Source organism: Aptenodytes patagonicus, chromosome 9 (genome assembly GCF_965638725.1).
Source record: "Aptenodytes patagonicus chromosome 9, bAptPat1.pri.cur, whole genome shotgun sequence".
Lineage (NCBI taxonomy): Eukaryota > Metazoa > Chordata > Aves > Sphenisciformes > Spheniscidae > Aptenodytes > Aptenodytes patagonicus.
This window is the reverse complement of record NC_134957.1, coordinates 9,066,663-9,210,841: the sequence shown is the minus strand read 5'-3', so window position 1 is coordinate 9,210,841 and position 144,179 is coordinate 9,066,663. Positions and strand designations below refer to the sequence as shown.

At 43.2% G+C, this 144,179-nt stretch overlaps 2 protein-coding genes across 23 annotated transcripts; one reads left to right on the top strand and one right to left on the bottom strand.

Annotated features, from left to right (window-relative positions):
• Positions 1–33,600: 33,600 nt before the first annotated feature.
• On the bottom strand, positions 33,601–123,103 carry LOC143164442 (uncharacterized). 22 transcript variants are annotated; one of them, XM_076347040.1, is made up of 8 exons: positions 79,238–79,258; positions 78,041–78,239; positions 71,008–71,088; positions 69,134–69,223; positions 42,041–42,104; positions 39,492–39,589; positions 35,836–36,007; positions 33,601–34,763 (listed from the first exon to the last, which is right to left on the bottom strand). In XM_076347040.1, exons 2-7 carry the CDS (start codon positions 78,172–78,174, stop codon positions 35,869–35,871), a joined length of 606 nt encoding a protein of 201 aa, XP_076203155.1. In that variant the 5' UTR covers positions 78,175–78,239; positions 79,238–79,258; the 3' UTR covers positions 33,601–34,763; positions 35,836–35,868. The 22 variants fall into 22 exon arrangements, 18 of the variants coding, with proteins under 18 accessions (XP_076203155.1, XP_076203158.1, XP_076203160.1 ...); XR_012996077.1 differs by lacking the exons at positions 33,601–34,763; positions 78,041–78,239; positions 79,238–79,258 and adding exons at positions 74,728–74,836; positions 91,856–91,950; positions 96,852–96,989; positions 122,820–123,103 and having other exon boundaries at positions 35,333–39,589; positions 69,138–69,223; XM_076347043.1 differs by lacking the exons at positions 33,601–34,763; positions 78,041–78,239; positions 79,238–79,258 and adding exons at positions 91,856–91,950; positions 96,852–96,989; positions 122,820–123,103 and having other exon boundaries at positions 35,333–36,007; positions 71,004–71,088.
• Positions 123,104–124,115: 1,012 nt separating this feature from the next.
• On the top strand, positions 124,116–125,859 carry POU3F4 (POU class 3 homeobox 4). Its single transcript, XM_076347037.1, has one exon. The coding sequence runs from the start codon at positions 124,169–124,171 to the stop codon at positions 125,294–125,296; it is 1,128 nt and encodes a 375-aa protein (XP_076203152.1). The 5' UTR covers positions 124,116–124,168; the 3' UTR covers positions 125,297–125,859.
• The last annotated feature ends 18,320 nt before the right edge of the window (positions 125,860–144,179 follow it).

Below are 144,179 nucleotides of genomic sequence, written 5' to 3'. Positions count from 1 at the left end.
AGTAGCATTTAAACCATTCAGCTGCAACAAACAGCGATATTTTTAGAAATGTGATAAATTTATTTCTACTGGGCAGTTTTCTCATTACTTTTCTACCTGGCCCATTTTGTGGGGAAGATACAAGGGAAAGTACATTTTAGTTTCTGTTTCCTGGTCCCTTTAAGTTCCACTCTTTCTCACTTTCTTGGTTTGCTGCCTTTTCTTTTCACTGACATAATGGAGTACCTATAAAAAAAGATTAAATGGTACCATAAAGTTTTATTAATGCCTTACATCATTGATATCTTCTCTGTATTGATAGTTCCACTTCCATTATTGCTACTTTAGGCATTTAATTAGTGATTCATACAGTATGTTGTAAACTACAGTATTAGCGTTAACCATCCATATAAAAGCCCCCATTATGTAAAAACTCTTCCCAATATCGTAATTGGAGTATAGTTATCCACTTTAACTTACTTGAATTAGATTATTATAGATTAATTTATAAAAAGTTACTTGTAAAGGACATTGAAGATCATGGAATATTAAGAGTGGAACTTCATTACAATAAAATGGACTTCAAGAACAATGGCACTGTCTGAGTTTTATATAAATCCATTACAATCTTCTTGTAATAGGAACAATAACTGTTTTATCTGGCAACCCAGCGATACTTAAGGATGGAAAGACAGACCGTTAAAAAGAAAGAAGTGCGCAGAATTAAAAGGGAGGATGTGCACTTAAATCCTGGATAAAGCAGCGGAGAGAAAATTTACTCTTTGCAGAGGGAACTTGGATAAGAGCATAAGGTATAACATAGCTGTCTAACATGGAAAACCATGTTATTCAGAGCATGAAGGCTAAATACTACAATCAATTAAGATTAATACGAACTCTGAGGAAACCATTGATCCCAAGGGAGTTATTCCATATTTATGTGACAGTAACCAAGGACAGAATTTGGGCCACCTCCCCAAAAAAACTGTTCATATTTTTCTCTGCCTTCTGTCTCCTACCACCATCTACATTACTGCACTTGACTCCTGAAACGACATGGTCTGGAGCACAACTTTGCTGACCTGGCAAATTTGCATCAGGCAAAGGAAATACTGAGCTTAGGCCATGAGTTTGGCCCTGGTGTAAGGGAAGAAGTCAAAGCTCCCGTAAATGGGGTCTTCCCCCGTGTAACCTCCACGTGCCGTCGTACCACTTCAAGCAAGCAGGAGGATGCAGAAGCTCTTTTTATGCCCCAGCTCTGTACTTTGTCCTTTATATCCAAGCCACCCACTCTTTGTCAAAGGCAAGAACAGATACAGTCTGCCCTTTGCTACTGAGGGATCCCCCTTACTAAGGGGTTTCTCGGAAAATCGGCTCTACTGGCTTTGTAGAAGGCTTGGCACCATCGAGCAGCGTTGAAGGATTTCAGCGAGCCCTTCGATTTTTGTGACTGCATTTAACTGTAATCAGTCCAGGCTTCGGGATGCGCAGACTCATTTTTCCTCCTCAGTTTTGTCCTTTTCAGAACGATATCACTTTTTCTGACAGATAGCACGTACAATAACATTCTCTCAAATTTCCCAAGTTAATTTTTATGTGGTTGAGCATTTGCCTGCCTTCTAAAGAGAGAGGGTCCTCCCCATCTTTCAGATTTAATAGACGCAATGTGCCATGGACTGCAATGTTTGGTCAGGGTTAGCAATGCCATGCTTGCCACCCGTATATTTGCAGGGTCCACTGAATAGCCATGCTGCATTTCATCTGGGAGGCAGGAGCTCCAGAAATCGTTTCACTGAGTTAATCAAACAGCCTATCCAGCCTCGCTACCACCTGTTGGGTACTATTTCACAGGCAGCATCACTGGGAATAGTACAATAACAGCAAAGCTAATGATGTTTAGAAACAGCACAGAGCTGGAAAATACCGGAGCTACGGGGTGACGAACCGCTCACCCCAAAGGCAAGCTCAGGAGAATGTCCCATGGTGGCACAAGCAGTGCTGACCTACACATCTGCACGCAAGCTCTCCAACTCGTCTTTGACATGTGCAATTCCTGTTGCTCATCTGTCAGACACCTCTCATCTTTCTAAGATTTTTTCCACACATACAGCTTCTGCTTCCTTCACGGTTTTGGGGCTCTTATCCACAGCTTGCTTCAGACCTTTTAGATTCCCACTGAAAAGTCCAACTCATCTGACTGTTTGAATTAAATCCTCTGCATTTTCTGCTCTTTCTGATTGTCACCCCTGTACTCACCCAGGGGTGAAGCTGTTGGTCAGTAGGAAATTTGATTCAACATGCAACTTGACCTGAACGGGCCAAGAGAAGCCGATCAGGCTTGCCTCTCCGCACTGATTTCCCATATAATACCGAGTCAGGTCAGTGGCTTGACTGTAGCTTTTATCTGGCTTTGGACCATCATGCACCGAAAAAGATTTATGTGTAGAGGATGCCCAATAACGATGACCCCTTTCCTTGGCACAGTGAAACTTTCTAGGTCTATCGCTTTGGGACATACAACTTCCTTGGGAGCTGCTTCAGGATGGTAGGTGATGGATGAAAGCTCCAAAAAAGAAAATAAAATACAGAACTCGCCACTTTACACTCAAAGTACCAGATACGTATCATCTTCAACGTCAACCTGTATCACCATGCACAAAGAGCAAAACCCGCCGGGTCAGACCGCTGGGGTGTACGTACGGCTCTCGCCATAGGAGCCGCATTAGAGAAAAAAACCTTCTGGTTTGTAGGGTGTTAGATATAGAGGTTAACGCACATCTGGAACAGGACCAAACAGAGCGCTAACAAGGACAGCGAAGGGAAGGGACTGGGCCAGAAGAGCACTAGTCATTTCAGGCTACTCCAGAGCTATAATTAACAATTTACGGTGTTCCACAGATAACTGCCCTGCCCAACAGCCTACTCTCGCCTTTTGTCTGGGCTAACTAAAGGCAATTCCATTGCATCTCACAGTTAAGTTCACTTTTCTTAAGCTGTTTTAAGCCATATCTATTTTTTCCATCTCCGATACATCTCAGAAACCAAAAATTTTGGTTTTATGAAAGTAATCTGAAATTCTTTCCCATTCCCAGCTCCCTCTTTGCTCTGCATTCCCCTTTCCCTCCCTTCAACTATTTCAAAACCATATATTTTTAAAAAAATCTGAGTGTAGTACAGAGAATACAATCGAGCTCTAACTGCCCGTACTGTTTCTGCAGTCTCTCTCTGGCCATAAATTTTGTAGGAGAGCAATAGAATGCAAAACACATTAGCAGTAACATGCTGAAATCCCTGTGCTACAGGGTAAATAGGAAATGCAACAGCACATTTACAATTTTGGCCAGCGAAGTACCAGCACTATTCATTGATCTCATTAAAGACCAATCTACATTCAGGGAAGAATAAGATTGATGAGTTGTTAGACTCTTTAAACACAAAAAAAAGTTACCAGCTACATGCATGTGTAAATAGCCCAAAGAGAGGCACAGGAGTTTCTCTGCCCCTTTAGCCTAACGGTAATAATCACTCTATAATGTAAACGTAGCCTCCTGTCATTGCAAGAATTGGACATGAATCTGCTCTGCCACTTCAGAATAACCAGTGCACAGATATTAACAATATATTTAAATTTAACTTACTCTGGAAATTTAATTCTTCTTTTAATTCTTACTTTACCAGAAAAGAGAGAGAGGAGGAAAAATACTTTTGTTTAGATCTCTCTCTCCTCTTTCACTAAGCATAAACAGGTCTAAACTGCAGCATCTTCACCCACACAGATTTCAACCCAAACGTTACGGATGCCTCTTCCTGGGGACCTGAATCTTTATCCCAGGTCTGCCACAGCCTTCACCCCCTCTGGAAAGTGATTTTTGCCTCTCTATTCTCAAGTTTCTATAGCTGAAAAATGGGAATGAGAATACTCGCACAGCTTTGGAGACCAGAAATGTAAAGCACTCCATTGGTGCAAGGTATTACTGTGTTGATGATGATGAAATAAGCTTTCATACATTGCTAAATTATTCAAGAACATCTACTACGGTTTCACCCCTGGCAATCCCAGAATGCATCTCAGCGCCATTACTCTGCAGGGAACAGCAGCGTTGAGTAAATGGCTATGAGACTCATATATTAACCTCACTTGGTGGCTGGAATATTCATTTCTTTTTGAGTCATTTTGAGCAAAAAAAGAAAATCTTCACTCTTAGAAATCATCTTTAGCTGACACATTAAGGAGCAGAGCTGAACAAATAATTTCCAATGAATAATGTGATGAATTTATTTTCCTTTTCTCTGTCCCCAAGCAGACTGGGATTTCCTCAAATGTATTTGTTATTCAAATGTATTCAAACAACTATCCTTCGCAGTGTTTTTCTTCTGTGTTTATTGTGCCTGAATGTGCACAATATCCTTTTTGCCTTTCACTTTGAGCTGTGGGGTTTGATTTGGGGTTTTTGGGGGGTAGGTGGTGGGGGATTGCTTTCATTAATCATCCAGGTGTATTTAAGGGATGAGAAAACATCGGATTTGCAATGTCTTTATAACAGATACAGTTAGGATGTGTGTGCCTACGGCAAACGTCCTGCCCAGACCTAGCTGGTGTGTTAACCAGGATGTTTTTCAGGATTTTGCAGCGCCCTCGGTGGCTGGCGTATAAAGGAGCAGGTGAGACATGATGTATGTTAAACATGCTGTCCACGAGCTGTTACTCACATACAATCTAACGTGCAGCATTTCGGCGGAGCCCTGCAACTTCAACTACCAAAGCACAGACTCTGTGACAGAAGGAGAGGAACTGCTGAGGATTTTTTTCGCAGTTTGGACAGCCTCTTAATGTGTTAAGAGAGATGTCTTGTCAAGGATATTTTCAGTTTTGTCGTTTGCTTTATTCCAAGCTACAGGGTTGGCACATTTCAGAGCCACCCTAATGTATTAGCAAAAATATGGCCTTGGCTGTTATCCTTAACTCTGCTGCAAACCTGGCACAGGACACTTCCTTTTCCTGCGGTAAGTTTTCCCTCTATAAAAGGTGGATTATATCACTTTAAGAGACCTTTCAAGACCCCTCGACTCATGTATTACAGTCATTTATAGATACGGAGTTAGCTAAAGGAAAGAGACTTCCCGGCAATGAGCGCCCAGAGATGTATTTCTCGAGTTCAGTGAGTAAATCAAAGCCGTATCTTGTACACTCATACTTAAAACAAAGTTGAGCACGTACTGCACTTATTAACTGACTTTAGCACCCTCTGACGTTTCCCATGGCAGTTCCTCTCTACACCAAGAGATATCTGAAGTACAGTCTTATGTATTTTTTACCGTGGGTTTGTTACCGAAGAGACTGGCTATACAAAGGGAAATAAAACAGGTAATCAATAAACTGGGATTGTGATATATTAACAGGCATCCCCAATCATTAGCAGAGAATTACCCATTATCAGATTAATAAGCAAAGAACAGCTGGAAAAAATATGTTGTCATTGCTTGTAAGGCAGTGCTTTATTTCTTACAGCTTCATTCAAAATAAGGCAGCCAAATTTCAACATAAACTTAGAGGTCACTTCTTACAGAAAGCTTCTTCTGCCTTTAATTAGATCAGCAGAGAGTCTCAAAAGCCACCCCTACCAGAACCACTCAGTGGCCAAAATTGCCTCTTTGGCAACTGAAATTGAAACAATTCAATTATTTAACTGAAATAATGATATTTCAGGCGGTTCCTGGCCTGTGCTCAATGCAGTCTCCCTTCTCCAAATGCTGCAAGAAAGGCCAGACCTGGTGCCGACATAAAGGCTTGCAGCGACGGCGGTGGGTGCCAGGTCTGGTTCTGCGAAAACAGGCACTTCGCAAAAGCTATGCCAACATCTTATTTCTCTTTCTGACCTTCCTTTCCTTTCATTTCTTTAAAGTTATATGCCATCAGTCAAGTTTACCTACATGGTTTTGGCTTTCATCAACGCGCTTATAACAAAGAAGCCATCCGGAAATATTTGGGGGGCTCAGAACCGGTACTATTGCCACGTGCCCCGTGCTTAATGAGCGCCCACGTGAGCGACCTTATGAAATATAGTTTTTACACGAATTTTTCAAAAATGTTTTCCTTATCGAAATAAACAGAAACTTAAAAGTGAATCCTTTCTGTCTTTCTTCCCAGTCTCCACATCTCCGAAAGCCCGGGGAGTGGGAAGGAAACGTTTCTTTCAGCAAGATACTTATTTCCCCTCGCCTTTGAATTCTTAAAAGAATATTGTTTCATACTCTTCCAAATCTGCTCTCCCTTCCCCGACTCTCACCTTACCTTCTCTTCCTCCCTTTTCTTGATGACTATTTTCTTTCTTCCTCACTGTTTTTCTTTCTTCTTTTCTTCTCCTAGCTCTGCTCCTCTTGTTTCACCATCTGGTTCTGTTCTCCTTATCGGTCTTCCTACCCTCCGCCACAACTCTCATTTTCCCCCCGCTTACACCGTCCCCATCCTTGTTTCTCCTCGCCTTTCCGCTCGCTCCTTTCCTGTCCTATTTCCCCCAAGGTTTTCAAAGCGAAACACCCAGCTAGGGCCAGTTTTCCCTTCCTGCCTGCTACTAAGCGAGCATGTCGTGAATTCTCGCTTCTGGTGGTGGCTTTGCAACTTTCTAGCTCGCTGTTAAACGAGACAGGGACGGCACCAGACAAACGCACAACTGAAAAGCCAACAGCCTCAGCCAGAAAATTATCCTAGAGGATGAAAGTCGCAGTTCCTACTGGGTTGTTTTTTTGTTTTGGTTTGGGGTTTTTTTTTGTATTTTAGCACTTGCTTTTTTTAATTTCTTTACCATTTTCTGTTCTTCTTGAAGATGCAAGTTGGACTCTAATATGCAGTTAAAAAAAAAAAATCTTATCGTGAACCTTTGTACGTATTCAATGCTGAAGCAACAAGTAACTAAATTGGTAGCCTTTTTGTTTTCTTATCGTGCAAATCTATTCCTGAATGCTAACAAGCAGGTCTTTATATACTTTGTCCACTTGATAATAGACTAATAATCTTATCATGATGTTTTCTTGAACTTGAACCAGGTGTACAAAGTTAAGGCTGGAAATATGGGAAATGACTGAATTATATAACATTGCAGAGATATTACAAGGAATTTCTTATATTTCGCAGCGAAATATTGCCAATTATTGTAGCTGTCAATTTAACAATAGGCTTATTCACTATGGTGTTTGATTAATGTGAAATTATTCAGTTGGCTACCTTGTAGTTGGCCTATTTTTGTGTCCAATTAGTATGCTAATAATGGTAATTATGTTCTATACTGCATGTCTCATCACCTAGAGGGTTTTTAAAATGATAAAATAATGAGAATAAACAAGCTGATGCTGACATTCACTGGGCCATTCTAATTACTTACTGAGAGCACACTAGGGAATCAACACTCAACCAAAGAAAATGATTCTTGCTTACTTTGTTAAAACTACTCTTTTCAAAGAGCATTAATAGTTTGCTGCTGTTTTCTTTATTACAAGGGACTGCACTATTTTCCCTTTTATTTGCCCTGCTAATATACAGTACCGGGAAAAAGAAAAAAAAAAAGATAATCAAATTATGTTTGACTGATGCAATAACTGTTTGCAGGGGGGTGTCAGAAAAAACAAATAACTGTAATTGCTGAATTATACACCTTTGTAATGGCTACCATTTATTTCTTCACCGCGCGATAAACATACCATCACCTTTCTCACCAAGAGAACGTGGCATTTTTTCAGCGTGCTGGCATTGCCGCGTGATGGAAAACTGCCAGCGATATACCCGAGGGTGGGCTTCCCTCACAGACGCTGCCAGCATCCGAACCCGCAGCCGGTCTGCAGCGCTGGGTCTGCTCTTTCCCTCCCATCCTCTTCGCCACACTCACAGACCCCTCGGGGGGTTGGGGGTTTTTTTTTTTTTGAGCATTGAATGTTTGTAAAGATTATGCCCTACAAAACCTATTCTCTGATGAAAGCTTTCGTGATGCGTAAAGGGCACTATCATAATCAATAAATAATAGCACGTACGCTTGTTTATACTAGCAGCCAGTTTTAAAACAATGCCTGGCATCTGCGTGTAAACATGCAGACACCAGAAATATATACACAGGGCTTGAAAAACCATGTATTTCTTAGTCCTCCCTTATTCGGCAGTAACGGTACGTCTACCCACTGGCTGCTTCAGGAAAGTTCGCTGAGGACAGGACTCCGGGACATCTGTTGCACTGACACCGGGATGGAGTCAGGATTTTCCAGTTTCAGCACAAAGAAAAACAGAGTGGGGTACGGAGGGTAAAACTGAGCAGAGCATGTGGGAAATCTGAATCCTTTATATATCAATTCAGGATTTGTGCACAGCTTCAAAATTTATTTAAAAAAAAAAGAAAAGTTGGGTGATAAATGTCATAATAAAGAAAAAAAATGTTATTTGAAAAGTTACTATCCCAGGTACAAGGGCAGCTGTATGAAAACTTAGGGTAGTCAGAGGAATGCAAGGAAGTCGCGGACCTGAGGCAGACAGACGGACACCACCTTGTCAGGTATGCCCTAACCCTCAAATTAATTGATTTTTGCAGAAGATGGATGCTGAAATACCTCTAAGGTTTGGAATCCAGGCTGCCTTGGGAAGCCTATTTAAAACTACGAGCTGTGATTAAAAAGGTTGTTTGAATGTAAATCCCCATGAAGACAATATAAAGGAAAAAATAAACAATATTGTATGTTTCTATTGATGCTAATATTTTACTCCACATACTGGTAAGCTTTAAGACAATCCGTCATAAAGCCGAGCTGGGGTGATGGTTGTAAGCGCTGTTTGCCAACACGGAGCAGGGGCTGGTTTTAATAAAGGATGTAATACGTGACATGTTAACAGGGAGTCATTTGTGCACCATATACTGCTTACTCCTTTCCTGTCATTTTGAATTATGTCTCAATATATCTCACTTGTTAAAGTAACTAACTACCGGCAAACAAAAAGTTACCATAATCTGGGAAAAATCACAAAAACTGATTGAGAGAAGGTATTCCAAAATACATTTTCTTTGCAAGATACCAGATATATGTTCAACTTAGAAATGTAGTTGCAGTGCTAAACAGAAAAATCTTCGGACGTGCCTGCTCTCCCTCCCCACCTCCTCCCACCCCGGCAGGAAAATTACACCCTCATTTCATTGAATATGAGCTTAATTTTTTTTTTTTTTTTTTTGGTGAATAATCTCAAGTGTTTATTTTCCACCCCACTGTACCGGTGTTTATGCAGAAAGGCTGCACGCAGCCAGAAGCGTGTTTAAAGAGTTGCAGGGACATTTTGAATTGCTGTTTGACTTCTGCAGCGTTCTTACAGATACGGGAAATCTTCCTGACAGTTGCTAATTATTTTGGACATGATTTTTTATTTCAGAATGGCAAGCCTAATGAAGAAAAGGGAAACTCTGCAAATTTATTTGAAATCAGTGGTTATTCGTGCCTTTTGTCCGTCAGGGAGATTACCAGCAGTATTTATGCCACAACTGCTAAAGAATTATCACTTTAATCAGTTCTTGAGAGAGAGAAATTCAGAGCGACAGCTTCACTCTGAGGTATGTTGAAAGCGTCTAGCGTAGAGTTTAAGTCACCAATGCCTAAGACAAACGCAGCAGCCTCGGTGGCAAATATATTCCATAATCTTAGACTGTTTTTAAAAGCAAGGTAAGAAGGTAATTTTAAAGCAAAAGCTGGTAGCCCAGGAGCTAATAATTAACGGCTGTACAAAGGTGATCTGGATCAACTCATCTGTAAATCCTGTAACTTTTAGTAAGAGCAGAGTTGTTATAAATGACAGATTACACCAAGCTGCATATACCTTCTACTTGACGATAACCTCAGCAATTAACATCTCACAGTAAATTCTAGGATGATATCTTTGATTTAGCATGCAGTTTAATGCAATATACACCATTAGCTTTGTGAGCTTTTGCTAAATTAATTAGCCATTAGGAAGCACAAATAAATACATTCAAGTAATAATAAATATATGCATTTGTATATAATGCTTATAGATACATATTATTTACACAAACATTCTTACAGTATGTAAGAATTCTGTGAGGAATGGGGGGGAAGATCACAAAAAAGGAAAATCTTGTTCCTAACTTGTTAAAATCTCAAGGTTTCACTGAAAATGTGAACTATTGATTTGTAGGTATACTGAATTATATTGTTCAGTATGTCATCCAAAGCCACAATACTAGAAAGCTGATTGCTTTTATAGATACAGTTAGGTTGGGATCTGATTTTAAAAAAAACCTGCAGAAAATGTGAACTTAGTATTTCTGACACTTCAGATCTCAGCAACTACAAACCCGAAGATTGATTTGCAAAATCCAGATTGCCGTCTTGGCATTGGCTGCTGTTGTAAATTAGGGGTTTTCTAATACTAGCTACCAAAAGTAATTGATGTTTCTCACAGCTGCATTACTGATCACTATTTGTTGAAATTTTGTAGAGGGAAGAGGAAAAACGCTTGTTTTTTCTTGTGCCATGAGAGACTTAGGAAATAAAAATTATCTTGCCGTTTTCTGAGCATTGCCTGATGAATTACCTAGGAGAGATATTTTCCTTTTGTTACCCAAGGGTGAGGTTTTGGGGGGTTTTTTTATTACTTATTTAAATCTGCAATGCTATTATCAGTTGAACTTCTGAGTACCTTTGCAACTAAGATAAGCACCTACGTATCTTCCTGCAAGTTTGCTCCCTGTTAACAGTTTCCCCTAAGCAAAAAATTAGCAGGTTCAAGAGGAAAATAAAAAAAAAAAAAGAGAAAACAGTTCAGAAAACTACATAAATCCAGGTAGACTTTTCTAGCAAGTCAGTCAACCTCCAGTTTCTTTGTAGCTGACCGAGCAAAGCTCGGGAGAGGAGAGCTCACCTACAGACCGACACTGTGAGGCGCTTCCCCACGCTGCTGAGCGCTTGCCAACAGCCGATGGCTGCGTTAAACGATGAAATAATTTAACTAACACTTTCCAGAATAAGGTATCCTGAAGGCTAAAGAAACCTGACTTGTGCAGACAGCCACCTGAGCAATACTCGGCTCTTCCATCGCTTTCTTGTTGAAGTCCCACTATCATGCATCTAGAAGTCCGTTCTCTTTAGGAGGACTGTTTCGGGTTGAATTAACCTTTCTTGCTGGTAGCGAACATCTCTGTAGGAGACATGGGAAACCACCTGAATTTAACACCCTCTCAGCTTCCCTAAATCAAACAGAGGTGTTACCACGGAGAGATAAGTTCTATGTAGCAAGTAGGAGACAGTATTTCCTCCAGGTCTTCTGCTCACCTTCTGCACATATAGAGGCTAAAAATCAAAGGCAGAGATAAGCTGGGTTGTTTTATTTTTATCAGAGTTTGGATAGAGCAGGGCAATGAAGTACAGAAGAAGTGCTGTGACCCTCATCCCCTACAACCACTATTGCAAACTGCAAGCAGTCAGTCACCCAGCCATTTATATTTTATGCTATTTTAAGTCTGGCCTCTCATGTATTTTTGCACTCTAACATCTGATTTCCCAGCACATGACATCAGCAAGAAGTGGAATAGATAAGTATCTTCCACCAAAACATAGTTCAGTGACCTAAATTACATATTCAGCAACGGGAACGCTGCAAGTCCTAAATCTCACAACCATCTCTCTGGGATCAAAGGCTGCTTCTGCTACAGCAGCACTTTTTGGATGAGGAGCGATTCCTTCCTGAACTCAGGCTCTCTCCTTCACTTCCCAAGATCAGCCATAGCAGCGTAATCGAAAAGGCAGTGCAGAAACAAATAAATTACACAGAAACCATTAATTAATGTAGGTTACAAGCCAACTTTGGATGTTTCCTTGTGCAAGAGTAATGCAAGCATCAGGGCATTATGTTACTTCTCTGGGTTGCTCCTTTTAGAACTGTAATTAAATCATAAACCATACTTTTGTATATGTATTAATGTATAAATTCATTCCCGATTTGTCTGCACCTATACTGCTCACTTCAAAATGCACAGCATATTATTACAGTTAATCACTTCATTATTAGCTAGCGTTGGGTTTTTCGCCTTTCAAGTCTGAAGAGGTAACGCATTAAAAGTAACATTTTCAACGGATGTGAAAGACTTAAGCTCCCAGACTCCATTGACATCTCTGTTATTAAGCTATGAATTTATCCAGCAGGATTTCCTTTAAACAGCTTGGACATGATTCTTAGCCACTTTTGCAACAACCCAGTGATCAGGAAGGTTTGGACACGCTTACGGCTGCCGCCAACCGAGTCACCGGGTTTCTCACTGCTGCACCACACCAGCAGTATAGAGGCAGGCTCAGAGTTATGTTGTTTAATTCCCCCTTCCCTGGTGATGGGGTCGGTGGATGTCCCAGGAGACAAGGCTCCAGGCTGACCAAGTAGCTGTTTTCAAACCCAGGTCTGCAGCCTCCTTGGGCCACCAGGTCAGTAAAACAGACCAAGGGACATCGGTCTCTCCCAGCCGTAGGTTATAGGCTGGTACCCTGTACTGAAGTACTAGACACAGCACGTGCATTCTTCCTTTTGCGTAGGCATGACACGCACAGTTGCAGACCCCTGTTTCACCCCCCCTCAGACAGCCTCCCTGTCCTTTGCTTGACCAAACGTCTCATGTGGGCATGTACAGCTGCGTAAAGTCACTTCAAAAGTGGTAAAAGCTAAACACTGGGAGATTGACCGTCCGACAGCCAACGATCTACCCACAGGCTCAGGGCAAAAGCCTTGACAGGGAAACTAGATTTAGGTTTTATTTTTATTTTCTTGAAGATTTGTTTTTAAGATCCTTCTGTTTCCTTGCATGTTTCATCTTGGTTTTATCTTGCAGGGAAATGTTTGCTCAATTAGGAAGTCTCCCAGACTTCTGCTCAGCCCTGAAACCCAAATACTCTCCCCTCTTCGCCCCCCCCTCCAAATCTGCGGTAATTAGTTACATAGTTAAAACACAACTGCCACTCCTTTGCTGGAAACAATCAGCGATTTCTGCTACCCAGTGCTACTCACATGCATTACTTCAATGCCAAAAGCTCAAACCTATTCTTGGCTGGGAATCGGCTTGCCGGGGGAAGCGCCGGTCCCTGCAGCATACCGTGCCTCCCTGCCAAAGTAATTGGGGCCAGGCAGGGAGTACCCAGGCACTCGGAAGCCTGGGTCTGCGCATACCACTGGAAATAGAAAATAAAATGTGGCAGCCATTAGTGAGTTGTCATTAATTGTTCTCCTGGTGAATGAATGAATGAATATCTTTGAGGGAAGAATTCCCATCTTCTCCCAGTAATAATTATTTCTGCCTGCCTGACAAGACATCTCAAACCGGGAAATTCACACAGAAGGAAACAAATCCCTGTTTTATTTTGAGTCTTGTTTAAGCTTGTATGGCACTTGAAGTATGTGCCATGGAAGTGGGTTAAATGAGAACTGCCAGCAGTTTTATTCCCTGGCAATTATTTCTCGTGCACAGCCCTTCTAGCACATAAGCACTTGGATAAAGCCTTTTTTCCATAAGAAGAAAAACATTCACAGCACTGACAGCCCTCACACCCCTACAAACACCCCCTGTCCAATCTAAAGCAATCTTAAACTGAACAAGAGATCATACAGCAACACAAAAAAAAAGTCCCATACACAGCAGTTTAACCTTAACAATTTTAATAACCAACCACAATTTTCCCCCCTCGGTTTTATATGGAAGGTGTTTGTAACCTCCAACTTAGAGGCAAGATAAAGACCTTTTTGGGGTTGGGAGAACCTTTCTCCCAAAGATACGGCATTATTTAATTGTAGTTTATTAAATGGGAAAGTTCAGACTTCGGGTAGCTTTCTTGGAAGATGCTAATAAGCAGAGCGATACCCGTGGCCCCAGCTGACCTTGCACACTGGTTATCCGTGGGCTGTCTCTATTAGCACAGCAAAAAGATCTACACATAGCACCCTAGCTGGCTTTTTCCTCCAACAAACAGAAAACACCAGCTGCTAATAAATGCCAGTAATGCAAAAGTTGGGGAAAGACCCTCTCCTAAATATTTTACCCTAAAAAACCCAAATAGCAGGTGGAACATTATGACTCAGGTGTGCCAAGGCTCACCTGTGAGCATCTGCTTTAATAAACCCTGGGCTGGGGCAGCCAGAAAAAGGTTATCGTTATTGCTGGGCTGCTGTAAGCTGGTATTTCAGGGAGCTGCCGGCCAGGCTGTGTGCAACGAAGGGCATCTAGCATATGTCTGAAGGACGTATGTTTACAGCTATATTGAATATTGATCTATGCATACTCCACTGGCAATAAACTCCATAATATGTAGTTGAAAATTCCAACTCATACATCCTTTCCGTGAAGGCTCAAGGACGGGGGGGAGACCTGATTGCCTCTGCATACGTGAAATTTCTTCATGTGCATCTTGAAGGAGTTAAACAGGGCGCGATATATGATCTGCCCAGAGGAGGGAAAAGCAGAAAGCAATTCTGCAGGTTGTTAAAAGCCATAATAGGAACTATTGTGTATTGTGCTATATATCCCCAAAATTTTAAGTGGATGTGCAAATATAAATATTTTTTAAATCAATCACTTATTCTGAAAGTGTTTTAAGAACTACTTCAAGAAAAAGAATTTTAAAAAAAAAAAATCACATAAGAAACTACCAAAAAGGAAGAAACAGCAAGTGTTTTGACTTGCAAGTTTCTGAAGAGACCACCACGGTTGTGTATTGATGTACAGGAAGCCTGAAGGAAACCAGAGAGTCTTTTATACCAGTTATGCCACTATAGTTCAGAAGTTACTGTATAACGAACTCTTCCAGCTGCCATTTCTTTGCTCTGTGAATCAGTACTAATAAATGACAAGAACAGGACTGACCAACTTCCATCTCTTCGCAAAGGATAATGGATGTGGTGCCTCGGGTGTCACTTTGATACTATTTTTCATCAAAAATAGTAAATTATGTAAAATCTTGTAAACGCATTTCTTACTGCAGGGGATTTTATACCTGAAAAGGTTGAAGATCCTGAAGTCTTGAGAGCCCTTGCAAGTAAATTGAGACATTTGTTTCCATACTGACAAAGTCCAATCATAATTTACATACTTTTCCAGCAAAAGGAGGAAAAAAAAGTCTTAATTTGCTTTCCAGTCTCCACTGCAGCATGCCTTGTACCTTAATACCAATTGCACATCCACAAAAGCACAAAGCAGGACCCCAGGAATGATACTAGCTAGAAAAAACCTTGAGATTTCTTGAATTGCCTTTTTTTTTCCTGTGAGTCTTGCAGGAAACAACATAGAACGCACCAAGAATACACACACAGAAAGGGGGCCCCTGCTGACATGCATTTCAAATTCATACACTACCAACATACCCCCATCACCACTGAATTATCATTCAGTTGCCACTAAATTAGTCGAAATTACAATTTCCCAAAAGCACTACATCCAGCCCCTTTCAATTAATACAGTAGACTGCATGTCCCTTCCTCACAAAAAAGTTCATATTCCCCCTCAATGATAACTTACACCTATGACTATGTTGTTCCCTAATTTATGATCTGCCCAAATAATTCTGCTTTTACGCATGAACTCCATTAGCTTTACAAGTAATAGCAGAACTACCCAAATCAGATGTGCCTCTCCTAATCCCCTTTTGCTTCTGACCCTGCATACCCAGCTCCCTGAAGAATCACCATCCTCCTGTTCCTTCCCTGTAACTCCACCACGAAGCACCTCCACCCAAGCCAAGGTCCACCATCAGCAGTCCCTTCCCTGGCTTTTGCAGTTCAACAGCAGAGAGGACAGCACCAGCAGAAGAACTTGGACCTTTGCCTCGTCTTCCAGCCCTCGCAAAGGCAGCAGCGAGAGAGGCCACAGCTTTTCTTGTCTTGACAAGCTCGAGTAGGTCTGCCTTTTCTCAGCCTTGGAGTACAAGGCTGGCTAGAGACTGAGGAGCAAAGGAGCCCCTCTCATGGCCGTACGAAATAGAAACTTTACACAATGTCCACTTTCTCACACCGGTGGAGACTGGCTGGCCACTGCCAAGAAAGCACACTTCTGGTCAGACAGGATTTCCCCAGGAGCCCACAAGTCAGAAAACAACAGTGGTCCATGCAAAAAGCTCACGGAAGGAGCAGACGTGCCTGGAGAAGACAGCACTGATCCGTTCATCATCTACATCTCTTCTTGCAATTCTGTCCCAGCTTCGGCGACCACACTGCTTTTCTTTGCTCTCCCCTCTGACAGTGCCATGTCCCTGTCCTCTTCCCAGCTGAACCCAATCCCCTGCTCTGCTCTTACTCCCCTGTGCTACCCCTTTTCCTCTCCCCAAATCTAACCAGCTATTTACATCGCAGAATCAGGAGCTGAATGACTTCCCCAAGCCAGCCAGCCAGATTTAAACCATCAGTGTGAGATGTACAATACTTTAGGTGAAACACTGACTTTTGAACAAGAAAGGAAAAGAGGCAGATGCTAACATGAATCCCCATACATCCAAACCAGAGCGCAAGTGAAACCTACAGACTAATTAAACATTTCCTCCAACACCTCCACTAAACGCTGTGGCTAAGACACTATTGGGAGGATTGCTTCATCTTTCCTGATCACCTCCCAGAGCGTTTCCCCTTGACAGAAGTTGAAAACAGGCTCTGCAGCCCCGCTGCTCTAAGGAGCAGGACCTGGATGCTCCCAGCATTGCTCCGCAGCTGCAGGATGGTTGCAGCAGGGGCGCAGCATGTGGGGTCTGTTTGAGCCCACTGGCACTTTGGCCTGTGGGATCTGAACAAGCAGCACTTAACACACAGGCTAACACCCCAAATCCACATGAACTGTAGTCAAATATATACAAAGGCAATTAATACTGTGGCAAACTTAGTTTAACAATACTGCAGGTTTTATTTTCCCTTCCTAAATTAGACTCCTTAGACCCAACCTTTCAAACTGACATGCACTCTCTGGGCACGACAGCTGTGCCCCGAGAGTTTATTTACTCTGTTTAAACCTAGGAGCACAGTTCTCCAAAACTAAAAACAAGCAAATTACTCTACAAAAATCAGGTTACAGAATTACTACAATTAGGTATATAAAATGAGGGGGGGAATCATACTGAGATCAAAACATAATACTTAAATAACCTTATAAAATGAACATGGGCAAAATATGCAGAGCAAGTCCAATAACCAGCTTTTAATCTCACCACATATCTGGAAAATAGAAACAAAATTGTTTCTATAAGACCTAACATTTCTCTGAAATTATCGCCCTAAAAATATTCCACCACCACCACTCTGCTTTCCGACACACGACGAACAGACATATTGAAAATACGTGTTATGTACGTGAACTTAAACATATGAAGGAAAAGAAAAAAGGAGCAGAAAAACCCCAAATAAAACAGAAGAGACTCAAACACTTTGATGTTTCGCATTGAGCTGCAGCGAGCAATGGGTGATAAAGCAGGGAACCAGACACCCAGTTCCTTTACATTAATATTAAACTTGTTCTACTAGAAAAAACACACAACATGGAACCCCTTCATTTTAATTAGCTTTTATGGCATTGCAAAAGGTTTAAACTCCAACAATGCCTTGGTCCTTCATCATTTGTGGTCCACATCCACAGAAATAATTCAGCGAAGCAGCCAAGGAAGAGGAGCTGGGGACATCCCCAGGAACCACGCTGGCCACCACGTTCTTATGTTTACAGGCAGCTCTTGGACAAATTTAATGCTCCCTGTCTTTTCCAGTTGTTATACTTGCACATTTCTACACTGCTTTTAACACAATTCACAAATGGACTTCTTGGTATTTTGGCTTTTAGTCAGAGGATGAGAGGTGCCACGAGCTTGGCACAGCCACAGCAAAGTTTGACGTTTTTGAAGCAGAATGTCAAAAATATGACTTTACAGGGAATAGAATCAGTTCCGGGGAGGATATAAGCAACTAACCGCTGAGTCACACCCTCCTGCATTTTCTGAGAAACGATGAAAAAAAGAGGAGAAAACAAATGCTGGGAAAAGCATGCAGAAAAACAAGATGCTTAATTCTTCCCTTAAACCACCGTGTTTAGGTTCAGGTCAGCCTCCAATGGCAGTACACGATGATGGAACAAGTTGACCTTCTCTGGCATAGACATGATTTCTCAAGCAAATTAACCTTTTTCTCACCTACAGACAGAACAACAAAAACAAAACAAACAACCCATAAATCAACCAGTAAACCTGTTATTTTAGAAAAGACAGAGTAGTGAAGTGAATTCTTCCAATATGCCCTTACATCATTCATACAGACAGAAAAACAATTACAAAGCAAATCAGATCCTTTCTTTAATTGATTGCACTCAGAAGTTCTTTCCTCAAGAAGAAAAGTTGCCAAAAAAAAAAAATCAACCAGCATTTCAATTCTGGGCATCAGTGAAAACATAACTGCCTCTGGATCATTATTTTTCTTTCCAGCAGTCTCTACACTACACGAAAGATATTAAAACAGTCTTTGTGAATCCCTTCCAAAATGAGGCTTCTAGATAGTGCTTTGGATTATTACACACGTATAAAAGAGATCATTAAAAATGCAACCTGGGGGGGGGGGGTGGTTTTTTAGGTTTTGTGGTTTGTTTGGTTTTTTTTTTTTAGAGTGTTCTTTTTTAGCAGAAAGAGGAAGAGACACGTGCAATATGCTTCTCCATGCCAAGAAACAAATCTGAAGCAGCATCAGAGCTCAGGAGTGCAGGTAGGAAATCCACTCTGGGCTTTGGAAAGAAGAGCTAGAGGAAAGCAGCTGGTTAAAAATCAAAACCCTCCCGTCACCTCCATGATCGACCTTGGCCATGCCCTCGTAAGTGACACTGAGCTTCACCAGGAGCTGGATAGGAGATCCTACTCCATAGTGACGACAGCTCTGAAACCCAGGTGGACACAGGCTAGCTGAAGCAAAACCCAATTAAAGCCATGGGAAGCCTAGTTTTTCCACATTTAGCACAAAAAGGAAAGTCCACCCATACTGCTGATGAGCATTGCACTCATTCAGTTTTGAGCGATGCATTAATTCAAAGCTTTTGTCCCTAAACCTTAGTTGGGTCAGTTCAGGTCCAGCTTTCAGCATAGGCTTCCTCACTAAACTGCTGTCAGTCACTGTCCCAGCGTCTCAGTCCAAACACCATTGAAAATATCCTCACACGCACGCTGACAAAAAAAGGCTTTGATACACACTTCAACCTACACAGCACTCCTCTCAGCTCCTTCCCGTGGGTTTTCCTGGAGGAAACCCTCGCCCCTTAACACAAACTCAACCTGTCCCACCACCTACGCTGCCCTGTGCTGGAATAGCGTTAAGATCGATTGCTCCGATTTCAGCGTGCATAACATGGCAGTGCCACTGTTGCCACCTCGCAGGACTGCTGCGGCTCAGCAAGTGTAAGGCCATTGGGGAAGGAGGAAAACAGGTTGAAGTCAGATTTCTTCATCACTTGAAGTTACCTAAGCATAAAAAGTTATTGCAAAATTGTATCCCTAATTAAGAGTGCTTCTTTGTGAAAAGGCTCAGGCTCCCACCCCTCTGTGCTTCAGAGGCTGGGGAGATACAGCTCTGGTCCCCAGAAAAGTAACTGCTGAGAAAAATCAGCTCTTTCCCCATGGCCCTTTGCTACAATTCAAAATAAAATTTCTTATTGTGATCTGTCCAGACTCTTCCCATAATTTGCTCAAGAACGTTTTTTCATTTACTTTTTTCCAGGCACAGTTTCTGTCCCCTTGTCTTACACGCAGCCTCTCCAGTTCTCTCAGACTCTGCCTTGAATTGTTTGCTCTTATCTTCTAATTAAAAAGATGCAGTGATCTGGATTGAAATCCTGTTGAGTTACCTGACACAGAGTGGTCTAATGGAAAGTACAGCCAAAACCAGAAATTTTTACTGTGTCAGATCACAGCATACTTTGGCTAAGGTGGATGTTGAACTAATGACTAAACCAATACCCAGGCAAAAGCCACCAGAAAGTGCTAATCCTTCTACTGGAGAAAGTTTGTCATGTTGAGCTTAGGTTACAGCCATGGCAGAGATACCATATAAATTTTTTTAAATTATATTCCACTAAATGATTATCCATTAAGTGAAAGAGGGATCTTTTGCACTAAAAGCTTTAGTACTCAATATAACTAATGATAAATTAAATCTGGCCACGTAAATAAGATGTGGGTTGATCCGATTTTGCACTTTACTGAAAAAAGTGTCAGGTTAATCAATTCAAATACACTACAGAAATATTTATTGTGAGAATCAACGTTTACAATTAGAGCTTTCTCCCCCTCCAAACAAATACTTATTTGTGAAGAATACTTTTTCAATTTGAACTGAAAGCATGCGTTCCGATTGCAAATTTTCACTTGCAATTAAATGCCAAAGAAAAAAAGAGGTTTAAGTTGTTTTTGTTTAACACAGAAATCTTCATTCTTCTTTTTGTCTGCTGCCTTTCTGGGGAAAAATGCTGTAGGTGGAAGATAGAAAAGAAAAAGCAATGAAGGTAAAGACATGTTTTCATGTTGCACTTTATAAAAAATTAAATAAAGTCAGATACATCATTTACTGTGCTTGAAAGTGTTTCTTGAAAGCACTTGGCATTTCAGTTTTATTTTCCAAAATGTATGTACTCAGAAATTATGATAAACAAATGAACGTAACCATTCAATAGAGAGGGAAAGGAACATTACATGAAAAAACAAAACTTAATAAGCCATGACATTGATGAGGTCACTTAGAGTCAATATTTTATTAGATGTGTTAATTACATATGATAACACAAAGGACTAGATGAAGATGTGGAAGAACAAGACAAATACATTCAGAAACTTTCAACACTGATACTATTTTATATGCATGGGTAATTGATTTTACGTGGTTACAAAGTAGTACATTTAATGGAAGTAGCCATTGGGAATTTTCAGGAAATAGTTTTACAGGTCTAGAAAAGTCCAGGGCTCATCTGGAGTCCATTTCAAGACCTTTGTGTTGATTAACATGTAGACTTTATGCTTATCAATCCAAGTTGGTTCTTTAAGGAAATTTATGGAAGTGTCAGAACTGCAGCATTTGTGTTGAGACCCATGTCCCAATGCCTTTGGCAAGCGCTGCCTTCCCCCCGCCATGGGTGCTTGCGGCGTTGCTGCTCACCTGCTCCAGGGTCAGCACCACAGATGTGGCTGACCAGCAGTGACTAACCTGCCACAAGCCACTGTTCTCTCCTGCCAGCCCACAGATGTCTGGTAGGAAAGCCACTCCTCAAAAATATGATGTTTCTGGTGATTGCTGCTGGGCCAGAGCTGTCTTCACAATCCACCTGAAGGCACCTCATCCATGGCTTTATTCAAGTCCCAGAAGTGGAGTGCTTGGCCACACGCAGAAGGACTTTAGGTCCAAAGAAGTCTTGTAGCAGCTAGTCTCCCTTCCTTTGCCAGCTGCTGTTCCTACCCACAGCACGTGCTACTGTCTTTCTTCCAGGTACAGCTACACCTTATGGACATAAAATCATCTTCATTCCTTGCACTACCACCCATCTCTAGGCAGTTTTCTTCTGCTGCTGGTGTGACTTTCTCTGCATAGTCCTTCTCATGGATCCTGATGACACATTTTCCATCATTCTGTGCCTGCTGCAGCCCTGAGTGACCCCAGCACAATCCAATGTAGGTACATTTCACCAGAGACTCATATGGACATTGCCATGGCCAGGCTGGCTCTCCCCACTGCTCAAAGGTATTTCTTAGACTACAGCTATCTGCTGAAATCACTTTCCAGAAGACTGTCTTACCAGTATGTCCGGGTTTCGGCAGGGATAGAGTTAATTTCCTTCCTAGTAGCTGGTACAGTGCTGTGTTTTGGATTTAGGGTGAGAACAAAGTTGATAACGCACCGATGTTTTAGTTGTTGCTAGGTAATGCTTACACTAGCCAAGGACTTTTTAGTTTCCCATGCTCTACCGACTGAGAAGGCTGGAGGTGCACAAGAAGCTGGGAGGGGGCACAGCCAAACTGGCCAAAGGGACATTCCATACCATGGGACGTCATGCTCAGTACATAAACTGGGGAAAGCTGGCCGGGGGAGCCGCTGCTCGGGGACTGGCTGGGCATCGGTTGGCAGGTGGTGAGCAATTGTACTGTGCATCACTTGCTTTGTGTATTATCATATTATCATCATTTTATTTCAATTATTAAACTGTTTTTATCTCAACCCACAAGTTTCTCACTTGTGCTCTTCCAATTCTCTCCCCCATCCCACCGGGTGGGGGGAGTGAGCGAGCGGCTGCGTGGTGCTCAGTTGCCGACTGAGGTTAAGCCACGACACAGTAAATCTGAAGTCATATGCAAAAGGCTGTTTTCTCAGGTCTGTAGTATACGTATCTGTTCCCTTCTCTGCACTGAAGAAAAGCTGGACACTATACTCATTCTGCAGAGCATCACCCACTGAACACCCTGACCAGCAGTTGAGTGTCTCCTCTTTAGCACAAGTCTCACTGGACCCATCAGATTGTCACTGTGTTTGCTGAGCCACACATTGCCCGACAGATGAGTCCTTGTTCACAGGATGGAAGTGACCCTTTATTGCTAATTTATCTGTTAAAGTGCTTCCTGTGCAACTCACATACTGCTGCAAAGTCAAACCCTGGTCCAGCTGGTTCCCAAAACAATGAGTTAGATGGGCTGATGCAATTTTATTTTTTAATTCCACTCCAGCATGGTCCAACTAAACGCTCTGCTCACTCCTTTCCCGGGAACACGGCCCATGATCACGTCTGTTCCATGGCATGAGCTGCAAAAACCTTTCACAGGAAGCACTGTGCCCCAGGGTCGGTGGCAGTGGTGGGAATCTCCCAGTGTTCCTGCTGCGTAGATCCTCCACGCTCAGCAAGAGACCGCCAGTGCTGCACCTACTCTGCTCTTGCCCCCATCATTTTTCCATTGAATTCATCCACTTAGGTCTGGACACCAGCTCAGAGAAAGAGTACAGCTGTAGCCCAAAGGGCAAGAGCAACACTCCTAATGGAAGGAAGATATAGTTGTGACAGATTGCTCAGTTGCTCAAAATTAGGCAGATACTTAAGTGGTCAGCTGAGACAATGTCAAAGTGAAAGGCTAAAATTTGGAGAGGGGAAGAAGTTTGAGCAACACTCGTGGATGTTGTGAAAAAAAATATTTCCTTACTGTGCACAGTCCTACAACGGGTCCTGGCTGCAGGTATTTTCATCACCTGAAGTATGGAAAGATGATGGCTTTTGTAAGGAGTAATTCTTGAGCAAGTCTTCTGTAACAGCAATTATGACTGGTGATGCAGGTGTGGGGGAGAATCAGGACTGCAGTCTTTAAGGATTTCACTAGGATTAATGTTCAACTAAAACTTAGAAAACAAGTAGATTAGAATTTAGCAGAGCAAAGTTGGGAGACTAAGCGCAGGGTGAAATTCAACATGATAAATCTGGGGAGAGAAAGGACACTGAGGAAATAGAAAGCATTCAAAGATAAATTAATGTATGCCCAAGGGTTATGCGTACCACCTCGCAGTAATTGCACAGGGAATGTTCAAGTTGTTTTTTCTATTTTATTTTTAAAGCCAGCGTGAAGGAACAGAGAAATGTAAAAGTAATCAACAGTGGGGAAAAAAGGCAGACACGAGTTATAAAACATCAAATACAGAGCAGGATTGGAACAATTGCATAATGAAGTTGAGAGCATAAAAAGTGATAAGAAAAGCAAAGGCACCAAATGAAAGGAAACTTTACAGGGAGGTAAAATAAAATTAGAACAGTTTTCAGGTACAGTGCAGAAACAAGAGGCTGGAGAAGCAGTCCAGGTATCTGCCAGAGCAAGGGCAAGATCTTATCCAAAGCAGCGACCATGTTAAAAGACCAAATTATTGCTTTGTGGTTCAGAAAGTAACTAAGATTTAAAACTTCTCACAGAAGACAGCGTGGAAGAAATAAGTCCCAGTGTGTTTTCTGTACTGCTATTAATTAATGTCCTAAGGAACCTTCCAGGCAGCACGATGGCTGCTGGGCAAACATCTGCAACAAGCTGACCTGGTCCTGAGGACAAGGTGACAGGCAAACATGACCCTCTGCCAAGGGGTCTCCTAACCTCAGCAAGCTCAGGCAGCCACAACCATCCAGCAGGCACACACACAGGCCTGCCAGAATCAAGACTTCCTATAGTAAGTCCTTTCCTCAGGAAATCCTAACATGAAACAGGCTCCAAAGCAACAGCCTTTAGAAAAGGCAAAACAGATACTGATAACTTTCACAGAAGGAAGCTGCAATTAGACTGCCTTGCTAATTCACAACCCCAACTGGAAGGAATGGAGTTTGCATTTCGCTCTCAAGTCGCTAAGTTTCTCCCTGATGGAAGACTTCCAAATTCACGGACTAATGCACATGACCTTACAGGTCAGGTAGATGTTCCCTGTGTCCCAGGGGACACCATGCATGTAATAAGGTGCACTACAGACACTGGTCATATTTTCCTCCTTGGGCCTTCTCTTCTCTCCCAGAGCCCAGGTGGAGCTCACCGAGAAGGCAGGCAAGCTTGCACACATGCCACCCCCAACCTGGCAAGGGGCACCTCTGCTACTGCCCCACATCAGACAAAGGTAACCTCCGCCGCCTGGTGTCTGCCATCAGCTGCACCCCAGCCACAGGGGGAGTGGGGGTATCTTACCGTGTTTTCTTTTGAAAACAGCTCACACCCTTTAGTTGAACAGCATTTTCAGTACTATAGAGCTTGAAGGACATATTCTCTCTGAATTTAAGATGCTGTTTCAACCTTTCCTTTCATTCACATAATCTCTTCTGTTAAAGTAACCCTTCACTGAAAGACTCACCAGAAGCAGTGACTGAGTCATGGAGACTAAAACACTGACAAAGATTCAGAAGCCAACCGGAGGTCAAGCATTTCAGCCAGCCTCCCTCCACAGATCAACCTTGCTGCCCAAGTCTAAAACAAGTATTAGGGGTTTTATGCTCTTCTCAGGTAGTAAAGGCAGCAACAGGAGGTGGAAGTCAGAAATATGACAGAGGTGGTAGATTTGGTTCACTGTGCTTATTATTTGACTTATAGGTGGTGGTCAGGCTCTTCTGCCTATGGATACAACATGTTTTTCCCTTTCCTGTAAAGGCACAAGGGGTAATTCAGTCAGTGAGAACGCATGGGTTCACATTTTACATGTCAAGCTAGCACAGTAGCCTCCAATGTGATTCAAACTCTCACCAAGGCAATTCTCTGAAGATCACCCATCCCTCCCTCTCTGCTGGCTGCCCAGTGCTAGGCATTATTTGCAGGGGTGGATGCTGAGCGAGCTCCAGCAGTTACTCCCAAGTACAGTGCCTGCTCCGTGATTCTCCCAACAGGAGAGAGTAGGACACCAAACTCATTAGCATTTGTGTTTATCAAGTTGCTTCGGTCGTACTTTGAGCCTCAAGGTCATTTTAAAAACTAAAGAAACATCCTTGTTTCGGTATCTTGGTTTTACAAGTATTTCAATGACTAAAGAGAACCATGAAGTTGCAGCTATTTCGTGCCATATGAATCTTGGAAGTTGTAAACAGACAGCAGGTCTTTTACTTCATATGCTTTTTTAAAAAAGTGAAGCTACCTGGTCTGAGAGCTCTGTATCTTCCCTTCTGCTGCCACTAGAGGGAGAAACCTATTCCTGGGATCTCATGGCTTCTAGGCTATTTTTGGAATAGAATCAGAAATATTTCTGTTATATGGCAAAACGTTTGTCCGTTTGCGATAAGCACGGATAACGCAAATGGAGAGCCTCTAAAAAGGATAAGTGGGATAAACATTTCCCCACCCACCCCCAATAAACTCCAATTACAATCCTCAAACCTTGTGAATTTAAACACTGCTGCAATTGTTCTTCTTTGCTGGTAATACAAATCCTTCTACTGTGTTTACTCCCATTGCATCCAGGGCAGGGGAGGCCAAACAGGAAGAAAGGAGAATACTGGGTTTCTATCAATATAGGAACAAAGGATGTTTTCTAGTAGCTTAAACTAATTCCGATTGAAAAGCCATAACATTTTCTATTAGCTGTAAGGAACACTGGAAATTCATTCTGGACTGAAAAAATCCTAAAGTAGCATTTAAATAAAGTAAAAATTCCAGAATTCTGGATTTGCACACACTCCCCCTCCTTTTCTTATCCTAATTCAACTGAAAGACTCATAGTGACATAAGGAGCATTCATCAATATATTTTAAACACTTGAACTAATAATGATTGCTTTTGATAATATTTATAGCAGTGACAAGGTCGTTCCACTGGTATGGAAAAGGTCTTTGCAAAACATTTGCAAACATGGGTGCAAAAGACTTTACCCAATGAAATCCACCCTCCCTCCCTAAGTACAAAACGTCTCAGCCTCAGACATGCTGAGTAACCACCGAAATGTGCTTTCAAATATGGGCTGCTGGTGGCCAGCAATGAGCAACCAGACCTGGCTTCATGACACAGAACATGACAGTCTTAGAGGGGAAAAAAAGGCCATTTTCCCAGACAACGGGGCAGTTTGCAGATTCAAGGCTTGACCACATTCTTTCTGGGATACTCATTGTCCTTTTTTCCTCTACAGAAAGGAGCAGCAACACTGACCCTTAAGGTTAAGAAGAATGAATCTTTGCAAATCTTAGACTTAATTAAACTGCAGGTGCAAACAATACCACATTCCTAGAGAAAAAACTTACCCCCAAAATTATTCCTTCCTATCCTTTAAAGGCAGTTGCAAAGGGGCTCTGTTAACTAATCATGGAATAATTTTGTTTGGAAGGGGTTTCAGAAGGCTCTCTGGTTGGACCCCTTGTTGAAAACAGGGCCAACTTCAAAGGTGGAGCCTCTGCCATTTAAGCTTTGAGTCTTTACCTCTTCACTGCAAGGACACACTGGTGACTCCTGTGCAGCTTTTCCACGAGGCCCCCCAGGTCTTCGCCCACAAAGCTGCTCCTCAGCCAGTCTCCAGCCTGTATGGTTGTACGGAGTTACTCCAAACCAGGTGCAGGACTTTGCATTGTCTATGATGGCCTTCATGAGGGTTGTCAGCTCATTTCTCCAGCCTGCCAAGACTGTGTTAGAGGGCAGTCCTGTCCTTCGACTTATTGACTGCTTCCCCCAGTTTGGTGTCATCCCCACAGCCATCTCATGTCTACAGAGCCATAGATCTCTTAGGTATGGTGCCAGGGCCAGAAGACTGGCTAAACCCACACAAACAGGAAAAGATTTTCATGGCTTATCTGCCCCAACCTCCTACTGCAGTGGCCAAGGTTAGCAACTAATCCCTCCTATGTCCACTGAGTTTCATCCTAAAGAAATGCAAGTATCTTGCCTACACAGTTTTGACTGGAAGGCTACCACTCACCACTTGCTCTTTTGTCAGACTGTCCTATAGTTCAGGCTTTGTTAGCTTAGATACTGTTCTCCACCATCACACTCAGCCTAAGCTCTGCCTCTCCTCACCATGCACTAAACTAGGAAAGCCTTGTTATTCCAATTCTCATACAGATTAAAAAAAAACTTAGATGAGCAAACCAACTGAAGACTTCCACCTGCAGAGCCTGGCACTGAGGCATGGAGAGGGGAAGCACATCCTCCCCCATCAACCACACACCTGGGGAGCCAAAGCATCAAGTAAAACAAGCTTTCCTTTTCCTGCTGCTTTACTTGATGCTTTTTCAGACCAGCTTCAATACCTCCCTCACTGAACGTGAGGTCACTTTAGCACTGTTTCTGTAAAAGAGGCTGGAAACTAAAATTGGTGTTAAAAGTTCTAACTCATCACCCATCATGTCTATGGTATTTTGTTGTTGTCATAGTTGTGAGGATGATGGGGTTTGGGATCTAAAAACTGCAGCTATATTTGTTTGATCCAAGTGATTTTCTTCTCCTGTGATGATTTCATATCAGAAAGCTTAAGACAACATTCCAGATTTTTCCCCCCTTTTGTGTGCATGTGTCTATATACATGCACACATATATATAAAATAGAAAACATTCCACAGTAAATTTTCCTTTCTGAAGAGATTTCCACCAGCCTTGCAAAGTAACAGCATATGTAGTACGTATGTCACTCAAACATTTCCTTTAACTGCAAAGTTTGTGTCAAAATCTGTTCTGAAACAGCTCTACAATGTGTACTTCATATAACCCCGGATTACAGGTTGGGCTGCATTTTAAGTATGAAATATTAAGTGAGATCATAATACTTAAATCACTCCTTTGTCATTCCAACACTAACTCAGGTTGGCAGAGCTCATGCTCAATGATGTCACCATTTATACCTTGCTGCAGTTGCGAGCAGAGCCCAGTTCGCATAAATTAGCTTCGATCGATGAAAAGTATTAACATTTTTTATTTTTACCTTGGAGCGCACTTTGAATTATCAGTTGCTTTTTAGTGTTTTAAAAATGCATATGGGCGAGTTAAGGCGGCGGGTTAAAACATACCGCAGTGACAAACTGCAGAAGCATGGTCAGTGCGCTGGAAGCCAAAGGGACTGGAGACGACAAACACGCCTCGCAATCAGCCGCACTTTGACAGTGTCCAAGAAGCACCATCCAATTTGCAGGTTGGAAAGACTATCAAAGCCCAGCCCTGAAATAGCAAGGACAGCTGTAGGATGGATTTCACCATCCTTCCACACATTAAACACCGTCCCACTTTGCATCAACTCCCACTGAAATAAATAACTCAAGAACTACGCAGTATAAACAACAGCAGAATGGTTAGAAAAAAATCATCTCTCCATCTTCTAAAAATAGATTCCTTTTGGCTAAGTTGTTCCTTTATGTCTTTCCTTGAGAAAGCGGTGATGAACAGAATACTGATCGGGAATCACTGATCAGAGGCTGCCTCAGGAGCATCATTAAGAGGCACATTTCTCCTAGAGCCTCTTGTTTTTTCTGGTGGAGGAGAGGGTATTTTCCGTTTCCTTTTTCTCAAGGTTGAAGCAGTGACTGCCTGGTCTCCGCTCCTCTTCATCCATTCAGCTCTCAAAGCCTTCTCCACCCGACACTCACCTCTGCTCGCACCGAAAGCTCTGCTCAGTGCCTCTCTCGGGCTGGGAAGCTGGCAGAGCTTCTGAGCTTCCGCAGGAAATCCAGTACAGCCCCAGCGCTTGCAGGGAACTGCTAACAGGAGCTACAGACACACATGGGAGGGAAGCTGCATCTAACCAGTCTTCAGCAGTCCTTCACGGGGTCATCTCAACTCCACGCTATTCAATCTTGCATTCACAAATGCAATGGTTACATCCTCACCAGGCTGAGGAACACCCGTCCTCACTCTGCTCCATTTCCAAAACAAAGCTTCATGGATCAAGCGAAGCTCTCCTCACATCAGCACATTTCAAGTCAGACACAGCCACACTGAGTTCACGCAAATAAGCCCCACTCCACTACTTTGGGAGCTTTCCATGGTTTGCCCCCAAAGCAGAAGAGACTTTACAGTCAGTTTACATCTTAAAAAAATACAGAAATGAAAACTGATTTCAAAGGCATCTGGAGGGGGGACATCGCCATCCTCTGCTCCCGTGGGCTGAAGCCACTGAGATTTGCGATGCTGTTGGGACTTCACCCAGAGGGTGCGAGGGGTTGGGAGGTTTGCTTTTCCATACAACATCCTGAGCTCCTCCGGAGGAAGAGCTTGGGCAACCAAAATGCCTTATTGTCCCACACTGCAATGTTTTCCAAATTCCCTGAAACAGACCAAAATGGAGGAAAAATGTCTGCGCTGGTGGAGCTTGAGCTATATAGGCTGTTAGGGAAGGGAGTGACAGGAGTCAAATGCTGCGCTAAGCATACGCTTATAGCCAAATAAATGGACAAAAGGTCAAATCAAAGACTATCCACGTTCAAGGTTTATTTCAAGACCCCTTCTTCTATCACTACTAGGGGAGCCACAGCCCTTTCAGAAACAAGCTGTTCCTGCTATTGCTGGCTTTGGACAAAAAGCATACTGCTGCTAACCTCTTACATAAAGTGAGCAGACAAACAGCTGAATTGCTGACCCCTAATGGCCTTTTCCCTAGGATTTGTGGGTTTGCACAAAGAAGCCAACATTTTACATGCAGCCCTCGATGGAGTTTGGAATTGTGCAGAAACGCTGTTTGGAGTGCACACTCTTAACCCAATTGTTTGTGTACAATGTTCCTCCTCTCTGATGCCAAACACTGTAGGTCTCCGGGTTATTTTTTTTATTTTTTTTTAAGCTGCTCGGCCATACACAACTTTGAAACCCTGTATATACCTCCACTGCCATTAACACTGCGATATAAGTACAAGCCTGCAGTCAGGGACATTCCTCTTTGTTACAGTCCATCCTCTTTCTTCCGCTGAGCACTCAGAGCTCGGTAGATATGAGCACCGAAATTATTAAACACTTCTCGGCTACAAATGTGCAAGTTTTCTGTGACTGAACGCAAGGAGCAGGCAGCAATATGCATCGGGTTTATTTTATGAGTGGGAGATATTTAGCAAGAGCAGTTGACTCAGCCCGAGTTTTGAATAACAATTCTCTTCATCCTTACTTGCAAATTGATTGATTTAACAGATTTTTGTAGACTTCTGTCGGTTGGCAACAGATATAAAGCATCCGTAAGGAAGTACCGTTTCCCTTTGAATGGAGGACCACAGGCACAAGGTGCCAGCCTCCAGTAAAGCAGCACCTTTCCGTTAAACCTCAGGCTACGCCGACTTACCCTGCTCAAACCCCAGCGCCTCCAGCAGCCTGCCCCGATTAGAATAGTTAAAACTACTCAAACACAACAGTAAGAGCACGCCCTGTAGCAGAGTATTTCAAAGGCCACACACTACCTGTTATCGATGCATTTGCGCACCCCTAAGTAACCAAGCTTCGCACCTCAGAGGATGAGAGCGATCCAACAGCCCAACTGGTGTATTTACACAAGCTAAGGATGAAAGCACAGAACACCACAATACTCGAATTCAACAACAACAAAACAGCATTCAGGCATAACAGCAGGCACAAAAATCACCATTGTACGTTTGGTTTCCAATCATTCAAGCTCTGAGCTACTAAAAACTACAGCATATACTATTCCGTACTCTTCAGCTATACTAAATCCTACCTTCGCATTTTTGTTTTAATTCAAAGACATACTAATTGTTGTGAACACACAAAGTATTACCTGGAATAACACTTCAAATGCAAATTAAGGGCTCTGTAAAATTATTGTAACGCAAGAGTACCATGGTTTATTAACAGCAGATTTGCAAGGTTAATTTTCAATTATGTATTTCTTATTAGTTTCCTAGCTGTCTTGCTATTATTAAATTTAAAGAGGAATATACTTTCAATGTGCCCAGCTTCTGTGGCATTATTACTGATAATTATTCCTATTTTCCAATTTGTGTTACTCTCGTGTCTTGCAAAATTTGTAATTAATGAGCAAATAATTATAGCAGCACTTACTAGAGCTGCTGTAGTTAAAGCTGTGTCAGCTTTTGCATTAGGATCCCCATTTTTCAAGGGTTTATAACTCAAGCATAAAAATTCGCTCTGGGCAGAGCCTTGTCGTAAGAGCTGTCTGCTGAGCATGATTTTTTGTTTTTAAATGTTTCTAAGCAGCATTATTTGGCTCCTTTTTTAAGTTATGGACATTTAAAAAAAATCTTAAACTTCCAAGGACGTTAAGTTTACAGCTCTCCATTTTTCTATGCTCCAACGTCTCTGAAATAAAGACATTTTATTTTAAGGTGAAGGCATTCACCTTTAAAAATACGAAATAAGATGCCTCAGCATCTCCAAAGACCAGAACCAGGTTTTCAATGCCTGGTGGTCATTAGCTTTACAAAATAGACACAGAAGAGAGCTTGACATTCAGGGATGTTTATGTTGATCCCACCCAGTTAAGCATTCATGCACATACTCAATTAAGGCACATGAGTGGTCCTTAGGAGTCAACAGGCCTGTCCGCACTCTCCGAGATGCACATGCATTCACCGCCCTGATTCAGCAAAACAAAGCATTTCTTTTGACACAAGTTTTAGGCTGTCCCTATTCACTGCAAACTGTTGTCCACGCGCTTGGGAAAACTGAGCATCACAGGGTTCAGTTCTTCAGGATGCTGCGGACCCAGCGGCCCTTAAACCCACAGGGCTCAAAAGGCTCAGCACTTCCTTGACGAGGTGCTCAGCATCATGCAGTGTCCTGTCTGGTGCCAGTATAAAGCTTATCGCAAAACTGCTGCTTCTTTTTTGACTGGAAGAGGAAACCCAAAGGGGAAGAGCGGCAGACTCCAAAACACAAGGTTTGCTATACACCCCATACACTTTGCCACAAAATAAAATTTGATAGTGACAGCTCTAAAGCAAAGAGATTCTACAAAATTTAGGCACTACAGGAGAGCTCATCACAGCTGCTTCCTCTAAACATCCTACATAGCTGGTCACCCAGAAAACACTGAATGCACCCCTTCATCACTGCCCGGTCTTCTGTATGCCTCCTCCTGCAAAGAGCCTTGGAGCAGTCACCTAGCTCCTGGCAAGCCGCTCTTGGAGCTGTTTGACCTCGATACTGAGTTTAATTAAAGCAAGACCACTGTAATTCAGCAAACAGGGAATAGCAACTAGTCAGCAGTGCTGTGCATATCAGCTTTAGTTCATTTTATGTAAACTTTAAAGAGCAAGGTGGATTAAGACACTTCCAGCAGCAAACAAACAGCAAAAACGCACACCAGAAAAACAAGTATTACTGGGAAACATAGCCAGAGACGAGACAAAAAACAGAGAACGATGGGACCTACCTACATTCAGTCACAGACGAGTCATGGAAAGCAAGGTTTGTCCTCTTGAAAATCCAGGCAACCTATCCCTTAAGCCTCCTCACCAGGAAGAGGGCAGATAGACTCGGTGCACCTTTTATTTACTTTCCTTTGACTACTGTCAGCTGAGGTTCTTCACACCCTCGTTTGGTCTAATTATCTCCTCATGTTTGAGTTAATTTCTAATGAGGGGATCCCATGTCTTAGTCTATTAGTCATTCCAGAGCCGTAGCACTGGAGCCTTTTACCACAATGACTAAGGGGGTGCAAATATACCTTCTCACTGGTGCCATCCTCATGACCAAGCTGTATTTTATAAGCGCATACTGTCATTAGCAAACCCACCAATAATTTGCAAACCTCGCCATGTTACAGGAATGCTGATATCTTTATTTCTGCAAAGCACGTATGCAGAGCCTGGCCCAGCTACAGCTGGTGGTTTTAATCTATAATAAACCCTTGTCATATAAACCAACTGTTCCTCCTCATTTTAGGTGCCTGTCTGTCTTTCAGGTAAATATTTTCTCTTGCTGACCTAGTGTCATGAGCTTCCCCAGTTAAGATTAGTTTGCTAAATCTCGTCAGAGGAATCTATATGTGCTGATATTCCCTCGTTGCTGATGGCCTCACATTTTGACTGTAACCATGGTGCTGCTGGATTTATCATGGCTGCATGGCACAATGTGTATCTCATTATTCTTTCTTGGCAGTTTTGTATAGCTTTTATTTAGCTGTAAAAATAATTTACATTTCTTGAGCACCTGAATTAAAGATAAAATAGAACTATGACATCGAGAGCTGGAGATTTTATGCAAATTTATTTATAAATATAAATCACATTTAGAATGCAAACTTACACAAATGTCTTCTACAAATCGCCCACCTCTTAAAGAAATTAATTCTTTACTTTTTTAAGAATAATGCCTTAACATATTATCTACATAGTTGCAATGTGAATGGAGACCCGGTAGAAAATCCAAAGTGAAATTTGGGTACCCTGGGTTGCTGATGAGATCAGTTATGTGACAAGGAATTTTTTTCACTTCTACATCACTGACTTGAAATTGCTTCAGGTCACCAGCCCGTGGCACTCTTCATCAGCTGCTCCTGGCCTGGGATGAAATTCTGGCTCCATTGAAGTCACCGGCAAACTCTTGGTTGGCTTTACTGGGGCCATGATGTTCAGCTGTGCTAAGTGATGTACAGGAGACGCAGCGACATCACGAGTCTACTGCATAGTGACCACGTACCCACGTCACACGCACAACCCAAGCACCTGGTCCAAAAGCTGAGTTATTCAAATATTCCAGAATAACATTTCTGGGAAAACCCAGCAACTTGCATCTAATTCCAACACATCTAAACATCATAAGTCCAGGTATTTTTTATTGTCTTTTGGGATTTCAGAATGATATAGAATATATATTTTAAAGTGGGATACAAATGATGGGGGTTTCCTGACTATAAAGCTACTTTGAGCAAATAATTTAACAGTAGTTATTTTGATTTCAAAATGGTCATAGATTTGGAATATAAAGACCTACTGTTGGACTCGATGATCTTAAAGGTCTTTTCCAACCTAAATGATTCTATGATTCTGTGGTTCTAAATATGGCTTCATAAAATTTCTTTTAAAACTTTTGACAGTTTCTTTCTCAGGCTTTTCCTTGCAGCCCCTTCTGGTGCTTGGTTATTTTAACATTCTCTCCTCTTACACAAGATCTCTGCTTTATATTTGTGGGGGAAAAAATCGGTGGTTTTTTTCTCGGCTTTCCAATAAAATAATCCATGTGAGGTCTCAGTTTTGATCAACAATTTTAGTACAACATCCCTTCTACTTGGTGGAAGCAGCATCCAAACCATCTCAGAAATCTCTGTGCTTCCCATCCTTCTGCCATGCTGAATTCTCCACTGTGCAGTCCTAATCCCATTACACTTTAACCAAAATAAAAGGGTGGAGAATTGTTTCCTAAGGGAAAAAAAAAAAGCCTAAAAATATTAACTGCCAATGCCCTGCTCTTTCATTAGCTCTGCTTTCACGTTGAGGCCAAATACAAGTCCTGAATCAAAAGTAACACAGAAAATGACTTCTCCTTCAGTCAGGAAGCAGTTCTGCAGGGTGGTTGCTACGCTGAACCTGTGTAATCCACACCACCCAAATTTCTGAGCCTCTGCTCATTACACTACATATAGAAGCATCCAGCTGCATTTTGCTATGCCGTGCAGAGCACTTGTAGACAAAGTCAGCTATCATCTCAGACGTATTAAAAGAGTTATTTAAGCACTTTGTACTAACTTACGTCCAATTTAGCTTTGCCTCTTGCCTGTCACGCAGCGCTGCTTGGCTTTCTGTGCATACAGCTGGGGTGAACCACAGGACAAAACCCTCCCTGATTTGCATTTCTCCTGCCTGCAGCTTGCCTGCCAGCCTGGGGGGAGCCCAGGCAGCGAAAGTCTGCCTACAAAGCACCTCAGGAGCCTTTTGAGTTTCAAAGATGATTTTTAATTATAGATTTGGGCATCTATAATGTCGGCATTCAGCAGCCGACAGGCTGATCCGGCCACCCACACCTCTAAGGACTTGGTAAGCCTGAAAAACTCAAGTCCCCCCATGACTGTTATCACATGTGCTACTGCTTTAGGGGCATCCCCACTCGCCTGTAAAAATGGTACCTCAATACCGCAGTCAATGGTAGAGTTGGGAGCACAAGGAACACAGGCTCAGGCAAATTTTGCCTTTCAAATTGTAATAACACATTTTATTTTTTTTTTTTTTTAATTTCACCTTCTGAGAAACTACACAAGGAAGGAACTCCAGGATTACAACAGAAAATATTCATAAAATGATCCTCTGGAATTTACCAGGTTAGAAACTTCCTGTCGGCGTTTTTAACCATCTCACAAAATTCCTTAGAAGAAACATAGGTTTTGGTTAAGTCCCATAGAACAACCTAAAACACAAGTAAAATGGGTCATCTGGTGGATTAACAGAGAGGACGTGTTTCTAATTTTATACATTTAGTTTATCAGAAGAACGATACCTTTTCTAGTCAATTATTGCTTCATCAGCATACTCAGAGGGTGCCGCGGTGTTGTGGGCAGAATACAGTCACATTCCCCAACACCGCATTAATCTTGCCATTTGCAGGGTAGCAACATCTACTGTGAAGAGCAGGAGAGCGATGGTTATGGATGTTCAGCTTTGCATCCTGGCTGGTGCCGGACCAAAGGCATTCATCGGGGCATCCGAAGGACGGAGAAGAAATGAAGAAATGAAAAAAAAAAAGAGGAAGGTGTATGAATGAGAAATGCCATAATTAAGAAGAGCCAAGTTAACTGGAGACTGGTTTAACGAATATAGAATAGTTTTACATCTCAGGAGGGAGTAATACTGTTACAACCTCAGACAGGGCCCGAGGCCCCAGTCACGAGGAGTTTATGTGCTTCAGTCCCATCGCAGACAATTGGATTTAAGCACATGTTTAAGTACGTGGCTGAGCAGGGATGGTTTGCGAGATCTCTATAAAAGCACAACCTTCCATTCTCCCAAACCATATGGATTTGACTTCCCGTATGGAGTGACAAAATAAAAATATATTCTAAAAATAGCTCTCAAAAAATGCACTGGCTGAAGGCTGCTTCCTGTGCTACAATTTGATTAGCCTTGTGTTTTATTTCTTCAGCAGCGATTTCATTTTATCTCTGATTTGGAGCATGAAAAGCTGCTTTTATAGTTGTAAGCAGAGGAGAAAAAGGCATCCGGGAAGCAAATCTAGAGAGCTCTTCTGGCTTTATAGGAGCTGCAGGAACAAGTAAAATGATTTTAGAGCAGCAGAAAACAAAGTGATGCTGGGAGATGATCTATCTTTGCAATCTGTATTTAAGTTCCCTGTCAGCCCCTCCGCGAGTGCAGAACATTACATATTCTGTGCAGCTCCAAAGTAACCTAAAGGAGCCAAAAATTGTCAGTGCAGAAATCCCCTCTGCGGAAGGGATCTCTGCCAGCACGGCTCCCGCCCCGCTCAACGCAGCGGCCGCACGCGGCTCCCTGACAGCTCCTTCTGTCCACCGCGACGCGAGGAGCTGGAGGAGCCGCTCCCTCGGTGTCTTGGCGTTGATGGATGGTATCAAACGCAAACATTCCCATTTGGGCTCTGCTGTAAGGTGCCTTCTTAAAAATCATAAACTACTTTTTTTTTGGGAAAAAAAAAATACTGGAAATCTTAAATTCCTTCCCACTTCAGCTGGGTCAGGGAGCAAACCATCAACCAAGCGCCCAGGGAGCTGCTGGTGGCATCTAAGACCTGAAACCGCTGGCTTTGGAGGAGGGGAAGGAGGGAAGATCAGTCTTGGTGGGAGCCCCCTACCACCAAGTTCTGACTTGAAGACTCAAGAAGTCAGTCTCACAGCTGGCCTTAACAGGAATTACTTTCCCCCCGCTTCGTGTTGGAGGACAGCTGGGGAATGGCACCACAACACAAACAAGTCAGCATCCCTCAACAGCAGCTGGATCTTGACTAGACGAAGGGCTGATGAGCCCTACGCTGGCCATGGGGTTTTTGTATGCTTGGTTTGAGACTGATTCAACACGGTGTCTCAACAAGGATCCTTCCTTTGGGATCTGCTATGAGGCTCTGCGACTCCAGAAGTTCCCCACGGATGCCTGGGCTTTGCTGCTCCCTGGTTTAGGTTGCTGCCTTAGGCTGAAGGCTGGGATTTAACACCCACCCCTGCTCCAGTGACAATGCAAGCATGGGAAGCTGTCATTTATTTTTCTGGGCTATGCAGGTCTGCCCAAACTATACCCATCCTTGTCACCTCTGAGAACCTAAGGCAAGGTAACCGCTCTGGTTAGAGACATACGCTTCTCATTATTTGTGTCTTTCGCCAAAATAAGTAAACACATAGATAGATAGCAGATAGACAGACAAGTAAAAACATTCACGTTCAACTTCCCAGGATGATGGAGTAAGTCATGTCTTGCTTTTCCAGCATTTCAGTTTTCCCACATCCGTGAGTTTGCTTGGTTTTATGCAAATAATAAGCGTGGATTTCCTGCAGGCTTCTGACACTGCTTTAATAATGCACACTCTGGGAGAGCTTTCTGTCCTGTTTCTGGGTTAATATTTGTTGCTGTGGTTGCAAAAGTGAAATAAAACCGAGAAAAACTGTGTTTGCAAGAAAACCGTGCTCCTCTCCACAGCACAGGAGGGGATAGTGAGCACCGGTGGGGTGGGACGGAGCAGGCAGAGCAGCGCCCGGCTCCTGTACAGCCCAGAAGACATGAACAACCAGCAAAGGGCCAACCCTTCCGCCAGCTGTTTGCACCAGCTGGGTATCTGGAGCAAGAAAAAATGGCAAGACCGATGGCCAGGACCCCTGCTCTGGGCACCAGTCAGGCTCTTGGATGTTCGTCTCCAAGCCACAGCCCCAGCATCTATGGCAGTTCAAAATAAAGTTCATTTTGGGGGGGGTTTCTCTCTCCAATCTATTAAAGCTTTAGGAATGACTTTTCCAATCTGAGCAAAAGCTCTAGATTTACCCTTAAAAGAGACTTTTATAATATCTAAGAAATATTAAAACCCAAAAAGGGAAAATAAAAGATATCTAGAGTGGGAAGAAGCTGTGCTGTAAAAGCTTTGGAAGAGAAAGGATTAGAAGCCAGCTTTTCTCTAAAGAATTTATAGAGGGGAAAAAAAACACTTCGGAAACAATTATTTACAAAGTTCAAAGTATTTGGCACCCTTTGCTTTGGTAAGATAAGGGGCAACAAATAACATCCATAGTCCCAAGGAGTTAGCCCAATTACTTCTGTCAGCAAAACTAATTTTACAAAAAATATATTTCTTCTAGGAAGAATACTTTTCTTGCTTGAAATTCATTTTTACATTGCTAATAAGTCTCTTAGCAGTAGATTATAAGTGCCTCTTAAGCCAGGAACACGCGGATCGCCCTGAGCGCAGCCAGCGGTCTCTTCTCCGGAAAAACCATGATTGAAGCCGAGGAGAATTTCGCCTGAGGAGGTTCACTGCAGGTGTTTGGTCCTGTGTCTGTAACCTGCACCATTACAGAAACTGTTAATAATTATTATACACCGCCAATCTTCAGAAACACGATCTAGGACTATTCTGACCTTTTTACCCCGTCTTGCAGCTAGAAATGAGAGGGCATTTTCAGGGTTTCGTGCCCAGAGAGTAGAAAAGAGTCCACCTGCCTGACAACCTGTATAAGGTCCACGAACCTTAAAAATTTGTCCAAAATGACCCAGAAACCATCTGAAACATCCTAAACCTGACACCTGCTGAGCCAGGTAAACCCTTTAAGGCAATGTGAATTCAGAAGAATTTAACTTCCGTAAAAAAGCGATGGATGAGAGACGAAGGCAATCGAAGACAGTCCTCTCCGGCGGGCACTGACGGATCCCACTTCCCTGAGCTCCGCAGATGTGGCACATTTCCAGAGGAGATGCTGAAAAACACCTGGCTGTGCTCTCTGGAGGTGAACAATAGCGGGAGCTGCGCTGAGGCAGGAAGACGAGTGGTGAATACGGGAGACAAACGGAGAACTAGAACCTTTTGACACATCACCAGAACAGTCTGAAAAAAAATGTTACTGTCTCTTTGTGGATAAATACAATTATATCAACTCTACTTGAAGGCGGTGAGAAGCCCGAGGCTGCCCTTGGCACCTCACCTACACGGTGCAGAAGCGGCTGTCCTCCCCCGCCGCATATCGGGGCTGGGCTGGGAATTCACCACTCCGACACCGAGGAGCCCGTCTGTGCCCTCCCCTGTGCTGGGAGGGGCAGAAAGAATAAAAAGTGATTTTTAGAGGCAATAAGAATTACAGCTGGTAATGCCTGTATGGAACAATAAGCTGTTTTCAGGGAGATTATTGTCGAGTATTGCCTGCTCTGCAGCGCTTTGCACGGAAAAGCATCAGAAACAACGTGGCTCGGGAAGCTGTCCGGAAAATAAATGCAGTACCTTAATTCACCCAGAGAAATGCTCACTTGTGCAAAGGAAATATTTAGCTGATGAAGAAAGAGGATCAGCTTCCAGCTTTGGATATTCTGGGCAACTCCCTGATTGATTTGTGCATAGGCACTTCACTGAAGAACAGAGATTAGAGGTGTCTATGGCCAGTCCAAACATTATAAGAAAACATGTCACAAAGTTACAAATCTAAATCCTGCACCCAGAAAGGGGGCTAAATTCTTTAAATCAAGTTATTCCATTTTAATTCCTTGCTTTCCTTGATTTTTTGTTCCGAAGGCTTTGTGGCAATTCATGTCAAAGAGCTAAGTAAATATTTTCTTGCACTGTGTGGAAGGTGACGTCAGGCGGTGATGGAAGTGAAATACTGACTTTGTATAACTGTTTGTACCTCAGATAGAATTGACTCATTTTGTGAGATTATAGAAAATGCATTCTGTGATTATATACGCCCCTAGAGGCCTCGTGGAGGTGAGATTATGCATCTCACAATGTTATTTTACCAGGAAAAAAATGAACTAAGTAAATAAAAAATCTGCAGGATGTGACTTCATCATGCACTGTTGACATCTGCTTATATGATTTAAAGGATGTTACTATGAATATCATAGTTGCTAATGTAAATGATGAAGAAATCATAGGTCAATCATATAATAATAAATATTAGCATAGGTTTCCCAAGGCCAGAAATGGCTGAAATGGTAATTGGACTTATGATTTTACTCTTGAATTATGTGATACTGAAAACACTTTGGTCGCTGCTGCTTTCCTGGAACTGCTCCATTAAAGCCAAGCAGATACACTCTCCAATCTTTCTTATTCCAAGAAATAATGTCACCTTTTCATAAGGATTATTTTTCTTTCACGTAGGCACGCCCCTCACCCCGTATGCTGCGTTAAGTTGCCACGTTAGAGCGGTGCAGTGAGCTGCACGTACGTGGTCCCTATCGCTCCGGGTGCTGGTCTGAGGAGGCAGCACCCCACCTCTGTCAGCCGTGTTAGACACCTCGGGGTAAGGTAGAAAAAGAGGAAAAAAGCCACATAACTGTACTGCAGGCACAAAGCAAGCATCTAACCTCGTCCTCTTAAACACCAGAATAAAGTGCTCTCAAAACGCATTAATGCAATAGCCGATATATTACATTTGATGAAAGACTGGTCCAAACAATATGGTTTAAATTGACAAAATACCTGAAACTCATGGCACTATTTATGACACCACTGAATTACCCTGGACACACAGAAGACAAAAAAAAAAAAAATACGGCTGCAGCTTTAGCGTAATTCATTTAGGAGTTATCTGGCAACACCTTGTGCAGCAAAAAAATCACCCCAGCCAGCCTGGTGCTGCGGAGCAAATGCCTTCTTCCAGAGGGCGAGGGGGCTGATAGTCACTTTAAAGCACTAAGTGTCATTCTTCACCTCCTTTCCCCAGCTCCGTACATCCCTCCCTGCGACGAAGGCTGCATGAATTTTTCCGAGAACGGTCTGAAAGTTGGAAGCTGCTACATGAAAATATTTTAAGTAATAGGAGTTGCTGGGTGATTACTGCATTACCTGGGGATTCCTGCCAACCGCCGCATATGGCGGGCTTCGGAAATGCTGCTAAATCATATTTTTACAGGGAACAACAAAACCCACGATCTAATCCTGTAATGCTATCTGAATATTGTTGGGCTGTTTTCCTTTAATGCTTGTAACTCCTTACTGATGGGAAGCTCATAGCTGAGCAGTCATGTTCTAGCTGGTGTCTAATGCTGAGACACTCCGTACGAAGAAATCCGGATACGCCACGAGTATTTTAGTGCGGTTACACAAAAGTCTAAAATTAGGTCATAAATTATATAATCTTGCAAGGAAACAACAAATTTAATGACTATGCCAAACCAGAGATAAAAGCTGAGGAAGGAAATAGCATCTTTCTCATTAAATATTAAGGATCAGATCCTTCAAACATTTTCCAGTGATGAACTCTGTGGGAGTTTGGCATCTGTATTTGTGTGTATTCTATAGAATATGCTTATACATCATATACAAGTGCTGAATGTGATTTATGGAGCGCACACACATAGTAAGTATACTTATAATGCATAAATATATTCCCTCGAGAGCAGAGAAGGTGATTAGTGACAGTTTCCTAAGAGGTTTAATCAGGTATCGTGATGGCTTATTTCCAGTGTTGCTCCAAAAGCGTTTCTCATTACAGGGCACTGAGAAAGAGCAGGTAGAGGCATCTCTTTTTCGCACTTACAGCGGCAGCAGATATCACAGACTTAGAGATCAGCTCTGTGCATCCTCGGTGGGATTCAAGAACCCTGCAAAAGAAGAAAGATTACCAAGTTATAACAATGGATTTGAAAATTCCCTGCAACCTTTGAACCTCTCCCCTAATGCTACCGTGCCGTAGCCTTTCTTCTAACCTCACACAAGACAAACCTGATTTGATCTATTTAAAATAATGCAGAGGTTTTGTGCATGTTCCCTTAAAAGTTTTAAGTGATTCCCGTGGGACTGATGCCCGGTGTTGATGTCCCGAGTACGTTAATGAAAGGGAACGAGAATCTCTGATGGAATAAGCCAGATAGCGCTCCCGTCCTTGCTGTCGTCAAAGCCTCTCTGATAACCATGTCCATTTTTTCAAAGATTTGAGTCATTTGTGGGTTAACTATATAATCCTTGTGCTGAAGCCTGGGAAAACTGCTGTTGATGCCCGTGGCAAATTCTTATCCTAAAAAAGCATGAAAAAGAGTAGCAAGTAATTTCAATTCCATAAAATATATTAAATGCAGCACACAGGTATGTAAATGGGAAACTCCATAACTGTAATTTGCCCATTTAGAGCCTGATCTAAAGGCTATAAAAGTTAATTTGAAATCTTTTCATTGATTTTAATGGCCTTTAGATCGGGCTTATATTATTCGCTGCATATCATGTTTGTTTCAGTGCAATAATGCACTTACCTAAAACATGAATTATGTGGATTATAACACATACAGATCCACTGCTTATTGTCCAAAGGCAAAGCTTGTGACATTTATTGACTTTAGCAACACGCGTAAATTCTAAAAATCAAAAGGAAGTCCCAAATAATGATTACACTTTTTAAAAGTGAGATAAAAAATGAGGCGGCCTTCTTTTCATTATATACTAATACAATCTAAATGTATTTTAAGCATTGAGAAATCCAAATGGAATTTCTCACAATTCCTCCTTTCTGACTGCAGCAGTTCAACAAAAAATTACATGTAAATGATTCAAAACCTCTTGAAGAAACGCCTTTTTTTCTAATTTGAGGGGAAGAAAAAAAAATGTTTCAACCCAAGCTCAGCAAGGGATAACAGTATTACAGTCGCTGCAAGGAGAATTTAGCCACTCATAATTCTAAATCCTTCTCAAACGCTTTATTGCTATAAGGTGGCTAATACCATCCTCTACACAACAGGGCTCCCATAGCATTAACCATGAGAGATAGGCTTCCAGAAACAAACTATAGCAAAGTAATTGTAAATCTCTAATGATGCATAAAACCAAGCTGAATTGGTCCTGAATTCTCAGCATAAAAGAAATGAACCATCAGAAGAACCAATTCTGGTGGCAGTATAACATACCCCAGTGTGGAAACTCTTTATGGTGTTTGCTGCAGTGGAAATATTCCTACTAATATGCAAGCAATACGAATTCATTAAAAATGCCCGAATGCTGCAACTTCTCATGATATTATGTGTGACATTAAAAACAAATCATTAGCCAAAAGAAAACCTCATCTGTACCAAAACAATTCACCGTCTTCTTTCTCAGTTGTAGCCAGTTGTCCATACGATTAATTCGGTGGGTTCTGCATGGTTTTGGACCCATCTTGCAAGACTTTCAGGATGATGCCGTGCTCCGTGGCAGGTACTGCCTCACCAGGCTGGGCCGCGTTGGAGCTCTGCCCCACCAAGACTGTCACATCCCCAGGTGCTCAGCTGAACCTGGACTGGTGTGCCAACATAAACCCCAAACCTCCCATTTTCTTAGAAGGTTTAGTCAACTCCCACTGGATAAGCAGCCAATAAAATATTTAAATCCATAATTAATTATATCATTTGATTAATTAATGGTGCAATCCACGAACTCTACCAATGAACCCAGCTCATTCCAGAAACCTCAGTGCACAAACCTGGACCTTCACCCATTAATCCATCACTGTCCAGAGGCAACTTACTCCAGAAGCAGATCAGATGGATTATCTGAGAGACCAGAAATCACTTACCCATGCACAAACGAGGCACAGCAGGCGCAGGGGTTATGCACGTTTCCCCATGCAGCCTTACTCAGGAGCTTCAGCGTGGCCATAAACACGACTTCTTTTGAGGCAAGAAGCCCGTCTTACTTTTGCATCTAGAAGATCTCTGGCTTTTTTTAGACACTGCCAAGAGGTATTGCATGGGATGGTGCTTTTCTAGCACCGGGGCATCTGTCCACTGAGAACTAGATTGACAGGGCTGAAACGGTTGGGTTTGTTTGTTTTATCATTTCACAACTCTAAGAGCCAGACATCTGAAAGCTCGGATACATCATTGCACAGTGTCAAAATCAATGAAGGCACAGATTTGAAATCTGCATACACGGACAAAAATAGGGCGTTTCTGAAATTAATTAAAATTTCTAGGCACTACCTAGAGAACAATACTTACCCATAATATGCATACATCAATGTATATCACATTTAGTGCATGGGTTTTAGTGAAGCTGCAGTTTTCAAGTCTTGTATGTAGGACTCTCAGGCTTAGCAATGACTTTTCATTTTAAAAAAGCATTTTAAAGAATTCTTTTATAAAAAACAAGAAGCAAATGTCACTGATTTAAAGTCAAACTTAAATGAAATGAAATGCAAGTGACCCACCACGGCTTTCTACGCTTCCAGTTGCAACTATCTGCATCACATACTACATGTGCAGTATAAAACATACCCTACCTACGTACAGGTGTTACAGCCTTATCTATAATCCCTGTGGAAATTATGGTAAGAAAAGGTAAACAATTTTGAGGGATTTTTTTTTTTTTTAAAAAAGCATTGATCTGAGTCTGTTCCTACTGCAGTTAATGAAATTTTTAACACTGACAGCAGTAGAAAAAGTTAGGATAAGGATCAAAGGTGAAGAAACTAAGTTTCCCTATTATATATCCTCCTTGTACATACATATATAACAATAAAGGAATGGAGAAACTGATGAAAGAGGGGAAAACCGCTGCAGGCATAAGAGAGAAATGAACTAGTTCATACCGTTACAAACCGCCGGTGAGGTGCTGGCACCATGAGCATCTTTTTTATTTTCTTGTGAGTGAGGGGTCTTACCCTGTAAGCAATTTTTATGGCTGTTCATTTTGGAAAAAAGTCCGAACTACCGGACCCATTGCCCTGAGGATCTCACAGCAGTAAGTGCTATCCAAGATGCTCCATCTGACACCTCTACGTTCAAAGGTACTTCCATTTTTTCCAATCAAGTCAGAACAACTCTAATTAAATTTAAACAAGAAGCTAAAGTGAGATGAATGGTTTATAGGTGCTTCATGCTTCCCTACATTGATTAATAGATAAAGAATTCATACCTCCACCAAATTAGTTGACAAACCCTGCTGTAATTTATTCCTTGTACACGATGATCTGTAAGCACAGTGCATTCTAGCAGGGACTGAGCTCCAGCTCCCTCTAAATATATTTCGTGTTGGTTGGCTGCACCCACCAGGTATTTACATTCCATAAATCTTGTCCTTGTATTCAAAGTTTCTCAATATGGTTTTCATTTTAAATTAAAGTAGCAGCGGTTATTCTTGCATAGAATGCCATTATTTGTGAATCAGGTTTGCAGTGCGGGCAGTTGCGTTGGACCGTGCTATTTCTTGGTGCCCAAAGAACTGATCTGTTGAGTTTTACTTTTCCTTTTGCTTTCCCTGATGTTGTCCTGCATATTACTCTGCTCTGTAAGTGAGCAGCAAACACAATTTTCTTTCACATGCGGATGAAATTTTGCTAGAGCCGTGCATTTGCCACTTCAAAATCAGGCTCTTTAACCCCAAAGCTGATCCAGAAGATGCTTGCCTACTCCTAAAGCAGAGCATTACAAGAAGAAGGCATGCCAGGGGCTGTGCCAGGGACTGCCTGTCTGCCCCAGCCGGCGGCGAGCCCCGGCCACCATGGACCAGGCTGGAGCCATTCAGAGGTGGGCTCCAACTTTTGGAGGTGGCAATGACTGAGCTTATTTTTAAGGAGTTTACTTTTTAGAATAATGCAGTTCAGGTTAGGGTATGAACCAGCAGCTGGCAGGAGATGTATACGGGGCTTAATCTCATTCATCGATTACTTTACAGTTCAAATTTTGCAAGGGGCATCCAGCCCTTGAGACGGATATCCCTGTGTCAGAAAAACGGAAATCAATAAATCTATTCAGAAAAACAATTTCATTTTGCTTCTTAACCAGAAATTGAGATACACACATTTCTCCCTTCCCAGTCCTCCCTGACTTAAATATATCCTGTGTTATATAAGTAATTGTTTTGAACCACTCTAGGACACAGTCAGAGACATGACTCCAATAACACATTATCAGTAAAACAAAGCAAAACAGTTTCACGTCCCTGCTGGGTTTGTATATACACTCTTAAATGAGCAGATTCTCTCATTATTCACCCTGATCTGGTCATTGTATGCTTAGTCACAGCTGTCACAACAGGTGCCCGAGCGTCCTCCCCCTTCATGGCACTGTGTTTTCTCTCCAGAGTTTGTTGTCAAATTCCTCTGCTGTCTTTCTCTGGTGGCTTTGCTATTCCCTCTCCGGCTCTTCCCAGATTCAACTTCATAATTACTTCTGAAATCATCCGGGGCTGGCTGACTCTGGAAGCAACAACCCTTCGTCTTAAGCATCAGTTCTTCTTTACAAGTTGATGCTCTTCATCCCATCGCATGAAACCAGTTTATCCATCAACTTTGGCCATGCTTTTCTTGCCTGGACCTTTCTCCATCTTTCTTGATACCTCCAGTGACCACTTCTCCTCACTGCAATGCACAACAGTGTGTTGCAGAATATACTTTGGGACCATGCAGCATTTAGAGGCTGATTCCTCCACTAGAACAGATTATCTCCCCCTATGCCAAACGACAGCAGGAGTCTCCAGTGACTTGAGGATTTCTAGATGGGGTCTTGCCCAACATTATATTTAACATGAAAATTCTTTAAAATTAACATTTATGCCCCAAGATATCATCTCTTCACTTTTGTTTCTCCCTAACGTCCTTCAACGGTGGTTTGGGGTTCCCAAAATTGAGTGCAGAACTGCTCCCCTCCTGTTCCGTTCCTCTCACTGCAGATTTATGTACCGCATTTTCCCACTGAGCTTAGCACTCATTGGGGATCTTTTACTGCTGAAAATCCTGTGAGTTCTTGAATTATCAGCACTGTGCTACTGTGCACTAACAAAGTTTATCTGATACAACAGCATATCAAACATTTTTAGTTCTGTAACAAATGTTTTCTTAGCTGGAAGCAAGTCTCCTCTGACATTAAAGTACCTCCAAATAAAGAGACAATTTTATATGATTTTTTTGCTATTGTCTTCAAGGAATATAGTGTATGTTGAGGGCAAAATACACACAATTCAACCTCTTTTATGTTTTGTAGACATCAGAATTTAGGGCCTGATTTCCAAAGTGCTATAATCCATCAGTCACACCGAATTGCAAAGGCTGGTGAGGGAGAAACTAGCCTGAAAGTCAGCTATGTAACCTATATCAATCCCCTGAAGCACTGAAAAGATTGGGCCAAAACATTAAGGCAAAAGCTTTTTACAATTTTACTTCAATAAAATTACACAGGAGCAAGGAAAATACCCAGCTTTTGATTCACAGAACAAATAGATTCAGTACAGTACTAATAACATTTAGTTTGTTTTCTCCCCCAAACCCCATAGTTAGGGGTTGAGACATGCATTTATATCTCAGGTTTCATCCATTTGGGATTGAAATCTTTTTTTCCCTACTTACTCTTACAGCCTTCCCTGTCCTACAGCACGGTATAACATCCCTACAGCAATTACAACTGCTTGCAGTTGGGAGCAAAGTATTACAAAAATCTTTAATGCATTGCCACCATTTTTAATGCAATTTATTAGCTGACAACCAAAAGTAGAGGCAGTGTCATGTATTCATCCAGATTTCTGTTGGTCACCTGCACTTTAAGGAATTCATCCTCTAAATTATTACACTTTACAGGTCTTTGGACATATTAATTAACATGTTGAGCTAAATTGACTTCAATTCTTGCTGCCTTAAAACTGAAGAGAGAATTCATTCCTCTCTTTCTTATTCTCCCTCTTTTCCCCGATTACTTTAAAAGTAAAGTAATTATTGCTGGTGTGTGTGGCTTGACCCTTCCCAGGATGGGAAATCTCCCAGGCTTGCATGTGATCACTTGCTAAACTAGAATGGGAGCAGCTCATCTGCTCCGCTGTGGTGCAAGTCTGCCTGAACGCAAGTACACACTGATCTTAAAGAAAACATAAATCTACAATAGATACAAGGAAATTAATAGAGGTGAACAGTGATTTGGGGGGTGGGGGGGAACAAACCAGAACTGAAAGCTGGTGTACTGCAAAACCAGCAGTGCGAAGAATGTCAAGGAAATGAGCTTAGCCATAGCCGCTTTTTTTTGTTTACCTTGTTCTAATTGCTTTAATTTATGACTTTACTTAACTTGCTTTCTCCAAAAATCATCAGACAGAATAAAAGGAACCTCGATTGCTGTCTGCTGAGCTGCAGCTGACTGGCAGGCATCACTTCTCCAAAGGTTACAGGACGCAATCACTCCCATGGGGCAGAAAGCAGGAGTTTCGAACCGACTCTCAGTTTTACATGGCATTTCTGTAGCTGTAAAAGCTCCATGTTCCATATTATTAACCTCTTTCTATTCAAGGATCCAGAAAAGGTGGCTGTGTCAGCTACCCAGCCTGAAGTTCAAGACCTTTATGGGTGGGGCGACATTTTAGAGCGTAATAACTAGATAAAATCCTTATCAAAGATTGTCAGAGAGTTGGAATTACCAGTGGTTATCAGTCAATAATTGTTAGAGTAACTGATGGGTAAGCAGTAACCCTTCACATGCAATTCTTCTGTGGGAATGAGAAAAGCAGCTGGAAGGAATTCATAACAAGAACCTCGCAGAGCTCAGAGAAATGTGATGTATAAACAGATTATTATTTCCTGTGGATATTGATGATAAATGAACTGGATTTGGTATGACTAGGAAATATCACCACACTCTAAGCCATCTGAACTCCCTGTGGCTCAAGGTAAAAACCTCTCCTGTAACTTATGAGAACTCGGCATAAAGAAAGCACTAAATATCTGGATCACTGGAAATACAAAAGTTAAACATTCCTCTTGCACACTTTTCATACAAGTAATCTTTCCTGTGGGTTTTCAGTGTAATGAGTCATTGATTATTGCAAGGAATGCTTTATAGGGTAAATTAATTCATATAAGAGAAACAGTAAGAAGTGCTAAGTAGCCAGATAAATAAATAAAATGCGAAGTGTGTTGGTCATCTGGTTGCAAGTCAGCCCCAGGGGACTCCCGTATCTGTAAATCAGCTACTCAGTGAACGCTACCACTACCTGGGCTCCTCTTTTCTCATCTGTACCTATACCTAGAGCTTTATAAAATATGAAAAATCCCCATAGAAAAAGCAAAAATAACCAAACTCTGTTCCTCTGTTGGAAATTAGATAACCCATAACAAGATGATAGCTAATTACATGAGAAAACATATGCAAAAAATGGCTTTTCCACTTAATTTAGAGAAAAAGTCTATTCAATGCATGGTCACTCCGTTCAGTGTAATAAACAACATTTCTAAAAAGAAAACAAATCAGGAAGAGTAGAATACCTATGTTTACGGTTAAAAAAAGACAAGGCTGATGTTTGGAGAAGCTGGTTGTACCCATGAAATTAATCTTAAAATACTTTTATGGGCATGGGCCAGGTCTAAAGATATTACCTGGCTTTTCACCGTGCTTCCAAAAAGATTAAATTCTAATGAAGAAGACACTGAAACAAGAAACACGCTCAATGCAAAGATGAAAAAGGAGCCACCTTCCTCCTTGGCACATCTCTGGTTCTTCTTTAGCTTAAGTCATATCAGGTATATATCAGTGTATTTATGCAGAACATCGTTTACCAAGTCAGTCAGCAAAGAGTAAGTTTGCAGCTGGCCTTCAAGAATTACACACAGGGGAAAACTACACTAAAGAAACAATATAATTCCCCATGACCTTACCTTGAGACTAGTCACATTGCGAACTAGCTTGGATCACAAAAGATTTTCCACCACTGAAAATATTTAGGAGATGACGGGGTTATAGTTTTTGAAGATCCCAAACTCCCTGCAGTGTTAAACTGTATAAATCCAGAGTAAACGTTGCCTTGTGTTTTGACCGTACATGCATATCTTAGCTCCTTTGATGGTTTTTAACATCGAGAAGGGTTCCCATCATGCTGTGAGCATATTTATTTGCATCGGTCTCATTTTGTCTCTGCAAAACATGCCCTTTGCTGTCTACAGCCTTGGAAACTGAATTTTAGATGTTCGCCAGAAACATGCCATGAGCATCCAAGCAAGGAAAGGCAACAACCACCTCGGTTTGCAAATAAATATTTCCTCCATTCACAGCACAGAGAAAGAGAAAAAAAAGAATACCTTTATACAAGAAAATAGTCCTAGAAATCACAATCTAAGCAGTGGGAAATGTTAAATTCAAGAAATAAATTAGTCCTTTATAATACGCACTCAGAGCTAGCCCGAAATGCGCTATTAACTCATTTTACACTGCAAACCTCTAGGGGCAAGAGCCACGTCTTCCACTACGGGACTTGCACAGTCAAATTTAAAGCACATTAATGGTACTCACTAAGCACTAACGCTATAAGATGGCTTTACCGTGCAAAGTCTGAGCCCACGGCACCATGATCTTGCATAGAATAACTTCAATTTGTGCGAGATCCTTCTTACAATAATGAACAGTTATCAGGCTAGGTAAAAGCTGAATTAGAAACCCCGATTTGAAATACGGTATTTAAAAAGTAGCAAGGAGTCCTTTCCCCTCCCGGAGATCACCGGTTTCCCAAACAAAGGGATGGCTTATAACAAACCATTGTGCATTATCTTCTGCTCGTCAATGACCTAGTTCCCATGCTGTCTGCAATACTGAAATGGGAAACTAAAGCTTGGGGGTAGATCTTCAGCTGGAGTAATTCAGCCCTGCTCGCTGGGTCAGTACGCAGCAGGCAGAGAGCATCTCCCAGCCAACACCCAAAACTCGGGAAGTTTCATTTCTTGGCTTGAATAAAATGAGAAAGATGCCTTTCCAACATCAGCAAACAGGTGAGTAGGAACATATTTACAAACCTGAATTTTGGGGTGACTTCAATGACAGAAATTTGCTTGTTCGACAGCTCACAAAGTTGGGGTGTATTTCTGAGGCGAATTGCATAGATTTTAATTTTTGACCTGGGACTGATTACATGATGAAGTTCAAATGGCTGTTGGCACAGGGCTTTTTTTCCAGGTTTGTTTGATTATTACAATTAATACAAGCAGGCGGTGAGAATACTCACGAAAAGAGCTGCATTCTGCCTTATTATTATCTTGATAAAATATTTTTTATTTTCTTAAAATTGCATATGTGGTATGCTGATGATCCTTGCAATGCCTTACAAATAATGCTTTTATACATCATTTAAATAATACATTATAATTTATAGGTTAGTTATTTTATTTTGGTGTCAGTCAAAATCGGAAGCTGTATGAAAGAGCTTAGATTAGGAGAAAGAGATTTTTCATGGTAAGCTTTAATAAACTAACGATGATATTATAAGAGCTATCACAGAAAAACCTGCCATCTAATAATAAGCTTGTGCCTGTTTATTTAAATGTCCCATCTTGTGCTTGTTTGTAAAACGTTAATAATTACAGCATAGTTAAACTTATGTAAATAGGTGAGTCTGCACTGGATAAAACCTGCAGCACTGAGCTGCAGCTCTGCCTAATCAGTGAAAAGCGGATATTGAGATTTCAGCCTTCTTTATTGCAGCATACAACATCCTTCCGAATAGGTATTCGATGTTTTGTCCAAATAACTCCTGTAAGATTGGCAGGGTGAAGACGACCACCCAAGCCCCGTCCCAGCACAGCCACAGGGACGGTTTTTGAAATGGTGCCGCCTTTGCAGACACTTCAGTACTGACGTTGCTGGGTCAGCGCAGACAATGGCACACACGGCAGCCAAGCGGGAAGGCAGAAAATCACTGTAAAGTAATTTCCTCCTAGGTCTGTCTTGCCCTTACTCCACCAGGCTGGAAGCTCCTGGATGCTGGCTCGTGGCTTCCAGTGGTCCCCAGAGCACACACATGAGATGGTGGTGGTCCTGCCAGGCAACCACCATTCAAAACATTTGTAATTAAACATTTTTATTTACATTTCCTTTCCTGTATTTGTCACCAAGATCTTCCCAAACGCCACCGGCTGAGAAACAAGCCATCTGACAATGCCACCATGAACGTGGCCATATCATCAACAAGGTTGTCCTCACACACATGGCTTGCAGCACATGCCGGACAGAGTTAGCCAGGTGCTAGCTGGCATTAGTTTGCCTTTGAATTGCTGTCAAGCAGCTACGTTGTCCCCATAAAAAGGTTATTCTTGAGGAACCAACTGTCCCAGCATCCTGAAACCCAAAATGTACCCATGTGCTCCAGCCCCAGGGGAGGATGGTCATCCTGACTGCTCCTCTTGAAAGCCTCCCAGCAGACACTGGGACAAAGCACACGTCCCTGACTCCTGGAGACTGCACAAGCACAACAGCTACTCTCTGCTTGCTGCACATGCCACGGTGGTTAAATGCTGACACTACTCACTGCCTCCCTCGTACGTGGCAGACCTCTGGCAGCTGTTGATAAATGTGGTTTCAGGATGGGCTGTGTTAGATCACAGATATTTGTAGTTGTAAAGCCGCCTCCTGCTGTGACCCAGCCAACCACGGCCATATGGACTGGTGGGAGCACCGCTGGTTACATGTGCAGGTGGCCCTTTGGTCAGATTTGGCAGCAGCACTACCCAGCAGCTCTCCAAGCTGAATAGAGTCACCTCCATAAATCAGGCACTACCACGCATCTCTTCAGCAATCCGGAGGCCATCCAGCTGGACCACGGGCACAGACCTTCACCTCTTGGTGCTGCGGTGGTGGGCAACAATAGCAATGCAGTTTGGGCAGCGCAGGATGCGAAATGCTCTCCGTGGTAAGGGGATGCTCTCAGAGCAATGCTGGGCACCAGCTCAAATCACCTCAAGCCCTAAACGAGCCCTGGTCTTTCCACCACCCTTAGAGGAAGCGGAGGGGAACGAGTCCACCTCGCCTGACATCAGCCTTTCTGCATAGAGAAACCCATGTGCTTGGAAAGCAGACTTTCCTCTTACAAAGAAGAAAACACCTCTCACACCTGCCCCTGCCAGCATTTTTGCTGCCTAGAGCAAATCGTTGCTGTTGCTGTTGTTGCTGCTTTCCCGCAGAAAGGAGCAGCTTAGCCTGTATGATTTAGAAATACCGTTCGCCGCCTTCCCCACAGATGGCAAACTCTTTGGTTTCTGCCACCACTAAACATACAAATAAATCATCAAGATATGATCTGCTAACATATTCAAAACGATGTTTGGCCTGAATACTTTTTTTTAGCTTCAAACATCAATTTCATTTCGTAATGAATACATGCTTCATCTCATAACATTTCATTTTTCATACATTTAGCAAAATTGCTTAACTGATACTTTTTTTTCTCAAACAGCTTTATTTCTACCCTAAAAACATGCAAATCAAAGACTCACACACTTATACAATATGCAGAATTCCCTACTGTTGGTTCAATTGCTACATTATAAAATATTCATAATATCTACGTTTTTTTACAAAATGAACTTGGTATTCCGACTTTTTTATGTAAATCACGTTAAGATACACGGACAAAATTTTACAGGCCTCTCCGTGCAGCTATTTCCATCTTTATTTGCTCCCCTCTCTGAAGGACAACCTCCCCAGCACCCACCCACGTGCTCTGCACGACGGCAGCCTTATCGGAAACACCGGCGAGGCACATCCAGCCCTCACTTCCTAAGCTTAATGCCCTTTGCAATTCTTGTCTGAGCAGTTGTTAGCTGAAGACAAGAAGACTTATTTCTATTCATTCCCTGCATAATCCACCTTATGAATTTACACCTCACCTACCCGCACATTCAAGGACCCAGAAATACAAAATATTTCCTACTGTGTTTTAAACCCACATCCTCCTGGATACAAGATAAGAGCTTAATAGCTTTGACACTGCACTGTTTTCATATTCATGCATAAGTTATGGATACAGCAACAGATCAGCACTTCTTTGTGCTTCTCATTGGCTCTGGTTCGCTGCCTTAAACTGTCTGAGTCAAGGCCACGTTTTAATGCCATAGACGCTCTATTCAAATACCAGTATGACCACACTTTAAAAGCCACCCTGTACCACTTCATTGCCGCAGATGTCCTTTACATCTGGCAAGGGCCGTTTCTCTGCATGTCAACAGTAATTCAGTTTAACAGCTGTCTCTTTTGACAAGCTTAGTGTCAGACTCTAAAATGACAGGGTGACAGTTTTCCTTTTCTTTAACAGAACATAGTGCAAATTAACCATTTGAATGCAGGATCACTGAACGCCTCCCGAATACAGTCTTCAGAGTCAACTGAATAGGATTTAGGAGCTGTTGGTATTAACAACCAAAGCTGAAAACCTGTAGGGTCTGACAAATCAAGGCACTTCCCCTGTAATTGAGATTCGTACCTGAAATTTAAGTGTTTGACGCCCAGAAAACCTTAAATTGAGATGAAATAGATGTCGGAGATAAACATTGGGAATTTGCAAACTGGTATGATAAGTACTTTTCCTGCATTGCATAAATACACAGGAGAATTTTCTGTATATTTAGTTAAAGTGCTTGTTAATACAGCAGCTAATGGTTATCGTGTGTATCAGCTTTCAAATGGCACGCTGTACACACACATTTTCCACAAATGCCAGACGTACAAAGGCGCTTCTCAGCATAATTTCTTTAGGACGAAAACTATGCCTGAGATAATACTGTACATCTTAATGATTGAAACCTTTAGCACGAAAACCAGCGTGTGGACAGTAACAAAGTGCCACCATGATTTATGAACAACCAGTAAATGCTACAAAGACACCGCTTTAATCTGGTGCAAGAGTGAGCTTTATGAGGCTGGATGTATTAGGCTCCCATAAAAGTGAATAAAAAAAATATAACCATTACGCTAGACGTATTTAAACTGCATATTGATGTAAGTTGTACGGTGAGCCACTTCGTTGTGTTAATGTTATACCGTGGCTGCCCCAATGAGGAGGAACGATGCCTCCCTGATTTGGTTCTTGTTCTGTCGAAACCAATGGCAAACCCCAAAGTAACTGCAGTGGGACTAGGCTCCAGCTCACACAATTTATGTTATTTTAAAGAACTACGAAAGCCTTCCTGCTGTTTGTTCCTGGGTAAGCAGTTACATCTAAAGCACTACCAAAAAAATGGGTTGAAAGGATGACACAGAGTGCGTAACTTTTAAATGCCTTTAGTAATTGCTTTTGTTTGCTTATTTATATGTTGCTGTAAGTATTTGTGTGTGCTACCCATTGCCATAACACCTGGGCATCTCATAATATTCAGAAAGATTCACGCTCAAAAGCCTATTACTATCTCTAAAAGGCATGCCTATTTATACGAGATTTCTCATGAACTGTCCAGTCTCATAATACAGCCAAGTTCTTCCTCTTTTATTCAGCTCTTTTCAACACATAACTGGTCACGAGCTGCAGAAGAAGTCACTTATTCTCAACCACTCTGTAGCAGGTCTCTCATACAGTAAAACTTGCGTGTCCCTGCTTTGCAGGAGCTGGGACAGAGATGCTGATGGTGCTGACCTCCCTAGTGCCTCCTCTCTTACCCAACATGCCCCGTCTGTTCATTTTCATAGCCCAGGAATTCATACTTTCATAGCCAGAGGTGAGCCTCTCTAAAGGAAACATATCGCTAGTATTTTATTAATATAACATGAAGTTAAAAGTCAGCTGCAAACACATATTTTTAGCGCAACATCAGCCCCGTGGGAGTGTGCAGGTTGTTGGGATTGGAGGGATAGGTTTTTATTAGTATCGCACGCTTATAGCTCAGCTACACAAAGCATATATAATCATTTAAAATATTTAACCTCCCTAAAATCTATCACATGCCTGAAACACTACTAATTCTATAACTTAAGCTAAACAGAGTACTATTCAGCTGTAAATTTTATGGCTACTATCTCCACCTCTTATGAAGTGTGAAAAGAGGCTTCGTATCTGTCAGTCTTTTCTCAGAAATGACTTTCGCTGATTACTTAAACTTTCGTTAAATAAGCTTTCCACAAGCTGTAAAAACAGAACACAGTAGGGAAAAAATTGGCTCTCTTTTAAAAGTGCTGTAAAGTCTCTTTTTGAATGAGTAATTAGAAATGTGTAAACTCTTTTATGGATATGTGAGAAGCACACACAAAAAATTTGACATTCCATGCAAGTATTTCTGTGTGCTATCAAATTTCATTGTATTTCGCAGAGACCAAAACTATACAGACCCAAAATACACATACATTAGTGGACATGGGTTATTTGCCAAGAAGGAATTTACATACAGTACAAGTAAAACATCCTAATTTAAATCTACGACAATGGATACTCACATTCTTAAAGAGAAATCAGAGTTGTTTGTCTTTCCGCTCGTATTTATACAGATTGCAAAGCTGTTGACAGAGCATGATTTGAGCTGGGCCTTTCCAACTGCTTACTGTTATTTTTATTGCCATTGTCAGCTATCTTTTCCTTATTGAGAATCGAGCCTAGATGAAGATGTTCCGATTTCCCAAACCCATACATGAACACAATGAGACGCCACGCGACCCAGCGGTCAGGCAGGGAGCGGGCAGCGAGGATACCCGAGTCCCACTCCTGGCACTCGTCCCCTTGAAAACTCCCCAAAACCCTTAGTTAAACCAACACACTTTTCTGTCTTCATTTCCCCCCGCACACACAAGTGGTCCATCCCCAAACCAGACTCTGCAGATGCTCTGCAACCCCCTTGTACCTTCATTGCTTTGGGTCCCTCTCCCTCCCCTTAAAACTCACGTTATTTGTGCTGAAAACTTGCTTTGACTTTGAGCCTCATGATCAGCTCCACGGCAGGGGGGCAAGTATCTTCATCTAAAAAGAAGCGAAAGAAACCTATAGACAAGGGGAGATGGGTGCTACCCCTGCGTGATTTCCCACCTCCCCGGGAGAGGGGACAGGGCATCTCGGGGACACCGAGATGGAAAGCCTCCCCCCTCCAAACTGATAGGATGTTTGCTTGAAAAGCCGGTGGATGTCACGCTGTGTACACGTACTGTGCACTATAAATAGTAATGTCTTCTATGCTCCTCTCCATGGAAAAATCTGCAGGAGGGGAAATAGTCTCAAATCTGTGTAGTTTTCAAGCCAAAGAGAGCCAGCCTCATTCTCTCCTCGGTGGGGAAGCCGTAGGTAGGGGGTATGCCCCTCCAACCCTGTGGAGTCAGAGGAGCCAGAGGAAAAAGCAGCTCCCAGCTAATGAATCTGGGGTCGAAGAGCTGCCCCCCGCCCGCTCCCCAACCTCCCCATCCCCGGCGGGGCCCACAGCCATTTGCCTTCCCCTTCCATAAGCAAACTCAGCCCCTCTCTAAGGAAGATGACGGTCACTGCGAAGGGTTTACGCGGCATCATTAAGCAGGTGGCATTAACTGCCTCACGTCTCCTCGCTCCCCAAAACATCCCTGTTCGAGGGGACTGCCAGACGCTGCTTCCCCTCTGAATCCCATAGACTTCCAGCATGGAAATGGTGCTGAGGACTCCCGAGGAGAGCAAAGAGGACCACAGTGTGCTCTCCGTTCTCCCGGTAAAGATACTGGTGCCATTATTATTCTTTTTTTTAATTCCCAAGAGAGTGATTCAGACCCCACCTGCAAAGTTTAATAATCCTGTTGATAGCAGAGCAATGCCACCACTCCTGCTCCCCACGACGCCGCGCCGAGCCAGTTCTCTAGCAAAGCATTCACAGGCGCAATTTGGTGCCAAGTCTGTTATAAAACCAACCACGGTGCAAATGTTTTCGAGTAGAAGAACAAAAGTATGAGAAAGGGAAGGGCTTCACACATCTTTAGTGTGGAGAATGTATTTAGTGCTCCCAGAAGCTATTAGATGGGGCAATTTATTGTTTTGTCAATACCTTTTATTTTGATTTAATAACTTACAAAACCTACGGTCTATCTGTACTGCAGCCTCAACTTTCTTTACACAACCCCACTTAACTTTCAAACACTTTAACTTTCAGGTCAAATCTCTGTCATATTGATAAATGGGTCTATTTAAATTTTTATCACTGAAGAATTCTCTCTGGTGTCTTTTTCACTATCGGATTTCATGCACAAATAACAGGATACTTATTATATTTTGTAATCCACCACACACACAAAAAAAGAGTCACTACAGAAAGTGCAGATGTCGTGGTGAAACATCTGTAATTTGCCTGCAATAGTATCATTCCTACAGACATTTCACACGGACAGAAGAACAGTATTTGCAGGAATAATGTGTAAAAACACAGGGCAGAAAAACCTAATATAGGCTACATACGCTAACTGCAGAGTACCGCTGTGCTAACAAGTAAACAAGTCAAAGTATTTTACCCTCACGAGGCATTACTATGCACGATATAGAGGCCCCGAGTGAAGTTTAATCTTATTTGGCTATCTGACTATTGCTTCATTAAGCACACTAAGAAAAACTGCTGCAAAGTCAACAAATTTTTAGATACTATTGTAAATAATCACCTGGTTTTCCTGCCAATAATCAGGACCAAAAATATAATCCTTATAGCCCTAAGTACGCTATATATGTTTAACCTTTACTTTAAAATGGTATTGAATGCTGAACGCTGTGGCTACTGTAAAGATAGTAAAAACAGATACTGTAGGAATATAACAGTGTTTAATGACAAGTTACAAAGAGTTCTACTGAAAGAAAAGCAAGAGCAAGAAAGGTTAAATAAACAGAAACCACAGTTGCCTCCCATCTTTCTTACATTAACTTTCAATAACTATAAAATAAAATTTCTGCTATATATGAGTTGATTTCCCAGATCTGTGCATTAAATATTTACTTCTAACTATAAACTTATGTGCAACCCAAACAAAAACTAATTTGCATTATTAATGATGCAAGAAATGTGATGCTTAGTCCCTTAAGATTTGTAATAAAGAAGAAAATGTTAGAGATTTACTTTCTTTTTCATTTTAAAAGGCAAGTTAAAATGATGAAACTTATTTAATTAACAGAGACTCTATTTATGAATTAGTTGTTTCTGCCAGCAAGAATGTTTTAAAAAAAAAACTGTCTGAAATGAGGCTGAGAATACAAAGAGTCCATTTTCAGCTTGGGAGTCTCAAGGGAAAAATCAAAGGGTTTCTTTCTTTCAACAGTTTGGGTGAGATGATATTTTGAGATGTTGACAGCTGCCAAACTGCAGAACCAGTGAAGAACTACCAAACCGAAATTGTTTTTATCTTTTTGAATTTTTCTCAATATTCAGCTCAACTTCCTTTTACAGCTCACGACTTAAATTTCTACTCAGTAAAAAGGTTTTTCCCCTCCTTCAGTGCTCGTGTCTGCGGCTTTGGGCCAAAAATGAACCCTCTCTCTCCCAAAATTAACCATGAATAATAAAGAACCATTATTACTACCTATTAGTACTGTTTCTATTATAGTAATGTATTAATTGTGATCCTTTTCTTCCTTCTTATGTGCTCAGTGTGGAACCAAATTTCAATGGTTAATCATCTTAATCATCTCTCTCTATCACACTGAATTTTCACACTATGTTTACTTACAAGATATTAGTAAAACAGACCTAACAGTCTTTGTTCTAATAAACAAAGTAGAAGTAAAAGCCAACATTTAAAACTTGTTTTCTATTTTTCTGACAGAAGCTATTTATTAGATTCAAAACAAGCCAGCCTTTAGTAAATAAATAAATAATAATAATAATAATAATAATAATAATAATAATAATAATAAATGCTTTCCATACAGCTCATACTATTCTTAATTTTCTATTTTCTTGCTAAATCCTGTTTCTATTGCTAAAGCCATCTCTCCTTTTCTAACTCCTTCATCTCCATTGGTCCCGTGACCAACATTGTGGTGGCTTCTCATCTGCTTCAGACATCTGCCCCAGGCTTCCTCTTAAAGCCTCTTCCCCCGCAGACAATCAGCCCGTGCATTCCTTTCTTCATCACATACGCATGAACCGAATCAAAATCGAACAAGCCCTTTCCTCTCATTGTTCAACCTGTCAGCCTCAGCAACAGCCTCTGCTTCAGCTTCCTCCACCAGCTTCTGCCTTCTTCCCAGCCTTCCCTCACGTCCTCCCTCTTGCTGTCACATCTGTGTCTTGAAGAAGACCTCTTTAATCTTCCTCCAAGCAACCACCTCTTTCTAAACCTGTCCTTTAAGAGTCTGTCCCAGGCATCCCTCTGCCCTGTCCCCTGCTTGCCCCCTGTGCACCCTCCCCTGCCTGTGCTCTGGTAGTACCCGTCTCCTTTGGCTTTGCTCCCACCAAAGCCAGCTCACGCAACACCAGACTGAAGAAAGTCAAGAGTCATCCTCCAGGAGGGGAAGGGCAGAGCCCCGCTGGCGGGTGAGCCTCCAGCGCTGCTTTAGCAGATCTGATTCCTGATGTATTTTGCCATTACAGCACTGAGCACGAATGAGCATCTTCTGAGCCTGTGACCCTCACCACTGTGATACAGAGAACCTTCTGGATTCCTGTAACAAGGCAGCTCCGCGCTCTGCTTCGTGGGATCTGATGCAAATATTATTTGGAAATAGCAAGACTGACTTCTGCTGGCACAAACTCCTCAGAATTTGGATTAACTGCACTTCGGGGCACTTTTTTATAAAAAAAAAAACTTTATGTTTAATTAAAAAATAATTCAAGAACAGAGGTTCAAATATTGGCCACTGCAGACATCGAATATCTTTAAAAATACATTTTCTTATGAATTATCATGAGAGCTTAATGCCCAGCAAAGATAATGATGTGAGAGAGACGATAATATCCCCAGCTATACTCACAGACCTCTTCCGATCAGTGGTCCAAGGACTAACTCACAGTTACATGATGAATTAGAATGGGTTTATATAAAAATATTTTTTTTTTAAGTTTGTAAGTGCAGAAGGCAGCACATGACTGTTTTGGGAGAGTTCCTGTCAACACTGAAAGAAAAAAATCTAAAATTCTCCCTTTTCAAGGAGACCTATCCACATCCTTACGCTCCTAAACTAGTAAGACACAATATTACAAAGACTTCCTTACCTCTGAAAATAAGACAGATAAATATACAAAGATTACTAATTCAATACTTTTAAGATTAATAAAACACATGGAGACTCTCAAAATGATGCCTCCGATTCAGTAAACACAGATCTAACTGGGCAACCCAGACAAGCGAAGTGGGTGTCCAGAGGAGAACACAGCCTTGCCCTCTCCACTCATTGATTAATATTTTTATTATCCTCAGAGGATGACCCTCCTGCTAGCGCAGACTTGATGCAGAGCACACTGCCTGCATCCTCTCCGTGGGGCCAGGAGAAGCATTGCCATGGCCAGCAGCAGGGCAGGGCAGGGCCATCGGGTCCCACCGATGCTGTTCCCCTATGACCAACACTCAATGTCAACAGGAGTCAAACAAGAGTCGTGTTTGCCTCCCGTTATTCCCCTGCCCTAGCTCTAGACCTTTACATTTGAAAATAGTATCTGTCACTCCCACAAACCAAGTATTTTTCTTTTCTGTTTGAACCTGAACGGAAAAAAATCCAAATCCCCGGGTGTCTGACATCAAAGCGTGGTAGAAGGAAACTATTGGGATGGTGTTCTGGCGTTAACGCGGCACTAGAAAGGAAGAGCAGATGGGCAGTGAGGAAGCAAATCCTGTTGAAATATGATTAAGTGACACTAAAGATAAGAAAAACCATGAAAACTAAAGGCAGGTAAGGGGATTTTAAGTGCAATATTAAAGGGGATTTGCAGCACATGTAATTCCTCCTTTAAATGTTGATTAAACATGGGGGGGGGGTTGCCTCTCAATTGTAGTTACAGATCATTTTGTTTCTGTCTATGCTCTCTGCAAGCATCAGTGAAAGCTGAAGGTGCTTGGCACTTTTGTATCTACTGTATGGTTATGTTTTATTCTCACTCACTAAGTACATTTCCAACTACAGATGAAAACAGGAGGCATAAAGAGAAGAATGTGCCATAAAGAATCTCCAACATTCTGAGGAAAAAAGCTCCTGATTTTCTGGAAGATGATGGTTTCATTGCAACCACGCTCCAAATCAAGCTTTATCAATCACTGTTTATGACTAGAGAAGCCTGACTTCTGATCATGTGGTTTCTTACATATCATTTGTCAAAGTAGAAAGTCTGCTGTAAGTATTATGGGATGGAGAACCTTGATTATTTTTTTTTTTTTAATTATTTGTGCTGATGCAATCAGTTGCATATTTGAATAAATTACTAATTGTGAGTGAATCATCATTCTTAGCATTAACAGAAATAGGTTTTATTCTCCCATTTCCGTACATGCCCACCTCCACCAAACCCAGCCCTCGCTATGCCATTTTCCTTTGAAGCTCATTTACAGACCTAAGCGGACTAGAACAACCAGCCCTCCTGTTTCCCGGTGGGACAACTTGCTGAAGAGTTGGCCCTTCAAAATGTTTCATCTCATCATTTCTATTATTTTCTCTGCCTCTCAGAGAAGAAGATTTGATTCAATCTTTAAATTCAACAGGACGCCTGGTGGAGGGGGAGGACAGGAAGGGAGCAAGGGATGGATGAAGAGAGGGAGGAAATACCTTGCGTCTCTTTTTGGGCCAATCCCACACATTTTACTGAACTTTTCCACAATCACAAGTCCAAAGGGTTCCTCAAACACCTCTCCAAGCTGTGCTGCTCACTCTGCTCCAGCACGAACTCGGGATGGAGGGGGAGAAGGAAAGGCAGGTGTGTGCAGACAGGGCTGTTTGCCCCAGCACTCCAGAAGAGGAGACCTCCATACCAACCCTGCAAAACTGACATTATACCGAGATAAACATGTACCATTCTCTGGGTATCAAATCTGCATTTTATTTTTTTCTTTGTATGGGAAATCCTGGCTCATGCCTGTGGCTGGGATTGGGCACGTGTGATGTGTGCTCATCTAGTATTGCTTGTGGCCAGTTAGAAAAATCATACAATCCACCACAGGTTTAAAACTTAATTTAAATCTGCCAAGTCTCATAACTTCCAAGAAGGCAAATTTACCATAAAGAGAATGGTTTCCACTTACTAGATTTTGTATTCGGATCTCTGGCACTCAGGCTTGCCACCAAAGAAGTCTTTTATGCAAGCACATAATCAACGGAAGCCTTCATTTTCACTGCGGTTAGATTTAATGTGATAATGAATATTCCAGAGTCAGCTCTGGGTAAACTGATGGGGTTTCACCTCAGATTCCCTCCTTTAAGTACCTCACGCAGGCACACGCTTGCTGAGTGGTAAATAATTTAGCAGCACCAGCAGAAGGACACCTGAGATGTGTTCAAAATGCAGGCGTACCTACCTCGCTCATGTACTGCCCCGTGTTCCTGCTCTTGTAAACAGCGTCAGTAGCGCAGCAAAGAGTGTAAAGGCTTTATTACCTATTTATATCAGCCCCTTGCAACGGAGAGCGAAGGGAAAAAATGCACGGCTTCAGCAAGCTGCCTGCGGAAAATCCCCCCCCGGGTGCACCACGGTCACCCATGAAGGTCCCAGTGGGCTCACCGCTGCTCAGCTGGTTCAAGTGGGACATAGAAGGTCCGGGCAGGGAAGCTCGGTGGTGTTGTCCCAGACCAACGCCAGAGCCACGAGGAATCCACATTCCCTGATTGGCAACATTTATTTTTATTATAATTTGCAGAACTGCAGACGATATTTTGCACTCGTTTGAGAGTGCCTCTGCAGTTTGCAAACATTTACCCACCCCATATGAGGCGAATTCTTTCATGCTCGTTTTACGGACATGGAATGCAGCTGAATTAATATTACTGTGAAAACCTTTGCTGCCAGATTTCCCCACCTGTGTCACCATATTTTACCCTCATTACCTAGCTAGGGCTGCCTGGGGGAGCAGCTTTCCAACATAATTGTTAGGGATCTGCTATTTCTTTGGGCTTTTCACCTATTTTGCAGTTATTGGCTGATGTTTTTCTTCTCCTTCTTCTTTTTGCCAGTTTCAAGTTTCCACTCCGACACCAAATGCTTTCCTCTTTTTCTACCGCTGTTAACACTAGGCAGATCAAACAAACCCAAAAGTGTTTTCTCAAAAAATAATCATTAAGCATATCGTGTAGTTTAGTTCAAGTGACAGCTGAATATTTGTTTCATTAATAAGTAATTTGCAATTAATTCATGGAGTCATTTCTAAAAGAACATTGTGATGTTTCCATGGTTTTAAAGTGGCAAAACACTAGTCATTTTTTGGCAAAATTTCAGTACAAATTGCTCATATACATCCACTGGAAAAATCCAAGCTCCGACAAGGAGTGTCCCCGTGATGAGGGAACACGGCTCCCATGGCAAGGCACCTACATACAGTATGCAAATAACTGCAGTATTTAGGATTTGAATTTCAGGTGCATGGGTGCTCACGCTGCTCCGTTCAAGTGATTCGTAATGAAATTACTAAAGTTAAGGGTTTTTTCCATTTAAGGCTCATAAACAACTCTTCTCCATGCTGGAAGAATAACAAAATCTCCAATACAAACTGTTCAATTGATCTATTTTCAATCAAAAGGCTGGACAAACAAATGATTGTTATCCTGCCATCTGAAACCAAAGATGCCCCCGCTCGCAAAGGCTTCGGAGGCTCTAAAATCATGCCAGGAGTTATGGGCCACCCCTCCACCGGCTGAGCATCTCTCCCTGGAGGTCCAAGGGGTTCCGTCCTCAAGCCTAGGAAGGTCACCTTCTGCCTGGGATGAAATAGGCACCATTCGCATGGACATTTTATTAAGAATTAAATAGCGGTTTACCATCTTTCACAACGTTCTTTCTAACCTTACGAACTGGCATGACTTGGGAATAAATAACACAGGAAAGTGTCTTTAATCCCTGACACCAGCACCTCTTCCACTCTAAACCCCGGGAACTGATACCTGGCCAGCAAAGACTGAGGACATTTCTAAGCTACAGAAACAATTACAATTGTTGTTATATCACCTTCTCAATAACCTTCCCCCAAAATTACAGGCTAGAGAGTTGTCTGTAATCATTAACTGCCTGAAGGAGAGAGACGCATTACCAAAGCAACAAACCTCTAATCAACAGAGCGGGAGCAGTGCAGAAGAGAAAAATAACTCCTTAACAAGCAAGTTGCAATAGTTTAAAGAAAAAAAAATAAAATCTGATTTAGCGTATATAGTTAGCACCCTGCAGTTGCAAAATTAAAATGTTGGAAAAAGTGAACATCATAAATCTGTGCCTACTTGGGAATGTAATTTGCTAGAATTACGCTTTTAGATGGAAGTACTTACAGGTTTTCATATTCAGCAGCAAGAGGACCAATTATATTAACGAACTGACACAGCTCTGAAGTGACACAACAGAGAGCTGGTAAAAAAAATTATGAAGTGTTTGTTTTTCAATTAAAAATGAAGAAAAAATATTTTTTTAAAAACTGAAAAAATGCCCAATTTCAAGCTATCCTAATTGAGATGAACAGTTAGCTCACTTGGTGTCTAGAAAGCAAAGTTCTAGACCCTTTTACAAAAATCCTTAACTGGAAGGGTTTTTTGATTTGTCAGAAAGATCAGCTTAAAATTAATATTTTAAAAATTGCTGGAATGCCATAATTTCTGAGCTAAAAATTAATGAAGTTGGATAAGAGAATCTATGAATTATCTGGCAAGAAAATCTGGAAACAGTCAGCTATTTTGTGTCTTCCATCAATACACCGTGCTTTGCTACACAATGATTTCCATGATAAGATGTGGCTTTGCCTTGAATGCAATTTGCAACCTATTAGCTTGATCCAGTTTCCACCGAAGTAAATGAAAAGATTACCGTTGACTTCAATGGAAGCTGGATTAGACTCTGTTCATATTCACAGTGGGGAAAAAAGAAAAAACCTTAATGACTATTTATGCCAGAAATTCCAGTGTAAAAAGCAAAATTGGTGCAAATGTGCTGAAGAATTTGAAGAGAAAAATGAGCACAGTGGATATAAAATATGATTCCGCTAAAAATTATAAGATTACTAATTACTCTGAATAAGCTTATAGAAATGCTATAGATGTAATTAAATGGCACAAATATACTTCCAAATCCAATTATAACAATGGAGCAATGATTATACAGTTGCATTAAGAGTTAAAATAAAATATGATACTAGATAAATGGGTATATTAGAAAGGCATTATTAGATTTTCTTGCATTTATCCACCATCGAGTGCCACCAACCCTTGAAGCTAGGGACAAATAGAAGGAAACAGAGAGAGGAGAAAGATTGAGTTCGCTTGCTAAATATAGCCAGTAACAACTGAGGTATTTCTACTAGAAAAGATAAAAGGAGAGATACCAGCTATCATTACATGACCTGCACAACAAATCAAAATACCGAGTCTCATTCACAGTCCTACAGCTCCACCAGAATTAGCAACTTCTGTAAGTACCAGACCATAAAAGAAGGAAAACTTGAAATGGATTTACTGCAGAAAGTTGAAACATCCCAGAGAAAATATACCAATAAAGAGCCAATTATTGCAACCATCAATATTCGGCAGCGGACTATCAGAGGAAAAGATATGCAGATTCAATTAGGAAAAAATACAGTCATGCCTATCACTTGGCAGCAGAACATTACTTACAGATAGGAAAAGGGACACTCGCTTTATTTGTATGTTTAAATAATAATTTGATATTTTACCCATTATGTCAAGAAACTAACGTTTAGAGGAAACGAATACATGCACAGTGTCACAGTGAGTCCCTTTCTGATTTAAAACTAAAATAAGTCATTCCTTGCTTTGCTCTCTGCAGTCCTTGAAATTCATATTGACTTTAAAAAAATATACATAGTACGTATCAGGTTTGCCAACTTTCGAAACCCAAAGGAAATATTCACCAATTGCCAGAAATTTGTAGGTCATGCTTAAATCACTTACAACCTTACATAAACCAGGCACAACTTGCATGGGGTTTTTGTGAGAATCCCTCTCTGGTGGATTGGTAAATTGAGGTTTCCCATTAACAAACACCTGCAGTTTATCCCTATTTTGCAGTCGCAGGGAGAGGGCTGGTAAGGAGTTCAGTTTATAATGTCACGGAGACTCTATCTGCCCCCCCCCCAGGTACAGGTTGGGCCACTAGCACAACAGAAAGGGGGGGGACCCCTAAAAATAGTCCTTTATTCTACTTTTGCTATAATACTATAAAGATGAACAGACACATCCACATGCTCAGCTGTGCCTTGGCTAAGCAAATCTCATAAATGTCTGAATTTCCCATTATGGGCATGATTTCTAGAGGGAGAGGAAATCTTTACCTCTCTCTAAATTGATGGGAGTCTCCCTCCTCCCTTCAGATGCCAGAATATGGAAGTAGAAGACTATCCCTCTGAAGGCTGCATTTTATAATACTTTGATGAGATGCCTTTTGATTTAGGGTTTGCACGAAGGAAGAAAAAAAATCCATATAGTCTGCCAACTCATCTAACCCAACTTTAATCACTTACTGTGTAGACAGCTGTATCTGAGCTAGTCATCTAAAATCCCTTTAAAGTCAATGGTGAGAAATAGATGTTTTTAGGATGCAATTAATTGATTGGAAGGAAGAGGGATCTATCATATGTGGAAAAGAATCGTGGCCCAGAGGGTTCTGCTTTTCTCCATTTACTTTACAGGGAGTTCACACGCCTGCGTTGTAGTAGCCATCCAAAAGAGGTGAGAAGAATATCACTAATCTCTATTACCCAATCTCTCTTTTTTTTTTAATCTCTTTTACTGTTCCTCTTCCCTCCTGTTTCTACACCTACTCTATCCTAGGACATCAGTTCCATTTTTTACATTTTAAGCCCATTAACCTCTCAAGGAAATGGGTTCATTCATCTGATGGTAATGAAAACTTTAAGGTCATACATGACCACTCACCTGGGCCAGAACAACTGATCCATCAGGTTTAAAAAACACATTAACAGATAGTTTCATGCCAGTTATCACAGAAATATTCAGAATTGCACAGATAAGAGAAAACTGCCTACCGTTTTACCACTCTCCCAAGGACCCATGGGCCCTTCAGCTCCCAGGGCTCTTGGTCACGTCCAAAATTATGACCGTTACGTATAGCCTAAGGAGCTGGGCTGTGAGGATTTTCATGGAGACAGAGAAAAATATCCCCCCTCAAGAGGACATGGCATATCTGTCAACTTGAAAACATAGCAAACTTCAGGAGGAAGAAAAACTTAATAATAATAAATTTGTCTTTGTTGGGTAAGACCCAATGAAGTCAATTTGAAATAAGTTTTGCCAGACTTGAATGTTGTGGAGACCCCCAAATGCCTTTCTCTTGCCTGATCTACCACCCAATGGATAGCCCTGTGCAATTTTGTTCTGCTTTTACAAGCTGGTGAACCAGCCTATTTCCTCTCACCCACCAAAGAGCAACCATTGTACTGAAGATCTTTGAGAAATCTGCCGCACACTCTGACATAAGGGAGTAAGTTTTGTTTCATGTTTTCCTTATGCCGGGGCATTCATCTTCAAAGTGCTTTGCACGCAACTGGGGAGCCTTAGAAGCGTATCAGGGGCAATTCAAAGAGCTTTGCATGGAGCAGGTGGGGGTTCTTGTTCAAAGCCGCAGCCTTGCATCTGCCAGAGAAGAGCAGATTCAAAACCGAAGAGGTCACTTCACCTACCTGTAGTGGGATCTCATATTCAGAAGACTCCAACTAAAAATAAGGGATATTTAGACAGTGTGATAACTGAAACCCTCTAGGCAATGATCTTTCTCTCTCTCCCTCACACACAGACACATACAGAGCAATGTCTCCTTTAGAAAAAAACCCAAAACTGTAGGAGACATCATGGCCTCCAGAAAACTTACTCACAGATTAGCTCTATCCATAGCATCCTCCTGGTTTGAGCACAAAAGTTTCCAATGAGCTGGACCACCACAGACCTCTGTTCAAACCACCTGAAATAAGGAAACGAGAATAAGCAGTTTTTTAATACATGATAGAGTGGTGAAAACACTGATTTCTTTTAATTACCCAATTTAGTGCCATATAGAGGAAATACTCTGCTTGGTTCAGAAATTACAATTACCTGTTCTGCGGTCAGACCTGGAAGCTCCTGGATAACACAAGGGCTCTGCTAGGATGGGCACTGTCTAAACACAGAGTAATACAGAGCTGCTTTCCCCAGAATTTATCATCTACATGAGCAATATAGAAAAGTACAGAAGAAAGCATTGTTCTCCTCATTTTACTCATGGAGAACTGAGACAAGGAGAGATGGGGGGTTCACGCACAAGCAGATCAACAGATGTTTAATGTCACTGAGGGTGTTAAGGAAATCAGAGGTGGATTTTTAAGTGAAGCAGAACTATAATGGTCTTGCAGATTATCTGTGGAGTCTTTGTATCAAGGACTTGACTTCTTTTTAAAACAATTTAGATTAAATCTTTGTAATGCCTGCTTTTTGATAAGATGTAAGTAGCTCTGCATCTGGAAGGAAGTCTCATATCGGCTACTGAGAGAGGGCAGTTACACCTATGGGATTTAGTCCCACTGTCCCGAGTTAGCGGGGTCTACCCCTGCTCCCGCTGCCATCATACATCTGGCGCTAGCCACCTCCCTCTTCCTTCAAACATTCACTACTGCAGATACAAACCCCATCTCTGTATATAGTTTCTGCCATCTGTAATGGTTCTTCAGTACCTAATGTATTCAAGGACTTATTTTTTCCTTTTTTTTTAAATAGTAGGTTAAATACACAACATCGTACGCTCCAGCCTCTATCCTCCTTTCTCAGGCTTCTCTGATTTATATTGTCGTTGTCTCATTAAAATCTGCAAAACCTTTGGGACAGTCTTTGTCTGAATGGCACTTCACATATACACTTACATTACCCTCCATATCTTTTTTTTTATTATTAGAAATAACTGGTTTTGTCTTTCTTTTAAAATCTCTGTATCTTTTTATTATTATTATTAGAAATAACTGGTTTTGTCTTTCTTTTAAACTCGATTTAAACATTGCCTCCATTACCACATGCTTCATTTTGCTGCAGTGCTGACTGTGGTATTTCAGATTCAGCGTGCATACTCCAAGTTCGGTTTATAACAGCAGGCCAAGATGGATCATAAACTTTATGTCTGATTCCGCTTCTTATGTAACATCAGTGTTTTTTTCAAATTTTCCTACTTAGCAAATGTATTATTCCTTCAAAGCACCTGATCAAATATACTGGCATCTGGGAGATAATCCCAAAATTTAATTTAATTGTAAAATTATGCATGTACTACATATACTCACGTATAGCTTAATTTGCTACGAGGCATCTTTCAAGAAGAGCTAACCATTTTGAGACCTTTTCATACCATAAGGCTGCTAGAACACACACTGCCGTACAACCTGCTTTCGGAAGGTTTCAAAGCCTGTATTTGCAATGTATTTCCTTTTTTCTATAGTTGATTCTCACTTTTGTTGTTCTTGCAGTGACCTCACCTGGGGCAATGAGGCTGCAAGCCCTCCATAGGTCTTCACAGAAAGAGCAATTGGTTTATGCCCCATATGTTTCCCAGGTTGTAAAACAGCATAAAAGTACAAATGAAGTGCCTCATACTATTTTTCTTCCTGCTGTGTGCAATCAAGCCAGAAAGTATCCCTTACTCAGAAGGAACCTGCAAATTACCTCGGCGTACCTGACCCACCGGCAGTAATACAACATTAGGACCCTTTTCCCCCACTCACTCACATCGCTGGTGCGGTGCTGGCTCTTCTGCTGCTGAGCTCCTCCAGCAGGTCTGTAACGCTGCCTGTCTCCACAATGCCTGGTCTGAAAGAAAAATCCTGAATGTGAATGAAACACAAACCTTTGCCACCAAAACGTGTGAATTAAAGAATTTTACATCACTTTACGTATTGCAGAATTGACCCCATGTATCTGGGAAGTCTGAAACTGAAATAGATTTAACGCAGCTAAGAAATAATCACAGGAAAGCATTTTGGATTCAGCCAAGTATGAAGTAAGGCAGTCTATTTTCTTCAAAGAAAGCTGAGGCTGCCTTTCTTTACATTCAACTACATCAATTATATAGAGCTTTAATGGAAAAGGATTAAAAAGTACAAAGGTAAAACAAACAGCATTACTGCAATGTCCAGTAGGATGAAACGACTTCCTTACATGGTAGGTACAATTACAGAATTACTAAGAAAAGGAAGGAAGGAGGAATGGAAGGAGGGATTTCATGTACCTTGACCAGACTCACTGCGACAGTGACATAAACCCGGGACACTGCAGCACATACATTTTGGAAATTAGCCCCCACGTCCCCAACCCCATTGACAGAGCTCAGATCTGAACTCCCTAATTCTGTATTTCCTATTTACTTCTAGCCAGAGAAGTACATTATTTCATAACTACAAAGTTTTAGATAATGTTACGTTTCTTTAAGTCTCTTCAAATTGTGTCTGTACTGTCCCAGATCATTGCAAACTATTTACTTCACTCTACTTTTATCCACATTTTCATTTGCAGGATGTGTGCCATTCAGCTCTATATTCCTTAAAAGTTTGATATCAAGTTCGTCGTATGCCTAATTTGGGCTTAATTTGAGGCTGGGGCAACTCTTACAACTCAGATGAAGTCAATAGGAGCAGAGACTTACATCAGCTTTGTGTCAGTAAATACTGACAAGATTGATCTCAAACTTTTTCAGAACAAAAGATTTTTGAAGATGGATTAAACAACATAAATGCTGAGCTGTTTTGCTAGACTGCAAATGGCATAACACATGCTTTGTGTGACATCTCTGAATTATCCCTTCGTGGTAATGTTGACATTACATGGTATTGACTCATGGAAGAAGCTTAAATACCCTTTTAAGTTTTCAAGACTCTTTGACAAAGCACTGTTTCATTAACAAAATGTTAATGGAATCTAGGAAGCTTGACTATACAGTATAGCCTGCTGGTTTCAAGAAGCTCTGTTCACTGACCGAGAGATGTGACTGCAACAGAGCAATGTAATTCTTATTTTTAGGCCAACAGAAAAGGGAGCATCTCAAGCAGGACACTCATCGATTGAGAAAGGAGGACCCAAGGCTACTTCCGCAGCGCTCCACTAAAGGGCTACCACACCTTCTGCTGGAGAAGGTCAAAATAGCACAAATGAGAAAATACATCATACAAGGTAAACTAGGAGAAACAGCAGCGTTGATGTTGGCTTGGAGCTAAGCCTTCTTGCTTGTGAAAAGGAGGAAGACCTGGAGAGCATTGCTATGCAGAATACATGCTCTGGGGTCACGTTTGGGAAAAGGGTAATTATGTGCCTACAGCTAAAATTGTTGGCTCTAAGTATCCTGGTAACGACACAAATGGCTCTCAAATAAGTACAGGGGTTTCTATTTGATGGGCTTGCTGCTAGGAACAGATCTTCATTTTCAGGTTCTTGATCCGACCCAGAGCAGAGACTTGATGGTGCGCAGGGGCAGCGCAGGCAGAGATGGCCTCACCAGACATCCCATGTCACTCACCAGGATGACGGGGGAAACACCTCCATGGCGAGGCAGCAGCATGCGAGGGATTGGTTTTCACCCCAGCCAGAACCTTTCACCTGTGAATAGCAGAGAGCAGGTTCCCCTCCCAATGACGGGTGCTCGCTATCTGCTGGGAGTGATTTTCATCACAGCACGCAGCCCACAGCTGAGCGGGGAAGACCTGGTCACCGCTGAGCCACGTCCTGCCACCACAGATGAAAGATAGTGTTGAACGCTGGAAAAACGGACACCTTTTTTTTAATTGCCTTTTCTGAGATCCAATACAACAATAGATTGTTTATGAAAAACCACCACAAATCTTTTTATCAATAAACTTATATACATATAAACTATTTATAATGCATGCTGCTCGTGACAGTGACATGCACCCAACGTTTTCAACATTGAACTCCATATAGATATCACTTGTAAATCGAAGCTTTGCATGAAAGGTGACAGACCTTTTCAAGGGCAAAGTTTACTCACACACTGAATAGTCAAATTTCTAAAGTTAAGCTTTTCAGCTGTTTTCTAGATCTGCAATTGCATTAAGTAATAAGCAAAGTCATTATTAACAAAAGAGATGGGAAGGGATGGGCAAGGAAATACTAAACCTCTGTCCATTTGCTTGCTGTCTGCATTTGACAGCATTTTGTGTACCAACAGCTTCCACGTTTCCTCCTCCACAGTCCATTTCATCTTTTATATGGCCTCACATAAAGTAACAAGTGGAGGAAAATCATGTAAAAAACAAATTAAAAATTCAGTGCATAAATGCAAAACTTGGCTGAGGCATTCAAGGGCCACCTTGCTGCCTGAAACTGCTTCTTTTCTTTTTTAATTGTTTAGATTTCAAGTTGATAAAATCCACAGTAGTGAAGATAATTTTGCCTGACTGCCCAGTAGAAGGCATGATGAGAAGGCATCTCTGAGGTACGTTTGTATGCATCCGTGCAATGTATTAAAAAAAAAAAAAAAAAAGACAGTGGTACAGCTGTATATACAAATAACAGAATCAATCAAACATGACAAAGCTGTGAAACACGTCTGCGCTCGGGTACCGATGACTAGATTAAAGGGTGAAGTAATCCAGGTGTTAATGAGACAGGAGTCAGGGAGCCTCATGGGACTGTGCTCCACGCCTGCCATCATCGACGCCGTCGGCAGTTTTGCCTCCAGCGTTGATGGGATCGGGACAGAGGATTATAAAGGAAGAGGGAGATCCTCAGCTGATATGTTTAACTGATGGACAAAGGGCTGGTTCGCTGGCTGAAAACAGGCGTTTTGGTGCGATAGCAAAGCTTCATATGCATCTACCCAATTCCTACGTAACCAAGTGCGAAGTGATAGTGATGGTCACTGCTGTTGCCAGGTTAATGCTCTCCTTAACAGCATTGTACCCTTTTGGGTTTGTCTTTTTAATTCAAGCCAAATTACCTTTGCCTCGAGAGGTGTACAACAACTACAGTATTAATTGCAGTCTGATGCCCCAAAGAGAAGAAAAATACTCCTGCAGAAAGGGACGGAAGATTTTGTGCCAGGCTGAACGCAAAGCACCGATGATTCATCTTTCCAAATACCTTGCCTGCTCTCAAAAGGAGTGGAGGAAAGCTGCACCGCCTGAAGAGTGCCTGGCTGCACCGCACCGATGCAAAGGAGCCCTGCAAATCCTCTGCTCAGGGGATTCGTTCCAGCACAACGCAATTCCACCTTTCAATTCACCACCAAAACACAAGAGAAAAGTGCCCGGAGCACATCCTTGGCAGGCAAAGCAGCCCGCCGGTCTGTCCTCCAGACACGGCTGTTGGAGGGCACTCCTTCAGCTAGGAGAGTTTCCTCAAAATCTTGATGTAACTAAAGTAAAAATAAAAGATTGAGGCTCTTCAAGAATAAGCAAATAAAGCCCTAAATGGTTGCTATGGTAATAATGGCCATACCAGAATCAGCGGAGTTTAACCTCTGCACACGATGAATACAGCCTACGAGCAGAGGATCCAGGTGGGCTCTCAGAGCTCAATATTCCTACTCGTATGGAAATGCAGTAACCTAATAAAAGAAAAAGGAACAACTCACGGAATGTTCCTCAAAGGTGTCATGGAGAATACCGTCATTTTTGGTATAAAACAATTTAAAGGAATTATAGAACAATTTAAATTCAAGGGAATTACAGGAAGAAAGACATTTCAATCTTGACTGCAAAGTATTGCACTCAGTCAAGGACACTGAACTTTCTGATCTCGCTGGGGTCACGAATTTTCCACATGAATTAACAGACGCCCATTGAGCTGCAGCGACCAAGCAGGATTTTTATCCTAGCTGAAGATCTGCCCCACGATGTTCGCATCCCATTGCCAGGAAAGCATCTCCCACCCTCCAGATAGCATTGGTCAAAGCTCTCTGTGAATAACCACTTTATAATGTGAGACACTTACTGTGCAGTGGGTCACTGGTAGCAGGGTTGAAAAAGGGACATTCAGATCTAAAATCACAAGCCTCTATAGTCAACGCTGAAAAAATTAGCTCTGTCTCAAAGACTCTTATAGACCTAGAGGGATCAACACGTTCAAAGAACAGATTGCTGCAGTGTGTTAGCAAAGGTTAGGGAAAGCTGAAAACCTTAAGGCCTTGCAAATCAATCTGTGTATTGCACAAAAGTTTCTCCTCTTCCAAACCTGAGACAAACGCAGATGGTATTCGTCATACTTTTAGAAAAACCTTTAATCAAAATCTCTCGCTCTCTTTTGAACAAGACTACAACACTCCGGAGATACAAAGACAACAGGAAGGCAGAAGTTCTGCAGAAGGGGCATTTTACTTGTAAAACTCCACTTCATCCCCCTTGTGATTACACAGATTTCTAGTACCCTGTCAACTCAGTATACTTACCCCCATATTTTTCTTCAGCTGCCACATTTAGCCACAAGTGTTGCAACGGTAAATTAAAAAAAAACACTTTTTAAAAAAATTTCCTCAACTACATCTGCAATTGCATTAACATAAAACTCATCAGACACAACTGGCACTACATGGTAGGGTTTTTGCTTTCCCATTCATAGGAAGGAGTTGAGTTGAGCTGAGCTTGGCTGAGATGAGCTGTAGCCCATCCTCCTGCCTGCCACTCAGGCACCTCTCTCACCAGCTGTTCCTCAAGGAGGACGTTCAATACTCCAGAAGAAAAACACCTGTGTAGTATCAGGCACTGCTGATTTTCTTGAGGTAAGAGGGTATTTACTATCTCTGCAGTGCAGTTATAGGAATCAGCCTTTTTTTTTTTAAATCTCTGGATGGGTCTTTAAGTCAAAAGATTAAAGAACCAAAAAAGGTATACAAAAACTGATAATCCTAACACAGAGACCTTCCAATCATAAATACTTGTCATTCTTAGCATAATACGCAACCTTCGATATACTGTTCTGTTTCAGGCACATTTAAGTCCCTATAGAATTACTTTATGCTGCTATTATTCCTACAGAACTTCAGATGAGTTTGGATCCATCATCATTCATCATGTCAGCCACTCTACGGATAGTTACACACACTTTGTCTGCTCAGTTTTATCAAATAGCTAGCCCTAGGTTTTATTAATTTTCACTGGTTTGTAGAAATTACAGAGCTCTTATGCTTATTTCTAAAGTATATCCTAACTTATATCCATTTTCCATGAAAACCAAGCAGTGCTTTAGAGATACATTAGGTCTTCTGGTGCTGGTACTTCCATAAGAAGGGCATCCCAAATCTTGCCTTGTTGCTTGTAGCTTCAATTTCCCTGTTGTTTCTGTTTGCTGGGATTTATACTCAAGGAGAAGCATTTTTTTGTTGTGGCTGATAACTGCATTCCCAAGGGCAAACAATTGATTTGTATGGTGGGTCTTTCTCTGGATGTTCAGCAGCCTGAGTTGACTTCAAACCTTTTACTCTTCAAACAATTTTACATCTGTGGGATTAGTAAGCATCCCTATGTGATCAAAGATAGAGAAAATCTGAACTTCCCTTGTCATGATACAGAAGGAGAGAAAACCGGTGGCCAGCATATTGCTGTCACCATCCATCGTGGGGGTTTGCTCCCTTTTCCATAAATCACAAAATTTTTGGAAGAGCCAGCAGAATTGGCCGTTCCAGAAAGCAGCACACTCCAGCAAATCCACTCAGCAGCAGACTATCCAAACCTGAGCTGTAGGGTTGTTGGTGAACAGAAAATATGATGCTCACAGGAATTTCATTCCAAAACTTTTCCTGAAGTGAGGTAGAGAAAATTACACTATTTTAATAGGGTAATGTGGCAGCTCAACAAAGCTTTAACTGTCACCATGGACTGGATAGCTTTGTGCAGACAAACTGGTATTTGGTGGGAAGAGCGGCAAACGTCTCAGCAGACACGTTAGAGCTCATGTACACGAGGCTTCTGAGAGGAATAGGCTAAAATTTTAGAGGGAGGATGGAGCCATGGGACATTTGATTTCAGCAAAAGACTTCCCGACAGCAGCCAGCAAGCACGTCCCAGCGTGTGTGTGTGCATGCGGTGCAGCTACAACTCAGCAAGAATCCCCAAAATGGCTGCAGCCATATTCCTCTTCTCAGCCAGGGAGAAGTGTCTTCGTCAGGGATATAATGGGGCTCTCTTGAGGGTACGTAACAACCTCCTAGCATCATCAAGATGACAGGCAGCATGAATTAACTGCAATCCACTACAGTTTTCCAAAATGCTCTCCCCTCCCATAAATTATGTTGTGTACTATTTATATACTTATATATATATGAAGGTATACAAAATATCCACTTATCTAGCACGCATAAATTACATTTTAAATATACATGTGTAGGCACATGTACATATTAAATCAACATCATTTTAGTTTTTGTGCTTTCAGTGGAAATCCCCCCACATTATTGTCAAAGCCACAATTGTTAATTTAACAGTTCTACTGCAATTAAAGAAAAGAAAAAGCAGAACAAATATTTAGCGCATATATATATATTCAAAATATCGTATATGTTTCCTCTAGAATGTTACTTTATTAGCTTTTATGTAGCATTTCTCTCCTCCTCAATGACTTTTTGCTCCGTAAAAGCAGTGTAAGAGGAACAGTGTAAATCAAAGCAAGCCCTGGTGCAGGGAAGAAAGGCTCCCATCGCATCCAGAGCCCTGGCCATGTAGCACAGCCACCCCGAGGCCGCACAAGCCCCATGTGGCATCCACAGCATCAGTCCCGCGAGCCCACGCTTCAAAGAAACAGCAAAATGGGGAAGCACCTGCTCAGGATGTGGACCCCACTGGGGTGGCTTGGGGTCTGCAGCTCCCGCAAGCCTCCGTGCCGCATGGCCACCCCTTGGCCCGCCTTGGGTGTCCCTGGAGCTGGAGCTCCCCTCTGCCCTGGCAGCTTCATGGGTACGGAGAGTCCCGGAGGTGGTTCCCATCTTCAAACACTTCCCTTTGGAGCACTTCAGCCACCTGTTCAGCGTAGTAAAATATCCAATCCATTTAATGAGGCTTCCGGTAAAATAATTCCTTTGAAGTCCCTCAGACCATGACAGCAATTAACTCAAGACCCATCTTCACTTTTGTTGTTTTACCTACTCCTATTCAAGATCCACAACATCACTGATGGTGCAAATTATTTCCCTGCATAAGCAGTAAGGGAATGTGTCTCACATCCAGCAGTTACAGTCAGCTGGTGAAGTGACCTGACTGCAATTACAGCCACAACGTGTAGTTTCATCAACGTCCCTGGGCTCATCCTGATTTTTCTAATAGCCTCCATTTTGCAGACATAAGACCATAAGGCAATTCATTGCGTTTACTACTGGCAGCATTTAGATATGTAACCGACTGCACCTATAGATGAGACAGGTAAGGACGGCATCACAGGAGAACGACGTACACAAATGGGATCGTGAACTGTGGCTCCTCTTAATAAAACCGTTCCCAAGCACATCCCACTTCAGTATTACATGTACATGTGTATATTCAAAAACTTCTACCCAAATGTACACAATGGGTATTATTCACACCGCAAATTATCTCTAACAATGCACATTAAAAAGCAAATATGACATCAAGTGGAGTATAAATAAATATAATTTTAAAAAAGCCAAAAAATCTAACTGAAATACGAGTTTCTCCACATTAGAAAATGAGAGAAATAAGAAATGAGGAAGATAGCAAGCAATAGATACACAACCAGAGATCGTTAGTCTAAAAATGCCCTTGGAAGAAACTTTGTCAAGGTTTTCTGTTTGTTTTATTTCTGTTTTTTTATTTATTTGGGGTTTTGTTTTTAAAGTGAGCAAGAATAAGGATAAAAGGAAAGTAATTCCCCACTAAAGGGCCTCCTACGGACCAAGCGGGATGGCCTGCTGACTCCAGCCACAACGCTGTAACCTCTACGAGGGGGAAGGCATGTGAGCGCACACATCCCGTTGAACGAGGTTCAAGACAACGGTTCTCACCGATGACAATACAGATGTCACAGGGAAAACAAAAGAGGCTCCGAATCCTTCTCCTTGTATACGTCTGACGACGCCACCTGCATCCCATACATTAATCTGTTGGCCAAGATTGCAGCTCCAGAGCCCTGAGGGCAGAACAACACACCATTCCAAAGTAAAAGAGACAGGAGAAATAGTCGCAACCTGGAATTTCTATTCTGTGAGAAATTCCAATATTTTCACGAGTGCAGAAGAGAAATGAAGTCTTAAAAGATTCCTGCAAAATTGAAGTCATGAAAACATTTTATGGAAATGTTACATTATAATAATATGCAGTGGTAGTCTGAAAAGGTTAAAATTACCCAAATGTAACAAACCATAAGACAAAGCATATAGTAAACATGAGAACCACACTATAAATAAAAAAAAAAGTAAAAAAATAAGAAAAAATAAAAAAAAAACCCAGAAACCTGAACAAATTAAAACATTTCAGCATCATCAAAGTGAAACACTTCAACATTATACCAACAGAGATGAAAGTCAAATGATGCATTGGAACACGTTTTCTCTCAAAATTTATTATAATCAACAAAATTCCTATAGAAAATTTCATTTTTATTCAAACTGGATTTTGGATTCAGAGCTGTTTGAACATGTTTTGACTACCAATACCCAAGAAAATTGCTGCCATCCCAACCTCCTCTGCAAAGGTGATGCAGGCGAATGAAAGAGTGTTACTCATTCTCTACCGAAGGAAAGCCTAAGACCTATGTTTTCTATAAAATTGGTGGTCTCGGCTTGTTTCTCAGCAAAAATGCTTTAAGAGGAGGTAAAGCAAAGCTATTGTTACTAAGACTTTCTTACTATAAGAAACCATACTACAGTGCATTTACTGGTAAGCTATGAAATACCATAAATCATTCTGACAACATGATACTTGTCAAAATAAAGGCATAAAATACATCTTGGAATAAAATATCCTCGATCTTATTTATTTGTTTGCTCACTCATGCCATTTGGCTTTTCTCAGCGGGTTTCCCAATTGTTAGGGTGAATTAGTGAGATTCTGCTGTAAAAACATAACCATGTGCATATTCACCGGCTTATACACACTGAGTATCTGCATATAGCACTGTTCAGTCATTCAAGAGGACTAAAAATAAGGCTTTCAAAGGACACTTCAGCTTTCCTGCAATATCTTTTCCCTTTTCCAGCATTTTTCCCCCTCCCCCCCCCCCCAAATATTTCACTAATGCTCAGCAGTGGCATGGTTTAAGGGAGTCCTGCATGGAAAGCTCCTTCAGCTGCTTAGCCCAACAGCATAAATTTGATCTCGTAATTAGTATTCAGCTCAGCATCTTGGATAGAAACCAATGTTACAGCCAAGAGGTGGTTTAAATCACATAAATCATAGATCAATGACAGAACTCTAAGCACTGGATAGATTACAAAAGTAAGCTTTAGTTAAAAATAGATTAACCATTTCCCTGCAGGAATTCCTTCAAAAAAGCCCCGAATAGAAAACAAATAAAATTAAATCTCATAATTTTTTTTCCTAATGTATGCATATACTAGATGAATTGTTCTTTCCCTTGACAGTTACACACTGATTAAAGAAATGTGTTAACATGCTATTTCAATGGAAAATATTGTAAATTGTGGAGACTTTAATTTTTTTAATGAGCCTTTAATAGCCAGAAAGAACGTACCAGCGATGTTGTGTACAGCTAGGTTTACAGCAAATGTCACAGCAACTAACAGATATTTTTTAGCTGCTGTTTTTATAAAAAGGGTAAAAACCCTTCCCAAGCCAAGAAAAATGTTTTTGAGAAGTGTTTTTAAAGTATTTTATGTTTTAAATTTTAGCTAATGAAGCGCCCAGTTCTGAGAAGTACCACGCGCCATCTGCTATCCTGATTTAAGCGCCCATGGGGGTACTCAGCATCTTGAAGGATTGTGCCCAAGATCACCAAATTGTTAAAAGTTCAGTGGAAGAGGAAATACGGGGCTGAATCTCTTCCCCTCGACTAAGGAAGGAAGGAGGGTTTGGCTCCCGCAATCAAATTCTCCGCCGGTGTAAACCAGCATTACACCAAATGGGGGTGTACCGACGGATGCAGATAGTGTCAACCAGGAATCCGCCCTGCAAACTGAGAACTGCAGAATACAAATTAAAAGTATGTGCCTGCTCCGGTGTATTTTACTGCGTTTTCCTCCCGTGAAGTCAAACATTATTCCAAAGCAAAAAAAAAAAAACAAAACCACCAACCCAAAACTTTTCAGCATCTGAAGGCAAATTTGCATGTCTGTTTTCTTAGTCGCAGAATTGAAAGTGAGAAATGCCTTAGCGGCACCTCAGCCACTCCTCAGGCCGGAGAATCGCACAGTTCCAAACCATCGCAGCTGGCATAATGCGCTCGAATTCCTCCCGTTGACTGGCAGGCGCACAGGAGGAAGAGAGCCTTTCAAACACACACAGTCCGAAGCAGTTCAAGCAACATCAAACAGATGAAAAGCATCAGCACCCAGTCCTGCCACCTCGTACGCCCTTTATATACTCTCTAAAGGCAGCTTAAAATTAGTTAGAAAATGATCAAACAAAGTGAGAGAAACCCAAAATTTCCTATCCCTGGACTAAAAAATTTTGACCAGATGGAAAACTGAAAATACCGGAATCCACCCCAATAAAAAGTTGCACAATTCTTGAACTGGGAAATAACTGTTATAGCCACGATATAATGAAACCAAACTTCCTGAACACCAGTACCTGGTTGTCTATTTAACTTCCCATTGATCACAAAAAAGTTGCTATAATTGTTGTCACAGCCAGAATTTTAAAAATAAATAATACCACTTTTATAGGCATTTACATTTGTTTTCAAATACTCCAGCTCCATCAAGAAAAACATTTTTAAACTTTTAGTGCTTTATGGAAATTACTACTTTTGATTTTCAAGGACTTGTTTCACCATAAGAAGAAATAAAAAAGCAAGCTGCTCGGTAGCTACTTGAGGAACATTCAGATTTCAAAACTGGCACCCCGTGTGATAGAAGACTGCAATATATGCAATCAAGAGACAGATTCAAACAGTAATAACTAGCACAGGCTCCAGGGCATAGCAGAATGTGTCATTTACTTCAGACCCGATCCTTTAAACATCAGTCCTACGAGTAGTTCAGTGGAAAATAGATGGGACTGCTCATGTAAGTATGGACTACTCACACAAGGAAGTTTTCAAAGGCTCTACATTTTCTAAGGTGCTGAAAAATGCATATCGAGTTTAGTAAAACTAAAAAAAAAAGAGGAAAAAAAAGAATCTCTTGTAATAAGCCAAATTGTCAGAGAGATGTCAGGGTTAATTTTTAAAGGCACATTTCCCTCCAGCAACAATTCTCTTTAATTATTTCAATGTGAAACACATTATCAGACATGTTCGTTCCCTGTTCTCAGCTCGCAGTGGCTGACACAAGATAGGTACAAGATGTTAAGGCTTCTCCGCTGGTGCTCACACACATAGGTGCCGGGTCACTGGCTGCTGCCGGCTCCGGTGGGAGGAGAGGGTGGGCAGCACCTGCTGCACCTACGGCCTCCAGCTCCTTGTACCGAACTTCTGGGGCCACCACCTCGTAGTCACGACACCAAAACGGGGGAGGATATGGTCGAGAAAAAGCTGCAGGATTTCAGAGTATGGCCCTTGACACGTGAACGGGCACCGAGTGCAGCACGGAGCCCACAGTCACAGTGGTTTAAGGGTTATCAGGTAACCATAACACACGTGACAGCCTTCCAGTGTATTTGCACGGGAATTTCTCCAGATTTTTTTTTTTTTACTTTGAGCTTTAATAGTTGTGTGGAATAGATAGCACAAATCAGGCAAAGTCCGGTGAGAAAGCTGCTGGTACACTGCAGTGCGCCGAGCGGCTGCAGGATGTGGTCACGTAGGATAATTCTTCAGGAGTTTATGAGAAACACTTTGTGTTCCTCCCAAGTAGTAAGGGACACTGTTCAGAGACCCAGAATAAAATATCAGCTCAAAAATACGAATGACAATGGTTTCAAATTTAGACATGTAGAAGAAACCTTGATCTAATGAATCGGTTCGGTGTCGCAAAGCGGCATGTTTGATCAAGTATTTCAGACGGTGCAGGTGGGTTTTCTATTTTCTATCATAATTTCAAACTTGAGAGACATGTATTTAAAGTTCTTAAATATGCCAGAAGTCACATCAATCTATTCAACCCGCATTTTGGTGCAAGGAAAGTCTAATCCTGTTCTTGAGAAGGAAGGCTGGAAGGGAAGAGGCTTTAGACCAACTCTACCAGACCGGCTGTAATCTAATGGTCTTTTTTATACCACCTACAGTAAAACTCACTACATAGCTAGTCGTAAGATTAAAAGCTTTTCAAGTTGCTATCTTGGGAAATTTCTTTCAAGGAAATTACTACAAAGCCTTGTTTTAGTGTGTTCCCCTACTGTGCGTCCTACTGTGTTTTTTTAATAAGGAAAGCTATTCATCCATAGAGGTGTATCCTGTTCTCCATGCTTGAGTGTCTAACAGCAGGCACATACAGTAGACACTCTGATGTTTTGCCTCTTTAATTTTCACTCCATAATGTTGGTGCCTGGTTTTCCTGACTGCACCTTCAGAGCGGTTTAATTATGGGCGTGCACAGAATTTTGAGAGGGGATTTTCAGCAACAAAATTCAGATGTTGTGAACAAGTTTAATACACAGAGTTATTCAGAATTTTTTGCCATAAAATAAAATCCTGCTATGCAGTTATCACAGGATAGAAAGTGTGATAAAATTACCGAGAGAAACAATACAAATACTTCATGACTAAAACAGAAAAGAGTATAGAGATGCTCCATTTAGTCTTTAAAAGATGCTTCATATAGATATAGAGATGCTTCATACAGATATAGAGATGCTTCATACAGATATAGAGATGCTTCATTTTAGTCTTTAAAAAGACAACCGTATGCTAAACATGAAAGTATGGCAGATAGATAGACCACCATGCTTTCAAGCAAACAGGACAGAGTCATAGGTTTCTACACTCAAACTCCCAGCCAAATGAAAATAGCTCATGACACTGAATTTATTAGCCCAGGGATCTTACCACTGGTTCTGATGAAATTTTTTAAATCAAGTCAAGCAGCTCCCCGATAAAAGATTACCGTACCACTCAAATATCAGACTTGAAACATTTTTTTTTATAATAACGGGCCAGGTACCGGCTTATAAATGAGCAACTGCTCCATTGACTTCAGACAGGGTATGAAAATTGATTCAATGGAACACCATCAGTTCTCACCAGCTGAGTATCTGTCCCTCTAATCACAACTAAAAAGATTTTCTTAGTCAAGTAAAGGCTTGAAGCCTTTACTCGCTCACACAAAATCCCTGTTGAAGTCGGTGCTAACAATGCATTCATTTAAACCTTAACAAACTGCAGTGCCCGCACTGCCTGGTGGCACAGTTAGTGCTAGATATTGAAATACCCGCTCCCGCCATCCTAAGGCATTGACGGAGCAATACGTACCGTTCCGTACTGTCTCACGTGGCCCAGAGTAATACCTGACTACCCTCCGATTCTGACACGTTTCTGTAGTAACTGACAAAAAAATTAGCACATTCATTATTTTTGCTAACAGGAGTAAGAGCTATATGAAGAAAACATGTACCTATGCTGACAGAATGGGAGTACTTTAATTTCCAAATTACATACATAAATAAATCAAGCCGTATAACCTGATAAATGAAAGATTATGAAAATAGTAATATCCTGCAAAATCTTGAAAGGCATCATAATTCCTCAAACAATTATCTTCTGTCATATTTGTGAGTAGCCCATGTAGTTCAAGAACAGAAAATACAAATGTGCTCCTTTAAAATTCATGAAACCACTCATTCTGTCATAAAAGCAGGCATCTTTCATGGCTACTTATTTCACACAGTCTCATAACTAATACTGACAGATACTTGGAATGCAAAAAAATGAGCACTGGACAAAGAACACGAGCTGCTCAATTCTTACATTTTAACGCTTAAAAACAGAAAATAAAATCATATATTATATACCGCTACAGAATTTCTGGTATAATTAAATTAAAATTTATAGATAAAAATGAGATTGTACAAAGACTGGTGGTATACTGCTACCAGGATTGGGCTGTGCTGCATCCATGACAACAGGATGGAAGGTTGCTTTTAATACTATTATCTTACATACCCACAGCTGAATGCTAATGCAGCTATACTGAGGAAATCAAGTTTCAGATCTGTATCCACTGAACTTACATCCACTAGGCAGGGAGTTTAAAAGCCAGGCTAGCATACAAAGACTAATATTATAGCTCTGTCAACTCCCCAAAGGTCAGATATTTCAAAAGGTATACACAAATATTAATTGTCAGGTAGTTCTGTACTGAAGACAAGAACTGGGGCAAAAATCAGGTTTTATGGCCATAATTTTCTTCCAATTTTATTTTATAAAATGGAGGTGCAGAAGAAAACAAAGATTAACTCAGATCAGTTTATGTTCTAAACACTGACACATGATGATGCTGTTTCTTATGAACATTGCCTCAGAAAGGATTTCACCTGTTTTTCTCAATGAAGGAGGTAGAAAATGTGTGGGAAAGCATCTGGGCAGCCTTATTTTCCAGCGGGTACCAACAGTTCAATCGAGCCCCCCTTATCCCGGCTGGGGGACACAGCTCCCGATCCCAGCCTGCCCTTTGCCTGCACAAGGAACCTCTGCTCTACCCAGAGGAACAGCAAGCTCTCCCATGGGCACCTCCGTATCCGCCCAGCGCCTTCTACAGACATTGTCTCCAACTTCTCAATTCATCTCGTTCTAGATTTAAAAATACAGTTTGCTATAAAATCATAAAAAACCAAAACAAACCAAAAAAAACCCCAAGTTACTATTTTTTGGGGCAACTAGCTTAGTATTTCCCAAATAAAAGACTTGTGAGCTGTCTTGTAAAATCGATGCATCTCTTCCTCGTCGGTGCCAACAAAATCAAAATGGTTCAGTAAGTCCCCAGGTGAAGAAGCCCTCTAAAGCCTTGTTCTACCAGAAGTGATATCGTGTGACTGGCAACACTGATCCATCTTCCAGAAGGTGAAGACAACCTCACAAACACTTCAGACTCTCCTTAGCGCACAGGTAATTTTCAGACATCTTGTGCTATCTATTTTTTCTTCTCCAAACCACTACACTTCTAGATGGAGAACTACGAACTATTTGAGCTACTGACCACTTTCCTACAATAGGCTGTAACCCGTTGTTACCCAAACCCAACTTATTTATAAAACATTGGCTCATATGCTGTCATACCCTGAACAATCCTTTTTTATGTGCAGTATAAGGTTGCTGCAGGAAACTCTTGCTCTGTCGTGCTCTGCCTCTATCTCCTGTCGTAGTCAAGTGTGTGGACATTCTGGCAGGTAAAAATGCCCCATTTTTTTTGTGAACGCATTCTTAGAGTTACTATACATGAAATAAATATAATAAGATAAATAATATATAAATAAATATAATAAACATAATAAAATAATCTGAACCAACTGAACTAAAATAATGGGAAAAGGCAATTCTGGTGAAGGCTTCTCAAGTCCATAAGGTGTACTTGCAGGAGACCAAGGCAGCTATCACGGAAACGAGAGTTCACCAACAAACAGAAGTGCAGTTCCCAAGGGGGTTGTTTCCCTGTGCAGAGTACCCTTTCCTTTCAAAAGCCTGGCTTCAGTGGGGCAGCAAAAAGATGCTTCATTTAAGCAAAAGTAAAAGGTGGCAACAACGGTCACAACAATGAAAGTGTTGGCCTCTAAGTGGCAGAATGACAAAAAGTTGTAGCGTTTTATGATATTGTAATTCAAAAAAATATTAAGTTGTTAGTGGAAGTGTATTTAAGAAAAGCCCCACACGTGGATGTAATAGAAAATTAATCCTCAGAGCCCAGAAAGTCCCTCAGGATGTAGAATCCATCACGAAGTTACCTCCTGTCCCAGATTTTCTTGTTGCTTGCCTCTGCTGACAACAGTTGTCTTTTCATTAGAGTATTTGATATCAATTTACTCAGACACCAGGGGCAAAAAAGGATTTCACTTTCTTCATCTGAAAGACACTGATCCACAGAATTAGTACTTTGAACAGATGCCAGAGTAAAATAGTGACACATTTTCTAAACTAATAACCACAGGTGGCCACAGCAAATTGTCCAAAGCCTCTCAGTGCTGCCCAGGCAGCCACGACTCTCCCGAATTTCTGATGATTCTGGTACAGACAACATCCCTGATTGCAAAGGTATCGCCTTCCAGCCAGCTTCTGCTGTGGTTCCTGTTTCTAAACTAACCTCATAAAGAAATGTCACCATTTTTAATGCCCTCTTTCAGATAATGCCCATCCTTCTGCAGCAGAAAACGCAAGGGAGTAACTGGCCCTAAGTGCGTTTTCAGATTAAAATCTCTCAACAGAGGTTAGCCTCCATGTTGGTATGTATTAAGCACTAAATTAACTTCACGTGGTACAACAAATAACCTCAGGAAGGGTGTCTACATCACCTAATTTGACAAAAGACTTGGCTACCTTCTGCTTCTGTTTCCAGTGTTGCAAGGACCAATGGTGCAAAGCGCCTGGAGAAGCCTCCATCCAACTAGCAATGACCCCATTGGCACAAGGTTATCACACAGCTTAATCCCAACTGATTTGGCATCTGGTGAAACATGTGGTTCACCCCGAAGACAGCACGAAACTTTGCCCACTTAGAAATGTTTTCACAGACTTTGGCTCGTTTCCTTTTCAAACCTTGATTATACTGAGGATTTATCACAGACACCCTTACAAAAAATTAACTTCCCTGAAGGGACTGATTCTGCACCCACAAGAGATCTGATCTAGGTGCCCAGGTTAGAGCCCAGTCACCCACTAGGAGCCCTGGCAGGGGAACAGCCTTGGCTGAGACGTCGCAGAGCTGCGCTCCTCATTGTGCTTTCTGTGTACCCAGAGTTAGGCTTAAGCAAGAAGCTGACTCTGCAATTGAAGAAACACTTCTGGACTTGCAGCAAGCAGAGCTTCTGCTTTGCTACAGCCAGAAGCAACCTAAATTGGATGTCTAAAATTAGACAGTGTGAGTTTCCTCCTAAGGATCACTGCATCTTGGTGGAAGAGTGGAATATGAAGGTGGAAATCTGAGAGGACCAGAAACAAACCCCCCTGTTTATCAGCAGGACACCTACACCACAGGCACGGGAGCCTCTGTTCTCAGTACATCACTGACCTACAATGATCCCTCACACACAGCAAAGATCTGTCAGGGTTTGGACTCAGCGAGGCTACTAATAAGGTACAAAAAAGTGTTATTTTTATCAGAAGACTTGGGCATCAAACTGAGACAACCAATTTATTCCAGCAGAAACCAACACAACACCTGAGAATACTTGCATAGAAAGTTTCTCTCCAAATGCAGAGCGGAAGGAAACACAAAAGCATCAGTTATTGCTGTTCCTCCATCATTTTTATCATATGACTTTGATGCTCAGATGCGCTTACTCACTCTGAAACTCCCCCTCTCAGGGCAGGTGTGCTGTTAATCCGGTACAAGATGCGGAAACCAGCCTGCAAAACTGCAAGACACCGAGCAGAGCTTCCCCTCTGATCTTCAGCTACTTCATTGCCTTCACCGCAGCTTTAGCAAAGACCAAACACAAAACCCCTTTTTCTGCCCACAGGGGAAACTGTAAATGCTCATATTTTATCCCACGATCATTTTGCAACGTGGACAACACCCAAAAACGTTAATCCAGCTTCATTCAGATGAAAAGCTCCTGTCCTCATAAGCAGCCCTGATCTGGGATGGGATCCATTGGTGGGAGAGGGAGCGACGATCCCAGTGGTCCTCCCACCCCACAGGCACGGGATGCTCCCTGGGATACTGAGACCAGAGGCACGGGGCTGAATCCATTCCCAGTCCCCATTATTTTGACTGCCAGTCCAGGCAGGAAAAAGGCACAGCAATTAAATATGTTTGGACACCACATTTGGGAGATCTCATTTCGGCTTCAGTGTCTTCCACTGAACACTAGACTTGGTACTTTTTCCAGTCAACTCTGCTTTTTTTGAAAAACGAAAGACTGAAGAAATTCAGCCACTTTTAAAAATAAACCTCTAGAGAAAGTTACTAATTATGTTTTGGAAGCCAGTCTGAATGGTTGGAATAAAAATGCTCAAACCAACTTAATACTTCCTGTATTTGAATAATTTGGGTATGCAGGCATATAGTAGTTTGAATATATTTATTGGATGCTTTAAAAATAGATATATGATTTGGCTATGATCCTTTAGCATTTACTGCAGAAAAATTCTGAGGTCATATTGTTGTTTATGGAAAAAAAAAGATATTCTCTCATTCCAATAATCTTCCAGTCGTCAACAGTTAATGGTGTCTTCAACTCAGATATTCAGTTTTCATAAAAAGATCTCTCTCACATTTTACGTTTCTTTTCCTTGAACAGATATTCCTGTTTTGCCAAAGATACACCAAAAATTATTTGTGTTTCTATTACTAATAGAGAAGTTTTACAGGACAGGGAAGTTATGGGTGAGATAGTCAGCGGCTCGGGTTGATGCTGAGTACCTTCGAAAAATGCCCTCCATAAACATAACATTGACATTGTTACAGCATCGTAAAATCACAGAGTGAAATCCTGTAAATGTGAAAATACTCAAGTTGCTCATCTATGTCTCTGCAAAGTCAATCACTTGTTGCTGTGCAGTACTACACTCCAGTTACTAGAGCTCAGCCTTCCCAGCCATGTTTCTCTTCCCTTCCCTGCATAGCTGAAGAGCCTTGGGTTTTGAGAGACAAACTCAACTCAACCTCCACCCAATGATTTCAGATACATTTTTCCCGGTTTTGAACAATTGTCTATTTTTTCCAATAATTGCCTGGCGGGCTTTTTCTCGGCGGCGTTTGCAGGGTGGAGCAGGGCTTTCCCTCCTCCTCCGGCTCCCTGGCAAACAGCCCATCTGGCATCCATGTGACAGCATTTGCTATGTGGGATCTGGCAGAAAAGTGCCACATTACCAGTAGCAATCACGGCCATAAACAGCGCAACGATACACAAAGAAATGACTTCCAGATTATTTTTTTTTTTCCCCCCAAGATGTGGAGAAAGTGTATGTATGAAACATCACTTTTTTTTACTGCAACTCGCAGTGGTGATAATGTAGCATGGGTCTGCGGCAAGATGTTTTCTTTAAGCCACCCATTCCTCTCTGAAGGCTTAACACCGCAAGGTCTCGCCTACGCTCGGCTCCCAGCTGCATCGCTGAAGGTACTCGATGCATAACGCTTCGTAGCGTATGATCTAAAGAGCAGGGAGAATACATTTGCTGTAGCCAAGTTACCCCAGCTGAGAGCTGTTTGGGTTTAATATATACCCTTTAGGATTCTCTGCATTATGGGGGAAGGGAGCTATATAAACAGACTTGGGGAAAAAAAAAAATGCATTGCTCACATTTTTTAAAAGCTGCCTCGGGCAGTTATAAGTTACATAAAGTTGCTCCTGTTCCTGTTGTAGTTACGCCGAAGTTATCTAAGGTGACCAGCATAAAGTGACAACTCCAAACTTGGAAAACAAAGGTTCCTAAATGGGGCCTTTTCACATACACAAAATCAGAACATAACTGACAGCCCACAAACTAAGACTTCAAAATTCCATTGTAATCATGAAGGTTATTCTAAGATTTTTTTTTAAAAATATACAAAACTTCTATACTTAAAACCAGAGTAATTACTTGTAGATTAGCAGAGTCTGAAAGAAACTATTCTTGTTTCCAGTAGCTGCGTTCATGGACTTCATTTAGCCTGACACTTGTGTAATAATGTGAATATTTAGCTTTACTTGAGTATTTGTTCCTTACACTCATGACTTCTAGAAATCCTTCAAAATCTATCACATTAGCAAGGGAAGATAAAATGAGAGATATTCTGGGGAAAATTACTCCCTTTTCTTAACATTCTTCTTCCCCCCACACACACATTCTTGATTTCCCACACACATTTTTAAGGCACTGCAATGCAAGTTTTCAGGAGCTAAATCTACAAGAGAAATCTAAAAGAAAAGATATTTTAAAAATATCAAGACAAAAATAAAAATCATCCCTAACTAAATACAATGGTAAAAAGTTGTACATCTTTTGTGTCTTTTATCAGAGAGAGGAATGATTAAAAATGTACCAAGAGCCATGAATGCCATTTTACTGTCATTTCCTTTGATTAACCTTCACCTGACCTCAATCCCTAAGGCAATTTCAGTTTCTTTTGTTCTTCCATTTAAATTCTTCAGTACACCAGGTGAGTACGTCTCTGTCACTACAGAACGTTCACGGAGAGCAGATTGGTTTTGGGGAGGATTTCACAGAAAATGTTTGCTCTGGAGAATCATTTGCAAAAAACCTTAACAGCAACAATAACGGGTTACATTTACTCCAGAACTGGGATTTTTACAGTCCCTGTGGAATTATATAATGACTTTTTCTAGGTATTAGTTAAAACATAGTTGAGCAAACCACACCAGTTTACACCAGAGCAGGACCTCGGTGCTGCTGGTCGGTACAGACTTACCAAACCCCGTCATCTTGACGGTTCTCACCAACATCTCCGCTCTGCATCTGTAACGATGTCTGCTTCCACAGGAGTTATAAAATGTAACTTGTCCACTAGAATGGGAAAAAAACCAGCATGAATAAAAGCTTAAAAAATAGATTATAAACTCTCTGCAGAAAGAATGGATCCAGCGTCCAACGTTTGCACAGAAATCTTACAGCACAGTTCTTTATTATTTTAAAACTCACTATTTCTCAATGAGTCTCACGATCTTGGGGGATGAGTAGAAATTATGAAATGTTTGCATACTTAGACTCTGTTCTTCAGAGTATAATAATAATAATATCTGTATAATAATAAAAAAGAACAAACTGGGAAAGGGCAAATAATATCTACAAAAATCATATAGGATCTGTAAAATATGCCTGATGATGAAATATTAAGGAAGTCTGACCTATTTAGTTCATCAAAGACTGACTTAAGGGATGAGTCAATCCTCATCCCTAAGAATTTATATGATGCTGAGGCTGCTGATAACACATTTTTAATCTATCAGGAAAAGATATGATATTCGACAGTCAAATTAAGCCTAGAATCAAGGTGCATAGTTTTAGCTGTTAGGAACCACCATGAGCCACTGTACCAGCTTACTTTGGGATGAAGAGATATTTCATCACACGTGGCCTTTATTATCATTCCAAAAAATATTCTATAACATAAGCAGAAGCTATGGATTCAATGCAGGCTTTGCTCTTCGTTGCTGTCAGCCGAATGTGTGATCTGACTGGATTCATACTATCTCAGTTTTGTATTATTCACCCTAGGTGAATTTTCAGGATTTAAAAAAATATTAAAAAATTGTCCCAAGCTGTGGCACAAAGCATCAACATTTCTTGCAAACTGCCATCCAAAAAAGTTCAGTTTAGATAAACTGAAATTTATAGGCACAAATAATTTTGAAATGTTTTATTTCTTCTGGCCTTTTTAATTTTCATTTTCTTGCTATCTGTAGGTTAAAAAAATGAGATGAAACACAAAACTGTTGGGTTTCAAAATGCTAAAATCGACTACCGTGGCCATGTCCAAACTCTACCATTGTAAAGGAGATGATTCATTAACTCTGATCCTCCCGTTAGTAATTTTATTCTCCACAAACTGGCACTTCCTGACGACATGAAGGAGTTGCAACAGAAAAGTCCTGTTGATCTCAGTGATGATCCTTTTCTGATCTTAAATATTTAATAATATTCATAAACCAATTAATAGACACTCTTAAAATTCAGCTATCTTCAACTGCGTTTATGCAAGCTCCGCTTCCTTTCCATTTCTAGCTGCATCCAGCGAGTGACACCAGCTCTGCACATGAGACTGGGTTGTCTAATCTGTGACAGATTCTGCACAGAGTTTTCCATTACATCCTCACCAAGTTCTCTAGTAAAATGGCCAGCCCTTGAGTGACAGATGTACTCACCTGATAGAGTGCAATACTTAAGTGAAGGAACAAAAGGATCTGAAACTGCCTTAGGGAGGGAGGTCAGGTGAAGGTTAATCAAAGGAAATGACAGTTAGATGGTATGCATGGCCCTTGAGATTACATATGTGTATTTTGTTGGGAAATATTTAACTGTTTTACCTCTATTTAGGAAAAAAAACAAAATAAAGCACATATATGAAAAAAATGCAGGAGAATCCATAGATGCCTCTTAGCCCAGTAGAGCTTGCATCGGTGAGATTCAAACTCGCCAGCTGGGAGGTGAAGAAAGCCAAAAGACGACAACTCTTCATGTGGTTTCACTATTATAAAATGTTTCACTATTGTAAAATACAACACAGTAGCTGGGGAGCCAGGGAAATTGAATAAAGCTCTCATTTACCTTGCTCCCGTATTTACTCCCAATATTTAGTGGTCTTCTCTCAAAACGGGTGCTGGAGCTAAGGAGGGAAAACTACAGCAGGAGAATACTGCAGAAGTCTACAGAAACTCATCTGTGCCTTGTAATGAACTTGGTTTGGCCATATTCCTGCCTCATTTGCATTTCCTTTCCAGCAATTTTCATACACTTGGATTTTTACTTTCAAAAGCACTTTCAAACACTGGTTTTAAGCTTGCATGCATGTAGAAAAGGATTTTTAAACACACTCTCCTCAAACATTTAATCATGAAATGTATTCGTGTATTTGTCCTCAGCTAATTGGGGAATTAAACCAATACCGCATGACTTATCAATCACAAATAAGTAACACACCCTGAATTCCGATTTCTAGTTTTGATTAAAAAAACCAACTAGTCAATAGAACTCATGAAAAATTTTGACAACTATTTTTTTATTCTTCCCACAGAATAAAAGGCATAATTAATAATTCATTCAGTGACTTTTGCGTTATTCATCCAGCTCTACTAAAAACTAATCTGTTTCTTTTTTTAAGCGTCAAAAAGGTCTTTCAAATATAAGTTGCAATAATGAAATATGGCAGCAGATCTTGAAATGTGCCCTCACCCAGTCTGCAGATACGTAAAAGGTTACAGTACCAGAGTTATTAATCCCCCATCACTCTGACAATTGATTTTGAACAGTCTGTTGCAGTCTTCATAATGCAAGATGATAAATGTTCAAAACTAATTTATTGCTTTTTGTTCCACCTGGCAAAAATATACTGTTGAATTGAGTTGTGTTGACGCAAAGATGCAGATGAGTATTTAAGTCTTATTTTTATCCGCATTTGTAAATTTGTTTGTAATACCTGTGTGTGCTTAGAAATATTCACAAAGGAGCAAAGACAGAGGAAGAGATTATGCTGTCTTTAATCAAGAGGAAATATTTACACAAATAGCAATAGGTATTTATTTTTAAATTAATGGGGAAGAGTCATTATTTTGATTTGTCGGGTTTGATATTTTTGGTTTGCGCTCTGTTCCCTGGTATCTGTCAGATTTTCAAAAGTACTCATGTAAAAGCGCTTGCTCTATATGCATATTGACATACATTCCAGGCAAGGATTCCCCACGAACCAATGAGGGATATGCAAAACCTTTCATCCTACGTGGCTTTTTTTGAATCAGTAATTTCGAAGCCTGAACCAATTCCATTCACATTGAAAATTCCTGAACTTGCCTTTTCTGCATGCGGCAGTTGCCACCGCTCCTGCCCATGCCAGGGAAATGCCAACCTCCAAAGAGGGACAAACCAGAAAAGGAGGGGAAGAGGGCAAAAAGGGAGAAAAGAAACCCCTTTACACTGACGTAACACGTTCATTCGTAAAGATGAAGGGTTGTTTTTAAGGATCAAAAAGAATATATCACAAGGAAGTTTATTTTAAGAATAAAATCCTGTCCCATAGACCAAGCATTCCATAATGAATGAATTACAAGTTTTCTAAAGCCTACTGCTGAAGCAGGGAACTGAAACACAAAAAATAGAGACAGGGAAGAAAAACAGAAGAGTGTTTCACCATCAAAAATATGCCTATCCAAAATCCTGTTTCTCAGAGTCTCGAAAGTATTTTTTCTCAGTAGAAAGATGAACCTGTAAAATTACTGTTCTTTTCAAAATAACCAGGTAATACTTCCTGAATAACACTTTTAAATCTTACATATTTTTCAGTCCAAGAATATAAACTTTGTCTTTCCATTATCTAGGGGCAGAATCATTTAATTGTCCTGGCAACTTTACTCCTTTTGAATTATTATTTTTACCACGATTATGAAGTAGGAGAGCTATCTGACCGCATGCTAGAACTGCTGCATTCAGGACTTGTAGACATCTGTATGATATTGAAATTAATTTCCAGTATAAAACAGTTAACAGAATAACCCTAGATAAAGGCAAGTATAATATTAATTTCATTCTTTTTGTTGGCAATGTCGTAAAGTCCATTGCTCAAGTAAAGAGCACTTTTCTGAGCCAGATACAAATTAATTTTACCATTCTTCTTCAAATACGAATTTTAAAAGTCAACTAAAGGCTACAACAGCTTTGAAACATTTCAGTGATTGTTTTAATTACCTATCATACAGCTGTGAGACACTGCAACGGGGAGGGGTGGAGAGAGCAGGGAGAACAACACCTGGTGTATTAGCAATTGTTTGTCTGACATAAAGAAGAAAAAATAGTTTCCAAGCACTCAAACCAACAAAAAGCTCAGCAAAGTCAACACAGATTTTTTTTGTCAGTACATTAATGTGGTATTTTTATTCTGGACTACGTGTTTCTATTCTGTCAATAACTACTTTCACTGTTAAATAAAACCACCAAATCTCCAAACATTAAATATATGAATTCTGACAGCTTTTAAACCTTGCTTTTCAACCCAATGTTGATGCACAAGCTACAATAAGTTGCTAAAGGCACACATGGGGCTTCTTTCCAGGGTCTCATTCTCTAGCAAAAAAGCTCGCTCGCTTTTACACGCAACTACACAAAAAGGCATATTTTTTGTCATTCCAACCCTGAATAGAATTGGGATCTAGAGGCTATTAGGACTTCTGATGGCCTTTGACACCCTGGCTTCCAGCACCTCAGCAATCAGTCAGTGCTGGGGTAACAAAAGACCACTCGAACGTACAGTTGTCATCCCCACGCTACATCTGTTGGCCACGCTGTTAGGAAGTGTTGACCCCATCATTTCACCGTAAACACTGCCAAAATCAACAACAACAAAAACAGAAATAAAAAGGAAACTGGATGTCAGAAGTCAGGTCAGCACATTTTATTTGCACATGTGTCAGTAAAGATAGAAGGAATCGCTGCATTAAATTAAATCAAAGCAAACCTGCTAATTAAAACAGCTAAAATTATGTTTGTGAAGATGTGTGACTGGTTTCCTGCTTATCTGCAAATAAGCCTCCCCATAATATAAACATGTTTCTATCTCCACTTCGTTTATAATAAGTCTTTAGGTAGATTGTAATTAGTATTTGGAGTTTCTAGTAGAAGATCTACTGTGTTACTGGTGAAATATTTTTCCTGACCAACGGAATACTTATTATTTCAGCTTCGCTCTCAAGGGTTCTCACCTGTTCTTCCCATGCTGGTCAAAGTCTTGTATCCAATTTGTCTGAATCAAATTGTTTGGGTATGTGTCTGAATACCATCATCTTCATAATGCATCGCTTGTAGTTAACCACAAATGCAGGCATTGTATTCAACTCCACCTACAAGCCAAACCAGAAATTATTACCAGTTTTGCTTGCATTTATTCTGTAGTTTGCTTTTCATTCAACATTGAAAGAACGATCAAAATGATCACGTTAGGCAGTGGAAGAACGGGGTCAAAACAAAAGTTTTGCACAAAAATGATACGATTTACAAAAACCAACTTTTTGTTTCTGTTTTACTTATTCCCAAGTTCACAATGCATAATTTTATACAAACCCAATTACATAGCTCAGTGATTTACTGGCAAAGCTGGCCAGAAGAAATTATCTGGCTTTAGCTAATGTGTATGCCTATTTACAGTCAAAACAAATCCATAGGAAATTGCAAAATGGCCACAGAGAAAAAAAAAAAGTCAAGTCAGAAATGCATCAGAAGGGATATAGTATGCAAGCTGAAAGAAGTTCACCTTATATTATGTTTTCACTGGATAACCGATAAACCGTCGTTACGAGTAGGGATTCAGTCTTTCAGATCAAGCACTACTTATTTATTCCCGTATTTAATTTTAAGCACGTATGGAGTTTCATTGGCTTGGAAAGCATGGTGTTTTCTTTTTGCCCTTTTCATAATTTTTTTAAGGATTAGTTTGCACAGTTAACGGCTGCGTGGACTGACTTCAGCAGGATTACTCAGATGTTTACAGTTACCCATGGGTTCGAGCAGGTTTTTTAGATTCAGGGCTATAAGGCATTAGGCCACAGAGCTGCATGTGCATCACATTAACAAATGGCTACGCAAATGGAGTGTGATCTGATACTGGTATCTCAAACATGAAAATTGTAACCAGTAACGCTGCAATAACGGCTGTGTATTACTTCTGCTGACAATTTTTTTTGTTGTTGTTGAAACATTTCTGAAACAATAAAGAATGCCTTGGGAGGAACACAGGCTCTTTTTTTATCTAGTTTGTAGAAAGTGAAATTTCTAAGCCAAAATATAAATGAAACATTTATGATTTTTTAATTGCACAACAAATAATTTCAGACTATTGTATATATTTTCCCTGAAATGACCACTGGGCACAACTCTCAGTCAGAGACTTTGTTGGACATGGCCCAGAGTTCATTTACTCACTTACCTCAAAGCAACTGCCTCCTAAAAATACATCAAATTGCAAATATGCTAAACCCCAAATTTTGCTGTAATTGCATGTGCCAGCACTAAGTCCTACATCAATAAGAAACCCCACTGATGTCAGCATGACTTGTGACAACACAAGATTTCCCTCCCCTCAGTACAGCCATAAAACTGGATCCTTGGTGAGTATATTTGAATTATGTGGATTATATACGATTAAACAGATTTGGATTAAATCACAGCACTGGGCTGTCTTATCAAGAACATACTGTCGGGACCACGTTGATGTACAGTAATCAAGGTGACCTTAAAGACTTATTACGACTCTGATCAACTTCAGCGGACGGGGATTTTTTTACTCTGCAAAGATCAGGCTGCAAGATGTAAGGAGTTAAAATGCTACTTTCCTGATGAATAGTTTTCGTGCCTTAAAATTATGATACAGGCAACACAGAGCAATTTTTCTTGCAGGGGAAGCCAATCTCAGCTAAACTGCTTGAGCTCCGTTTCATTCATCAGGATGGAAAATATGGCTGGCTGTGCCTTGTCTTAGCACGCAAGAAAATCCAAATAAAGGAGAACATCATCTGAATAAAGAAATCCACCAAAATCCCACCCAATTCAAGTTTGCCCTTCATTATATCACTGCATTATCTTGCCTAATTTTTAAAATATGCTCTGAATATTGCTGTGAAACCTTACTTTTTATTACTGTGGTTAGTCTCCATTTAACCAACAAATTCTTGTATAAATGGACAGTAGGGTGAACCGTAAATGACAGAAACAAATTTCTTCCTCGGCGGAGTACCGAGGATACAGCTGAGAAAGGAATTTGGTGACAGGATTCTACAATAACTTGCAGCTAACCAGCTAAAGTGTTAACTCCAAAAGCTTGAGGGAATTCACAGGCTGCTGCTCCAGTGGAAGGGCTTTAACAGCTCGGGAGCGTGTGCCTTGTGGATGCTGATACACGTCCTCATATTTAATACGGGTAACATTTGGCAACCATCGCTGCAGAGGTCATTCTGAGGGTAGGGAGGAAAAAGACCTAACGGATATAAAAAGGCAAAAAAGACCCAGGCTGCCAAAGTCTGGGGGTTTGGCAGAGTAACAGAGATAAACTACTCATCAGCACAGCTTTCCTGCACCGAGGCTTTCAGATGTCCGCGCAGAACCCTGTGCCTCTCTCCTTTGGATTAAGCAGCCCAGAAGTTCCTGGATCCATATATAACTTTGAAGAGAACGAGGGAGAAAAAGGGAAAGTAATGGTAACAGGAACACTTTCCCGGTTTACTGCAAGTTATACATCAGCTCAAAAAGATTTTGAGCCCAAGATACCATATAAAAATTTCAAAAGGCTTGCTGGGGGTGGCAAGCTGTTATATAATCTATTAACACGTCAGATAGTTTGTGCTGCATTGTATCTCATACGGACACGTGTAGTAAACATGATGCTTTGAACCTCTGGATTCACATCTGCATTGAAGGACCTGTGTTACGCAGTCAAGTTGTGGTGAAGCCACAGGTCTGGAAACTTCCTCTCCTTTAACATCCAGCCTCTAAGCGAGTCCCCCCCACCCCGTCCTCTCCTCCACCAAGGACATTTTTAGTAAGATTGCTGTGCAGCTAATTACATTACCATGGCATCCAAGTACCACACAGTCATGAGACCTACTACTTTTAACAGTCCTTGGGTTTGTCGAGAGGAGTTAATAGGGAAACATCCTTACTTTTTGAGAGCTGAGGCGCAAGGTCAAGACGTTTGTCCAACATCGCTGCAGAAGATGCACAGGGCAGGAAATTGCTCACTGCGGAGTAGCTGCCAGAATGGACTAGGTGCCAAAGCAGCTGCATGACCACCTACTTAACCAACCACCATGTCCTCAGAGCCACTCTCAGGAGACAGCGCTGGAAATCCGAGAGGAAACCTTGAGCAAACAGAACGAAATACCTGCTCGCCACCTGCACTCTGCAGCCTCCAGCTACGCCATCAGCCCTCGCAATAGCATCAGGCTGAACTGACAGCCCCAGGGCCTTGCCAGCTTCCCAGAGTCCTTCCTTGTGGCGTCCCGGTGCCGCCTTCTGCAAAGGCAAATGAGATGTTTGGGCAGCCTGCCCCCAGGCAGAGCTCGCCCTGCAGATGGGAGCGGTGCAGATGTCCATGCCGAGCATCACAGACCGTGTGTCCGTTTGCTCTGCAACAAACAAATTTCAGTGGCAAACATCAGGGAACCTGGATTTTTAAGAGGGCCAACTTCACCAGTCCTCTTGTCCGATCTTGGGGCTGGAGTTGCACTGTGTGTTACTCAGATGGTATTCCCTGACTATGAGCTTCCTACAGACAATGGTCTGAAATGAGCTACCACTTGCATGGATTTCCCATATGTCCTAACTCATGTGACCTTGCCTGAAACTTGACTTGTCCGAGACAGCTAATCTGATCCCTTTCAGCCCTTCAAGAGCAGAGCACTAACTTGAAGAGCTATTTTCTCTATACTATTCCTCCACGCAGAACAGAATTACTCTTTCTAATTCCTATCACCGAGTTCTCTCATCTATTTCCATTTGCTTCCTTTAACAGACTCTTTAGTCACATCTGTGCTGCTGGAAGAGTTCGGTCATGATTTACTGCAGCCTGTTGTCTATTTGCCTATTACTGCCATTAGGTCAGTTTAAACCTTGAAGAGTTGTGTGTTTGGTGTTGCCATCTCTCTGCTCTGATGCTAAAACATTTCTTCCTATATACTTGCACAGCATTTTCACCAGATAATTATTAAAACCCAACCACAACACAACTTGGAGTGGAGGGCTTAAGCCCCACGTGTGGAAAGCACACCCTTCCCCATCCCACCTCCAACCACACCACCAGCACAACAAGCTTTATGATGGAAACAGGCTCAACCACAGCAGTTTGACAGGCTCGTAATTTATTCAATTAACAATAAACTCACAGTACTGCTTCCTGAACCTGTCAGCCAGCTGAACTAAGACAACCAGCTGAATGCTAAGATACATTCTGCCACTGAACTAACTTGCTGTGTAGAGCTGAGGTCTGTTAAAATTGAGAGTGGACCCCAAATAGCCAGGAGTGAAGGACTTTGGCCAAAGGTGTAACCCACCAGAGAGCTCACTTCTATGATAAAACTTGTTCAAACCTTTGCCAAAAAAACATGGACGTCGTTGTCGGTCTGCTCTATGTTACTCAACATGCAATACTTGCGGTAGCAGACAGATTAATTAATATAGATAACAGAAACAGTAGCATATAATCATAAAAGAGAGAGCTGAAACCACAAAGGACTACAGTTTCCTTATGGCACAGCAGTATTTTTTTTAAAGTGTCCAGTCCCTTTTCAACAGTACTTTTAGAGGAATAGCAGCCGGCCAGATACAGCCACGGATAATCAGTGGTGGGGAGAGAGAGAGAGTAAAGAAAACCCTGCTCCTGACAATCAGCATCTACACTTTAAGCTGCAGAAGAAACAGCTGCCTAGCTGTTCATTAGAGAAGGGATTTGCCAAACACACTCCCTGATGCTCTGTTATGCAAGGTGTGTATTCCCTCCTTCCACAGAGATGTAGTCTAAAAGCATTCGTATCGAGTTCTCCCATCCCCCTAAATCTTCTCCACAAAGGACACTGTCACCACCAAAGCTCTGCAACAAGGATCGTTTATATATCTGACAACCTTTAAACCCCCAAAGAAAGGGAAAGGGAAGCAGTAAAGCTCTCTGAAGAGCTCTTTGGTGGAACAAGCAGAATTATGAGCAGCAGGAGAAATATGAGTAATTAAGACAACAGTATATCTATATCTTACAGCTGACAGAGTGAAGCTGCAAGTTAGCTCTGGGCAAGGTGTTAGCAGAGGAAAGAACTGAGCAGACTGTTTCTAATGTTATTGTTGAAAAGCCGGCCCAGGAAAAAGGCTAAAGGGACGATTTCATTAAAAAGAAGGAAGTAGGTTGGCTTAAGAGAGCAGTTAGATGCAGACTTGTAACATTAAAGGAACAGGTCAACAGCTGTCTGTAACAAGACAAGCAATCGTTTGGGGAGTCAGCCAATGTGGCACTCTTGCTGTTCTTAAAAGAAAACGCTCTTAAATTATCTATCGGTAGGTTATACAGAAAATTAAAGCTGCAAAATTGCACCGTGGCACAAAACAAAGCACTAGGGTAGATTGAGGCTGCAGGAGATCAAAGGAGAGCAAGCCACGTTTTCCAGCGAGCAGCCCAAAACAGTGGCTGGTTTTAGGCAGTCAACGGTCATCCAGAGCCGGCGTGGTGGCCAGGACACGGCGTTCGCTCCTGCCCGTGATCCAACCAGCATGTTCCTGCACCAGCTCAGGCGCAAGGACCCGAGCCGACAGGGCTGGGCTGCCGGGGTGCCATCGGGGCTGTAGCCGCTGCGCGGAGGGGCCGGATCCGCTCCCACGCCGCAGCTCCTCTGGCAAGTGCATAAACTCGATTTCACTCCTTCCTCCGGCGCACGGCATGCTCCAACGATTCCCCAGCTGGCAGGATGGCCCTTTGTGGCTACAGCAGCATGGTTTATAGCAGCCCCGAGGCTGTGTTTTCCATCTAGTATATATAAGTGAATTAGTGGAAAATTTGAGCTTACACAAATCACAGAGCCAGCGCACAGTTTGTCATGGCCAGGCAGCCTTTTCTCAGGGCTGGAGCAGCAGTAATGAGGTGCAGTAAAGAAACTGCGGGCTGCATCCATGGTTCCTGCATTACAGCTGGATTTAGAGCTGGGAAGTGCTGTTAGTCGAGAGGAAAAAAACAGACCAAGAGCAGCTCCCATATCTACATAGATCGAATGTATGGCCAGCGCAGTCACCTGGGGCTTGCAGCCGAAAAGATCGATGCATGGATATTTGGAAAGAGCAGCCTTCCTCCCTCGCCTCCCAGGCTCCATCTGTGTGAAGGAGGAGACGGGAATTACACAGAGTGCAATATTTCCGCTGGAGAAATGGCAAAGGGGTTGCTCCAAATTTACATTATTGTAAACAAGAGCAGCAGTTGTCCAAATGATAAGAGCTGCAGCAAAGGCAGAGCCCAGAGGGCACCAAATGAGGGTCACCAGCTGCAACTGCTGTTGCCACCCAAGAAGAGGAGCTACATGTCTGCAGCAGGATGGGGGACAGGGGAGGCTGGGAGGTGCCAAAAATCTCTCGCTACAGTTTTCAGGTGATTGCCCCGGTATGCCTCTCACAACATCTTGTACAGCCGAGATTCTAACCACGCTCTGGCTGAGTGTCCCAGCAGCTACTCGTTCCTGCTATGCCTTTCTTTATTTGCACCGACAAGTCCCAGCCCTTCTCAAGCCCTGTGAAGGGCTGTGGCCCTATCAACAGCGACAACACTAATTTACATTAAAAATACACCTGGAATACATGCTTTACAGTGAAGCACAGCATAGGTATTCCCTGTCTCTTTTTCCTTTCCTACTTTCTCAGCCAGCGCCGCAGAGTGATGGATCATGCCATTCCTGACCACTCCATCACTTATTTGGTGTAGAGAGTCTGAAGCGAAGGGTTTTCTTGCTACAGACTATTCTCTGCCATTTTCTCTACTATAAAGAAGTATGCGTGCCCGTGCGAGGAGCCTGCATCGCCCTTTCCTACACGCGGCTGAGGGGAAGCCTGCTCTCTGCATATTTCAAATCACAAACTCTAATGGCTCCTTAAAATGCACACTTATATTCAGCCCATAAATCAAAATAGATAGTCAAATCCTGCTTATAGATCTAAATCCTTCTTATACTCTTGTGTAGCTCCATTATATACCTAAGGTGTCACACTCCCTATATATTTCTGCCTCCAGCTTCAGCCACATCTTAGCGCTGATTGAGAGCACCAGAGTGCGTAGCCCTTAAAAACTCAAATATTTCTCACTTTCCTGAGCACTAAAATGCATCTAAAATCAGGAAAAATGACCTCCTGTCATTTTGTTGACTTGCCAATGAGTTTGTTTACTCACTCATCCCGCAGAGCGATGGTTTCATGGAAATGCAAAAATGTTTAATATTCCACTGCAACGCCAGGCAGAGGTACCCGAGTCTCGGCCTTGTGCCAGGCAAAGGCAATCACAAGGCTGAAACCGCTCATCAGCTGCTTTTCGTATAAAGGTGAGCGTCTTTACAATTCTTTGGGATATATATTGTTAGGAAGTGAGCTCAGAATTTCATATTATTATCATATTATAGGCGGCAGTCCTTTGATAAAGGGTCAAAGATCAGGAAGACAAGAAAAATAAGGAAATAAAACCCAGCAACGGTCAGATCTTTAGCTGGCATAATTGGACACCGAAGTCCACGGAATTGTGTCCATTAGCAGGAGTGGGTGATCTGACCCATATGCTTACCACTTTCAAGTATAAAGATTAAAACAACACGCCTAACAGCAGAAATGGGTTATATTACATTTCAGAGAGGTTTGGGTTGCCTAAAACTCTGCAGAAATTTTCAGCCTGCCGTCATAAAGACTTCAAGGCTGTTTACCCAAACTTCTCAATAGCTCCTTCTAAAAAAAGGATGATGAGCAACCATGTTCAGTAACACAGATTTTTAATGTAACCTGTTTATAGTTTTAGAACAATTTCCAGAATAGAACATTTTTTAAATGTCCTGAGCCTTTAGCATTCTCACTTTGATCATCTCCCATCACATTATGGTTCAGAACAGAACATGATGGAGCCAGGCTAACGAATCTGCCAGAAATGACACCAGAAAGCCAAGTGACCTGAAAAAAAAAAGTGCTCTATTTGAGCACCACGTTCTCCTTGAACATTTTCCTTTTTTTTTTTTTTTATACGTTTTAATAAATGTTTTACTTTCACTGGATTTATTTTGCTCGCATGAAAGCTCGGAGCTTCTTCTCAGAAAAAACTCCTATTGAAAACAAAAGGAGCCTTATTTGAGCAAGGGAAGACTGTAGGAGGTCCTCAGATAACAACAGCCAACAATTCTTTTTGGGGTTGAACAGGTTAAATAATGAACACTTCCTTAGGAGGTTAACTCTAAATAATAATTGTGGATTTTGTAGCCTGTGGAAGGGAGAGACTGGTCTTTGGCAGAGTTTATATTACTAACCTGATGCAAGCAGACAGCTGCAAAAATGAAGTGATATCAGTGATAAAAATATTCTTTCTACGTTTAGGCAGGAGGAATTGCATAGTAGCACAGGCCAAATCCCGCTGGCCTCCATGCTCGCGAGCAGTCCTTGCACATGAAGACAGGCACTGACTGACGTGGCACTACTGATCAGTGGACGTACTGACGTAGTATGTATTTACTTTAAATATTTTTTAACACTTCACATTAAATTTCACATATACAGCTTGCATTCCTTTTAAAAACTTTCTCTACACAATAGCATTTATTGCCCTTTTAATTCGAGCCATGTTAGAACTGGCAAATAACTTGGTTTAAAAAAATGTTGTAATGATAGCCCCCCCTCCCCCTCCATCTGATGTAGAAATAGATAATTTCTAGTACTAAAAGTAATTAAATTTGGTGCATTTCCAACTTGTATTTTAACAATGCATTACCTCCTGAATTGCTGCATAAATATTAATAGACAGCCTGATATGGAACTCTTGCCCGTAATGCCCTTGGAGAACCATAATCACGGCGAGTGGAGCAAAAGAGATGAGAGAGTGCACTGAAGATGGTGGCTCTATCCCCCAGCTTCACAGCGCTACCCTAGGTCAGGCACTTTCCATGCTGTAGCACAGAGGAGCAATATCTCAAAGCCTAGACTTTGTCTAGTAGGAGATGAAAATCCTATAGACGTTAATCTGCCCGATTCTCATCTGAAATACGGCTGACAAATTTCCATTGATACCAAGAAGAGCTACACCGATTTTTCTCCAAATTAGCCAGACTTAATTTTTGACACAGTGTACTTTTAAATTTCATCTGCAGATGTTTGCTATTCTAATCGCCTCCAAAATGATTATACAGCATTTATCTACCTGAATTTCATTCCTGTGATACAACTCATTAAAAGTCACGATCTCTCTGGCTACCATTTGAAAGAAGCCAATTGCCTACAGACCCCCTGAAGTCATGCTCGGCCTTCTTGAAAATCGGCCAATTATTTATATCCCTAAATATGGACTTTGGGGGCTGAAATTCAGGATACCCTTTTGGAAAACCTTTTTGGGCAGCCTCTCTGATCTGCCGTAAACCACGTTTCTGTCCTCTGAGAAGACAACACTGTTGATTTTTGTCACTCTAATGCAAGAACCTCGCTTGAAACCTCAGAACACTGGCAGTAAAAAGCGCAAGGAGGAAACACCTCAGTTTGACACCACCTATTGCACAGCTGTATTTTGGACACCGGTGGACTATGCTAAGGGTTAAGTTAATTTAAGTTTCAGCAAGTTAGAAAGCTATGAAAGTTTAATCACAGATGGACTCCAGTGGGCACTTTGGTAGCTCACAGACAAATGTTCTCATTTTTATTCTTTATAGGCAGTGCTCAAATCATCATAAACCATATTTAAGGAGGGAGAAATTTCATGAGGGGAGGGAGCTGTTTTATACGATAGAATAAGAGAAAAAGGCAACTTACTCTTCTAAAATTTAAATCCAGCAAAATTACCAGAAATGCTGCTGGAAACAGAACGCTGAGAATTCATTATTTTGTTTCAAAGTTAGTTTATCATAAATCTGCCCTCTGACACGTAATAACTAGTAACGTTTCGAAGGTTATTTGATAGTAAGTTCAACAGTGTAGGTGACTGAACATGTGAGCTGCATGATAATGAGTCCCAGGGGAAATCAGGCTTTAGGATGCAGGGTGAAGCATCCCTAGGCTTGTATTCAAATGGAAAAAACATATTCAAAAGTTTATTGTTTATCTCCTAAGAACATCAAATAATACACAGTCCTTCGAATCAAATGTATAAAGCACGCTAGAGAACTATTTGCTGGGGGAAAAATGCCTGATTTGATCCAAATTCAAAAAAACTAATAGCTTGTACACTGAAATGCATAGAGTGATTTTGATATAAAAAGTGGAGGGGAGTATTTCGGTTTGTTCTTTTACAGAACTAAAAGGCACAGCAAGTCAATTTGTTCTTGCATCAGACTCTAGAAAGAGGAGCTAGAGAGCGTTAAAACTGGTTGTTTTTAAATCCTCCGCGTTTCAGTACAAAAGAGTTCTTTAAGTGTGACAAATACAAATTGCGCTACTCATCCTGAATTTCACTTCCAAAGTACGTTGCCTGTAACTGATTGATTCGTAGTGTACTAACTAATTTAAAGCCAACAATGAGAGCAAAAGATTTTAGTTTTGAGCAAGGAGGTGTGGTACACACACCCCACTCCAGCAGCCTAATAGAGCCCCACCTCTCAGCTCGTTAAGCTCTTAAATAGCGAGTCTGATGCTGCCCTTACCGAAGTCAATGGTAGTTTTGTCATTAGCTGTGCCGGAAAAGCATGTAAGACAGAACTTTTTTTTATATTAAACTGTCTGTATCGCAAATGCCGAGGGCAGCGGCATTCCAAGCCCGTAACTACCCAGCCGCTGGCACCCTGCCACCCCACCGCGGAGCGGGGATGGACGGGACGGGACGGGAGCTGGGTCACCCACCTCCTCCTGCCTTCCCCGGGCACGGCCCATCTGCAGCTTCAATATCGCTGCTCATCTCCAGCCCACGCGTATTTCGGTACGTGGAGAAGTTTGCGGAGGACGCACTGCGTTTAAGGATTGTTGTTGGGTTTGGATGTATCATGGAGAACTCCACTGCCAAACTTCCACCTTAAGAGAAACATCTCAGCTATTAAAAGTGATCAAACGTGACTCCTGCTCTTTAGGTGTACAACCGTACCTGTCAAGCACATTGCTTGCCTTCCTTTAGCATACTTACATAGTCCTCTCTGTATCAAGAGGCTGTTATTTCATAATGTATTTTGGACGTTGAAAACAAAATCAGACTTTATTTTCAAGGTCTCTTTCAATAACCAAAATCCATCTGTATGTATTTTTAAATTGTCCTCCTTTTTTAATTCATTACTTAAATTGTTACGTACCCTATACTTAAGCAGCGAAAAGTTATGCAGCGTATATCTTACTTAACATCACTCTATCAGTCCTAACTCTTAATATTATGATGGCTTTTTTCAGAAATGTAACTGGCAGAGGCTTACTGACACACCACAAATCCTAATTATCATTAAAACTCTGAATTCTATATCGACAGAAGTCAGAGGTTGCAATGCTCTTACCTAGACAAGCTCTAAAATATCCAATGAATGCTTGTTTATTCGCTTACTATATTAGTATGTATTTCCAACACGGCCATTTTCCATACCTTAACTTTGGGAAAACAACAGCATGTAAATATGCACCGAAGGCAAAGATAAATAAAAACACGCAAAGAGACAATAATGCTGTCTAACATGCTTTTTACTATTCTTAATAAAGAATTACTACATAGAAGACGATTGAACGCAAAAACTAGCCCAATCTCGAAGGTTACAAAGAAAATATATTTAGAAAAGATGGCGAACTTTCTGGATTCACGGAAATATTGTGTTACCCACTGGTCAACTTTTTTTAACGTTTACACATATAAGACGTACTGAGAAAATTAGAGCTGCATTACAATACGAGAGACAGGACAAATGGCCACAGAGCTATTAATACAAATATTAAAAAAAGAATGGTCTAAAACAGATCGGTCTTGAACTTTTGTTATTATTCCAGAAAAGAGTTAAAAATGTACGTTACTAGACAAAGCTAGTTCTGCCCGGTGCTGTGATATTAAAATGTGCATAAATCAGTGCACTCATTTTCCTATCGAGCAGAAAGCTCCTGGCTGCCGGTTATCGGAGGTATTCGCAGATCCACACCGAGTGACTCTACTCGGGTTCCTTCCTCTGTGTGGTCTTTCAGAACTGTCGTTATCAGCTTTCTGTTTATTATTGTGCTCAGTTTAAAGGGAATTTGCCAAGTGATCCCTGGACTCCAATCTTTAGGCCTGTTGTCAGGACAAATTAATTTCTGTGGAAACCCACTGTGCCTCAGATACCATCTAGGAAATGTAGGATTAATGGAGTCCCTGTACAACAAGCTTTGTAGTGCGGCTGCTGGGGGAGGGGAGCGACCCTTGGAAGGGAGAAATAACAAAAATAAAGCCCCTGCACTTCGGGTTAGTTTGGGGGGACTTTACATTTTTTTATTACTTCAACTCGCGTCAAGAATATTTAAAATATAGTGTAGCAACTGAATACGAACAGGCAACTTTTTAACAAAAAGAACAGTGAACGGAAACTCTATATTACCAAAGATGAGGGACCTGAGGTCTAATTATCAATATTTTATATTTTACACGCTCAAGCTCATCCCTTCAGTAGGTAAAAACAGGATATTAAAAGAAACAGTCTCCTGTGAATCTTAGTAGAAAATAATGAAACTCAATACATGATCTTTTGGAAAAGGGGTATTAAAGCTGGATTTCCTACAGGGCCAGGTCATTACTTTGTTAGGTGACATTTGAGGCTCTTTTTTCAAAATGTATATTATTTCATTGTTAAAAATGTTGAACTGCCACTGTTCTTGCAATAAGTATACTTTAAAAAAGGCTTTCCTGCCTAGAAAAAAGAAGCAATTGTTTTTCTTAGTGATGCTAAACTAGAGCTGAATTTAGAGCTGTAACAGGTAAAGCAGTGTTTTCCCCTTATGTGTTTCCTTCGAGAAGAGAAGAGAAGAGAGGAGAAGAGAAGAGAAGAGAAGAGAGGAGAAGAGAAGAGAAGAGAAGAGAAGAGAAGAGAAGAGAAGAGAAGAGAAGAGAAGAGAAGAGAAGAGAAGAGAAGAGAAGAGAAGAGAAGAGAAGAGAAGAGAAGAGAAGAGAAGAGAAGAGAAGAGAAGAGAAGAGAAGAGAAGAGAAGAGAAGAGAAGAGAAGAGAAGAGAAGAGAAGAGAAGAGAAGAGAAGAGAAGAGAAGAGAAGCATTCCAATACGTTTTTATCAATCCTTTTCTCATTTTCAGGAGGCTGAGACTGCCCATGGTTAGACATACAGGTTTAATATCTTACAAATTGGGAATTCTTACCCTTATTCTTTTCTCTTCAAAAATAAATCAGTTGATAATATACAGGACAAAGATAGTAGACACACAGGTCCACATTCTGTATTGCATTACGTCTTGTGACTCCCCTGCGGAATCGGAGAGTTGTAAATCAGCCCTGAAGTTAGCCTAAAGTGGCACTGAACCACCTAATGGATCACAAAAAAAAAAATGAACGATACCACTCCTTTAAGGTCAAACACTATAAGCAAAAGTCCGCTTTCTAACATGGTGGTGTTACGATATTAAACTGTTCACAGCGGTGCTGGTTGTGCCACAGTGCATTTCCAGTGCACTTCTAATACCTCATAAGCTCGGCAGCTGCAGCTGCAGCTGCTGAAGCTGCAGCAGAAGGCTCCTTCAACATCTCTCTCCAGTTCGCAGTACCTCAGTGCACACTGCTTTTCCTTCAGAGGGTAAAATAGGAGCATTGCAAGAAAGCACGGGTTTTGTGTGATGCCGCATTTTGTTTGGAACAGCATTTATGGAGAAGATTCATTTTGGGAGATGATTTTATTAAATTTAAGCTCACCTGCATATGAGAACTACTTTCTTTTTATTAAATATTCCAAACGAGTGTATTCTTCCCTAACTAAAACATTTAATCTTGAGAGACTTTTTATATGCCAGTTTTCACTATTACAGAAATTCAATTAACTCCATAATTATGAACACAATTACCATTGAGTGTTACATGTGATTTGGTGGTAGCAGCTACATGGCACACACATACACTCTGTTTTATGATTGAAAACTTACAGTAATAACAATAACAGGCAAATACTCCCAAAGATCATTCTTATTCTTTGGATTGCATGCACCGTTTTATGTATACAAACAATTTTTAAATATGCTGTTCGCATTTTGGCAATGACGCATTTAATTGCAGCGAGCATGTCATCTGCAACCAGTGGGCTGGATTCCCAGCTGATAGAAAGTCACCCAAACTGTGACAATTTACCTTAAGTGTCAGCCTGGCCCCATTAACTTATTCCATGACAAACTCAAGCCCACAGCAAAGGCAGTAAATGAAGCCTCAGGGATTTATGCATGGAGGGGAAAAAAGAAAATAAAACCAGGGGGAAAAAAAAAAAAACAGAAAAAAAAAGAAAAAAAAAAGAAAAGAAAAAAGGAAAACATATATGGTGGAGGAAGGGAAACTCTATAAAGTCTTTTAAAACTTGACATACAGGCGCTGCCAAGAAAAGAGCCTCCAGGCAGGGGAAGGCTGCGGAGGATTGCCCCAGCGCTGCCCTGAAAGCCCTCCGCACCAGGCACGATGACCGGGTGTTTCGGGGTGGAGCTGGCGGGTCAAGAGGCAGGATCCATACGCCTGTACCAAGGCGCTGCCTGGCAGGAACCATCACACAAACCCGGCTGCAGGTTGCTTGCGTAGCAAGCAGGGGGGCTGCGGGCTGGACCGCTGCCAGGCTGAGCCCGAGAGCACTTCACCGCTTCTTTAGAAATAGTTAAAGCGCGCCGGGTTTCATGCCACGCAAGGAAGCGCCAGGCTGGGGCCGGCGAGGGGCCTAAGGACGTTACATTTGGGGTTTTTAGGACTGAGATGGCTAAAAGCAACGTGTAGGAGTACAGTCATGATACGGTCTCGCAGAGGGTTCAAGGTGGAATACGGTGCGCTCGGTACACATGCAGCACTTGCAGAAATACCTCAGGTAACGGTCGCCACGCAAAAGTCACCATTCACTCGCTGCTGTCACACGGTCTGAATACCTGTGACATCTCCTACATCACAGGCATTCGTTGACTCCTCACAGGTAATCTCTCTTCATGCGCTCCTTTCATTAGGCACACTACACCCTCTGCACATCGGAGGTCAGGTTGCACCATTACACTGCGCCATAAAGAAGGCAAACTATCTCATATGGGCTCAGATCATTTCAGATGTTATGCAAAATAATTCTGGTATCACTCACACAATCTTCTGCTTAGACTAAGCAAATCTCCACCTCACGTAACTCAGCCTAGCTCCCCGAATGTCAATACTACTGTGCCCATTTACGTCAGCTGAAGGTCTGGCCCCACATACTCTTCTTAATCTAATAAGGACCCATTTCTGCTGGCACAGCAATATCTACGGTGATCTCCACCTTCACCTACTCTTCTTCGTGTCAGATTTTTCCACCTACAAGTGCACAGGTGGGCAAGACTGCTTCAACACAGCAGCCAGGGCTTTATCAAGAGATGTCCATGGACTTTAAACAGACAAGAAATCAACAGTGGTTTACTATAATCACTCTTCAAGTAATTTAAAATCAGAATTACCCATGTGGCTTCTCTAAATAAAAAGTGATCTGCAACCTACAAATCTGAATTCAAAACACGTTCGTGTCAAACATTCAAAATACAAAATGCAGTTACAGCCCAGTCCTCGGTGGATGCTAGTCACCGCTGTAAAATTATCGCATGCGTTATTTTAAAAGAAAAAGGTGAAGGGTATAATAAGAACAGGGGTCAAAGCATTTCCAGACTTGCCAAGGGTTAGGTCTTACCAATGGAGTAAAACACTTAGGCTTTAACGGATAACTATACATGCAAATATGTATAAAATGAACCATAAACCAAGCTTCTTATGGAAATTCATGTCTCATAACAAGAGCGGTACAAATATTTCATAACATGTCAAACCCGCCGTATATGCACATTCGTGCTTTCCTCACTCCTGGCACTATAACCACAAACAAGGTAACTTGACGGCACTGGTAACGGGAGTTTTCCAATCTTGGGGTATGGAATCTGTATCTCAAGAACCTGGTTAAACCTGCAATCCCAGTCAATAAATGACAACACCAGGAAAAATGAGAAGACGGCATCAGAGGGCTCAAACCAGCGAGATCCCAACCCAGCAGCCCTTAGCCTTAGCCATCCTTTAAAAACACACCGGATATACCACCGCAAATCAAGCCGCCGCGTGATTTGTTTTCTAAAACAACATCTCGCTCTACTCGGCTGTGGAAGAAATTTAGTGCTTATTCCTCTTTAATATTCATAAGGTGCGGAGCCACATTAACAGCTAAGTTTTAATTTCAGAAACATTCTGATATTTGCAAAGAACAGATTCCAGCCCTGCTTTCACACTAGGGTTTTTTTTCCATTATCACTGTTATTACTGGCATTAGTATCGCTGTAGAAGTGATTAAAAGGTCCTGGACATCCTATTAAAATAGTCTAGATGTTCTCCCCTCTTCAGCATGAAGATACATTCTGTTATTTCATAAACAGGAATAATCTTTCCGGAAATGAAATTTGAAGTATTGCTTATTCCTCTCTTCCTTGTGAAATAGAGGTAATTTTGCCGTTAAAATTGTATTTAAGAATTATTCTGAATATTTGAAGCGGAGGCAAAAACATTTGCTATTTAATGCTGAACACTCCCCAGATCCGCTCATAAAATGTGAAAACAATAAAAGAGCGGTAACAAGCCAAATCTTCAAAATTCTCAGGGAAGTCAAGGAGGGAGATCCCTCATGGCAGTCAGCAGCACTAGTCCCTACATCTATTTTGGGGTGATCATTTGCTGAAGCGCAGGCACACAAGGTTATGATTTTACAGAAAGGGCTGTTTCAGCTGCAATTTTGGAAAAATGCATTTTTGTTTACTGAGATAGCCCGGCAGTTTAACTACGCGTGTTTGTGCATCAGACCTCTTTTCCATATTCTTCACAAAATAGAAATTCAAAAGAGTCTTAGGCGTAGATTAAATGCTTTCAAAAATCAATTCTAGGCTGGCATAGAAGTTAACCAGTCTGACCTCGTGATTACAGACTAAACGCTTCCTTAGGAAACAAAGTGGAGGAATATTTTATGTTTCAATGATTATTTGAGATAGTACAACCACATATAAAAATGAGAAACCATGGCAATATTTAAGGAAGTTTATCTACGGATAATTGCATGAGGCATTAAAACAGGGCTCCTTCAGGGGGTTGGGACGTCGTAGTATTAAAATACATTAACAAAAGGCAGTATCCAGTACACAACTCATCCAAACTGTAACAAGCACTTTGAATTTCACGTAGCATTGCGAAAAAGAGAATCGTATAACCTAGTTCCTACCTGATCACCCCGATTTTTTTACCTCTGCAACCCTAATATCAAGATACACGGTGGCCAAGAAAGCAGGAGTAAGATACGTACTTATTCTAATGGCTAAAGAGCATCTTCCAAGCTGCCCTGGAAATGGCGCAAAACAGCTACAAAACACACTTCTGCAGTTCCATGTTCCTGAGGACGGAGTGCGTGTTTAATGCCCAAGCACTAATGTGCCTTGCAACGGCATTTTTTTTTTTTCATTCTTACTAGTGTCAATAGCAGTGTAACCCCAGAGCTTTCAAATAAACGTTTGCATTAGTTTGATCATATAAGTGTGCTACCCGGTAATTAAATCCAGTTTGTATTTTTAAAGTGATATTCCGCATAGAGCCAAACCGCATTGTACTTGTATCCACCACCTCTCAGTTCTGGGAAATCCATAAATTCATTTGTCAAAGGTAAAAATACTTACGCAAAATTCCTTCTAAATCGTTTGAAATGGTTTGTTCAAACTCTTGACATAGCGTTTTGCTCTAAACAAATTTTTAGACAACCCTGTGATTTTCCATCTCTGAAAATATACTGTTTCCCCTCCATGAAACTAGAACAGAGGGTCTGAGAGAAAGGAAATTATTAAGCATTCTAGTGGGTTTTTTCCAACAAAAACTAAGATAGAGGTCAATGAATAAGTATGTGCAGGCTGGAACTTAAATCCTCTGGGGTGACTGTAGGCTAATTAATAATTAATGCCAGAAACATGGTGTTTGAAATGCAGATGTGATAACTGGAGGCCTGGCAAAGCTGTTCAGAGGAAGCAGATTTGGATGCTATAGGGAATAGGCACTCCCTTGCCGGCTGGCTCTGAAAGCAGACCTGGGTGCAAAGCAGGGCCCATGGTTTAGATTATATTCCCCTCAGCTGTTAATTACCTGAACCTACTTTGAAGTTTTTCTCTTTTTATCCTCTGCATGAAAAGAGATTGGTTCAGCCAAGGGACTTGAAAAAATGATCAAATACATGGAGTAGAGGAGGGGAATAGAACTTCAGATATAAAAAAAGATAAGGAAGAAAAACACTCAGGGAAACATACAGGAACGTATTAGGAAGTGCAGGAGCGTGGCTCAATGTTTCGAGCGAGCCGTGCTGCTCTAAGTTATTTCAGCCATTAAGTAAACCCCCGCGCGTTTTATGAATAGATTTGTTAAAAGGAGCCTCTCGCTATATGTATATAGTTTACATTAATTATTTGATGAAAGTACCATAGGTGATTTCCTATGCTATTTTTAATTCAATAAAGTCATTTAAACCTCCTTATGTTTGGGGCTATTTAATGAGGTGTGCAACATTAACAGAATCACCAATGAGCTATTACTGCAAGTATTTTTGCAAGATTTTTGCAAAAAAAATCACTCGTTTTGGCGAAGGGGAGAGACGGGCACAGCTTGGGTTCCTCACCGCCGCTGAAAGGGAAGGGGGGGGGCAGGAGCCTTCCAGCACCCCGGCTCCTTTGGCCTCCGTGGGGGGACCCGAGGGCGAACGCACCGTTTTCGCAGCAAGCGGGGAGCGGGGTGGCACGCCGGGCCCCAGTGCAGGCAGGGACGGGGAGGCAGGGTTGCTGAGGATGAAGGCAGCTCTGCCCGGGGGCGGGGGATGCTGCCCGGGCCCCGCCGGCGGACGGGAGGCGTTTGGGGACCGCACAAGCACCCTCCGAGCGCAGGGAAGCACCCCGTTACCAAAAGCGGGGGGGAACACCTGGGGGTACCAAAGGCCTCCCCCAGGGTGAGCGGGGACGGCCGGGCCGGTCCCCCCCCGGAGCGCCCCGGGGCCGGTGCGGGCTCCCCGGGGGCGGCGGGCGGCAGCCGGCCCCGCTCGCCCGGAGCCGGCCGGGTCCCTGCGGCGGGAGGGGGCCGCCGAAATCGCCTCACCCCTTTTCGCTCTGCAGCGACAGATCCTCGCCTTTTCAAAGCGTCTCCAGAGTCTCTTTTTTTGACGCTCTTCCCCACTCGTTAGAGCCTGCCCGTTCAAAGGCTTCCCCGGCCAAACTTCCAGCAACTTCACTAAAACCCTTTGAAACAGGGGGAGGGGGGGGGGGGGGGATTTTTTTTTTTCTTTTTTTTTTTGGCTTTTCCTTCTTTTTTTTTTTTCCCCTGGAGTACAGTAGGGTGAAGCAATCTCTCGTGAACTCAGGGCTGGCTGTGTTTAAAAATTAATTTGAAAATGTCTGCCTTCAAGGCGCAGGCGTCTGGCATTTAAGCCTATCACCTTGGCACCTCGGCACAGCTTCTCCTCCTGCTGATGCGGACAGCCTCTGCACCCCACCTCGTCCGAAACCCAATATTTTCACCCAATTTCTCTTTTCCAGCACCATCTTTCCCCGTGACGTAAGGGCAACACGCAGCTGTATGACAGCCTAATGCATAGGTATACACCTGCATGATGTCCTCGCCCCTTTGTGGGGGTGATTCGCAATGTCGTGCGTTGTTTACCTACAGCTAAGCAAAGCTTCGGGGTGAAGGCGACGACTCCGTCCCGGGGCGGGGACCGCCTCGATCTCCGCCGAAACGGCCGTGGGAAGCGCATCGGTGTTCGCGTCACGGGCGTGGGGCGGCCCAGGGAGAGCCACGCCCGGCAGGGAGAGGGGCTCCTGATGAAATCATAACGTTCCAACAGTTTTCTATGAAATCCTGCTAATTTTCTAGGTGAAGGCTGTGAAGTGATTGTGGGGAAGCATTAAAAGGGAATTGAATTTGCATTCCTTATGCTACAGGCACATGTTTACATGACCTTTAAAACAGAATTAAAGCTGTATCATCAGCAGCTGTAGGCAATTCACATTACTAAGGCAATCAAATCAGAAGGCTAAACTAACTATAAAACATAAATTAAACTGATAGAGAATCATCCTAATTCACTAGGTTTACTTGCAATTTACTTATCCGCTACTAGTAATTTCTAAACAGTTTGGAGAAGCAGCGAATAGGAAATACTTGAATGTGGCACTTCAAAAATGTGTTGTCCGAGGGGGAGAGCCGGCTCTCCCGGGGCTCTCCGTTAGCGAGCGCAGGAATAACAGCCCAGGCACGGTCCTGCCCCGGCGGGGGCGCGTTCCCGGAGGTCCGCGAAGGGCCCACAGGCTGGTACCTGCAACCCCTGCACCGCTGGACCCCCAACTTTACGGGCTTGGCTCAGACCTGCCGGAGCCCCCTCGCTCTCTGGAGGAGCTTCCTGCGCGCCGTTTATTTTCTAAAATACGAAATAACTCCCTGTCCGATAGAGATCGCGTCGCACCGCTCCGTTGTGCCCTCCTCCGCCACCCCCCAGAGGGACACTTTCCGATGTCTGAAGCACGATTAAAAAAAAAAAAGAAAAAACCACCACAGAAACAAACAACAAAAATCGGTACCGCCGGTGATTTCATTAAAAGTTTGCAGGGTGCATTTCCCCGGCTCTGCTCCGGCGCTCCCGGGCGGAGCAGGGACGGCGGCCGGCACCGGGCATCCCCCGCCCCGCTGCCCCGGCAAGGCCCGGCCGCCGCAGCCGCCGCCGCCGCCGCCTCCTCCTCCTCCCCCGCCCCGAGCACCCCCGACTTTGATTTATTCCTATTTATTTCTTGCAGGCGGCGCAGCCGAGGGGCTGCCTCTCCCCCTTTGGTGGCGACTCTCCTGGGTGCGCTTCCATTTGCCCCGGGGACCGCGCTGATTTATTGCCCGCCCGCCTCCCGATGAACTTCTCCCCCGCTCCCCACGCAGCCCCCGCGGTGCCCGGGACTCCCCGCGGCTCCTCCGCCCCGGGGAAGGCGAAGAGGGGAAGGTCCGGGGAAGGGGTGGTGCAGCCTCCAGAGGCTTTAATGGGGCTTCTCCTGGCGGGGGGGGGGGGGGCAGAGAAAAGGTGCCGGGAGATGCCGGGGGACCTGGCACGCTGGGGGAGAAGCGGCTGGAGAGGGTTCAGCCCCAGCAGCTTCTTTCCGCGGGGTTACTGCTGGGGGGGGGGGGGGGGGAGGACACTGGAGCCGAGGCAGATCGAAGTGCAGGGAGGGGAGCAGCGGGGGATGCCCCGCTCCGGCATCACCTGGCCGCCCGGGGTGCGCCGGGGCCGGGGGCCCCGGAGGTTCGTCCCGGCTCGGTGGAGGCGGGGGGCGGCGGGAGGCATCCCCAGCCTGCGGGGCAGGGGGCTCGGGCTTCCCGCGGAGGGTCCGAGCTCACGCGTGGGCAAAGCCTTTGTCTGCTGCGCGGGCCCCGCCGAGACGCCCTGCGCGCAGCCAGCGGCGGCCCCACGCGAGAGGCCAGCGGCCAGCAAAGGCGCCCACCTGCACGGGCACGGTCCCGCGTGACTTAAGCAAAACCTGAGCTGCCTCATGTCCCTTAACACTTCCTCGCATCGCCCAAGCGCGATTCGCGAAGGAAACATCTTTTAGTAACACAGCCTGGCCTGAAAGTTCAGATTTTAAAACAGCTTTGATTGGCGCGACCTGAGTGAAACGGGGAGTAAACTTTCCACCAAGCCGTAAACATTTCGTCTGTGAGAAAACAAGGAATTAGCAGTCCCATCTACGTATTTATAAATGTAAATCTAGGCATGACGAGGCGCTTCAAAGTGCAGGAGGCGTTTAGATGCCTCTGCAGGATCAGGACCATCGCTGGATGCTTTGCACGCTGAATGGTAAAGCTGGAAAAACGTCTAGTTTAAAAAAAAAAAAAAACAAAAAACAAAGAAAAACAGCAAACCAAAAATAAAAATAAAAATAAAAAATAAAAAACCCACGTTGAAATTGTTCAGTAAGCTAAGGAACAACAATGCAGGTATTTGTCATCCAAGGAATAGAGCCATTTGTCTTCAGTGACTCATTAGTCAACAGAGGTTAAATAGCATGCCATTTAGTGCGTTTTCAAATCCAACCCACTTTCCTTTAAATATGCCTGAGCAGAAACCTGTCCGTTCGGGAACTGTATTTGAATTATTGTTAGAATGTAGGCAGGATGGCCTCTGATTTGGAAAGGGAGCTGGATCCCGTCCCCCCCGCGCCCAGGGGCTGTGGCTGTCCACCGCTAACCGCATCGCCCCTCTTTGCTGGCAGGGAACGCGCTTCGCCAAAACCAAAACCAAAACCAAAATCCAAAAAAAAACCCCCAAAAAAACCAAACCCGCGGGATTTCGGTCCGGGACGAAAGAAGAAGCGCATTCTTGTCATCACGCCCGTCTGAACGGCACGGTGAGGAAAGTGCCTACGTAAAAGGGAAGCGATCCGCATTGTTGTGCAGATCTATTAACTCCTAACGTGACCTTAAAAACCGGCATGCACTTCAGTAACCGCCCGGGAAAGGGACCGGCCGCCGGCGAGGAGCCTGTGCCGGAGCCCCCCTCGCCCCGGCTCCCTCTCGCCGTCCCTATTTCTCGATTAAGCACAAGAAAACCCGACGTTTCAATACGTGGATTTAATGAACGGCGAGACCGGTCCCACGGTAAAAAATGGGCACTTTGGAGAGACTTGCCGGAATATTTTCTTTTTGCTCTCGACTGGAAATCAACCAAATGTTCGAGACAATACCTGCTACAAACCAACCCGGCTAAAAAAATAACAGTGACCTGAACATGACGTGGTAGTGCACAAATGAACGACATTTTTTTTTTTCCCCCAGCAAGTACATTTTTCAAATATTAACAACGTGGAAAAAAAAATCATCATCATCATCATCATCATCATCATCATCAGAGGCGATTCGAGCAGAGGAGCGAGGAGTCGCCCAAAACGCTTTGGAAACCGCAGCAGTTAGAAGACAAATGCTATTTACCTTGTGATTTTCTCTGCCCGGGACTGGCTTTATTGTCCCTCCCTAGCCTTTCTCCGGGCGCAGGACCAGCCCAGCCGCAGCAACGCTCCCTCCGTGCCGGGCTTATTGCTAACGGGCTGGTGCTCGGAGAGATTTGGGGGGGCTGCATTCACTCTTACATTGGGACTATTTTAATTCGCAATCTGTCAGTCCATCTCCCGGCTGTGGCTCTGAGATGGCAGTGTGGCTGTGGCTCTCCCTCCTCTCTCCCTGCACAGCGTTTACTCACGTTCAAGAGCAGCCAACAGAGACCAAAAAAAAAAAAAAAAAAAAAAAAAAAAAAAGGAACTAATTGAGCTTGTGTCGGTATTGGCTAATTTCTGCTAATACTCTGTAAATTCCTCTTTTCCTCCTAACCTTCCCCCATGCAGGTTAGGTTTTCACAAAGCATCTCCGGAGATCCAGGAGCCGGTTTCTCAGCCCTGCCTGCTGAGCTGATGGGTGGCTGGGCTTCAACGTTAGTACCAGCGCCTGGGTGTACACAATGAAAACCTTAACTCCTGGCTTCAGAAACGGTTAAATTGCCCTTTCCCAACCCCCACCCCCCGTTATGATCGACTCTGTTTTTAAATTTGCACTTGTTCCCACCGAGCGCAATCTAACTCGTCCTGTCTCTGAAGTGAACTTGTGTTGAAGGTGAAGTTTTCCATATAGAGGTCACGACACCGAGCCACAGCTTACCGCTCCGAGCTTCATGCTGTATTAAACACAATCAAAACCAACCCCTTTTAGACATTCCCCCCCCCCCCCTCCCGCAGATGAACAGCGAGGAAAAAAAAATCTCTAAAATATAATAAACCCATCTCTGCCGCGACAAATAAAGCCGTTCCTCCCGCTTCTGGGCTCGCTCTCTCCGAGGTCCCTGCCCGTAGAGAGGCGCCTATAGAACCGCTTGGGAGCACACACACGCACGCACAGACGCGCCCCGCGTTTGAGGTATAGCTCTTAAAGGGGAATCTGTGGGTTTGGTGCCGGGGAGAGGCACCCCTGCCCCGCCGGGGCTGCGCCCGCCGCCCCGCGGGCTCCGCTGGCGGGTGCCGCTGCCGCTCCTGCCGCCTGCCCGCTGCCCGCGGTGGGGAAGGGAGGTCCGAGCCACGCACCCGAGTGACACCCCCCCCCCACCACCACCACCACCACCACCCCCCCACACACACCCCCCAGAAACCCTGGGTCCCGCCTGTGCCTCCGCCGGGCGAGGGGGACTCGACACAATTACAGCTCCTCCACTTCAAAGCGGGGTTTTTCTCTATAGCGACTTCTAGCTGCCCCAAGACGGTAGGCTGCCTGCAGCTATTGTGCGATCTTTTTCATGCCAAAGATTTAGCAGAGGGGAGAGGGGAAAGGAAAAAAAAAAAAAGGGGAAAAAAAAAAAAAAGAAGAAGAAGAAGAAGATATTAGAGCGAGTTATTTGTTGGGGAAACGCGGGTCCCTCGAGTGCGGAGGCACCCGGAGCCAGAGGGCTGGAGCGCACGGTCCGAACCCAGAAACTTTTTTTTTTTAACTTTAATGGGTTTCAGTCTATGAAAAATAAGTTACAAATTCTTGCAACAGTAGCTTTGCATGTACTTATTTTTCTCCCATGTCCAGACGGGGTCGTCTATTGAATAAGGCTCTTTTATTCTGCATGGGGCAGGGGATTTGTGGCCATGGTCCCCCTTTTATTCCTCTCTCTATGGAAACCCAGATCATGGGGAGAAATATGCGAGGCTGAATAAAGAAAAGCAGCAGAAAGGACCGCTTGAGAGCGGCATCTGTTACACTTGGGAAGTTAGACTGACAGGAAAGAGCTAAAGAAACCCTCTCCAGCAGATTAGTTAGAACAGCAAGAAGATTTAACTATATGCAGATAAAAACACTTTAAAATACGCCATACTCTCCTATAGGCGAGCCGAGAGTCTCCTCCGTCAGGAGCGGAGTGCCGCGGAGCCGGGCTCTGCCTTAGACACATTTGCAACAAATATTAAAATGGGACGTTCGGGGTTTTATTTCCCTGCTAGAGACTCTGCCTTAATTAAACGGCGGATCTGAACATCTATTTTCACGGGCGATGGGATTTGAAAAATTGTTTCGGAAGTTAAAGTGCAAATTAATTTTAAATAATTTAGTTGCGTTTTTATACAGTGCGGATTTTTTTTTTTTTTTTTTTTTTTTCTTCCGCGGGCTCCGGCGCTATTTATTTCGAGAAGCTTGTGAAGGCGGAGAGAGGGGGGGAGGGAAAAAAAAAAAAAAAAAAAAAGGAGCGAAAGAGGGGGGGGGAAAGAAAGAGGACTGCTAATATAACTCCTTCCCTGCCCTCCCCGCCTTCCCCCGCGCCCCCGGCGGGCTCGGCCGCGGTGCTGAATGCCGCTGCTCCGCTCGCAGACCTCGCCGGCAGAACCGGAGCTCTCACAGAGACATTTTTCATCCCCTGACCTCCCCGCTGACCCCCCCCCCCCCGCTCCCCGCCGCCGCTCGCACACACACCGCTCCCCCGCTACCTGCAAAACTTTATTTTTTTATTTATTTTCCAAGCTGCCCCCGGGGCTGCGGCAGGCGCGGAACGGGCACGGGTGCGCAGCGCAGCGGCCGCCCGCCGCGGGTGCGCCCGGAGGACCCGCAGCCTCCCCGATATATCGCGATCTGCCTCCGGCGACGCAGCCCGCTCTGCTCTTTGACGGCCAGCCCTGCCTCTGCCCCCTCTCGCACGCTGCGCCCTGCCCGAGCCCCGGCGAGAAATTATTGTGATTATTATTATTATTATTATAATGAGGAAAGCGACGCTACCCGGCTATAAAGGAATCAGAGGAGCGCTCACCTTATTTATATCTATTTTCTCATTTTCTTGAATTTTCTTCAGATCTGTCTTCTCAGAGAAACTAATGCCTTAATGACTTTCTGGTAGCTGCAAGCCTTCTTTTATTTCTGCTAAATATATGAAAATGTATGCAAATTTAAATCAAGCTTAACCTAGGAGCTCTTGCAATATATTTAATGGAATTTCAAACCAATAAGGGAACTCTGATGCAGTCTTCTGTAAGTGCAAATATAATTACGCAGCTAGGTTACCTCCAAAATTATGCAGGGAAAGGTCATTTTTTAACTCGGGAGCGGTTCGGAGGTACCAGGGGTTTGGCTCTCCCCGCCGGAGCCCCGCCACCGCCGCCGAGGGGCCCCGCTGCCGCCCCGGCGGGGCACGGCGGGTGCGGGGCGGCGGAGGGGCTCTGCCCGCCGGGCCCGGGCGAGCCGGGGGGCACGGTGCTCCCCCCCCCCCCCCCCCCGCACCCCCCGGTGGGGCCCGGGGACCGCACGCGCCTTTTCCCCCTTGATTTTCGCTTTTCCCCCGGTTTTTTTCCCCGCAGACCGCACGCCAGGCGCGCACCGGCGGCGCCCCGCGCCCGTGCATTTCGTATTTCAAACTTTGAGGAGGCACCACCGGGGTTTATTGACGGGGAGACCGGGAAGCGCATTTTGGGGCTTTTTTTATTATTTGGGGGGCGGGGGGGGGGGGTGTTGGTTTTTGTGCTCCTCGGCGCGCACCGCGGGAGCGCACGGCCCGGGGCAGGCGGGAGACGGGCGGCTCGGGGCAGCAGAGCAGCGGCAGCCACCGGCGCGGAGGAGCGGAGCGGGCGCTGCGCGCCGAGCGGCGGAGCCCGCCCGGGCCGGCGGGCCGAGGGCGGCGAGGGCCCCGGGGGCGCGTCGGGGGCCGGGCCGGGCCGGGCCGCGCCGGGGTGGTCCCGCGGGGCTGCCGCCGGGGCGCCGCCGTTTAACCTCTGCCGCGCGCTCCCCCGGCGCTAATCGCTCCCCATTTAAGCCGTGCCCCGCGTCCCCCCCCCCCCCCCTCCCCGCCCGGCGCGGAGCGCGGCGCGGAAGGAGTTAACCGGCGGTGCCGCCTCGCGCCCGGCCCCCGGTGCCGGCGGAGTGATTCACTTCCTGCCTCCGGCCCGCGCGGCTCCCGGCGCCCTCGCCCCGCCCCCGCCGCCGCGGCCGGCCTCCTCGTCCCTCCCATTGGCCCGCGCGGCGCGGCCCCGCCGGCGGCGTGCTCCCATTGGGCCGCGCGGCTGCCAGTCGGCGGTCGGCCGCTGCCCGGGCCGCCGTGCCGGTGGATGTCAAAGGCTGAAGCGGCGGCGCCGCCACAGTATAACTCGTGGGGGCTGCGCGGCGGCCATGGCCACAGCCGCCTCCAACCCCTACAGCCTCCTCGGCTCCGGCTCGCTCGCCCATGCGGACGGCGCGGGCATGCAGCAGGGGAGCCCCTTCCGCAACCCGCAGAAGCTGCTGCAGAGCGAGTACCTGCAGGGCGTCCCCGGCAATGGGCACCCGCTGGGGCACCACTGGGTGACCAGCCTGAGCGACGGCGGGCCCTGGCCCTCGGCGCTGGCCGGTGGCCCGCTGGAGCAGCCCGACGTCAAGCCGGGCCGCGAGGACCTGCAGCTGGGCGCCATCATCCACCACCGCTCGCCCCACGTCTCCCACCACTCGCCCCACGCCAACCACCCCAGCGCCTGGGGCGCCAGCCCGGCCCACAGCGCCTCGCTGGCCCCCGCCGCCGCCGCCGCCGGGCAGCCCCTCAACGTCTACTCGCAGGCCGGTTTCGCGGTGGGCGGCATGCTGGAGCACGGCGGGCTGACCCCGCCGCCCGCCGCCGCCGCCGCCGCCGCCGCCGCCGCCGCCGCCGCGCAGGGCTTGCACCCGGGGCTGCGGGGCGAGGGCGGCGGGGAGCACGGCGAGCTGGGCGGGCACCACTGCCAGGACCACTCGGATGAGGAGACGCCGACCTCGGACGAGCTGGAGCAGTTCGCCAAGCAGTTCAAGCAGCGGCGCATCAAGCTGGGCTTCACCCAGGCCGACGTGGGCTTGGCCCTGGGGACCCTCTACGGCAACGTCTTCTCGCAGACCACCATCTGCCGCTTCGAGGCCCTGCAGCTCAGCTTCAAGAACATGTGCAAGCTGAAGCCGCTGCTGAACAAGTGGCTGGAGGAGGCCGACTCCTCCACCGGCAGCCCCACCAGCATCGATAAGATCGCGGCGCAGGGGAGGAAGAGGAAGAAGCGGACCTCCATCGAGGTGAGTGTCAAGGGCGTGCTGGAAACGCACTTTCTCAAGTGTCCCAAGCCGGCCGCCCAGGAGATCTCCTCGCTGGCAGACAGCCTGCAGCTGGAGAAGGAGGTGGTGCGGGTCTGGTTCTGCAACCGGCGGCAGAAGGAGAAGCGCATGACCCCGCCGGGGGAGCAGCCGCAACACGAGGTGTACTCCCACGGCGTGAAAACGGACACGGCCTGCCACGACCTCTGACCGGGGCTCGTTGGGGCAGGCAGGACTGCGGGCTGCGCGGATTTTCCGCCGGGGCTTTAACTTATGGTTTCCGAGAGGCGGGAGACGTGGAGCGGGGGCTCCCCGCTCGCCGCCTGGGCAATATTTTTTTTTTCTCTCTCTCCGACCTTCCCGCTGATCAGTACGCGGTGTTTACTCGCAGACAAGGTTTGTTTTCGGTCTCCGCTAGGACGAAGGAAAAAAAAAAAAAAAAGAAAAAAAAAGGAAAAAAAAAAAGAAAACCCACGGGGGGAAAAAAAAAAGAAAAAACCGACAGAAAAGGAAAGACAGATGTGTGCCTATGAATAACCTTCCAGCGCCTTGGTTATATCAGCTGTATTTCAGGTGAATCTGTTTTACAATAGACTAGTTTTGCATTTTTAAAGACTTATATAGCGTTTTTAAATGTCTGAGGTGTTTTACTACAAACTGTACACAATATTTGTGACCTAATTTGTATCGAATTGATCAGTCAAAACGTTTCTCCCTTCCCCACGCACCGGCAATGTCACCCAGCGGGGACGGGGCAGGGCGGCCGCGGCCCTTCCTCTCCCCCCCCCCCCCCCCCCCCCCCCCGGAGGAGACGGGGTTCCCCTCCGCGCCCGCGGAGCCCCGCGCACCCGCCTGCCGCACGCACGGCTGTGAAGAACAGGCTTATTTGTTGCAGCTTTTCTCTGCCTTTTCGAGAACTTCCCAACACCGTAAAACGGTCGGGTTACAATCCTGACCTCCCCCCCTCTTCTCCCAAGGAAAAAAAAAAAAAAGAAAAACATAAAAATAATTATTATTTCTAAGCGATTTATCCGAAATTAATGCCACAAAACCGTGGCATTGGCCAGTCCTTTTCTTTCCGAAGATGAGTTGGGCTTTTTGACCAGCGCCAGACTGAGAGGTCTGTAGTAAAACACCTTTATACTTCTGCGCTTTGGCTTCGGAAATCAGTTTCTCTGTATTTTGTTTCGATGGTGAAGAGGAACGAGGTGTCTCATGAATTTGGGGGGGGAGGGAGGGGGACAGAAATCGCCCGCATTTGGTTCACGCTGAGCTTATTTCCGCGTCACAGGGAGATGCTGGATTTGTTGAAAAGCTTTTATTAAAAAAAAAAAAAAAAACAAGAAAACAAAACCAACCAACAACAACAACAACAACAACAACAAAAACCCAACCAAAACGAACAGGGAGAAAAACACAACAAAGAAAGAAAAATTCGCTAAAATGCTAAAACCGCAACCATTTTTTCGGCACGGGGAAGTGCCGAGCTGTAAGCGCCCCCCCTCCTCCGCCCCTCCGCGGAGGTGGTGCGCACAGGGACGGGGGTGTGCAACGCCCACGCGCCCACGCAGCCGCTCGCGGAGGGGAATCGCTGCCTCGGTGTGTCCGCGTGCGTGCACGGCCAAGTTCACTCGCTGCACCCGCGGCCGGGCTGGCTCGGGGCCGCCGGGCAGGGCCGGGCTCCCCCCGCACCCGGGGCCCCCCCTCCCAGGGCCGGGCCGGGCCCGGTACGGCCCCGCTCCGCGGCTGCGCCCCGCTCCGCGGCTCCCCGCACAGCCCCTCTCCCTCCCCGCCGTTCAGATTTTTTCCTTTCGACATTTATATTTTTCAAGTATTTTTCAGTAAGCGCTAAAAAAAAAAAAAAAAAAAAAAAAAAAGAAGGAAAAAAGAAAAAAAAGAATAAACTCGACACTGAGGACCTGCCTATTTCTGCCAACTTTATAACTGTACAGTTTTGTATATTAAACGTTTTTTGGAAGTTATTAATTTAAAGAAAGATCATTTAGTTTATTCATTTAGTAACTGATGTATAATAAACGCTATTTTCATTAAAGGTTGCTTTTTTCAACTATTTTATCCAAAATTGCCTATTGCAGTTGCCAACAATTATTTATTTTCAATAAATTCCGCATTATGTTTAAAAAAAAGAAAAAAAAAACGTTTCAGAAAGAAAAAAAAAAAAAGCCTAAATGGGTGTACGGAAAATAATAACGAAACACACGAGTCGCTGTAACGTTTGGTTGTCGACCAGTTTTAGTCAAGGGGTTTATATTGACGCAATATTTTATTGTTGTAAAAGGAAAAAATTAAAAAAAAAAAAAGGTTTAAATAAACATTTTTACAAAAAAAAAAAAAAAAAAGATTAAAAATCACGTTGCGTTGTTTGTGCGCTGGCCGAGCCGGGGGTGCGGGCAGCGGGGGCTCCTCGGCGAGGGGGCGGCGGGGACCCCCCCGGCCTCGGGCCCCCCCCTCTCCCCCCCCCCACCCCGGGCTCCCCCTCCCCGGGAAGGGCCGGGACCCTCCGGGAAAGGGGGCTCGGGGGGGGGGGGGGGGGGGGGGCCGGGCCCGGCAGCGCCGTGCGGGCCGGGTTACACCTGCCGCGGCACCGGGGAAAAATGCACTTTTGGGGTGGAAAAGGGGCTCCGCGGCTTTTTCGGGGGTGGCGGGGCCGTGGGACCGGGCAGCGCGGGGCGGGACGCGCCGCCGCCTGTCTGTACAGGGTCTATAAATATTTGTGTGCCTATATATATGTGTGTGTATATATATATATATAATGTATACCGGCGCATGGTGCAGGCAGCAGCAGCGCTGCCTCCTCGCCTCGTCTCCAGCGCACCGCGGCTCTGCGCGCCCGCGCTGCAGCCGCCCCCCCCCCCCGTTCCCGGCTGGTGCCTACCGGATTCCCCGCGGCCGATGGGGACCCGGCTGGGGTCTTGCCCCCCCCCCCCCCGCCCCCCTCGGCCCCGAGCAGCAGGAATTGGGGGCACGAAGGAAGTTTCTTTTGTTCCGTCCTTCCCTCCGCCCCACCCTCCCCGGGCCGCCGCCGCCGCCGCCGGGAGCGGAGGGGCCGCGGGGGCCGGGCCGCGGTTCCTGCGCCCCGACCCCCCCCCCCCCCCCCCCCCCCGCCCCGGGCCGCCCCCCGCTCCCCCTGGGCGGGAAGTGGCGTGTTCGGGAGGAACAATAACAGTTAATCACATCTAATGGGGTGAAACGGGGAAGCTCCATCCCCGGCAGCCGGGCCGGGAGGAGGGGGGGTGCTTGGGGGGGGGGGGGGGGGGGGGGGGAGGCAGGAAAGCAGCAAACTTGACGGCATCGCCAGCGAAATGGCCTTTTATTTTTGTCTTCCCTTCCCCTTCTGAAGCTGAACCTTGGAGCAAACAATAACCAACCCTCCTGCGAATAGTTTAGGGGAGGGGAAAATTACCTTTAGGAGTCCTGAGAAGCGACCCGAGCGAGGAGCGAGCGCTCTCGTCTTCAATAACCCAGCAGCAGCAGGAGCACGAGTGGACAGGCACCTTCCCACGCCGGCTGCAACAAACACACAGTCCTGTACCTGCTAGCAAGAGGGATTTGGGACGTAAACAGTAGGCGATGCTTTGTTTCTTAAGCATAAAACTGTTTTGGTTTTGGTTTGTTTTTTTTTTTGGTAAACCTTTGCAAGCTGCAACACAGCGCAGACACTACGGTGTTGGGGGTGACGGGCCTGCGCCTGCCCCTGCGCAGCCCCAAAGCCTCCGCAGCGGGACGACAACCTGCAACCGTTTCAGAAAGGATTACAAGAGAAGGAGAAGGAAATACAGCCCCCAAAAGCACATTTCTCAGTCAACTCCAGAAACGAAATAAACGTGCACCAAGTAGCGTGGGTACCAAACCAGGAGTAAATGGCCGCGGTTTGTAAACAGCCCCAACTAAGGACACGGAAGAAAAGCTTCACGTTAAGACATACCCTGCGTGGTCACGCTGGCTCTTAACATTCAGGGTCCTGAGAGGCAAAGCTCTTACAGCCAGCATTGGCTTGGAGGAAGGACGGAAGGCATTTCACTGAAATTAGCCTGGTTTCGAGCCCTTTGGCTGTTCCGTAAATACAACTACGGCGAGGGCTGGGTTATGTGTTATTTTAAAACAAATTATGTTAAGAGACAAAAGAGATGCAATGAAAAGACGAAAATCAAGGAAGTTTATAAACAGAAGTACTTCCAAGACTACTTGAAAGCTGGGAAAACAGGGAAGGAGAATTTCATTTAAAGAAAAGAAAATCTCTGCTTGTTGTTGCCCGTATATTTCAGTATTCCTGTGAGCGAAAGGAAACTCTTTTGTGCCACCTAATGTTAAGTACGGATCACTGTTGTCGTCTTTGCTGCCCATCATACATCGTGTGCGTGGGGAGGCCTCGGGGTGCTGAGCGGAGCGGGGCGGCTGGGGATGCTCGGCATCCAAAAGTCCCACCAAACCAAGGGCAGGAAAAGAAACTTCAGCTTCACAGTCATGGATCAGGTTATTTTCCGAATTTAGGAAATTATTTTAAAAAGAACTCAAGAGGGGGTGGAAAGAAGCACGGGGTATAATCATAAGAACGAGAGACTCCAAATTTGGTCTTCATTATAATAAAGTAAATCCAGAACGAGCATATCCAGGCTTTATATAAGCTGCCCACCATCGAGCATCTATCTCAGCGGCCTCTGCAAACCTCTGGGCTTACAGCAGCCTCTCCCTCCGCTCTCCTTCGAGGGCCGAAGTGGCCTTGCCTTTGCGGGCTTTGCACACGCGTGTCTCCCAGTACGAAGAATTTATGGTGTGTACTTCGCAGCCGTTCACGCTAATAGAAGATACTAATTTAGTACTGAAATCTCTCAGGCAGTCCTTTAAAGAAGAAAGGGTTGAAAGAAAGCATCTCTCTGATAACAATGAATTAACACCGCTTTTGTGATTTTAATGGAGAACGTTAAACATCTTCAACAATTTTTGAGGCTGAATCTCCTTTGCTTTTTATGTTATATGAAACCTGAGGCTTTCCTTCGGATTTAAATTTCTGATATTCTCAAGCTGTGCCCTCCTCCCCTCTAGAGAGGGCCAGGACCGTAGTTGGGGGTTCACTTGAAAGCAAAAATTACTACAAGTAAGAAGAGATGCTATCTCACTTCATGGTGGTCTTTATAGATCGTTCAGAATATGGACCAGTCAATCCGTACCTAGACTACATGTACCCAGATGCTTTTAAAATCCCTCAAAATTAAGTATTTTGAGTTTTTCTTTCTTTGTTTTTAAGTAGCAGCTCCATAGGTTCAGGCAGAGCAGCCTGGAGCGCCTGGTCCTATTGGGCCTGCAGCGATGTACCAAAATGGCCACTGATTTTTAGGGCAGATGCAGACGTAGATGGAGGCACGTTTAAAACCTAAGTCCTCCCCCCAGGGGCCGGGGAGCATGCGGCGCTGGGGGGGATGCCCTTCAGCCAAGGGTCCGATCCCCAACCCCGGACACAATCCATCGTTTTACTCACCAGAGCAGTTTCTGTTTAATCCAGTGAGCTCCTCCATGCAAATGAAATTACTCATTTGTGTCCCTCCACAGTCTCGTTCAAGGCTCCATCCTAGAAGAAACGTATATACAAGATTTTAGGCAGGTGACCAGTCCCGCTGAGTATCCCCGAAAATACTCACAGAGATCAGGGCCTACATTTGTACTCGCCTTCCCCTTTTTCTAGCGTCCTGGAACCAACAGACTGGAAAGGCTCCACAGCAATTACATATTTAGGGTATGCGATAGCTGCAGTTAAGATCTTTACGACTGATTGCAGGATAAAATTTACTTCGAATGTGCAAGAGCCCATTTTTAAACCCCAGTCTTTCAGCTGCTTTCCATTAGATATATTCTGAAGAATCAAAAGCAATTAGAGCAGACGAAGTCTAAATGGTAAATAATTTCCAAATCAAAACCTTTATTAAAGCAATAAGCATCTATTTTTGTTAACACTGTAAGATACGGAAAGGGCCAAACTAAATAACTTTTGTTTTAAAGTAATGAAAAGAAAGCCAGACGTCTATGCTGAGGACCGGTATGTGAAATCTCGCCCCAAATGGATTTTTGGTCGAGTTTTTAAGATTCGGGAAAGCAGGGTAAGCAAGAGGATTTAAAACTACCATTTTACATGGTGATGTGAACGGCGCCATGGTTTACACACGCTTGTGAAGGGATTTGTACGTGGATCCATGGCTTGCTGATTCACAGCGAGCGCTATGTGCTATGCCAGCTTGTAAATATTTGTAGAATCATGTCCTCGATTAAAATGGTAAACCAGTATTAAATCTTGGAAGGGGACAGAAAGAGGAGAGCGAGGAAGAGCTGTCGTTGGTAAGAGCCTGTCAACAAGAAGTTAAAAAGCTAATGGTAAATATCATTTCTGCCGGCTCTGGTTTTGCGGTGCTATCGATCGCTGGGTCCTGGCTCTGCAGCTCCGTGCGGCTCCTGATCCATGTTCTGCCGGCACAGAGCGGTGCTGAAACTGCTGAAACCAAGGAGCCTGCTGCTGCAAAAGTATTTTTTAAAACGTGACTATTTCAAGCGGTGACTGTGAGAAGCTGGGCGGCAGCCCTTCTCACCCCTGGTACTATTAAGGAACCGAAAATGCTGCTCCATTATTCTACTGCTGGATTTTTATTTTTTTAATGATGCCAGTCCTTGACTTCTGCACCTCAAGTACAAATAATATTTACCCAACGTAGAAACGCCATTTCTGAACCGAAGTTGTTTTCCTTTTTGGCCAAGGCGTGAAGTTTTGTTTTGCATATTTAGCTTCAGACTTTGGGAAGGAAAAAAATAAAATAAGATAAAATCAGCTCACAGATCTTACTCACCAGAAAGTGGCTCGGGGGGGGGGAATGACAACGTCTGAACTCCTCCTGCCGTACCGGCTGGAGTGCAAATGGAGGTAACACGAGCTGCTCCCCGTTCAGGGCTTGTACTTCTGTCTAGATTATGGGATTAGTCTCTGTTACATCTATCTACAGCTAGGAAATTGTGATCCAGTTAAAGCAGCTTGAAAGGCGCCCAGCAGGTGCTGGGGGTCCGACTCCGCAGCACAAATTCTGTGCAGTTACTGGGGAAAAGCAGGGGCTGGCACTGCGCGGGGCTTTCCAAGGCTCCGTACTGGAGCGGGGAAAGGGAAAAATCAAAGTCCTGCCAGAAAACACTTGCAGGCAGGGAAAATTAGCCACAGCCTTTTTTTTTTTCTTCCCCCCCTCTTCTTCCCAGATCCTGAAAATGGAGTTGCTAACACATAAATACAAACGCTGTCAAACATGAGTTTGTGATGCTGTGCTGCTCCTTGCTCCATACACACTGTATGGACACAGTGGATCTCTTCGACCTAAGAAATGCTAATTTAGTGCTGGAATTTTGAGTTTGCAGAAAGCGTCCTGTAAACATCACAGGGGATTACTAAATCTACAGGAAGATTATAGCTCTGCATATGTTTAGATTATTGATTTAAAACTTTATTACCTTTGATACAGCTTCTTCACGAAGGAAACAATTCAGCAGTGGGAATTCTGTCCAACGTAAAGCTTTTGCAGTGTCGAATCCTTCTGTACAATCCTGCTTTTCAATAGAGTAGACAAATCTCTGTAGGTGATGCTACAGAAACCCAACACGAGTGCAGGAATGACGTGGCACCTTATAAACACGAAATCCTGCCCTTCTCAGCCAAAACTTCTCATAACCGCAGCAGAGAGAGGATGCAACACACCCAAAATTATCCAGCCATGATAACTTTTTAATGGAAAAAGTGATAGCATAGGTTTTACTATCGTGTATTCTTCATACTGCAGTAAAGCTGTCGTACAGCCTAAGGAAATCTGCCTTTGTAACAAGATCTGTACAGAAATGAATACCTGGCAATGTGACTGGCAATGGTTTTCTAAGAGAAATATGCAGTTGCATAGCCAGATAGTTGTAACAGGATTAGATTTCGAGTACAAAGCCGAAGTTCAAAGATTTTTCGGGATGGTATATGAGAAAACGACAAACTGGGATTTTTGAGCTTTCAGTTCCGAACCTTTGCGACTAAGCGCCACTTGGGCCTGTCTCAGCTGAACCTGGGAAAACGGTGGCCCCTGTTCTGCTGCAGCCATCCCAAGATGGGATTCAGACGAGTACAACACGCGGTCAGGTAAGGTCCTGGGTTTCCCTCCTGCGATCTGCACTCTCCAGCATCTGACACCATGGAGCCGGTGATTTGGGTCACAGCACTTCACTCCAGCATCTGCACGTCTAACATTCGGTGTTGGCGCCCAACCCTCTGTGCGGGGGCTTTTTCTTTCCTAGGAACAAGCGCTATCGAATCGCTCCAAACGCCATTCCTTGGACAAAAATAGCGTGTGGAGCAATTTAAACCCAGTTCAGTAAAAGTGAGCTCCTGTTACAGTACCTTCATCCTAAATCCAGATTAAAATCTAAAGTCTGCATTGTCTGATATGTTTTACTGTGCTGCATACCAATGTCGGATGGTCTCCAACTACCCCGCATCTGAAGCGCCAAACTCACTGTGAACATTTCCTGCTCTATAACATTCTTCATCCTTGATTATAAAATACTTTTTGCTGTTTTATACAAAATAAAGCACATCAAATGAAAGAATACCGAACAACTATTTTAGCAGAAAAGTCTTGAGGGGGGGGGGTTCCTAATGACCCAAAGAAAACACATGCACAATTTGTTCTGAGTTGCTGCTACCTCTTGTGTATATTGAAGGTAGGACAAGCCGGGAGACGGGGTGAGAGGAGGGCGGACACCCAGCGCGGCCACAGGAGAGTTAAAAGGGATGAGGTCAGTGGGTGCTCGTTTCCATCCCCATTACAACGACTGTCTTCAGAAGAGATTTATGCCATGCCATTTCTTCCTCTTGCCCCAACCTAAGCCACAAAAATGCGGTATCAGAATTGTAACGCCTCATATATTCTAAGGAAGATAATAGTAAACTGCGCCGCTTTGACCTTTTCGGGATTTCTGCTGTTTGATTCACTCGCCGCGGCCATCCCTCGTGTTCGCAGCGGTAACCCGTGGGGATGCAGTGCAGCGGGGGCCAATCCAGCTACAGAATATTGAAAAGGTTAAAGTCTATGTTTATGAGTCTATTAAATGTTTATAGTCTTTCACAGGCTATACCGGGCATTAAAATTATGATATCTCATTCTCATAACAAACACTGTAACGAGAACAGAAAATGGCAAAGTATGAATCTGTTCTGAAGGCAACATTTGTAATGAGAGTACAAAACCAGCACAATATTAATTTGCTCCTTTGAAATAGTCAAAAAGGAAGAGATGACGCCACAAACCAAAACCACATGTAGCACGACTTAGCGACAGATCGCCCAACCAGAAGGTACCAGCGACCCATCCCACCCAGCTTCCCATCTCCCACACTGACCAGCAGTGGATGCTGCAGGGGAAATTAGGAAACCTAAACAGAGACTAGACGTTTCCTTCAGTCCTCGGAGTTTTTAAGCTGAAGTGCAAAAAATACAACTTCTTAGAGACTACTGGCACAGAGCCGTGCTGCTGGGGACGCCGCTCCCGTTCCCACAAGCTCCTCGAAGCCTGCTCAGACCACCATAAGCTGTCTGCTTTGCTTTTGCACGTAACAGTGGGTTTTATAGGCCAATTAGACACTGTGCATATTTTTTTTTTCTTTTTATCTGTTCTAAATGTATCGCATCTTAATTTCGCTGCGTGTCGTAAGCCAGCTACAGTACATTAACGAGCACCCATGAATGTGGACAATTTACACCTCCTTCAGCCAGGCTCCAAACTCGCCCCGCACCCCCCAGCTCTGGCTGCGTTATTAGTCCCCTAGGTAGATCCAATCCTATGAATACATGGCAAGACCCCACCACGAGCAGAGTTTTGGTAACCCAAAAAGGAGCGGGTGCACCGGGGGCTTCCTTATTCCTGAGCAATTTTACATGAGAAGTGGCCAAGCGTGACTTATTTATTAGTTCTCCAGTCCCACATCCTACAGTCTTGACCAGGGCGATGCGATAGGCACGAGCCGTACCGTCCCAGCAGCTTCGTCCCCAGCAGTGTTCCTTGGGCACCACAAGGGAGAAATTTAAAAAGAAATTTGAAGACCGCTGCTGCTAGTGATGGGGAATTTCTCCCCAGCGTGAGGGGCAACGCAGGAGAAAGTAACGGAGAACCAAGTTTCTTTGAACTATGATGGATGGTGATATCAAGTCATAAATAGACAGACAGGCACACGTAAACACACAGAGGATCAAAGGAGCCAGCCTAAGTGCAGGCAGCGAGCTCGCAGCTGGGAAGGGCTTGGAGGCCACCAGTGCTCATGGTGGTTCGAAAGGTCCCCCTAAAAGTGGGATACCAGCAGGCTTCAGTTCAATGCACCCCACAAATTACCAGGTTTTGATGGCCAGGGAGTAGCCAGAAACCGTAAGGGGGGGTGTGTGTGTGTGGAATCTTTCTTTTTGTTAGCGGGGTCTACGCTTCAACGTTTCTCTCAGCAGAAGAAAGGCAAGAAGGGCTACTGAGAAATAGCAGTGGGTGTTATTGTGGAGTCCCCCAAATCAGTGAAAGCCACAAACTTTGTGGCTCCTGTGGACAGCTCGTTCTTCCCAAAAGAGTCTGTATTGTGGTATGACCAGCTATGAACACAAAGACCAACTTCCCTGATACCCTTGTAACTTATCTATGGGTATTATAACACCTCTATAACGCCTTTAACCACCGCCTCCTCTAATTTGGGGAACTATCCTCATTTCGCATACAAAGCTGTCTACAAAATGAATCCATTCTGATGACTCAGGATCCTTTGCCACTGCCAACTTGCGTTGTAAAACAAAAGCAAGACAAGGGTTAAAACTCAGAGAGGAGAAGCCAACACACACTAGCTTTGCCTGGAAGACCCTGATATTTGCACAGTTGATGTTACACCAAGAAATTAGACCGCTGGGTGACTGCAGACCTCCTGATGATTGCTGGGACCTGGAAAGATGGTGGAAACTGGGCAAAAAGGGAACAACGGGGGGGGGGGGGGGGTGGTTGCAAAATGAAAACCCAATTGGCCAAAAAGTTACAAGAAAACATCTTTAGGATGGGCCCAAAAAGGAGTATTAGCAGTAGTCTGCTGCCATATCCCTTCAGAAACAGCACGGTATGCCTGGTGACTGAGAAAAAGGTTAAAACCCCTTCCAGTCACTCCTCATTCAGATAAGCTCACAAACGTTGAATGTGTTACAGTACAAACAGCAACAACCCCAGTGGCGCCCCAGACCAATATATGGGATGGAGGGGAAAGGATTTATTCACCAACTCATGGGTCTTGCAAAACTCAAGTAGTATTTTTATTTAAGGAAACCATCAGCATGAACCAAACCCCGCCAGCTCAGACCAGCGCTCCACTAAGCCTCATCTTCAAGAGTTGCCAGAGCCACCTCTTTTGAAAGATGCAAGAAAATCAAAGTCGTTGTGGAATAACTTCTGAGGATGCATCTTTCTTATCCCTTGATTAATATTTGCTTTATACGACACCTTTTTTTTTTTAAATCCTATCCTAAATAATAGCCAGAAGTGGTTTCGTAATGAACGATCAAGGTCTATTCCAGACTATGGACTGGTTGAAAGTTTCCTTTGTATTTTCCTATCAGAGGTGATACCTGATTTACACCAATAACATTGTGTTTGGGGCATTTTGGATCTGTTGTTCCTTCTAGACACTCTTGTGGCATCATGGCACACTAACACAAATGCCAAGAGCCACCAAGAACCGCGCTCCAACTCTGCAGTTGGTAGATTCATGTAAAAAAGAAATTTCACCAGTTTTGAAGGCTTAGCAAGTTCCCCTTTATAATCGATTCAGTTTATAGGTAGCTATAATCTATTTTATCAACTCAGATTTACTGATTAAAGTATAAGTGAACTCATGGTTACTATATCATATGTATCAAAACAATATATAGATGGATTCATAGAAATACAAGAGTCATGTCCTCTAAAATTCAACTTTCTACTTGCCAGGCACCATGCTTAATAGACGTCTGGCTAACCTCCAGTTTTGTGGTGGTGGTACCAGTGAATTCTTTAAAGAATGAATCATCATTATTGATAAACTTATAAGAAAGGTTTTAAATGCATTCAGAAATGAAAAAAAAACGTGGAAAAACCCCAATATTTCACTGAGCAGGAACCAATGTCCTCAACTTTCCAACTCACTAAAGCTAAAGCTCCCATCACCACAGCAGAGCAGGGTCTTGCTGCCTAAGGACTTGGGCTTCCAAACAGCCTTAAAGGTCTCATCCTGCCCCTCGTGAGACTTCTGCTTGTCACCGTGAATCGCTGTACTTACACGTATATTCTCCTGGCAAAAGAATAAAGATACAGCCGACAGAAAGGAGCGTTAAACGATGAAAATATCCATTCAGGAAGAAAAACTCCCAAACAAAAGCCTCGTGTGCTCATGAGCTACTCAAAGACTGAACTTGAAGTAATTTCTGCTTAAAAAGAGCTGTGAAAATAAAATATGCAAAATCAGTAAATGTATTTTTTCCTACTATTACCTCAAACAAATTTCTTGAGAAAATTACACTACATTTTCATTTTAAAATCGCTTCTGATCTGACAGTTGGTGATGAAAATAACAGGTCATTAAAATAGCAGTTATTACAAGTATATGAAAAGTAAAAACAAGACATCAAATATAATGATGTCATTGATATTTATTTTACTTTCCGCTATATCACTAACATGCTTTTTTATTTGTTTTGTAATAGAGTATTAAAAAAAACTATATACATAAAATATTATATGTTGCAAAGGATTAAAAATGTAGTGTAGGCACCAAACCAGTATCAGTATCACTTAGCTTTAAATCATGTATTTTTATTTAACTAATATGCGGTACCCAGGAGGGACTGAGACACCTCAACACAGGGGAAGAGGGCAGGAGGAATTGGGCTGTTAGGTGAGGAAAGGCACGCGGATAAATCGGCCATCGCAAACTTTACGTCCTGAATGTTTTATGAAAAACAGACATTAAAAAAAAAAAAAGAGAAAGTCCCACAAGATTTTACAGCCATTTAAACGTGGTCGCAGGAACTCAACGTTCTTTCTTGGATCGTGGCCTTCATTTACCTCTTGCGTTGAAATATCGTGAAATTCCCAATTAGGGCCAGGTTCCCCCAGGGCGGCCGCCCCGCGCGAGGCAGCTCTGTGTGTGGCATCCCAGCCCCGCGATGACAAGCCTCCACTGCCCTCCTGGGCAGGGAAAGTTCCTCCTGCTCTGCAAAACGGCGGCAGGAGGAAGAGGGAAACGAGAGGGATGGAAACGAGAGAGCCAAAAAGGTTGTCTACCAGGAGATGGGAGGGTTTCAACCTCCCCTGCGCCCAGCTGGGCGTGCTTCTGCACAGCTCGCTCTATGGGAGGGGGGGGGGGGGAATCAGAAGACCTGGCTGAAGCGCGGTGCAATGCTCTGCTGCGTACGGCAGTGCTGGTTTTAGACAGCAACTTTTTGGGGCTGTTACTGAGCTGCTGCATGTAACGCAGGCGGTTCCTGAGCTTCTGTGGTGCTAACGCAGATCTTCGCGCTCCAGAACCACCCGTGTAGTAAAATCATCATCGTTGAATGTACTTTAAGGTGTAATTATTCTTGTATTACAGAAAAACAGCCTTTACAAATTCAATTCTTTTTTAAAAAAAAAATAGAATCCCAAAGTAGGAGTTTTTTTCCCAAAAAAACTACTGCTCCTTCCCATACACAAAGCAGAATATTTGGTCTCAGTTGTAGAGCACAAATATTTTTTCCCCGTAACCTTTTTGGGGGTGTCTCTGAGCTCTTCCACAGAGGTGTGGAGAAGTGCAGCCTAACCAATAATTTTTGCCATCCTGCTTGAACGTGAAAATATTAGTGTAACGTGTTCCCACAGCAAATCGGCAATATACTGGTACGAATCAAGGCGATGAAGAGAATACAGCAGGGTACTGAAGGCGCAGGGGTGTTGAGCTGAGCAGGCAAGCTTACGATTAGACAAAAATTGCACTTTCTTAACGGTGCTTAACATCTATGCGATGGATCCGAGCAATATATTGTGCAAACATCTGGTGTTCCAGTGGTGAGATGGATCACGTGGATGGATGATCAAATACAGCGAGGCTCATCGCTCTTCCGTCGGAGACGCATGGGCACGCAGGGAAGGCGCATGCATCTTTCTACTTGCTCTGGCTGCTGATCTATTGATTTTGAACCACTCTGATTCCCCCTGTGTCTGGCTGTAGATGCAGAAGAGATGAAGCAACTGGGAAATCAGCAAAGCAGCAAGCTGAGCAGTACAAATCGGTAAAAATTATTTAATACTGGGAAGCTGATCTAGTCACCCCCTGGTAATACTGTCAATTAAGTGTATGAAATTAATATTAATTATCAACAATGAATTGTTTGCAAGTGTAATAATGAATAGAGAAAAGAAGAAACTCGGCACATTTAACGATGCAAAAATGTTGGCTGTCTCTGAATATTTCCTCTGAAATCTGTTTTGGTTCCATTAAGAAGTACATTCATAAATATATTTTCTTAGTATTTGAGTTGCAAATCAGCCTAGACAGATTAGAAAGTGCCACGAAGCAAATGTATACACTGAAATTGTCTGATCCAAGAAGTTATGTTAATTTAAAAAAAAAAAAACCACATCAGAAAAAACCCCCCAGAGATGCTCAGCAAGAACAGACATCTTTGAAAAAGAGGAAACCGGCAGCACTTGGAAACATTTTAACAATGGAATATCACTCCCAGTCCACGCTGACGTGCTGATGCCTATCAACAGATTGCAATAACTTTCTTCTCATGTTGGGGGGAAAAAAAAAAAGCCAAAAGGAAATGGTAAACCTATTCTATAAGCAAAGAAACCTTAATCTCTGATACGTAATTTATAATTAGTTTTAACTAATACTTTTAATCCATTTCTGGATTAAAAGCGCACCTTGCTCTGCACCTGCAAGGAAGATATGCCAGGGGAAAAAGCTGTCGGAAAAAGAAAGGCACAAACTGGGGTGTGAGAGGCCACTGAGCTCCCCGATCCCAAGGGAGGACAAGCTGGTGGCAAACCCTGGCTTCATCTGCCTCCCCCCTACCTGTGTGCTGCTTTTTCGTCCATTCTAGTAATTACCACTGGTTTGCTCTCTAACTTTATATTTAAAAGGATGGAAACCTTCAAATACGTGAAAAGCATTTTCTGCTGCGTAGAGATGGCATTTGGGAGAAAGTGCTCGATGTCAGATTTTTTTTGTGATGGTAAAATAGCGCAACTATTTAAACAGGAGTACAATTTGTGTGGGCGTCTGTCAGTCCGGGGGAAACCCATTCCCCTTGGCCTGGCATCTGCTAGGGGGAATCTTCTTTGCCATTAAAGCCAGCTATGCTCTCAGAGATGCAGGAGGGGCCTTGATTATAACACCACTAACAAGGGCATCAGATTCTATAGTGTATCACAGCGCGTTTTGATCAAAATAAATCTTTAGAGAAATATTTCCCTCTAGGACTACCTTCCTCCACCCCCAAAAGTTTTTAGAACACTCCCAACCTGACATATGGTGCAAGCGTAGTCAAGTCCAAAGGCACAATAATTGTTCATCGCCAATCATGTTGGGTATTTTTTTTTTTTAAACTTGTCTATAAGACCAGAAATTAAGTTTTCCCTATTTGGGATTATTTTCCAGTGTTTACTTAGCTGAATTGAAAGGTGACGCTGGTTTATAGGTTCGGAAAGTATTTGGTGTGGGAATTCTTGTATGGGTTTCCCACGGCTGGGCTCTAGGAGAGCCAGACCCAGCCAGAGGGGCAGGAGGGTGGAGCAGTAGGGACGGTGCTGGGAAAAGGGATGCCAGCAGTTGGTCTTCCCAGTTGGCCGGGTTTTCAAATCTGTGTGCGATAAGTGAAGAACAACGGAAATTGGTGAAAGCACCAGTTCTCCCGTGGTGTTTGCCACGAGCTAGGAGAAACTAAAAGGTTTAATTTCTTCTGGAGCAAGAGCGCGGTCTCTGCCGGCACAGCGAGTTCCCGGGCACGGGCAGCCATCGGAAGTCCGGGAATAAAACAGCTCGTGACTCTAAACCAAAACTAGCCCCAGGTCCAAAGCAGCTGTTTAGAAACATCAGACAGTTACCGCTCAGTCCCCAATTCCAGAATATACACTTAGAGTGAGGAAATATTAAGCTGCAAATGTTCATTTAGCTAATTTCCTACCAAACGTCTATGCTTGCTTTCCCCGCAGGACTCCTGCGGACATGGGGTTGGGCTGCGCAGTGTGCCCAAGAACGCCGTAACCTCGGGCCAGCTCTGGCCGGTATCACAGGAGGCGTTTTGGCACCACGGCTGGTGCGGAGCTCAGGAACAGCTGAATAAGGTGAGCAAAAAGCCGTGGCATGTCATGAATATTGAGTTGTACGTGCACCAGTCTGCTAATACAAGTCTCTGTACAAACATGCCTATGCTTTCTTGAAGGACCGGCACGCTAACCGAAGAGCTGATTAACTTCAGAAACCTGTAGTATCATAAGCAGTATTGATCCTTTTTTAGAGCCATGTATAAAGTGATGGATCAGTTATGCTGCTTGAGGGGCATAAATATCATTTATTAAGACAATCACGGTTAGTTCTTTGCTTTTTTTTTTTTTAATAGAAAGTATAAATCTCAGTTAAAGCCAGATTTATGTTCACCCTTGCCTAACCCAGCGCCAGGATCTTTGATCCCAAATTATTTAGGAAGTGGAGAGCTCTCTCCTGCACGGGGTGTTTTCTGCTTGAAATGTGCAATAAGCAGCAAAAAGAGTAAGATCTCTGGGGGTTAAGTCTTTCAGCATCCTCAGTGAAGATCACGGACTTAGTTGTGCCACAAAGTTACACGTTATAGTTGGCACACTCTGGAGGAAGCTCCTATAGGCCAGAGAAAGCAGTTGTTTACAAGGGGAAAAAAATTCTTCTAACTCAAGGAAATGACAACAGTGTAAAGAGAGAAAACAACTCTTTAGCTTTATAATGTTGATTTATACTAATCTAAGTAGCTACTATTATGAGCTGATCTGCGGAGTTTCAGCCCTTCCTCCAAGCTGTCACAAAAGCAAGACATTCAGCATTACTTATTCAACAAAAAAAAAAAAAAAATAGTAGAACCCAGATGAGGTGTTTGCTCCTGCAGACTGCTCCTCTGCTGCTGCTTAAGGGAAGCAGCAATGCAAACTGAATTATATAGAACTCATACAATACATACAGTAAAGAAATAAATGCAAATTACTTACCCAGATTCTTCCCAAAGGCCTTTGCATTTTTTGTTTTGCATAAAGTCATCCTTTACTGAAATGCATTTGTAGGTGCAGCAAAAAATTATTTTAAAAGGACTCAGCAAAATGACTTAAAAGGTTAGGGCAGGAACTGAATAAAAATGCTGTTTCCAGTTTGAATGGTGAGAGAAACTGCGTGATAATGTCACATTGGGATTTCAGCAGGACTCCTCGGGCAAACAGCGCTTCCGATGGGGAAACACCCACTACCACCGTTAGTAATGAGTAGCAATGAGAGCCCTGAACCTCTCCCAGAGCCAGAAACAGATCACTGGGAAAAGTTCCCACAAACAGATTGCTGCAGGCAGCCATCCCCATCATCTCCGTCCTGCTGCCCACCAGCCCTCTCCCTGCTCCGGCTTCTCCCTTTCCCCGCGGATGGTCGGGCTCCCCGGGCTGACACCCCCCTGTGTGTTGCAGACCCCAGGGGTTTTACAAGAGCCTGGGGGAATTACTGTGGGTTTAATTTTTGCAGTCATTTCTGTCCCCCCTCCCCATCCTGCCTTGCAGCATCGCAAGAGATCCCGCTTGGTTCTGTTCTAATCAGAAAACATTTCTAGGTGAAGCTTGTCAAAACGCACACCAGCCACGTGGATGCGGGGTGTGGGAAAGGCCATAACCCGCCGGCCACGGGGCTTTGGTCAGCCAGCCCGCAGCCCGGCGGGGCGGAGCGGGGACCCCCGCGCCCGCAGGAGGCAGCCCCGCTCCCACCACCCTTCTCGTCCTCTTTCGCATTCAAAGAGCTTGTATATTTAACAGAAATCCGATTCACTCTTTTAATGAAACTCTTTCAGAGCATCAAAAGGCAAGTGAATATGAAAATTGAAGTTCATAGGAAAAACTTTAATTTGGACAGGAAAAATAGGGATAGCAAACTTCGGGATACAGCTTCCCTCCGAGTGGATGTATGTGCCGGTTCGCACTGGATCGGCTTCAGGAACCAGCAATCAGTTTGCACGTTAAAAGCAGCTGCAATCCTTTGAAATTTACAGGAGACGGAGGGAAAATAATTCTGAACAATCCAGGTCCTTTGACATTAGCTTGAAATTATTTTTTTAAATAACGCGATTGTAATTTTATTTATAAGCCTAAGCCTTCTGCAGCTCACAGCACGGCTCAAGGGGGAGGAAAGACGACTTTCAGCTGGTGCAAACTGTTGGAACTGGAATTTAAAGGAATTGGGACCATTTATGCTTAGTAAAGGTCTGCTCCGGAGTACTGCTCAGGATCGTATGAATCCCTTCCCTTTCAGGAGAAGGGCTGTCTGAATGTCACTCACATTGCCCCTTATTTTTATCCATTAGACAAACAAAATGAATGATCACATTTATGCCGCGGACAGAAAGCAGACCCCACAGGCTATATGTTGTGAAAAGAACTCTTTCTACCAAGCAAGATAATGCTTGAAAAGGTGAAAGAAAAGATTTTAGTAAAGAGGAAAATGTCGCTGTAGGACCCTTCCTAATTCCGGGCTCTTCAGTAACGTCAGCCTCACTAATCCATACCTAGCTGTGAGTTCAAATGAAAAATTCATTAACTTTGTGTCCTTTAATTTATTAGGTGTAGCAACACTCCTCATCAGGGAAAGGGCTGAAAGGAGGGGACAATCAGGGCTCTTTTATTCTTTTTGCAAGTCCACAGGCTCAGAAAGGGAGAGGACCAGTTTGTGAGAAATTATACTCGCCTAATTAGAAGAGCCGCTGTTTGCTCTCGCAGGCACACCGAAGCCAACCAAAGGAAAAAAGTAAAATCTGCCA

What these genes read in the sequence shown, in the direction of transcription:
- POU3F4 (XM_076347037.1), top strand. Translation starts at nt 124,169, where the DNA reads ATGGCCACAGCCGCCTCCAACCCCTACAGCCTCCTCGGCTCCGGCTCG.
- LOC143164442 (XM_076347040.1), bottom strand. Translation starts at nt 78,174, where the DNA reads ATGAAGCTGCCAGGGCAGAGGGGAGCTCCAGCTCCAGGGACACCCAAG. An exon ending in TGGATAGAGCTAATCTGTGA is followed by an intron (nt 42,105 to 69,133) that starts GTAAGTTTTCTG and finishes CTTCTTTTGCAG; the next exon opens with GGTTCTTGAATCCCACCGAG. An exon ending in GACAGCCGCTTCTGCACCGT is followed by an intron (nt 36,008 to 39,491) that starts GTAGGTGAGGTG and finishes GTCCGGCACCAG; the next exon opens with CCAGGATGCAAAGCTGAACA.